This window comes from Corvus kubaryi, unplaced genomic scaffold, assembly GCF_017639235.1.
Source record: "Corvus kubaryi isolate FWS band 111438036 unplaced genomic scaffold, C.kubaryi_AGA036_p1.0 37382, whole genome shotgun sequence".
NCBI classification, from domain to species: domain Eukaryota; kingdom Metazoa; phylum Chordata; class Aves; order Passeriformes; family Corvidae; genus Corvus; species Corvus kubaryi.
In genome coordinates this window covers 4,292,170-4,427,917 of record NW_024581124.1, presented here as the reverse complement: position 1 = coordinate 4,427,917, position 135,748 = coordinate 4,292,170, and the positions used below count along the sequence as shown (strand labels likewise).

The following is a 135,748-nucleotide window of genomic DNA, read 5'->3' as shown; positions in this document are numbered from 1 at the left end:
CTGCATTTGAGGCTCCAGGAGGAAGGGGGAGTTTGGGCTGTGCAGGCAGCAGGATCCCCTGCCCACGGTGCTGCTTTCCCCAGGGCTACCTCTGGGACAACAACCAGGTGGTGGTGGAGTGGCTGGAGAAGCACATGCAGCAGCAGGACGGCACCCAGTCGGCCATCAGGGAGAACATCAAGTACCTGAAGCGGGACTACATCCTCAAGCACATCCGGAGGTGAGTACCTGTGGGAGCTGGGATGAGAAGTGGCATGCTGATCCCTGGCGTGGGAACAGCAGGGGATGAACACCAGGCAGTTCTCACTTGGGCCTCTCAGGAAATTGCCCTGTGCCTTGCAGCTTGCTCCAGGCCAACCCCGAGCTGACCATGGACTGCATCGTGCAGATGGCTCAGCACATCACCGGGCCACAGAAAGCCCAGGTCGCCCATCTCCTGTCCAGGGTGGACACTGATGATCCCTCCTGAGCTGGGCAATTGCCATGGGGTAGGAGAAGCACCAGGACATGACCAGACCTCACCTGCCCACCTGGTTCCTCAGCCCTTGAACTGAAGCCTTGGACTCTTGCTCATGTGCCTAAATAAAGGACGCCAGTGCTTGTATTTTAAGCCATGGAGATGGTCTTGCCATCCATACAGAATCCCCTCTGGCACTGGGGGTGATGCCCAGAAGATGAACTTGTCCCGAGCCAAGCCTGGAATCTGGACCTGGTGCAGAACTTGGTTTTAAAAAGAATCTAAAATATTTTCCAGTTTTAGTTGCCAGCCCTGGCCTTGGTCTTTCAAACAAGCACCAGGTCAGACACGTCTCACCAGACTGGACAGAGCTGGAGGCACAGACCCCTGGCCAGGGCTGGTGTCCGGCTGGCTGGGCTCAAGCTGACCAGGCACCAAGACCAGGAAATGAGAAGCAGCCTCCAAGTGATGCTTTATAAACTGCAAGGAGCAATTTTTGTCATCCTTTCCCTTGCTGGGGGGCAAAGAGTAGATGTGACCACGAGCAGCTGACGACCCAGGAAAGACCTAAGTGAGCTGATCTGGGAGCTGCTCCTGTGGGAATGTCCAAGGATCCATCAGAGTTTGACTGACCTGACTGTTCCTCTCGTCCATCTCATGTCCTTTCTGGCTCCTGCAGAGCATGGAGTGGAAGGAGGATGGCTCCAGGTGCTCCTGCCCCAGTGACCTGGCTCCTCCTTGGAAGCAGCGGAGCCAGGGGGAGCTGTCACCTGCTGGGACCTGTACCCTGCTGCTCAGGTAGCCTTTAACCATCTTGGTCATGGAAGGGAAATTTGAAGTTTTCCAGTGCCTCTGGCTGTGTCATTTCCCCAGCACAGATTTACCCTGGGCTCAAAAGGAGGAGGTGGGATGGCCACGGAAGATGGGAGACCTGGCTCGAGAGAGAAGGTGTTGGACACCTCCTGGGACTGAGCTGGAGGGTCCCACAGGGCCTGTGGGAGGTCTCCCTGTCCTGGGGTGGGGATGGGAAGGGTCTTGGGAGTCGCTTCCTGGCTGGAAGGTGTCACTGCTGACAGGCAATAAAGTGAGCTCAGCTCCCAGGGAATTCCCTGACCTCTGTGTCTTCTGTCATTGTCCTGAGCTGGGCCTGGTGCCTGTGGCACTGGGCAGCCCCTTCCCTGTGGCACAAGACCTGTTTGGGGTGGGGCAGCTCCAAGCATCCCTCCTGTCAGCCTCTGTCCCCACTCCAGAGCTTTTCGAGGCATCTTAGAGGGTTCCAAGAACAGAGTGACACGGTGGAGGAAGAACTCTTAGAGTAAATACCTGTAAACTCTTGCTCTCCTGGAGGATTTGAGCCAAGGATCCACCTTCAACTTGGCCATAGGGTCTGCAAAGGGGAATGAAGCCTGGGAAAGCCCAGCATGACACCAGAGGAGGTCTCACAGGGACACCAAGGCAGGCACCACACAGCACATCCAGAATGCCCCAGGCATAGTGCTAAGAAATATTTATTTAAAAAAGCAAAGACATCGTACGTGACACCAGTCACAGCAAAGGATCATTAATCACATTTGACCTTGGACAATAAATTAGCACGTGGAGCATCGTGGTGCCCTTTGGAAGAGGTTGCCAAGGAGGGGTGTGCTGGGAGGAAACAGGCACAGATGTTTCCAAGCCCCTGATCTTCATATTTTCAAGCAAGAAAGTGCCCTTTGGGGCCACTCCAGCATCCTGCACCCTACCCTCCAGCTTTAATCCATGGATGGGTGTGGGAGAGAAAAGCCTGGGAGCACCTGGATACAGCACCGGGAAAGTCTCTGAATGCACAGGAACAGACAAAACCCAAGATATAAATATCACTTTTTTGCTCACAGAGGTATAAGTAGACTAAATGCTAAATTCCAACATATTCCAGATGTTTCATCCCATTATTTGCAGTGTATGTTAACAAGGACAAAGCAGGGTTTGAAATTTTTTTTTTAAAAGCTACATTAGCCTCAGGTTTTTTTAGTTAATTAGCAAAGACTATTATGAAAGGTACAGTGGCAATATTTGGTCTCTGAATTTTTAAAAAAGCATGAGTTTCACAGTATCAAAAGTGCTTATTAAAGAAATATAGTGTAAAAACTGTGATAAGGTGGTTGTGGTTCTGATGGTGAATAATTTAGTGGCTGTAAAACAGGTTACTGCAGCATTTTACAAATTGAACAGTGCTCAGTTCACATAATTTCTTTTCATAACAATAAATATAAATAAATTTACAAATAGTAATACTGCCTAGCACAAGAATAGACAGAAGCACAATACACAAGACTATAAACAAATCTATTTTTTTAAAAAATCCTAAAAAGAGGCGTAATTCCTAAAATCCTCTAGCCAGTGATCAGTTTAATAGTTCAGTAGTACCACTTCCTTCAGGGGTGAGGACTTTTACACATCTAGATACAACAGTGGTCTGCTAGGGAGGTGAGTTTTCCTTTTTTAGTGTTTTTTCTCCTTTTTTTCCTACCTCCTAACAATAAATTAACAACAGTTACATCAGAAAAGTGTTAGTGGTGCAAATGTCTCCAGGAACTGTGGGAGGTCTTTGTCCAATTTGGCAAATTAAGAAAAAAATGACACACCGGGGGCACAATCAACCAACTTGGGGCTGGCCAGCCCCTTGGCTCGTGGTGGCTTCTGTGACAGTGGTGACACAGCAGCTCCACCACGGTGTAGAATAAATTGATTTCCCTTAACTGGGTGCTTTTTAGCTCAGTTACATTCCAGTGGAAGTTCCTGCTGCCTTCCAGGTCCTTCTGGAGAGCTTCCCAGTCCCACAACACAAGTGTCCGTGCCCTTGCCATGCGGGAAAAGTGGTTCTACCAGTCCCAGCTTGATTTATTTTGGCCTCACACGCTGGAAGCAGCCAACACATCCCAAAGCAGGACGAGCTCTTGTAGCTTCCCGGTCGGATTTGAACCATGGGGAAGAACCGTCCCTCGGGATCTGTGGTGCCAAGCTCAGAGCAGAGGGATGGGTTTGTTGCCTTGGGGGTTCATGTACTGAGCAGCTGCCACATTGTCCAGGGTGGTGTAGGTGGTGTAAAGGCCAGTGACCTGCAGGTCGGAGAAGGAGCGGTCACTGCTGCTGGACACGGGCGTGAGGCCGGGCGTGCCCAGCTCACAGTCGGAGAGATGCAGGGGGGAGTTGCTGAAGGCACCCAGGGTGTCCAGGCTGAAGCTTTCGTCTTTCATCTCCTCCCAAATGTTCCCTGGAAAAGATGGAATCCTGCTCACAGCAGCACATCCCCCACCCTCGGGGTGCTGGGTGGGGTCAGGCAGGGACTAAAGGGCTTCACCCAAAGGGTGGGACCACTGTGGTGCAAGGGCAGCAAGTGTGTCTGAGCTCCCAAAACCTGAGATTCCAGACCTTTCTGGGCAGCAAGTGTGCCTGATCCCCCCAGATCCTGTGATTCCAGACCTTTCTGGGCAACAAGAGTGTCTTTTCCCCCAGATCCTGTGATTCCAGACAGCACCTCTCTACCTGTGCTCACCATACACCCAGGACCACGTCAGGCATCGCCACAAACCGGGGAAGTTCTCCTTGCACAGAAGGAGAACACCAAGGCATGGGCAGAGCTCTGTTTTCCCAGGGGCAGAGAGATGTGGTGTCCCAAATCCAGCTGGACACCCCTTCCTCCACCCCCTGCAGTGCCTGCACTGGAGCCAGGAAGGTGCTTTGCCATCCCACCTGGCACAGGGACAAAATCCACCCAAGATGTCAGATTAGGATGCCAACACCCAGCACCAGTTTTTAGCTCAGCCCCATCCCAAACCATCCCACTGAGGATCCTGGTTGGATATTCAGAGATAACACAGCCAGCTCTGCCCTCCCCCGGCGCCTTCCCCCGTACCTTGCAGGGCGAAATCCATAATGCTCGGATCCAGAGCATCCACCTCCGTGCTCATGTCCACCGCCACGTTCGGGAAGTCCGGGGCGCGTCCCATGGGATGGTGGGGCAGGGGGCTGTGGCTCATGTCGGGCAGGGTGTGCAGAGGAGGCGTTTGTGCAGGTGCTGGGGAGTTGGGGGCGAGGCGAGCCTGGGTCTGGAGCTGGTGGTGCAGGGGGAGGGACTGCAGGGACAGCGTCATGATGGGCTGGGGCTGGAGCTGGGACACGGAGATCCGGCCCAGGGGGGGCCCCTCGGGCTCTGCCTGTTTGCTGGGCCGCCTGCAGCTCTCGGGTCTGTCCGTGATCAGCTTGTCCAGCTCCTCTGCCCATTCCGAGGAGGAAAAGAGATGCTTTAACCCATTTGATCAAGCAGGGACTGCCCATAGCACAACCACACATCTGTGCCATCAACTGACTGTCACCGTGTGAGACCCAGCACAGGCTGTGACCGTGCAGGGAGCAAAGAAAAGCCACCTAATTCCTTCCCCAAATCCACTTCCATGAGAAATGATCAGGAAACTGCAGAGCAGCCCAGCCACCCCTGATGGCAGCTCACCCCCAGCTGCAGAACTCTGTGCTCAGAGGAGCACTCAGAATTCTGTTTATCTGCCAAGTAAGTACAAAAAACTCCTGACTGTTTTCAGTGGCCCTTTTGCTTTTAAACAAATAATGTGTAATTTATCACTGACTGCACGTTACTGATTTTGTAGCAAAAAAACTCCAGTTGATTTTGGCAACACCGAGCTCCTGAAAGCTTCCAAAAGATGTTTCTTTATAAAAAAGACGTTTTATAAATAAGAAATTTTATAAGTATGAAATTTTATAAATAAGGGGGAAAATGATAAATAAATTAAATATATAAATAAACATTATAAATAAGAAATTTTATAAATAAGGAGGAAAATGATAAATAAATATATAAATAAACATAATAAATACATATTTCTAATAACAGATATTATAAATAATAATAATTTCTATTTTATAAAGAACAAAATGTCTTAGGAAAGGGAGACTTTTGCAGGCAAGAAACAGCATTAAAATGCAACTCTATGAAGCGTGCATTAAAATGTGACTCGATATTAAAACATTCCTACAAACAATAACCCCAGAGGCAGCGGAGCCCCGCAGGGAATGCCGTGGATGTGCGGGATGGGGTGTGGGATCCCAGCCCTACCTGGGTTCGCCATGCTCCTGTGAATAGCAGCCAAATCCTTCCTCTTCCACTTCTGCATCTCCTCCTCCATCTTGTCGATCTTGGCGGGGTTGAGGGCCCACAGGCAGCCCTTGCGGGAGGTCCCGCTCAGTTTGTTCTCCACCTTCTCAAAGCACTTGTTCAGGGACAGGTTGTGGCGCACGGAATTCTTCCACCCGTCGGGGGCTGTCTGCAAGGAGCAGGAAGGGGTTGATGGAAGCAGCTACGGTGTTGGGGAGGGAGGGGGGAAAGGGGCTGGAATGTGGTGCTTTTCCAGCCTGGGAATGCTCAGGTACCTTGAAGTAGGGGAAGTGCTCCTTCATGAAGCTGTAGATCTCGCTCACGGGCAGGCTCCCGGTCTTGCTGTTCTTCAGCGCCATCGCGATCAAACAGCTGCGGGCAGGGAAACGTGGGAATGGCTTGGAATCATGGAATGGCTTGGGTGGGAAGGGACCTTAAAGCTCATCCAGTGCCATCCCCTGCAACCTTCCACTAGCCCAGGTTGCTCCAAGCCATGTCCAACCTGGCCTTGGACACTTCCACGGCTTCTCTGGGCAGCCTATGCTGAGGCCTCCTCACCCTCACAGGGAGGAATTCCTTCCCAGTATCCCACCTAACCCTGCCCTCTGGCAGTGGGAAGCCATTCCCCTTGTCCTGTCACTCCATGCCTTCTTCTGCTCTAGCAGCCTTGGACTTCTTCAGACACAAACAGCTGGGATCCTGGGATTTCTGTTCCCAAGGGCTCAGAAGTCACAGAATCATGGGATAAGCTGAGTTTGGAAGGACCCACAAGGGTCATCGAGTCCAGCTCCTGGCCCTGCACAGCACCATCCCCAAAGAGTCACACCACATTCCCAAAAGGATTGTCCAAACCCTTCTTGGGCTCTGCCAGGCCTGTGCTGTGACCACTTGAGATTTTACTCCTCTTTTGCTACTCCTATGCTGCTCTCCAGGAATTATTTTGCTTGTTCACTCCTGCTACCCTCAGAGGCAGCTTCCACAGAACCCCTGGATGGATGAGGGGATTTTTGTTCCCTTCCAAAGGACTCAGACACCCCTGCAGTGTCCCAGCCATCCTGGGACAGGCTGTAGGCAATGTGCTTCCTGCTGCCCACTCACCTGTAGGAATAAATGGGCTTGGGATAATGCTTTGGATGCAGCTCCTGGGCAGAGTGGGGAGCCAGGCGTGGCTGGGAATAGTGTGGCTGTGTCCCATAGGAGGTGTTGTAGATTGCTGCTGGGTTACACTGCGTGCAGAGGGAAAAGAAGGGAGATGTTGGACGCAAAATGTCCGTGGGTGTGTAGGTTTAGGGATAACTTCGGTTTTCTTTTAAAAGACATCTAGATTTGATCTTGGTAGGTACTTCACGACAGACAACAAGCACATACCAGTACCTGCTGGGGGTTCTGGGCCAGGGCAAACACCTGCTGGGAGTGAGGAGGAGGAGGATGAGGAGGAGGAGGAGGGAAGAGCTGTTGCTGTGTTTGCAAACCAGGGGACAGCTGCCCACCCACAGCGTAGGGGCTCATCTGCTGAGAGAAACACAACAGGCACGGAATTAGCAACCCCTTGTCCCAGGAGCTGAGGCAATAACGAGCCATCGAGGCCTGCTCTTACATTTGCTCCATGTGTTGAGATGGAATTGAGGCCCAGGATTCCCTGTGGGAGGCTGGCCTGGACGTGGATCATTGCTCCGGGTGTCGAGTGCATCGTGCTGCCCACAGGACCTGGCACGGAGAGAGGAAGGCAAGGAATGCTCCCATGGAAGCACAGTTCAGGAAAGGGGGCTGCCACCGGGTGCAGCTGAACACAGGGAAGCTCTGGAGTGGAGAATCCCACTCCATCCCACTTTCCATCCCCAGAGGAGCCAGAGCATTTTGCAGCTTGCCCAGATGACATCAGCTGCTCCCAAAACTCGTTAGGCAGAAGATGAAAGGTGGCAGCTGTTTAACAGCCCACGGTGGTGACACAAGCACTGGGTCTTACAAAAGAGAAACAACACATTCAGCATTAGCTGTGCTCCTGGAGGATTTGTGCTCTCAGGCAGGCGGGGTGACACGCTGAGCTCTCGCTGTGGAATGCCACAGGGAATGATGTGTGTTTACCTAAAGGATGTTCACAAAGGAAAGAAAGGAGCTCGACCAACACATGCGGCTGCATGAAGGAAAGAGGTGTGAGGTAAATGAGGTGCTCTTCGTTTTATTAATGTTGAAACAAAGCAGAATGATTAATTACCTAATTTCCTAATTTCAGAGCTGTTGAAAACCTCTAAAATCCAGGACTTAAATACCTCAGCCCAGCAAGGCACCAGCAGCTGCACTGAGCAGAAATTCCCATGGGATCCAAGGGTTGCCAGTGCTGGAGCTCTCTCCCTTTAGGAATGAAGGGAAGGCACCAGCAGAGCCCTTAGAGAAACCAACAGGCTCCAGGTCTTTGGACAGGAAACAAAATGCAAAGCACTTAAAAGGAATCCACTGACAGGAAAAGGGCGCCTGAGGGGGAGTGGCGGGGACAGGTTGTGCTGCTTAGGGAGCAGTTATTCCCATTTCCCATCCCAACAGTACCTGTCTGCTGGAGCATGGCATTCTGGGCCCCCAGGCTGAAATCCATTCTCCCACTGGCCATCTGTTGGAGCCGAGGCACATCCACAGAAGTCAGCCAGGACAGGGACTGCAAATCCCCCGGGAGCTCATCCTCACTCAGCTGGGACGGGTCTGAAGCCAGGAGTCTGCAAAGCAGCAGGGAAGGTTAACAGGGAGCAGGGATGGTGCTGTATTATCCCTGGAAAGAGATGGCTGGGATGGCAAAGCTCCTGTAGGTCAGTGGGAAAAGCACCAGGCTGGAATTCTGTGTCCAAATCCAGCTGTGCCCTGCGGTTTCACAGCTGGTTATTGACACCCTTTACCTGCTCTCGTGTTCCTTTGTCCAGTTTGAAACATTTTGGTTAAGAAAACTTCTTGTGGAGCATTTGTAGGGGAAGGAGGCCCAGGGACCCAGCAGAGAAACTACCTGGAAATGAACCCAAACTGCTTCCTAATTTTCACATCTGTCAGAAATTTGCACCTGTTTGGCTTTGATGGGGAGAAACCTGCCAGGACTTTGAACCTGATTGTTCTGTATTAACCCTGAAATCCAGAAGGAGCTTGGAAGGAGCTCTGTGCCCAGCTCCTGGGGAATGTGTGTGCTGCTGCTGGAACACCTGGAGAAGCTTTTCCCAGCCACTGGATCCTGTCAGTGCTGGCAGATCAGCAGCTGCTCAAAGAGAACTTCACAGACGGAACTGCTGACCTCTTCCATCCAGACACGTGAAGTTATTGATACTTAAAAAACCAATTTTTAGGCAGTTTTTGACAGAGCAAAGGATCAGAATGAAAGGTTTGGCACTGGAGGCACCGTATCTGCCAGGCTGCCTTTAGCAACAATGCCAGGCACAGCTGTGACAGGCTGCTTGTGGTTTAAAGCTCTGCTTTTGGCACCTTTTACATGCTCCAGATCACCTGTTTTGCTTTGCTTCTGACAGAGCGTGTGGTACAAAACGGGAATATTGGAATATATTTACAGTACTCAAAAATTCCTGTGTGGCCCAAACTCCCCATTAGAGTCAATAAAAGAATTCTTGCAAATGAAAGGCTAAATTAATTAATTTATGTGGAACACTATTCCAGGAGTCACTGGTACCTTGAGGAGTAAAGCAGTAATTAGGACGTGTCAGGAAGTTGTCATTAGACACCCAGGGTAAACCCAAAGGGATTCAGATGCAGGAAAACACCTTTATCTCTCAGAAGAACGTACTTTAGTTGGATGCAGTTGATTTTGCTTTCAAACCCAAGGCTTTCAAGAGCTCTCAGAGATGTGTTAAAGTGGTGTCTGCTGCTGATGCGTGTTTGCTGCCAACTGATGCTGCAGAAGCCTTAAATAAATCTGGTCTCTTGCTGAAGCACCTTTTATGTTTTACACGACTCTAAATCAGTTTAAAAGAACAGGGCAGAACTCCTGTGCCTGCCTGCCCTGGAGCTTTTAGCTCCTCTATTCAGGAATTCCAGAAACACCTATCAAAGCTCCCCGAACCACTACCGGGGAGATCTTTAAAGCAGAATGCCATTTGTTTGCAAAAAGACTCTGAAAAGAAGAAAAGGGGGAAAAATCAACACAGGACCAAGAGCCAAAAGCTCCAACTCTAGCCAAAAACAACCCCTCTTCAAATCTCCCTCCCAGCCTACCCCGTGCTCTCTCTCCTACTGTAGTTATAGGGCAATAATTAGCATCGCCATGGTTACGCCCTTCAGTTATTTTGCGAGGCATGGGGACTTCAATCCATTTAAAAAAAAAAAAAAAAAAAAAAAAAAAAGCCCATCAGGTGACGGCTCTCCCGGCGCGGAGATTGGCTGGATTGGAAGAAAACAAGGGGCATGAAATGATTTGAAAACTGGGCAGGCTCGGGGTCGTTTGCAACAGTTGGTTGCATGGAGGGGGAGCCGCGGGCCCTTTGTGCGCCCAACGCCCGCCGCCCGCGGCACGTGGCCCCCATTGTCTTTGGGGACCCCGCTTAATTGTCCTGCCCCGGCCCCCCCCCCCTCCGCTCCTTTCTTACAAACCTCCCATTAATCTGCCCGAGTGACAGGCGACACACAACACACGTCCCCTCGCCATCTGGCACCCCGCGCCCTGCCAGCGCTGCGCGAACGGGGTCAGCGCCCACCGCGCTCCGCGAACGCCGCTGGCAGCGCCCGGAGAACGGCGGCTCCTTCCTCACCCTCACCCGGGATGCACCCAGCCCGCGGCTCCCCGGACAGCCCGGGAGCGGGGGAGGCCGTGGGAAGGTGGAGCTGGGTGTCCCGCTCAGCATCTGCCCTAGGGACACGAACAGGGGGCAAGGAGAAGGGCTGGTATCAACTGAAAAGTTGATATCGCGGTCGTGAGGCTCTGTTTGAAACAGATATGAAGATGCAATAATATTTAATAACTAGACAAGTGTGTAAGACAGCTTTCTCCAAGTCAGTGGTCTTCCCTTCCCTTCCCTTCCCTTCCCTTCCCTTCCCTTCCCTTCCCTTCCCTTCCCGTTTGAATTTACAGTTCTTTTAAAACCACCTCAGGCTGTTCACTATGGGTTGGGTTTTTTTGTTTGTTTGGGTGTTTTTTGGTTTTTGTTTTGTTTCTGTTTGGGTTTTGTTTTGTTTTGTTTTAATGGATTCACTAGTTATCAGATTAACATTCAGTTAATTATGGGGGGGGAGGGGGGGAAGCATATTTAATCAGAATTACATCCCTGCCCACAGCAGAGGGTTGAAACAAGAAGATATTTAAGGTCCCTTCCAACCCAAACCATTCTGGGATTCTGCGATTCCATGATTTGGTAATTCTATGATTCCATGATTTCAAGTTTAAGGATTATTCTTCAGGCTGCCTTCAAAACCGATGTTGAGATCTCACATGTCTTAAAGAAGGTGAAACTTTTAAAGAATGCCCATTGCTGCCTGGCTGAGGTGTTTTTAAAGCCCGGGGATATTCTGTAATGTAAACCCAGGACACGTCCCAGGCCACAGGCTCAATGTGTGCCCTGCTGTCAGTGAAGAAATTCTAATTTAACTGCAAAAAAGAGCACTGGAATAACCAACGTTGTCATCTCCTAGGGTCCAATCTTCCTGACCTGAAAATTCCCTGTGCCGAGACAGCTGCAGATCCATGAGTACGTGTTGGAATATCAGGTGGGATTGGATGCTGTTCCTCACCACCACCCTGCTTGTCTCACGTTGGAGGATAAACTCCAGGAGGATAAACTCCAGGAGTCAGAGCTCCTGCCTTTGGCTGGGTGTTCACAGCCCCTGGCACAATGGGGCACTGTGGTAAAAGCAGCCTTTCAGTGCATGTAAATGAGATAAATAGTGATAGGCTGTAATTAATGCGCTGCTGAGCCTCCCCTGCTCATTCCCAGGGCTCCTGGAACAGCCATGGAGCCACTGAATCCCGGGAAGGGGAGGGTGCAGTCCCACCAAACCTGTTGCTAACGTGGTGTTATTTTTCAAGGTGTGGTGAAATCACCCAACTCCACTTTTACCCCTCTGCGTTCAACTCTCTGCAGGAGAACACCCCCTGCCTCTAGAAAGGGATGAGAACCCAGAGGGTGCTGAGGATTTAAGTCCTGGTTCTCCTGTGTATCCCAGGATGCTGATCCATAGATTCTCCTGTGAAAAGTGCCTGGAAAAGTGGAAGTGGCACGGAAATGCTCCATGGCACCGTTAGTCTTTGCTGTCTGCTCTGCAGTTATCTGCCCAAAATATTTATCCTGTCAGGGTAATGCTGGATCAGGAACACCTTGGAATGAGATCCCTTCCCAGATCTGATGCTGGGCTCACCTGGCAAAGTTCACCAGAGCCTGCCAGCAGCACAAAATCTTCGCTTACAGCTACCTGAAGGTATCTTTACCTTTTTCTCCCCCCCATCAAGAGCATCCTGCTGGCACAGCATGGAATTGGAGTCATTCCTGGCCTCACCAGGCAGGAATTTAACACCAGAGCTGGATGTGAGTCTGTACTCACCAGTGGGACTCTGCCACCTTTCCTCAGGCTGAGCTGTTGGAGGGAGCTGGATCTAAGGTGGTTCCTCACCTCAGGAACCACTGCCAGGGGAACTATCCATGAATTATCCACCTCCACATTGTGTGGGATGGCGAACTCATCCCTGGAGACTGTAAGGACCATCTCCTCAACAACCCAGTGTGTGGTGACAACTCATCACCTCCATCCCAAACACAGCCAGGCCAAAACCCTGCAGCTGCATTTGGGATATTTCATAGTTTTAAGTCTCAATGGACAGGCTTTTTTCCCATTCCCAGCACTGCCACCTGAGTTTTTAGCCCAGGCTTAGGTGACACAACTGCTCAACCAGCAGGAGGAATTGGGTGATAGGTCCTTAATTAGCTGTTTGCAATGGTTTGTCCAGCAAGAGACAATTGGACACGAAGAATCCTAAGAAAACCTCTTCTGGAAATGGTGATGAGAAACTGTTTTCATTTGTCTGGGATTACACAAAGTCCTCAGGACAAGCACAGAGAGTTCTTCTATGCAAGACAAGGAGAAGGTTTGCACTGTGACTCTCCAGCTGTGTCCATGTGAGAAGTGTCCTGTGTTCTACTGAAGGGTTCAACTTCCCCATCTCCTTCAGCTCCTCATTCCCACTGCTCTGCTCCTTCCCTTTATGCCCTTCCCCTCCCATTTTCCTGCCTTTCAAGTGCTTTTCCCCCCACTATTTTCTGGTTTCCACACTCATAACCAGCTGCCCCTTTCAGCTTGTTTCTGCCCCAGCTCCTCTTTGGCTTTACCCAGCTGCTCCCAGAGGTTTTGGTCTGTGATTCCTCCCTGAAGGCACAGCACACACCCAGTCCCAAACCATCATCCCACCCCCTCCCCATCTTCAACATCTCTGAGTTATTTCTGGCCTTGCTGGAAATCAGAACAGAAATTAAGCAGCTTTCTAGGGACAAAGAGAGTCCCTCCTTATCAAGAAACATTGGATTATCAGAACCAAAACTGGTGAGGAAAAAGCAAATGACATTAACCTGGCAGGTGTTGCTGGCCTCCTTTCCTTGCACCATGCTGGACTCTCTGAAAATCTCCTGCAAAGGCACTTGGCACTAAGAACAGGCTACAGCTGCACTCCTGGAGCCTTTTATCCATCCCAGCTCCACATTTGACAACCCTCATTACACCAGTTTGCTGTGGGATGAGTGGAAACTGGGTTACAGTAAAATGTGTAATACTTAAACCCGAGAGGAAATGAGGGGTGATGGCAGCACTGCACCCCCAGGCACTCATTCCCTGCTCTGCTCTAACCATCCCTAGGCTGGGATTTGCCAAATGCAGCTGGGATCTGACTCTGGAACCTGTTTGGTCAAAAACCCCAAACCCAAACAAACCAAAAATCAGATCTGTGACCGATGTCAGAACAAGCAAAACGTGCTGAAGTACCAGGCACTGCAGGAATGTTATGTATTAAAAACAGGACCATGGTCTGACTGGAAACTGCTTTTTCCTTGGATCTTGCTGTTCATTAGCACTGGAGCCTTGTGTAGGTGTTACTGGAGTGTAAAGGGAATATCAGCTCTACACCCTGTCCCTGTGCAGGGTTGTCAGAACCCCCTCAATCTCTGGGCCTGCAGCAGCTCTGCTTCCTGCCCTTGTCAATGGGTGTGACGAGCCTCTGAGATCCCCAGGAATGCTGGAAAAGTCCCAATTCCCTTTCCCTTTCCCTGTTTTGGACAAGCACCCTTTCTGAGGGATGAACCCGTTCTGGTCTCCCAGGAGCTCGAGGTGCTGCTCCAAACCGGCCCTTCCCAGCTCCGCCATCACCGCGGGACTTTGGGACAAGCAGAAGGCCGCAATTTTTTATTCCTCCAGATCAGCACATTTCAGGAGTGCTGAGGAAACAGTCGTGCTAATCCACTTAAATCAATCCAGTTTGACTGATTCCTTGGAGGTTTCTCACTTTTTTTTTTTTTGAAAGAATGAAGCAACTCCCGTGCTGGAATTCCTGAGGCACTCGGAGTCATTATCTCACTCCCTGTCAGACGAACACACGGGAATGTCATGGGAATGGACACTGGCATTTTCTCCAGGAGCAATTAGGGTGTTGTTAGTGATGCATTTGTAACCTTTTGTGTGCACACTCCCTCCCTCCCATCCATCCATCCATCCATCCATCCATCCATCCATCCATCCATCCATCCATCCCAGGGGACAGAGATGTCACTTCCTCTCCAGAAACCCCAGTGCAAAAAAAACCAGGTATGAGAGCACCACTTAGAGCTAAAATGTGCTCAAATTCGAGATTTGTCACCTTTTTCCCCACTGGAATGCTGTCACATCCAGAATTTATGGATTACAGCAGCCCTGTGCTTCTTAATCTGATTTTACACTTTATGGCAATGTAAAGTAATTACAGCAAAAACTTGATCAGACTAATGAGCTAATGAATATAGACAATTTTTTTAAGAATCAAAAGGACAATTAAAATGGGGTAAAGGACACTATAATCCACTAATATGTTGAATTATTAATGATTAACACCTTTTGATCAAAAATAGATCTATTTAAAGCTTAATTCCTGTTCAACATATAGAGAATGCATGGCAAGGCCTTCGAAATGCTCCACAAGGCTTCTGGCAACTGGAAATACACAACAACATAAGAAAATAGAAATGTGGTCCCGACAGCAAATATCATGGGATCAAATCTTAAAATCAAAATGATGGATTTCATATTTCAATTCAAAACATTGCTGGAAGACCACAGCGCCCAGGAGCTGAAGAACCTGGTGATTCCCAGGAATCAGCCCGTAGATCCCATGGGAAAAGCCTTGAGCCTGCTCCTAGAATTTGCACAGCTCTGTGCTGAAACAACCACAAAGCTTGTGGTCTGCCCGTGCTGTGATTTAAAATCCGAATTGAACTAAACCACATTAAATTATTAATTATGATTAACAGGGATAAAGCCCTGAGGGTTCAAAAACGCCGGTGCGTTACAATTCTCTGCTTTCGTTCCCTTAAATGTGATTTGGGATCATTAGAAATATCTGCCAGCCCTCTGAGGATGAATATATTGAATATGGTGGTGTTTTCTGGAGGAAGCGAAGAGAGGCAGCTCCTAAAATAAAGAATTACTTTGCATTGCAGCCGGGCAGTGACAGCACCATAAAAGCAGGCAGTGGAGGAGATCTGATGGCCTTTAATCATCCCTGTGCTGTTTTATATCCCACAGCTGCACTGGTGGGAGAGATATTTGCCTAAAATCATTTCTCTGGGGTGCAAAAAGTCCTGGGATTTCTCCCAGCAGCAGCCCAAGCCTCATCACCACCCCGAGCCACGACAAATTTACTGCATGTGCTTTGGAGCTGCACAGTTCAAAGATCTGCTGAAATCAGGGATTTTTTCCCCCACATTTCTTTTACAAAAAAAAAAAAAAAATCCCAAAATCCCAAGTTTTCCAGCTGTAAGCATAATCTGCCTGCAAACTGATGGGTGTCTGGGGGTTTGATCCCCTCCCTTCCCAGCCTTTCCTCCTCGCAGCAAAGCCGGGGCTCCTCCAAGTCCAACTGTCCCATTGAAAGATTCCAAGTGAGACAGAAGAGTATTCTCAGCACAGCCCCAGCCTCCCACTCGCTAATTGGAGGCCATTCCCCCATTTTGTGGAGCCTTGATGCTCCCCCATGGAGAACTCGGGACTGTGGGTTCCAGTCTTGGACTGTGGTGACAGCAGGAGAGTAAACAGAGCTGATAGAATTTGACAGGTCTATTCTTTTCCTAAAATCATTCAGTCTAAAAGATTTTCTTTTACATAATCCAAAGTGTTTTCTCATGAAGTAGGACAAATACTGCTCTGCATTTATGCTGCAGTTCAGATTTTATGCATTTTTATCAGAATTTGCCACTATTAAACGAGGTCGAATAATTCGTTTTAAAGCCGCGGTAAAGAAATCGCAAGTGGGTGAAAAACTTTAGAGAGCTGAGTTCAAAATGTTTCGTGGAGAACCCAAAGCTGGTTTTTAAGAAGAGGAAAGCCAGAAAGTTATGGGTTTTTTTTAACTGCAGTAAGATAAATCCTATCTTTCTCCCCCAAAAAGCCAGTTTTTTTCCTGCAGCTCTGAGTTAAAGAATACTTCTCTCCCTAAAAAAGGGGGCTTTGTTAAGGTGCTGAGTTCTGAAGATTCAGCCTTAAATCCACGTCCCCAGAAGTCCCTCTCACCCACACCCTTCCTTAAATCCCGAATAATTTCTTCACCAATATTTACGGAGCCAAGAAAAATGCCCAGAGCAAACAGTGCCTCGGTAAACAGCAAAAACAGAGCCACAAACCTTTTACCCCAGAGGCTGCAGGGACTATAACAAATCCCTTGTTGAGCTGCAAGAGGCTGCGCTGCAGCGTTTGCATTTTGAATAGAGACAGGCTGGGAGAAGAATACCTGCAGCAGCCCCAGGAAAGGTTGCAAACCCCTCAGGCTGGGAGGAAGGAGTCTCTCAATGCTCATTTTAAAGAAAAAGAAAATAATTTTCTTCTGGTTTGCTCTGTGTTTGTTTTTTTCGTTTTTGGTTTTTTTTTTGTGAACTGGGATGTGTTGTGTGTGTTCTGTATTTCTTGGAGCTTTGCATCATGTGACAAAATGTAACCTAACATAACCCAGGGCTCTGTAACTCATGCAGAACCCTCCTGTAACCTCTAACAATGCTTTGAAATGATAAATGGAAGCACGGTGGTGCAGGTAAATTAAATTACGAAAGGCTCTTGGCAAAGCCAGGTTTGTTCCCACCCATATTAAAAGCCCTTTGACGTGTCAGTGCTTTGGAGGGTTGCACAAGTGCTTGTTTTAATTCAAAACTCCTCCAGTGTCTCTTGCACTTGTTCAGTCTCTCCATGACTGCTCCATAACAATGCAAAAAGTGATCTGAAAGGGAACTTTTAAATTATTATGATTTAATGAGAATATCCTTCTCTGGCAACGCTTGCCCAGGACAGAGAATTTAGAGAGAGGTCAGCCCAAGGTCGGGGAGGTGTTTCTCAAATACAGGTTAGTATCAAAATCAGAGAATCATAGAATTATGGAATGATTATGGATGTAAAAGACCTCCGAGATTATCAAGTCCAGCCTGCACCCAAATGCCCCCATTGTGAATGCTTTAAACAGCAATGTTCCTAAATAAGGAATGCATTGTAACCGCTCATCAGCTTAGAAATCTTATTTAGAGTGGGGAAATAATGCAGATAACTTTAAAAAAAGTAAAGAAGAGGAAGAAAAGTGGATTTCTACATGCTAAAGGGATTTTTTAGGAAACAAGGAGGAAGCAACGGGAGTGGCCAGCTGTGCCAGTGCAGTGCACGTTTTTTTGAAACGGAGAAAACCTCACCTGTACTCCTGCGAGGGGTGGTGGTTTTGCCCTGAATTCCTAATGATTCCTGACATTATGGACGGGATATCACTCTCTATCATCTCCTGGGAAAGCAGCAGAAGGCAGCGGTCAGCAGCAGTAGCTATCCAGCACTTCAGCAGCGGCGGGAGGCACCGACCCCGCCCGAGCCCCGGCACCGGGGCACGGCAGAGCCCGGCGCTGGCACCGGCACCCCCAGGCGCGCTGGTGGCACTGGGAAGGGCAGGAAAACACTTCACGGGGGATACTGCCATCCCAGAGAGGGACCCCTGAGGGAGGGACAGCTACGGACAGGGGATGTGGGTACCGGGAGCACCGAGCCAGCCAGGAGCGCTCCCGCCTTGGGCTGCTCTTATCCCCCAAACAGCGTCCGTCGCATTTTGGATGAAAAAGCTGCGGGAGCTGCTGCGGTTGCCCCGGGGATGAGGGGAACCGGGAGACCCCAGCCCTGGACGCCCAGGGATGGAAGGGGAGCCCGGGAGATTCCCAGAATCGCTGCCCCACAGATGGAGGGAGCCTGGTGGTTCCCAGCCCCGCTGCCCTGGGGATGGAAGAAGAACCCGGGAGAACCCCAAAACCGCTTCCCCGGGGATGGAGGGAGCCAGGGAGAACCCCAGCCCCACACCCGCGGGAATGGAGCGAGCCCGGAAAGATCCCAGACCCGCTGCCTCGGGGCTTAAGGGGAGACCGGGTCCCCAATGCCGCTGCCCCGGGGACGGAAGAGCCCGGGGGTCCCCAGCCCCGCTGCCTCAGGATGGAGCGAGCCCTGGGATTCCCAGCCCCTCTGCCCTGGGGATGGATGGATGGAGGGAGCCCGGGGGTCCCTATCCCCGCTGCCCAGGCATGGAGGAAGCCCGGGGGTCCCCATCCCCGACCCCCAACCCCCACCCAGCGCTGCCGCCGCTCCGTGCACCAACCTGTCGGGCGGGGCCCCGGGGCCGCCCGGAGCTCGGCGGGCGCTCGGTGCGCGGGGCCGGCGGCGGGGCCGCGCTCCGGCCCCGGTTTAAATTTCCCTCTCCGGAGCTGTCCAGCCCCGAGCATGCGCGGCCCGGCCCGGGGTCAGCGCCGGGGCAGGGCCGGGCAGGGCCGCCCCCGCCCCCGGTGCCCCCGCCCCGCGGCACCGGCCCGAGGAGGGCGGGCGGGCAGCGCGTCCCAAGGGAGAGCAGCGAATAAAAGGGGGAAAAACCCCGATTAACCCAACTTTGTGCAACTTTCCGGAGGGAGGAGGGGGAGGGACCCGCCTGTTCAAACGGGCACCGGCGGGAGGAGAGCGGAGCGAGGGGGACGGCTCGGGGGAGCCGGTGCCCGGTGCCGGCGCTCAGTGCCCGGTACCCGATGCCCGGTACCGGTGCTCAGTGCCCGATGCTCAGCGGTCGGTGCCGGGTGCTCAGTCCGGGTGCCCGATGGCCAGTATCCGATGCCCGGTGCTCAGTGCCCGGTACCCGGTGCCCGATGCCCCGCTCGGCGTTGCGGGAAGCGGAGCGGAGGCAGCGGCCGGAGCCGCCTATCCTCGCTCGCCCCCGGTGCCGGGATGGCCGCGGGAAGGGGCGCGGGAGCGACTGGAGCGGGAACGGAGCCGGGACAGCCCCGGGCAGGCAGCGCCCGCTCTGAGCCTCAGCGCTGCGGGAGGTGAGGATGGGAGGATGCTGAGGCCCTGGCACAGGAGAAGCTGTGGCTGCCCCATCCTGGGAAGTGGCCGAGGCCAATTTGGACGGGGTTTGGAGCAAGCTGGTAGGAGAAATAGAATCTTTCATTCTCAGCACCATAATTCTGCCTCCTCTTTCACACCAGAGGCTTTTGAAGCGTGGTTCAGCCACCAGAGAGTGAACTCTGACGATAATGACACGAATTTGGGACAGTGTTACCTCCAAGTACCAGAGAGACATGGAGCAAACAGCTGAGCCAAGGTCAAATCCCACATCAGCCCCAGATCAGAGATCCGGCCCCAGAAAATATTGGCTTGGACTGTCCAGGTCTCTTCTTGGCACCAGATTTTTCTCCCCATAAGCCCATCATCGAAACAGGGACCAAGCTTCTTTGTCAGCAAAGTGGCCTTTAAGTAGAGGCAGTTTGAAGTCAGTGATGACACCAGGTCCTTTGGGCTCTGCCCAGCAAAGCTGAAATGTGGAAATACTCCCAATATCCTTGCACAATGAAAACCCAGAAGGTCCATGATAAATGTATTTCCTTGTGCTTGCCAGTTTACCACAGAGTCTGGAGGGGATGAAATGTGAAGACAGATCATTTTTTCTGCTCCTAATGAGAATCTGTTCACTTTGATGAGCATCAAATCTCTCTCTGTTAATTGCTGTCAATAGAAGTGGAGATTAATCATTACTTCTATAAATCAATGCCTTTATCAGGCACCTCTGGAGGACTGAAATAAGAGAAAAAGTCGCGGTACTGGCAGAGCCTAAGGCATGGAGTTTGCACAGTTGCAAGTGTTCCCTTAATTACAGGCTGGATTAATTAACATTGGGCTGTAACTTAATAAAATGTCATCTCAGAGTCATCGTATCCTTACCTTGTCACTTAAAAACCACTTCAAAAAACGCTCTCCTGCAGCTCAGTATTTGCAGGAGGGGTGAGGGTAAAACACAACGGTCCTTTCAGCTCTCCTTGGAGCCTGTTCAAGCCATTGTGCTGAGCTTTTCCCCTGGCTGCTTTCCTTGCAGGAACACATTCCATGCCACGGGCTGGTTTCTCCAGGTTCAGGAGGTTTGCAAACCTTGGAAGGGCAGGATTGCACCGGGTGAGGAGCAAAGGGTGGCTCCTGCCCCGTTTGCTCACTGGGGGAGGTGAACGTGCAACGGGGAGGGATAAAGGGCTCTGTTCTCCAAACACCTGGAGGAGCAGGGGCAAGTTCCAACAAGGAAAATTCCGGTTAATTGGAGCAAAGAGCGTTTTCACAATGAGGGAAGTCCAACACTGCAAGGGGCATGGGGAGGTATTGAGTCCCTGCCCTTGGAGGTGCTGGAATTGGACAGGAGAGAGCTCTGAGGAATTCATGGAATCGCAGAACAGTTTGGGTTGGAAGGGGCCTTAAAGCCCATCTTGTTTCTGCCCCTTCCATAGCCCAGGGAGCTCCAGCTGTTCTGTGTTCCATCAGGTCAGCTCCAAGCTGCAGGTCGATGGTTGGACTTCTAAAAAATTGGGTTTTTTCCTTGTTTTTGGTGTTTTCTCACCAGTTCCTGTTAGGCTGGAGAACTGATGCTGCCCCTGGGAATGGCATGGAAAGGAATATTGGGGTGTGTTGTCTCCTGGTATCCATCAGGTGTGGTCCTTTCTGTGATTTAAAACACAAGATGTGGACAATTTCTGGTTTCATTTGTAGTCTTCCCTCAGTTAAGGAACAGTTCAAATTTACCTGTCACGACTGAAGTTGTTTTTACAGGGAATATTAGCAGAGAAATGTGCATTCGGCATCTCTATTGATCCAATTTCTGTCTGATTTATTTGGCGGCATGAAAAATCACCCATAGCCTTTAAATTATTCAGCAATTAACTCCTTCATTTCTTTGGACTAACAACTTTGTAGCAAACAAATAATGCAATGCAACAGCAGAGGTAAAACAGGGATTTGTTTTTCAAAGGCATTTGCTTTCTTGTGTGTGAATTTCTCCTAAAGTATCTTTAATTTTTATAGATTTTCTTTTTAACTGTAGAAACTTCTTTTGGATGAAAAACTGAATTCATTTTGCTACCAGCTGAGGTCGTCACAAAACAAGTTTGGTTTATTTTCCACTCTCTCCACTGCTTTAGGAGAAATTAGGGGGGAAAAAAAAGCAAGGGAGAGTTGAGAAACCCTCAAAAGCAGAGATTTATGAGAAGCCTGTGAAGATTTTGGTGAGCTCTGTGTGGTCAGGCTGGAAAACCCAAAATATTTCCCCCACCTCAGGCAGTTTGGACTGGGACCTGTGGTTTTTGTGGTGAACCCAGAACGGCTGAAAAGCAGCTTCATGTTTATTCATCATTGTTTTTTGTGAAAGGACATCGGTGTGTCCTGACCCTGCCTCTTCCTACTCCTCACTTGGCTTTTTTTTTCCAATTATGGTTTTCATCCTTCTCCTCCTGAGTATCTAAAACATGTGGGGGAAAATACTGATGTGAATTCAGCTCTAAAAGCATTTAGTTCTTTCTAGAGAGGGATAATTCCCTTGCACACTTCCAGCCAGCTTTGTTTGATGGGAAAGATTGGATTCTTGAGCTCCTCCTTTATTTACTCAGTTAAATATATCCCTCCAGTCCCCTCCCTGCAGAAGTGAGATATTCTATTCGCATTTTAAACTGCAACTTCACTCGGATTCTCAGTCCTGGATGGAGACGGGAATTTGGTTCCACTTCATCCCCTTTCCAGTGCCCGGATTTGGGCTTGTCCCCTCACCCCCAGAAATAAAAAGCAGCTATTCCCATTACCCACAGGCTCTTTTCCCAGGATGTGTGCATTCATATGAGAATGAAAATGTGCAAATGGATTCTGTCCAAGCCACTGGAAACACAGGAAACTCCACAAGCTCCCTCCTTTCATCCCCCTGCAAAAGCACCGACCGTTTGTTTTATTTCGGGATACTGTATCCTAACAAATTATCCTTAAAAATCATTTAGTGTGAAATTGCAGATTAATCCCACCGGGATGGGGGTTTAGCCCTCGTCTGGCCACTCGGGAGCACACAGATGGTGGCTGGGAGTGTGACAAAAGGCACAATCCCTGATTACATGCATGGATGTAACGGACAGAAAGCTTTTCCTCATGGCCAAGGTGAGGAAAACACCGGAGGTCCTAGAGCCTGGCTCCTGCAGGGAGAGCAGTCCTGCAAAATCTGCTCTGCAAAAGTTCTGCAGTGCCTCACAAACAAAGGGAAGCCCTTTAAAATCCCATTTTTACTTCCTAAGGTCATTGCTACTTTTCTTGCGATTTTTTTCTTGTTGCTGTTTTGTTTTATTGCGTCTTTCGGCAGCAAACACCAACAAATGGGGATTCCTTTTGGAGTCTGGCAGCTTCTTGTTCCCAAAATTAATTCTCTCTATCCCACAGGGAAAATGTTGTCCTGCTTGTGAAGTGCTGGAAGTCTGGCCTGGAAGAAATTAATCTTTATCCTTGTGAACTGACGTTGCTGCCCTGCACAGCCCTGAAATTCCAGCTGCCAGCTGAGCTCCTCACTGACTTTAATGTGAAATTGTTCTTACTTAGGAACAAAATCCATCCTGCTGCTTATTCCTGGTGGGAATTCAGCTGTGTGAGTGCAATGCTCCATCCCTGGAAGTGTCCAAGGCCAGGTTGGACAGGGCTTGGAGCAGCCTGGGATAGTGGAAGGTGTCCCTGCCCAAGGCAGGGGTGGAACAAGAGGAGATTTAAGTCCCTTCCAACCCAAACCATTCTGGAATTCCATGATTTGCCTGGAAAACTGGGCCTGGGGCTTCTAAATGCCCCTGCAACAGAAATCCTGCAGAGCCAGGATTGTTTGTGCTTTAAGAGCTGTCAGAACCCCAAACCCAGCCCACAGAGACACACAAAACTTGACAATATATTTATTATTTAGCCAGTTAAACCTAAGCTTAGCACCATTTTTACCTCTCTGAGTGAACTACAAGAATATTTTGCCCCGATTTATGTCTAGTCTGGGGCAAAATGAGTTTATGGGGGGCTATAACTGTGCAGTGGTTATTCTATACAATATTATGAAGCAATGAAATTAGAACAAATCCTTGTATTAGGTCAGCATAGAATGAATACTTTTATTTTGCACTTAGGGGATGAAATAAATACTTCTGAAATTGGTTTTTTTTCCCAAAAAACAGAGGGAAATCAAGATGCTGTTGGCTGATGGATGTGATTTATCATTTAGTTTGTTGTTGGAAGAGACAACTTCAGCCCCAGAGCACACAACATTGTCACTTCTGATCTCTTTATTGCTCTTTTGTAGCCTGTGGTTTATTTACAGCTGAGGAACCGTGAAGAGAAGCCTGTGTAGGTCTCACCTATTCCTTCATCACAGAAATGAGCTTTTCCTTAATTAATATCCCTCATTGTTTCAGCAAATCCCCACGGATCGTGTCGTGCAGATAATGGCAGTCAGTGCTTTATCCCTATCTGTGCTCACAGGAAGTTTCTTCTCTTTGTAGGTGAAAAAGAAAGAAGAAAAAAAAGGAGATTTTGGAGCTCTTTGCTCCTATCTTTGGGCAAATGCAGAACTTTTTGTTGTAGGAGCAATGAATGCTGAGTGACTATGGAAATATTTGGGAAATTCATCCCTGAGGGCTCAGGTGGGCTCAGCTGGAGGCACAGCTCGTGAAAAACCCCATCAGCTGCTGCACCCAGAGCTGGAGCACAACTTTCAGAGAGCCCAGTCTGGCCCATTCTGCTTCCCAGGAGGGGAATTCCATTGGCACAGGGACAGGGATGGTCTGAGGATCCCAGTGTGGCCACGTTTAAATTGATATTTCTTACACAGAAACGCAGGGATGACAGAGAATGCCAGAGTCTGGTTTGGGACTGAAAATGTTGCTGAACTCAAAACTCCTGATGGCAGCAGGGTTATCAACCACGACTAGAGATACTCAAGTAGAACATTCTTCAAGGTTTCTGAGGAAAAGTGTTCATAACAAACACACAATTTTTTCTGGGCTTCTATTTCTGCAATATTTTCAGTGTATCACAGACACATTTTCTCCCAAATAAAAACCCAGCACTCACAGGATGTCAGAGTGACACCAAAATGTGCAAAGCCCAAATTCAGTGTGACAAATCCTTCCAGAAGGGACAGTTGGATTTCCATTTTCTTCCTGGTTTCTGTAAAACTTTGGTGAATATGTCATTAGTTACACCCATGCATCATCCCTCATAAAAGAGGGATATCATCCCTCCTTTCCTGCCAGGCGTTCCAGAGCGCTGGGTGTTTTGTGGGATTCCTGGTTCTGAGGATTTGTGTGACTGAAACTATTCCCAGGTGGGAGTATCCATCAGAATCCAGCAGTGACCATTCCTTTGGAGCCAGTGAGGGCAGCCACACGAGCAGAGAGAAGCCTGTGGGTGTTTTTCTGAGGTTTTTAAGAGTGAAAAGTTAAGAACCCTTCTCTTAATAAGGCCGCCACCAAATCAACATAATCAAGGAATCGCCAGCTCCAGGATGAGCAGCTTCTCCTGCTCCCTCAGCAGCTCTGCCCTCACCAACCCCACGATTTAGTGAATATTGTTTCCTGCTTCCATGACACACAAGTCTAATTAAACCATTTCTGCACCTTCCCTGGCCATAACTCTTCATTCCAGTAATTAGAAGACACCCCAGTACAGAACACGCTGCTTCATCAGCTTTTAGGCTATGAGACTTAAAACTAACATTTTCAAAAGCATTTCATGGTTTGAAAGAATGGTCAATTAACCTTCAGTTTCCTGGGGGGAACCCTGCAAAGAACTGTCAACAGTTCAGTTTGGAGAGATTTGTCCAGTGACCTACGAGGCCACGAAGTTCACGAATGCATGGAACGGTGTCATCATGGATTTGTTCCCTGGGTTACTGTCACAAGAGAATAAACTGATTTTTCTGCTACAGTAACAAGTGACCAAGGGGCGACGGGACGACCCCGGTGCTTCCGTGGGCTCCTGGGCAAAACCAGGGCTGCTCAGCAGGAAAACCCCCCCGGTATCTTCAGGATGAATTATGTGTCTCTTTCTCTTCCTCCCATAAGGTTCTTTTTTAATCAGAGGAGCCCGGGGAGGGGGGGGATTCCTCGGCTGCCTGCTGGGTTTCTTTGTATTTGGAATTCTGTGCAAATGGCAGCGTAAGATAAATGTCTGATTATTGTGGTGGTGACAGTCTTCAGATTTAAGTGATAGCAACATCTCAGTCTTTATAGCAAATGAAGGGCTTCCTGCAGAGCTGCAGGGATTGATTCGGGGATGCACCTGCTGGAGGAACCCGTTCGGAGCCTTCCCGAGAGGTCTCGCCATGAAGTTGATTTTGTTGGGAGATTCCAAAGGAACCGAGGGTCTGCTCCTGGCCTTTGAAGGTAAAACAATCTCTGGCTTCATGAGGGAGGCAGAATAAGCCATAAATAAAATGATCTTCTGTGTAGTATTTGATACGTGGAAATTCAAATCTTCGGCTTTGCTTTTACTTCAGTGCTCTGTAAACACAGGCTTTTTGTGCCATTTCAGAAGCTGAAATGGAAGAACTGATTTCATTTTCTTCTACTCATCACTCTTCTACTCATCAGACATTTTTCCTTGGCCAACCTGACAAATCCCTACATTAACTCTGGTTTTCCTGGCTTTTCTCTTTTGGTCACACCCATGACACACAAGGTCAGAGTTGTTGCTCCATGACTGGAACTGTCTCTACTACAGCTTCAAACATTTCAGTTGATTCTATGTAATGCTCCAAACTTAAGATTTTAAGATTGAATTAATCAGGAGAACATCATCCTTGTGCTTAGAGAATCCCGGAATGGTTTGGGTCGGAAGGGATCTTAAAGCCCATCCAGTGCCACCCCCTGCCAAAGGCAGGGACACTTTCCCCTAGCCCAGGGTGCTCCAGCCCTGTCCAGCCTTGGACACTTCCAGGGATGAAGCATTGCACTCACACACCTGAATTCCCACCAGGAACACTCAGCTGTGTAGGAGCAGTTTTTGTACTGAGTGCAAATACCGGAATTCTCCAAATCCAGAGTGCTTCATGACAGGAGCTGGGTATCCTTCAGAGGAAATGGAGACATGTTTATAGTGGTTTTTTAAAACTAGATCATACCTAAGGGTGGTCATTGAATCTTACTCCCTGTTTTTCTGAGTTTCACACTGGTGCAGACTCGTGGCTCAGGCCCTAAAGCTCTTCCTGCCTGTGGCGATTCCCATCTGAGCACATCCATCAGGGCAACTCAGGAAGGTTTCCCCCAGACCTGGGGTCTGTCAGAGCCTTCAAACCTGATAAAACCCCACAGGAAGGGGATAACATTGACCCTGTGTATTGCCAGCGACCCTTTGCTGTATTTAACAGTGACACATTTGTCATTCTGTGTCCCCTCATGAGGTTCTTGGTGAGCGAGAAGGGAAGGACGAGGAGAAAGAGCGACTTTAATTAGAAATTTGCCCATTTTTTCAGAACAGCTGAGGAGAAGCTCAGGCCCTGACCCATTCTTTCCCTCCTCAGAAGCCCCAGAGCAGAGATTTAAATTCAAAGCATGACTTTGCAGGCTGGGCTGCCAAGGGGGGAGGGGAGCAGGGATGAGGAGCCGCGGTGCACGAGCAGCGTTGGACATGGAGAGAGATATCATTAGATTAAAAAAGTGTCTTCCCACACAAACAAAAGGAGAGGCCGGGTGGGAGCGTCAGGATTGCCCAACACGAGCTCCAGAGGCACTGCTGGGACAGCAGCTGGGCGGGCAAGGACAGGGTCCTGTTCCTGCAGTGCCCGGAGTGAGGACACGCACGGAATGTCCCACACGGGCCCTGGGCTCTGCGTCTCCCTCCCCACTCAGGATCAATTACTCATCCAAAATGACAGCCACTGTCTGGTGACCAAGAGTTTTCACCCATTTGTGCTTCCTCGAGGGCCAATGGTTTCACTCCTGAGCTTCTCTGACAGCTCTGCCACGTTTTTGGAAGGAAAAATTGGCAAATTTTTCCAATTTTTATTGCTGGATGCAATCAATTCATCGCCCAGAATGCCTTGCTTGAGTTCTTATTATAATATTACTTCAACCCTTTGGTTTCTTACTACATTCAAATCATCATTCCTGGGTTGATTTTTTTTAAAATCAAAAGCTTAGTGGTTTTGCTACAATTTTTGCCTCAGGAGAATATTGATCCTGCTAAACTCCTTGGGATATGAAGTTGGGCCCTTCTTTTTGGCATTTCCCTTTGGCCCTGCCAAACAGGTTTAACTTTTATTTGTCCTGTATTTGGGTTCAGAACGGGCAGTTTAATGCTCAGATGAATTTCAATATACGGGGATGTAGCAGGAAAAACAACAACAAAAAAAGAATCTGTTGGGGTTATTCATGTGCTTTTGGACTTGATTTACTTCCTACTTCCTTATTTAATAACCAGGTTCCTTAAGACTCCTTAAGCTTGACTGACCCGTGTTTTGTTGGCGGGTCTATTCCACTGACCCCTGCCAAGACCCCTGCCCCAGTTCGTCTATCAGACAAAAATGAATCTATTCCAGGAGCTATCACTTCCCATTATCTCTAATTGAGCCTGACAGTTGGAGACAGGCCTCATTATTTTTAATTGGGCCCTATAGTTCTAGAGTTAAATTAAACACAATTTAATGCAGATAGCTCATCTATGCTGCTATGACAGAGTCAAACTGTATTTTATGTTTAATGGAACAACGAGGTTTGTTCGCAGGCTTTGCTTTTGCAGAGTGCTGCTGCTCGGAGCTCTGTGTTGTGCAAAACCTGCCTGGGGTGTGAGGACACGGCTGTTAATTAGAACCTGACCTGGCCCTGCACCTGTTGGACCTTTTCTCTACACTTTTACACCAAAAATCCAAACGTGGGCCCAGGTTGGTAATGAACAATTCTTTAATCAGCCCAGACTGCCTGTGAGAGCTTCACATGGTTCAGGTCATTTTAAACAGATTTGCAGAGGTGTCATTGCAAACAGAGAAACTGCTGGAAGTTTTCCCCCCCCAATTCCTGTGGGAAGATCTATTCAGGATTTAGAAGTGAAGATGCCTCTCTACACCTCAACATGGGCATTTTTACTGCTCCATTCAGAGATTTTTTTCTGCCACAAAGGGACATTTTTATCACTATCAGGTGGGGCTTTTCTGTGAAGACACCTCTGAATAAAGAAGGAATTGAACCACCCTGTTGCTGTAAATATTACAAATGTTCATGTCTTGGGTTTTCTTTGGGAAGGAGCATTCCAGTCCGTGCTGAGCAAGGAGCTGTCTCACCCTTCTGGTGGTTTTCAGCCACACAGGAGTTGGAAAATCAGTTTGGTAAATCATTCCCTGTGCTCTTTCTTTGAGTCAGCTGTGGCCTGCAAGACGAAGTCATTTTTTAATTGAATCTTTAACTTTGCCAGAGTTCTCAAAGCAGTTAATCCATCACAAACCTCTTTGGATTACTCATGAAACCAAGGTTCCTAATTACAGAAGGCTTTGATTCAATATTGGATTTTCCTTTACAGAGGTGACGTTAAACACTTGTTTCAAAGGACATTTCCTTTGATATATTTGTATTTTCTTTACTTCCCTCTTCAGCTGTGCTTGAAGGTCAAATAAACAAACTACAGCACTCCTCTCATGAGAAGAAACATCCAGTGTGTCTTGAGGAATCCAGGATGACGATCCTTCCATTTGGATCAACGGGATCTCTACTCTTCTTATGGGTTCAGGCAGCTTGCATTAGTAATTATATACTGTGTGTTTAATTAACAGACACTTCATCATGGAAATTCGATGACATCAGGCCTGGAGGCTGGGATTGTCCTGGAGAAAATGAGCAAGGATTACCACCCAATGTTTGTACAGGCGCTGCTCCTTCCTGTCTGCTCTCCCTGATGTCAGCCCAAGGGCAGCCGTGCCTCACTTCTCCTGCTGCCTCTGGCATCTTTTCTGGAGGAGGGAATTCCTGCAGCCTGGAGAAGCTCCTGGATGAGCCCTTTGCTGCCTGTTTGTGCTGGATCTCCAGCTTTTCTCCTGGCATTGCTTTTGCCGGACACAGAGGCTGACACTTTTGGTGGGAGAGCAAAAATAGCCACCACAGCAGAGGTTTTTTTTCAGCCCGACCACTCACATGAAGGTTGATGTGATGGCACTTCTGGGATGATTTTCCATGCCTGCAGCCAACCTGGAAATGCTTCTCCAGACAGCACCAACTGCATGAACTTCCCAGCTTTTCCACTCATTAGGTGTTTTTGTTGGCTTTGTCCTGGCTGGCAGAACCCCCCTCCTTCCCTGGCCCTGCAGGAGGTCCGTGCTGTGACAGCCCAAAATCCCAGGAGATACAAGGGCTCTGTCATGTGCTGTTGTCCTTTTGATTGAACTCGGAGAGAAAAGGCCTTTGTCCAGTTTGTGGCCAGTGAGCAGTATGCTCCCAAAATTATGGCACAGATTTAGTGACCTGTGTGAGGAGTGAGACTGAAAGGGATTTATTACAGCTTTCCACGCCTCTGTATACCAGTATTTGGGATTTTACAGCTTTCCATGACCCTATGTGTCTAAATTTGGGATTTTTAATGGCTCTTGCACGTCAGCATTTGGGCCTTGCAGAACAATTCCTGCTGGAATATTCCCTGCAGCCACACAAGGGAGAGGAAGGATTGTCAGCCACGTTGAGGATGTGGAGCTGAAGTTTTGGGGGTGTGTTTTTGTGGGAAGATTGAGGCGAGGGAGACTGGAGTGGTTTGGATGATGGGTTTTATACATGTGCTTGTTCTGTACAGCATTTTCTGGGAAAATTCACTCCAGACCTAAAGGGTTTCAGTGTCTCCCCTTCTATTTTTGGTGGAAGGACAGAGTTAACAAAAATATCACTCCTATATTTGTTGTAGTAATTAACTTCTGTAAGTTCCAGCTACCCAGTCAGGGCACAGCATTGCTGGCTCGGTGACATTCTCTCTGGATGTCTTCCTGTTAGGAAGAAACTTTTAACTCCTCATCCTAAGGAATTCACCCCAATTTCAGGTGCAAACAGAAGGATTTGTTCATTGTAAGAGTTCACATTTCCCTGATTCCTCGTTTGCCATGTGAATATGAAGTTTGAACGGGATCCATTTGTGATCTGATGGCCTGTGCAACACCACCTTGGTGCTACATGAAGCTCATGGATTATCCTGGCTGTGCTGGATTGATCCCAGAATCCCAGAAGGTGGAAAAGACCTCCCAGACCATCAAGTCCAACCTGTGACCGATCCCCACCTTGTTTGGGCTTTAAATGCAATGTAAAAATCTCAAATTCCAATCTTACAATGACAGAATTTCCTCATGTGTTCTGTTCTGTTCCAGAGGTGCAGCAGGGTTTGGAGAAGCTCATGGAGAGCAGGTTCTGGTTTTCCTGTATTTGACCAGGATCAAATTATCTCCTGTTCCCTCTGTGTTGTTTTGGGGTGGGGTTTTTGTGTTTTGTTTTTTTTTTTTTTGTCTGCTTTGTTTTTGTTTCCTCTCAATCAGCTTGAGAAAGAATGTGGGTTAGAAACAAAAGATGTCGAGGATTTAATTTGGCCAGACAAAAAATACTCTTTTCAAATGTTAAAACAGGCTGAAAGAGAGGTCTGAGGGCTGGTTTGAAAGGACAGGACTTTGTTCCCAGCGCTGTTCCCAGCAGTGATGGGAGACACTTGGATCCTGAGCTGATGGATCTGCCCTGTGCTGCCTCCTGAAGCTCTTGGCCTGTTAACCTGCTTCATTCTGTAATTAATATATACATTTATATGATATAATTCACTGGCCAGCTTGCAGTTACCTGGAGAAGAGCTTAAAAAACGGAAACAAAAATATTTGGGAATTTTTAACAGCAGTAGAGCAGTGCTATGTATTAATTGGGATGTTTGGAATTACTGAGGAGGGGGGTGAATAATTGATAAGCATTTTAACCCAAGCAAGAATTCCATTAAATATGAACAAGAGGAGGCTGGGCACGTGGTAAAGGATTTCTCTTTCCCTTTTGACTGCAACCAATCCCTTTGGATCTGGTCACTGAAGACACCTGGCAATGAAATGGGTGTGTGAAAGAGGAGGAAACCAGATATTATGTTACTTAAAAGTCATTCATCATGGCACAGGAAGGCAGGAATCTGAACTCCTGCAATAAATAATCGCTGAGGGTGATCTCTGCACACAAAGGAGCTGTGACAGGGAGCCACTGCCAGCTGCTGAAATGTCCCTGTGACAGCAGGCCAGGGGCTGGGGCTGTGCTGGAGTGAAGGCCAGGAAGAACAGGACACAGGGAAAGGATTTCCTGGGAGCCATCCCATGAGCTGTGCATAGAAGTGAGCTTCCTGCTCCCTGATTTTTCTGGAGGAAAGCAGGAATCTGGGTTCAAGTCTCAAGCCTGAGTTGCAAGGAGTGTTTGAAGAGCTCCATGTGTCCATCACAGCACCCTGGCTCCAGCTACAAAATTTTCATTTTGCATTTGCCAGCAGAGAACTTTATTTCCTTCTCCTTTTAATTCCATGGGGTTGGTTTTTTTCGTGTTTTCTTTGCTGAAAGGGTGGTCAGACATTGGAAAGGGCTGCCCAGGGAGGTTTGGAGTCCCCATCCCTGCAGGTGTCCAAGGAAGGACCAGATGTGGCACTCGGTGCTCTGGGCTGGGTAACAAGGTAGGGATCAGCTTAGACTCAGTCTTGGAGAGCTTTCCCAACCCAAATGATCCAACAATTCCCACTCTGTGCAAATTCCTCAACATTCCCTGAGTAATCCCCTTTCCACTGCTGGCATGGAAAGATCTCTTTGGGATTTTATTTTAGCTGGTGGCAACTTCCAGTTGTGATTGTGTGAGAGAGAACAGAGGTGTTCTGGGGGACAGGGTAACACCTTCCTGGCATGTCCAACAGTCCAGCTGGACAAGGGATGTCCATGGCACATCCAACAGTTCAGGCCAGCTCACTGAAAAGATCCTCCTTGTCCCTGTAACCAGATGTGGACTTCGGGATTTTCTGTCAGCAAAAGAAGGGATTGGGAGGGATAAATTGGACCTACCTGGAGAGTTTGAGGGGCCACGAGCACCCTTTGTTTTCCATCTCTTGTAACTCTCAGTGACACCCTCAGCTCTGCTCCAACACATTAATTTATTTAAAATTAATGAGTTTTCCTCAGTTTTGCTGCCCCAAAGTCAACAACACACATTTATATGCTTTTCATCTCTGTATTACACCATCTCATGTTGTATTAATTTCTCTAGTTCCCTGTCCCTTTCCTGGAAGGTGCCCAGGATCCAAACTGAGTGGCTTGGCAGTGTTGACCTGCATCTCCCAGAAGGTCATCCCTGGGATTTTTACCCTGAAGTTTCAGTGCTGCTCAGTCCTGTAAGTGCTCCCTACCCTCTGTTCCAAGTTCAAACACCCACAGCAACGTATCCCCACGCTTCAGATGCACCAGGGAACGAATGGGATAAACCCTGGATGAATTTAATGAATATTTTCTGTGTGGAAGCAGCTGTAGGGATCACTTGGAGCTCGGGGTGTAGTTTTTCACCAGCTGATGCTGAGTGAGGCTGGCGAGGTGCAGGTAGAACGGCCTCTCCCCAGATCTGGTTACACCACGTCAGGACCCCGGGGAGGAGAAAGGCAGAATTCAATATGTGCATGTGAGAGTGGAGCCCTCATCCTGCACAACGCTGTTTTATTCCAGTTGCTTCAGGGGAAGTCTGTACCCACCCTGGGCCCTGTCCCCGTGAAGTGGAGAGATCCCAAAGGCTGCAACAATGCTGGGAAGCTGCTAAAATTGCCTCTGGGAGTTGGAATCGCATGAAAGATTCATGTGGAGTCTTAGCATCTGCTCCTCCTTTGTGGGATATCTGCACTGTTAATTTTTAAGCACGTCTTAGCCTGGGGAAGGGAGATCCTATAACCAAGGGAATATACATTATTAACCTTAAAGCTCCCAGCTCCTGGCAGCTCCTGCAGCCTCGGCCACTCTGGGTTCTGAAGGGGCAGCTGAGCACCCTCCACCTGCTCCGTGGTGGCATCGAACTGGGATGGCTCTGGCTCAATACACCCAAAGGATGCCCTCCCTAATTTGGGTAGTTTGTAATTAACACAGAACGCCCACACCCACTCATCAAAGATCCCTGGTGCAACTTAATCATGAGGAAGATACAGTTTCTAGTTCTTATCTTGGAAAAGTGGCCACTAAGTGGATGCAGGTGCCATAGGCCCAAGTCCCCGGCCCCAGTAAATTATTAAAGGCGCTCAATTCGGGTGAGGACATCGTCCCTGCCCGGCTGCCCAGAGTTCCGAGGGACCTCACCCAGGTTCAAAGCCCCTGGTGAATGGTTTCCCTGGAATAATTGGTAACAGCAGCCAGGATGGACGCCCAGGTAACTTAAATTATCGTGGCTGTAGTGGGAGATGCATTAACAGAGAGATTTATTCCATGGGGCATTTCCTGCAGGGGGTTGGAGCTGGAGGATTTTTGAGGTCCCTTCCAACCCAATCACTCTGGGATTTGAAGATTTCGATTATCTGTATTAGTATGTATTTGAGTGGTGCATTTCTGTAGGTTGAATGATGAGATAATGATCTAAAAATTCTATTTTTTATAAAGCACACCACTGATGTAATTCAGTCACAAATATCAGGACTCATTTCCCAAACTTCCTGGTGCAGAAATATATATCGAGTTAATCCTGGACGATGTGGGGTAAGAGCGACTTTTCTCCTCGATTCCTGTGTGCTCCTAAATGCTGCCTTTCCTCCTCTCCTGGCTAATGGCATTTTTGGACTTCAACACAGAAATATCTTGGAAGCTGGGGCTGGGATGGCATCTCACTTGCATGGTAATGAAGCCTCGACAGAGGAGATGACAGATGGAACTCCAGGATCAATCCAGCTACTTTTTTTTTTTCTTTTTTTCCAACAAGATACTAAAATGGGAAGGTTTATAACGAATTCTAATTAAGGCACAGGTTTCTTGGTGTCTGCTGATGACTTTCTCTCATCACAGATTTTAGGAAAACTTCCAGGGAAAATTCTGCAGTACTGCACCACTAACACTGGTGCGGGCTGGTTTCCTGAACAGTCCAGTTTAGTTTTCCTAAATGCTCCTGAGGTTCTGGAGCTGGGCTCTTTGGACAGAGGTGTCACAGTCTTGGTGTGGTGCTCTGCAATCTCCATCAAATCCCATCAAAAAACCTGGGCATGGCTTTTGCAAGACAGACATCCAGGTAACCTTGACATTCTCTGTCCGGAGCTGCCTCCTAAGGAACTGGATGAGGGTGAAATTCCTGTGGTCTCCTCGGCAAATATTCCACCTGCCGCAAAATAACTCGGGTAATCCTTGGTTTATTTATTGAGCATCGGTGTGTTGAGACCTGCTCAGAGACAAGAGGCTCCCTGGGCATCTCCTGTCCTCCTCTTCCCGTGGAAAGCTGTGGTCAGTGCTGGGGAGGGACACAGAGCCCGTGCTCACCCCGGGAAGGTCAGTCCTGCAGCAGCGCCGGGGGCTCAGAGCGTGCTGGAAAAGCTTTCCTGGAGGGACTGGGCTGGAGAGGGGCAGCAGGGAGGGAGGCCCTGCAGCTGGGGGGGCTGGAGGGAAGGAAGGAGTGACTCTGAGGCACTGGGAGAGGAGCTGCAGCCAAGGCGGTCAGCTGGGATCAGAGCCGGACTCCGCAGGGCAGATGGCAGAGCTGGATGCAGAGGCCAAGGAGAAAGAAGGAAATTATTCCCAGAGAGAAGGTGGCAGAGGCAGAGCGTGACAGGCTGAGGCAGAGCGAGAAACACAGTGACCGAAGGCGAGGGAGGATTTAATTTTTAATTAGCCACAATTAATTCCTTCCACATCTGAAGTCTGGTGAGAACACGGAGTGAAAGGAGGTAACGGTGGGTTTGCTTTGGTGGGTCCCCATCAGAGAGGGAGGCAAAGGGGTCTCTCAGGGAGCTGAAGTCCTGAGGGCTGAACTCGGAGCTGCTGGGGGTGTCTGGCTGTGGGACAATCCTGGTAAATCCCTGGAGTTTTCCTTTTTGCAGCACAGAAGGGATTTTTGCTCTGCATGTGGTGCATGCTCTGGCTGAGTCAGAGGTGGTGGATCCCTCTGTTCAATGATCCAAAATTTGGCAGGAGATTCGGTCCATCCATTGGGATAAGGACCTTGCCTCCGAGGCTTGGAGCTGATGGAGGAACGAGGGAATTTCTTTTCAATAATAATTCCTCCTCAGGAAGGCTTGGATTTAGAGGGGCCTTTTTTCCCCCTCAGATGGGACTCCCTGCCTGGCTATTTACTGTATTGATGACACGAGGCAGAATTCCAGCAAACAGGATGAGCACATTCATTACTGGGATAATTACTGGGATAATTGTTCCTCTGTGGAGCTGGGACAGGGACAGAGCACTGGCTGCCTTCTCCTTTCTCCCCACTTCCCTGCTTTTCTCCCACATCCTCTCTTTGCTCCTCATCCAGCACCAGGGAAATTCTCTGTCTGATAATTTCCATTCCCTGTAAATAGTCCTCAGGGAGGAATTCTTCCAGGGAAGTCTCCTAAAGGCGACACATCCCTTTCCTCCAAAGCCCCACTGTGTTATTTTTAATATGTGAAACATTTCCATCCCAATCACTGCGGTTATTTCTACTCCCTCAAATAACATTTAGCTCTAAGTATAAAAAACCAGATAAATAATTCACAAAGCTCCTTGTATGAGACTCTTTAAAAGAAACTTGTTCATTTTAGGTATATTTTAAGTTTCAGGGCGAGGAATAGCAACACTTTCTGATTCAAACAGGCACCTAAATCCAATAAAATGTGGCTATTTTGACCCATTTTAACAGGTTTTCCGTGTTTCAGAGGATGACCTTTCCCTCTGTCAGCCGTCCAGAAGCTGTTTAGGAATCAGCTGAGTCCCCTCTGCCTCCACCTGCTCTGCCCTGCCCATTGCCACGTGGAATGAGTACTTTGTGCTTCAGAAGGTGTGGGGGGAATTAATTTTCCCCCTCTTTCCTTCTTGGTTTGTCTGAGGCAGCCTTTTTGTAGCGATGTGGAGAAGTGGGGTAAGTCCAGAGCTCTTCCTAAGGTTTTATGCTAATGAGCGCTTTAAACTGGGAATTTCTGGATAATGGCAAGCTGGGATCTGACTGGGAGCAGTGGTTGTCTTCCTTCTCCAAGGAACAGAGGCAGAAGAGATTTTGGGGTGTTTTGGAGAGAATGGTGAGACCAAAGGAAGAGGGAAGGAGCTGACTTTCACCAACGTGGAAAAAAGGGAATTTCTTCTGATCAGTGGAGAAGGGGGCTGGCAAACACCAGAGCCTGGGAGCTTGTGACTGCCTGAGGAATCTTGATCCTCCTTAACCCCAAACCCAGAGGAGCTGCCCTTAGGTCACCCTGATGGGTGTGTCCTGCTACCCTGGGAATGCTGGAGATCCCCCCCCCCCACCTTCTACGCTTGCTATGGAGTAAAACCAACCTCGATGTTCTCAGAGGGGCCACTGTGGCTCTTCATTTTCCTTCTCTGTCCCTGTGGCTGTAAGAAGCCAAGAGCAGAGCATTCCCTTTCCCTTCCCTTGGCTTCAGAGCCACAGGCAGTGATGGATGTTCCTCACAGATCCAACAGCCAGACCCTTCCCACTCTCAAAAATAGCTCTGGTGCACTGCAAGGTACCTTGAGGGGTAGGAAAGGGATGGTTTTGAAGAAAAGATGAATTATTTCCTTTTCAGACACTGCTGTATTGAGACTCTTTGCTGGTTGAAGCTGCAGGTCTGGTCTGGTGCCTCTCCTTCTCCCAGGTGGGGAGCAGGGGCTCTCCTGTGAGTCCAGGTGACAGTTCCCAGAATGAAATGCTGATGTGGCCTCTGATAATGTCTCCGTGCCTGACTCCTGAATTGAAATGCTTGAAGTGCTTTGTGTGTGAGGGGTCCAGGAAAGCTGGAAGATGTTTTCTGGAGGAGTTTGGAGGAGTTTTTTTCTGTTTATTCCCATCGTGGCTGAGTCTCCAGGCTCAGCTGAAATCCTGTCCTGCCAGTAAATCCTCAGCCAGGCCATGAGTCCGTGCAGCCTCTTCACTGCTCCTCCCACCCAAAACTGCAGCCCTGGCACTGCTGTCCCCTCAACCCTGACAGAGCAGAGTCAGAGCAAGGCCTGTCCTAAATCATTGTGAGCTTTGGGTGACCTTGGCTGGAGCTCCTGAATCAGACCTCGTGTTGCAGCCTCTGCAAATCTCTGGTGTGTAGATGTTCTGGAAGCAGTCCCTGACTTTTGCAGGGCTCTTGTGAAGTGATAAAAACTGGATTTTCCTGTGGGAACTTGAGTGGTAATCTTGGTTTGGACTGGGATTTGTTGTCCTGGGTGTCACTTGTCTCGTCTGCTCTCAGTTCTGATGCTGACTCACACAGGCAGCTCCTTTCTGCTGGCTGGTGCCCAAAGGGTTTGGTCTTCGGGGGGTGTTGGAACACTCCTACGGGAGGTGTGATCCCAATCCTTGCTTTATCAGTGGCCTTCCTGCTGTGTCCATAAATGTGATTTTGGGGCCGTTTTCCTCTGGTTCTTGGTTCTGTCTTGAAGGCTTGTAAATACCCTGGAGGTGTGCTCACCTTGGAGTACATGAATTTACTGTGGTTTAATGCTCCCCTCCCTGTACCTTAGGGACTGTCAGATACTCCAGGACCATCCTTCTCTTTCCTAGAAATTGACTAAATCTGCCCTGCCGTATTCCCAGGATTTTTAAGTCTGAATTTTAGTTTTCCAGCTGGAAATCTTGTGCTCTGTCAGCTGGGAAATGCTCTGAAGCATATGGAGTTTACCAGCAATGGATGTTTTCTAATAAACCATCCTGTTCTGCAATTAATAAGGATTCGTTAAGGAGCTGCCTCTGGTCCAGCAGCATCAGTAAACCTAAGCTTGAAGAAAACTCTGAAATTTGTATCTAAAAGCCAACAACTGAGAGAATGAGCAGTTCAGTGTCTGCGCTCTGACCTGACAGGATTTGAGCTGGGTTTTACATAGTCCTAAATCTCCCAAGGGTGGTGAAATTGCTGCTGCTTTCCTCGCTCATCCAGCATGCCTGGGGTGCAGGGATGAACACGGAGTTTTGGGCAGCACCTCTGTGTGTGTGAAACAAGCTGGGACAGCAAAAGGGTCCTTCCTCTGAGTTAAAAAGCTATAAAGAAGTGTTTTATGCTCTAAGTCAGGTGCCTGAACGCTTTGTAACCTGGGAGCACTGGCGCAAACTGGGAATTCTGGGGCGGGAAGCGTTTGCCTAACCTGGCCCAGGCTTGCTGGCACCAACCCAAAATCCAAGCTGCTCACATTAACCTGACAGGCCATTGTTTTATTCAAGCTGACGTGCTGAATGGGGCTCTTTTTGCCGATATTCTTTACCTGTCTCGTTGTGTTAAAGTGGGGAGCGCGGGGGGCAGGTGGGCCCAGGCCCCGGCCCCGCTCGCAGGCCTCGGAGCGCCCGGCGTGGCCGACGGGGACCCCGTGGCACAAGAAAGAGTTGCTAAGAACAAATCTCTATTGTTCCCCGTCATCTTTAAATGAGTGTCAAAGTAGGCAGGGGGGCTTTGACCGTTAACCGCACAATTTAGCCGGCCCCTTGTGTCCGGCAGCCCCCTCCGCCTTGGAGCTCCTGGGATGAGAAAAGGCGGCCTCAGCCCCTTCTAAATGGACCAACTCTTCTCCTTTGTGTGCAGACTGCCCAGTGTGAAATCCGCAGTGACGTTAAATGTTTTCTAATGAATAATTACTGAAAGGAAATGGAGGAATATATGTGTCATGGATTGTAGCGCATTAAAATGTTTTCTTTTGGGCACAAAAATGTTGTCCTTCAGCAGCGCCGCGATTGTTTCAGGGAGCCTTTTGTGGGGGTTTGGATTCTCAATGGATTATCTCTGAGCGCTCGCTTTTCCAATAGGAATCAAAAGGGTTCTTTGGCAAACTAATGTTTTTCAAAATGGCAGCCATGAAGCCCATTTAGTATTTAAAGTTTGGGGTTTAAAGAAATGTTTGAACTCGGGAGATTTTCTCACTTTTTTTCTTTCTTTTGATTTATGAAAGTGAAGTGGTTCACCTCAACCTCTCCTCTATTGAGAAAGACAGACAGTCACCCTTTAACAAGTCTATAGCAGACCATGCCCTGGAGACAGACAAGAGGCCTTAAGAACTCTTGGCGTTTCCCTGGGCTGTTGATTAACCTTAAAACCCTCTTATTCTGTATTCTTTTGAAAAGAAATTAGGTTACAATGTGTAAATTTTTCCACAGTATAATTGTATTTATGAATTCTCCTGCCTCAAGGAGTGTGTACAGTAGTGCCAGACAGCCCAACTGCCTCCCCACGCACACAAAATATCCCTTTTCCATGGCTGCTGCATTTCCAAGCGTGGTCCATTTCCAGCATTCCAGTTCTGTTGGAAATCTGAAAGAGGTTTCCAGCAATCTGTGAAAAGTCTCAGCGAAAGATCTAAAAATCAGCTTGTTTTGTTGGCTTTGCTGTGATGGGACGAGCATAACTTGGTCCTGTGGTGGAATCTGCTCTGCTTTAATCCCTTTTTTATGGGATCTGAAAATCAGACCAAAGGAGATGAATTCTCAGGAGCCACACCAGGGTTTCCTCAGGAGGGGGAAAGTGTTCCCACTGCCCTGGGCTGGCTGCTCCTCCTGGGTGGGGATGTGTCACCCCAAGTCCTGCTGCCAAGATCTGACACTCTGAATTTCCTTCGGGAACAATGGGATGAGTCCTGACTGCTCCTGGAGCAGACACGGGGCATCCCTACGGAGCGCTGGAGTCCTGACCTCGAGGTCACTGCCGTAGGAAGATCCAGGATTGCCGGGATGTGTCCGTGCTCCCCCGCTGACCCTGCCAAGTGCCTCTGGCAGAACATCTTCCTTTTCCATTCTCCGTGGTCACGGCCCCTTGGGCCAATTCCTCCAGAGAGCCGAGGGTGGAGCAGAGCCCGAGGGGTTCCTTGTTGTGATCCCTGCAGTCCAGGACTCTTAATGAGCGAATTCCTGGAGCACACGAGGGGAGCAGGATGGGTCAGGGAGCTGCTGCCTCTCGCAGTAAACGAGTATTTCCAAAACAGAGCTCCCACGTTCCTGAGGGAATGTGTGTTAACAGCGCTGCTCCGAGCTCAGCTGTGCTGGGCAAGCCTGACACTCTCTATTAAATCTCATGTCTGTTTTTTATCTCTTTTGTACCACATGATTCCAGGGATGTTCACTTACTGCACCTTCCCGTGGCACCACTTTTATTTGCTTTTATCTCAGGGGTGTAACTCAAGAGAACAGGCTAAATAAAAAAGTTTGGTGTCACAGAAATTCCCATGATGGAGCTGTGTCAGGGAGGGTCAGGTTGGAGATCAGGAAAAGGTTCTCCCCCAGAGGGTGCTGGGCACTGCCCAGGCTCCCCAGGGAATGGGCACGGCCCCGAGGCTGCCAGAGCTCCAGGAGCGTTGGGACAGCGCTGCCAGGGATGCCCAGGGTGGGATTGCTGGGGTGTCTGTGCAGGGCCAGGGGTTGGATGAGGATCCTGTGGGTCCCTTCCAGCTCAGGATATTCCATGATTTTGTGATGCCAGGTGGAGACAGAGCTGAACATACAGGCCCAACTGGGCTTTAGGACTCCTGTGCCCAGCCTTAGATAAGGCTTGAAGTTTTGAGGGGGTTGGGAAGGAGAAGTTTTTCGCAGAGATCAGAACACAAATGTGCTCTGGGTGGGAAGAATTAACTTTCTTTTTTCTTTCTAAACCCTGATGCTGTTGGGAAACAGAGGGGTGTAAACAACCTGCCTGTTAAACAGGTGCTTTTCCCACTTCTCTGTGAAAATGTGCCTTACTGAGGGTTTTTTCATTTTAAGTTTTGAAAGGTTTTGTTCATCGTGAGTATTTGTTAGCTGAGGATAAGTCAGAAATGCCTTTGCCTGGCTCGTGCTCTGAGGCACAAGGGAAGAGATCCAGTTCCTGAATGCTGCTGGAAGACCGAAATATCCTGTGGCACAGGAAGGGCTCTTCCATTTCTGGAGAACGTGATCCTGCCACGAGTCCCTTTAGGAGCTCGTCACCCAGTGAGGTGGGACTTGGCAGGGAAGCTCCTTGAATACAGAGCTCTGAATTCATGGAAGCATCACCTGGAGGATGGAGAGGTCACTTGCTCGTGGATTGCTGATTTCCCAAATGGACGGGGTTTATCCTGCTGGAAACCGGGGAAATCTCTGTTGTTGTTGCCTTTGGCAGCTGGGCAGAGGCAGGAAGAGCTGGGAATGGGTGTCCAGCAGGAAAATCATTTCCGAGGGGAGAAAACTGCCTGTTGAAAATGAAAAAAAGAAGGAAAATCCACGGAAACTGCGACTTAAACTGGGTTTTGCAGTGACCTCTAGTGGGAACCAAGCCGGGAGCTGTGGGAAGGGGTTGAGGAGCCCGGCCAGGAGCGATGGGATGTATTTTGTGCCCGGATTTGCCCAAATTGCCCATCAGGAAGGTCAGAGCCCATCGGTTCATCCCCAGAGCCAGCCGTGGGTGTTTTGGTGAGAGGCAGAACCTCCTCGAGCTGCTGTCGGCAGCCCCCGGGGTGCTGACAGGTCTTGGATAGTTCATTAAAGCAGGAGGATGGCGCATCCCTGCCCAAGGAGGGAGCAGCAAAGAGCCCAACACATGATCCAGGGTGCCCGTGGGCCTCAACTCCAGCCCCTGGAATTCTCTGTGGAAGCAGCACGGGCCGGACAAGGAGGTGAGGGGAGGGTGCAGGTAAAGCAGGACTCAGGTGTGACATAAAACCACCTCGGAACTTGCAGGGCGGTGGAAGGGAAATCCGGCAGCTCCGGGATGGTGTGGGAGTGTGGAGGATCCTTGAGGAAATTTTCTGCTGGTGTGGGTGGAATTGGTGGCCCAAATAAACCCGGGTCTGCTGGGTTTGCACCTTTTGGTGCAGTTTCCTGCGTGGGTGGGGAGCTACGAGGCTTTCAAAGGTCCACGGGGTGAGCTCGTGCCCACCTGAGGCTCTCACCTGCATGGTTTGGGCTTTTCCAGAGCTTCCAATATACCTGTGGCCTCATAAGTAATTCTCCTTCTCCCTGTACCTTCATCTCTTCTGTTCTGTGACATTAAACCAAAGAAACATCAATGGAGCATCAACTGAGAAATGAACTTTTGATCCTCTGGTGAAGAGAAGTAATCATTTTGCAAAGTTTCATTCTTCCTAATTTATAAGGTCGTTTTCTTGCCAGATCTTGCTTCAAACTTGTACAAACTTTGTCAAAGAAATTGGCCTGTTCTGTCTGACCCTTTCTCAGGAGCTGCAGAGCTCAGGAATTTGTGCTGTGATCCCACAGGGCTCCTTGCAGTTTCCCTGTTGACAGACAAATCCCTGTGGGAAAAGCAAAACCCTTCATTGTAGTGAGGGAGAGGTTTTCTGATAGAGCTCGTGTGTTTAGGCAAGAAAGAAATCTCCTGACTCCTGAGTGATGAGGAAAGGAAAAGAATCCTTTACAAGAGCAGTGTCTTGCTGGGATCACGTGCCCTGATGAATCCTGGGGCATCTCTTATTCAGGGAAGCACAAAACTTGCAGTGAACTTCCAGAAATGGGTGGGGACAGGGCAGTAAAGGGGGCTGGGATTGTAAAATTATCAGCACCAGCAAAATACTGAGAAAATCTGGGCACGAAATTGCTCAGAAAAGAGTTCAGGAGTTTTGTCTGGTGGCATTTACCCATTAACATACACGGGAAAGAAGTGGGTTAAGGAAACCTGAGCAGCTGGATGCCCAGGGGGAGTCAGGCTGATCCTTTCCTGCTTCCCAGCTGGGAGAGAAGGGAAAAGTATCTTGTCCTGAGAGCTCTGTCAGAAGCAAAATCCTATCATTATTATTATTATCTTTTCTCTCTCCCCCTTCCATATTCCTCCCTGCTGTGGCAGTGGGGTCTGTCCAGGTGTTGGTTTGAGAAACAAAAATCATCCTTTATTCTTTATTTTGTCTTCCAAACCGATGGAGCCTGAGCTAAGGACAGGCACAGCAAATGGATAAGAGCGGTCACGTGCAGAGGAGGGGGAAAAAAGGATAGTAATATTAAAAGAAAAAGTGTAGGGAACTTTCTGACAGAAAAGTGGTCACAGTCAGGTCATGCCCCAGCTAAGGAAAAATGAGGAATTCTGTGTCCTGCCAGCCCCGGGGCTGGGGACAGTCAGCAAAGCAAAAATGTAATTCCTTGTGGGTGAAGTGAGTGCAGGGCTGATTTATTTCTTTTTTATTTAAAGAACTGCTTTCAGGGGATCTTTCTCTCTGGAGTGTTGTGGTCATGTTGCTGCTGAACATAAATCTCAAAACTCAGCTCACTCTCAAAGAGACAAACGTAAAGAGCAGGCTGGACTAAAATGAGAATAACATTAAAATTCCTGTTTAAGAGCTGATTTTTCTGAGCTTGCCTCGGTCACAAAGGAGATTGTATGGCTGGGTCCTTTGCTCTTCATTTTATGCAGCTCTTCTCCCAAATCCACCGAGCCCCAGTGTCCACCAGTGCCTGCAGGCTCATCTCAAAAACCTCCCTCCAGAGTCAGGCTTTGCCAGAGCTCAGCAGGAACGTTCTACTTTGTGCCTATTTCCAGTTTGCGAAGCTTCTGCTTTAGAAAAATCAAAATGAAGTTAAGAAAGGGGGCAGAACCTGACGTGGCCCTGCACAAACTGCGCATCGCCGTCCTGTTAGTGCTCGTTGAAAATCTTACACACAACCACAACGTCCCCTTGAGCAGTGGAGCAGCAAAATGGGACAAGCCAATGTCCCCAAGGGCAGCAGGAGAACAGCAAAGGTGCTGGGCTGGTGATCACAGCCTGGAGCCTCCGGAGCTGCTCCAGCTGCTCAGCCACGTTTGCTCCCCTAATTATCCAAGCTTGGAACCCTCCAAGGGAGCTCACTCCAAGGGAATTTACTCCAAGGTAAGCTGCTCCAACTGTACTGAATTCATTTCTCTGGTTTATGCCTTAGGGTAGGAATTTGTCTCCGAACTGGGTGATCCTGGTGTCTGTAAGATCGAGCCAAAGGGAAACCCCGAAAAGCCAACTTTAGCACAATATTACCGTAGAATGTGTGTGATGTAGACAAATCCGTGTGGAATATGCAGGCAAAAAATGGTTTTCTGTTTGCTAGCATGAAATTAGCAGCTTGGTTTAATGAAATAAAAAGCACAGGGGATTCTTATAGCCTGGGAATCGAGCTTGGCACTCAGCAGTGAGAATTTCCCAGATGAAGTCAATTTCCACCATAAAGAAACAGAAGTGGAGGGTGCAAGAGGATTCTGTTTTGTCAGGGACACCCTTTTTCGCATCTCGCAGCCTCTGGAGAAGGATGGGGGATGCTGGGCAGGGTTTAACCATCCCCAAGTCGCTCTCTGATCAGTCTTATCAGCAGTGGCCATGGCTCTCGCTGGCGTGTGGGGACATCTGCTGCCAGCCTTGAAAGCTGACTTGGAATTGCTGCTGGGAAGCGCTGGGAATAACATTCTTGTGCAGAGTGGTGCTGTGGGATGAATCTTTCTTGCCTCCAAGTCAAGCCCCTTGCAGCCTTTCCCAGGGATTCTCCATTTTCATGCTCAGATCTGTATAAAGGGGAAAAAAGAAGGATTTGTCTGGTGCCTTCCACTCTTTATTCCAACTTTGTGCTTGCAAAAGTTCTGTCTAAACTGAGTTATTGAGTGTCCAGGTCCCAGCTTCGTCTCCAAGGCTGGATTTGTCTCAGCTCTTCTGGAAACCAGGATCTTCCTCCCTGCTTACAGCAGCGAGTCTGGGACGTCTGGACTGTGAAGAGCTTGGATGGTGTGGAATTGCCATCCTTGGACAAGCTGCAATAATGATCTCCTGGCATTACCTGTGCAAGGCTGATTTGTCCCTGGGGAAGGGCCCTCTCTGCCCCCTCCTCACTCTGTACCCCACAACCTTTGTGTTGTAGAAGGAAGACGTGGACGAGAACGGCGACGCCAACATGGAAGGGGCTCTGATAGCCCGGGACAAGGTCGGGGTGCAGGATTTTGTCCTTCTGGATTCCCACACCAGCGAGGCTGCTTTCCTCAACAACCTTCGGAAGCGCTACCAGGAGAACCTCATCTATGTAAGTGCTGCTGCTGCCGGGGTTTTGTGGCTGCTGGAATGTCCCTGAGGAGGCCTCGCTGGTCAGGGCCAGGAGGAAGAGCTGAGTATCCTGTGTGTATCTAACAACAAGGTGTTGGTAGTACCCAGCAGAGCGATCACCCAGGAGGAATTTATCTAATTTAGCTAACTAAAATAATAATTAAATAAGTCTCAGCTTGCTCGAGGCTGCCTTGCAAAGGATGGGCAGTAAATAGGAAGGGAATGGGAAAGGGAACACTGTGACTGAGTGAAGGCAGGACAAGGTTTGCCTGGGAAGGGCTGAGGATTTTATTGTGTGTTGTGTTAACTTCAGTAAGAAAAGGGTCCTGGAAAGCACCAAGTGATCCCAAATTCTTGCATTTCAATTGTCGGGCTCTGAGCTTGCTCTCATGGTTCAGCTTTACTCATAACCAGGAGGATTTTGGAAGAAGTTTGGTATTGGTTTGGGAGGAGTTTTGGTCGCTTGCTTTGGTTCTCTCATAACAAGCTCTGTGCCATCTTTGTCATTTGTTTGTGGATAATGTCCTGAAGTCCTTGGCTCCTCCTTTGGGATTTTGGGGTGGAGCAGGTGTCCCAGCAGACTCTCTCTCCCTGCAGACCTACATTGGTTCTCTCCTCGTGTCTGTGAACCCCTACCAGGAGCTGGACATTTACACAGTGACTCAGATGCAGCTTTATCGGGGCGTGAACTTCTTCGAGCTGCCCCCACACCTGTGAGTGTTCCCACGGGATCTCCGTGGGTATTGCTGATTTGGGATTTCCCTCTAAGGCTGTCCTGCCACCACGGGGGGTGTCTGCAGTCACTAGGCCTGGATTTTACTGTCAGGCTTTGAGTCAGGCTCAAGTTTTGAGCCCAGCTTTCCCAGTGGTTGTCCCTGGGAAATGAGGTGCTCTCTAAGATCCTTTCCAATCCATTCCAGGACACTTGTAAAGTCAAGCCAGGAGTAAAATCCCCTGGAAACTTTCCTATTCCTCCTCCTGTGCCATTCCTAATGGATGTTTCTCCTCTGAATTCCTCCTGTGCGCATCCCAGCTATGCCATAGCTGACAATGCCTACAGGGTGATGTGCAATGAATACAACAACCACTTCATCCTCATCTCTGGGGAGAGTGGGGCTGGCAAGACAGAGGCATCCAAGAAGATCCTGCAGTACTATGCAGTGACCTGTCCCACCACGGAGCAGCTGCAGACTGTCCGGGACCGGCTGCTGCTCTCCAACCCTGTCCTCGAGGTGAGAAACTAAAGGAAGGCCCAAAATGCAGAGGTTGTTGGGCCTCACTGCTCGAGGATTCCCTGCAAATCTGCAGTCCTGGGCAGGAATGGCCAATATTGGTACAGCCTCTGAAAGAATATTTGGGATTTAATATCATTTAATATTTGAAAATTTAAATTTGGGGGCTCGATTTGAGGATGGCTGAAAGAAATACAAGAAAATGCAAGAAAACTGCACCGTGCAGCAGTTCCTTGGGGCCTCATAGGTTAGATAAGAAAAAGCAATAATTGGTTTAGCTGAATTCCACTTTAAAGCTATGGAAATGCATTAGTTTGTATTTCTTTAATCCCAGTAAATTCAGTGGGATTCAGCTGAAGCAGCAAATCTTGGCTACTGCAACTGGGTGCGAGGCTCTCAGTGAGGTGAGAAGTGATTTTTCCCTTTCTGTTCATCCCCAGGCTTTTGGGAACGCGAAAACCCTGCGCAACGACAACTCCAGCAGGTTTGGGAAGTACATGGATATCCAGTTTGATTTTAAGGTGAGAACAGACCCAGTGGAGCGCTGGGAAAAGGAGCTGAGTCTGAGAAACCTCCTGGACACCAAGCAGGCAGCCCAGGATTTATTAATTCTTACATTGCACATTTCTGACCCTGTTTTTACAGACCTTGCATTTTGCAGGTGAGGTCACTGGTTATCCATCCTGGAAGCTTCCAGCACTGCTGGCAGTCCTGGCAGTGCTCCATGGAAAACTGATTGAGAGTTTTAAAGCTCAAGTTACTTTTACAGGACAGCAAATCCTTGTACTGTTGCTTTGCTGGACACTCTTAAACAAAAGGTGGCAGATAAATGGCAGCAGAATTGGGTTTTTCCTGAGCCCGTTCCTCATTCCTGGGAGTAAAGAAGCAGCAGCCACCGGGATTGTTGGTGTTTTTGGTGTTGATCTGCCTGCTTTGCTCTGCCAGGGAGCTCCAGTGGGAGGGCACATCCTCAGCTACCTGATAGAGAAATCCCGAGTTGTCCACCAAAACCATGGAGAGAGGAATTTCCATATTTTCTACCAGCTGCTGGAGGGTGGAGACAAGGATCTGCTCTGCTGGCTCGGGCTGGAGCGCAACCCCCAGAAGTACACGTACCTCATCCAGGTCAGTGGGAGCTGGAACGGCTCCGTGCCTCCCATCAGGAATTTGGGATGGAAAATGCAGCTTGGGCAGAAGATATTCTTATCCTAAAAACAAAGGATGGCTGGAAGATCAAGCTCTGCACAACTTCAGCCAGTTTATGGTGACGCTCTCCACACTCTGGGCTTTGATTTGTTTGAGGTTTCCGGTATAAATGGAAAGATTTGATCAAAGGAGCCACATTCAGGATTAATAGCAGTGAAAAACTTGCTGAGGGAACTGGAAATGAAAGCAGTGTGCCCAGAAGTATCTGTGTCTGCTGCTAATAAAGTTCATTACCAATTAATTGTATTAATTCATCTTTCTTTTACTGCCTAGGGTCGATGTGCCAAAGTGTTTTCTATCAATGACAAGAATGACTGGAAAATAGTCCGGAAAGCTTTTTCCATCATTGACTTCACTGAAAAAGATATCGAGGTACTGCTTGTTCAAAGGGACTGAACAAATTTCAGAGAGGAGGGCTCTGCTCTTTGCCTGAGGTGATGGAAGCAGCCGTGCCTGCGAGAGGGGCTAAGGGTGGAACACACTTAGGGTGGTCAGGACCTGAAGGGGCCAACAAGAAACGTGGAGAGGGACTTGGACAAGGGGCAGGACAAAGGGGAATGGCTTCCCACTGCCAGAGAGTAGGTTTGGATTAGATATTGGGAAGAAATTGGGTCCCTGGCATGGGTTGCCCAGAGAAACTGTGGCTGCCTCATCCCTGGAAGTGTCCAAGGCTGGGCTGGACAGGGCTTGGAGCAGCCTGGGCTGGTGGAGGGTGTCCCTGCCCTGGCAGGAGGTGGAACAGGATGATCTCCAAGTTCCTTTCTACCCCAAACCATTCTGGGATTCCATGATGCTGTGGGATTGAGGGAGTGGGTGGCGAAGAGCACGATGCTGGTGGTGGTACCGGGTTCTCTGATTCACCTCCTTCAGCCCGGCCAAAATTCTGTTAATTAATGATAGGAAAGATCAGCACCACCCCACAGGGCTGTAGGAATCCGTTTTCTAATGGAATATCTCCCATTATCAGCATCTCTTTGGAATCGTTGCCAGTGTCCTGCACCTCGGGAACATCCAGTTTGAGGAGGACAGCAATGGCCACGCCATCATCCGTGACGGGACACAGATCAAGTGGATTTCCAAGGTGCCTCTGCCCAGATGGGCTCAGAATTCCCTGTGCTGGGAGGAAAACCTTATCCTCGCTGTGATTTTCTTATAGGGACAAAACAGTTATTCCCAAAAGCACCGGGATAACTCAAAAAATACCCAGCTCTTGTTGTAAACCTTCTTGAGCCTTCTCCCTGAAATCTCCTTATTTCCTCTTGCTCCGAGATGAGGGTGATTGGGAAGGGGGCTGGGGGTTGTGCCCTGCTGATCCCACAGTGCTGCTTATTTAAACAGGGACCTGTGGCTGTGCTCTGAGTGCAGATGTTTCTCTCCTTGCAGCTCCTGGGTGCTCACCTGTCCATCCTGCAGGAAGCTCTCACCCACAGGAAGATCGAAGCCAGATCCGAGGAGGTACCGGGGGGTTCTGTGTAGTCCCAGATTAATCTGGGAAACCCCAAGGTGGGGGGTGGATGAGGAGCCAGTTCTCAGTGTAAACCAGATCCCTCTGGCTGTGACTCTCCTCCTCCGCATCCCCTTCTTCCAGCCTGAGACATGAAACTAAAATATATTGGAATTTGATTCCTGAACAAGGCAGGAACTGTTAAAAAGCTGGATCAGGGACTTGTATTTGAGCCAAACGATTTCCCCTTGCCCAGTCCACGGTGCTTCCTGGGAAACTGGGCTGCACAAACAGAGGAAAACACTGGGAAAATCTGCTCTTTGGACATTTTGTATTTTCATTTTAATAATATAAAACTGAAATGCTATCAGAATATTTCCCCACTTCATCTAAATGAATACCCACCAAAATGCAGTTCCCCAAACCTACTGGCAGGTGGGGATACACCAGAGTGAAGTGAAGAAACACGGATGGAAAACGAAGCTGTGGGTAGAATCAAGGAATTCCGGAGTCTTTTGTGCTGGAAAGGACCTTAAAGATGATCCTGTTCCAACCCCTTGCAGGAATAGCTGCAGTCCAGGGGTGCTGTGGTGTAGGACAATGTGGCTGCTTCTCCAAGCCACAGACGTGACCTGGCTGTGCAGAAGTTTGCTCTGATGCCCTGTGGTGTTTATCCTCTCTGGGATATCTTTATTTCCAGGTGCTCAGCCCTCTGAATGTGGATCTGGCATTCTACGCCCGGGATGCCGTAGCAAAGGCAATTTATGGAAGGACTTTCACTTGGCTCGTCAACAAAATCAATGGCTCTCTTGCCAACAAGGTTGGTTTCTTGTCTGGGGTCCTCTGAGACACTGAATGCTCCTAAAATGCTGAGCAGTTTCTCCAGAGAGAGGCCCCACAGCCCTCATCACCAAATATGTGGCATGTTGGATAATTGCTGCTGGGACATCCCCCAGCCCTGAGCTGGGAAACCTTCAGTTACTCTCTGTTAAAGAGTTTCAGCAGTTCATTACCTGCTTTAAAGTGGCTTCTCCACTGCCATTTCTCTCAAAGAGAAAGTTTGAAATTCGGGTGAAAGCAGCCACCTGCAGGGAAGGAGCAGTGGCAGAGCAGGGGTGTCTTTGACAGGACTCGACTCAGAAAACAGTTATTGGCCTGCTGGATATTTATGGCTTTGAAGTGCTGGACACAAACAGGTATGGGCTGTTCCTGGGATTTGGGGTGACCTGGGGGCACGGGAGGTCCTGCATGAATTTTTGAGGCTGCCCTCAGCCCAGCAGGGCAAGGTACAGGGGACTAAAACCTGGGTGCAGGAGTTTGCTGGACCCCAGGAAAAGCTTTAGCTTGGGCTGCAGGTCTGGTTTGGGCTGTGGTGCAGCAGTGTGGGAGCAAGGGGTGGGTTTGGTCTGTGTGGGAATGGGGGTTTGATCCATGTAAAAATGGGGAGTTTGGTCCCTGTGGGAATGGGGTTTGGTCTCTGTGGAAGAAGCAAAGCTGCCCCTGGAACACACCAAACATGCTGCTGATTTAATCTCCCTGAAGCTTTGAGCAGTTCTGCATTAATTACTGCAACGAGAAGCTGCAGCAGCTGCTGATTGAGATGACCCTGAAAGCAGAGCAGGAGGAATACGAACTGGAAGGGATTGAGGTAAATTCTGTTTCCCCCTCCCTTTTCCCTTCGAGCTGCCATTACACTGAATGCTTTTGATCATCAACGTGAAAGTCATCCTGCTTTTTTTGTTTGTTATTGCTCCCATGGGAAGCATTTGCCAGGGGTCTCTTTCTGTAACCCTTTTGAAGTGCAATTTAGCCCAGACTTAATTGACATCATTTAAGGAAGAGGTAGGACCTTCCCCAAACCTCAGTGACAGTGTCCCTGGAGAATGAGGGACTCCAGCAGTGTAAAACATGGGAAGATGGAGAGCATTAGTGTAGAGAACAAGAGGATGGTGTGGGCTGCTGGAAGCAGAACTCTGGGGTGGGAGCATGGATCACTGTGCTGTCACCTTTTCCCTCAGTTGATCCTAATTCCCAACACTCATTTCAGCAGGATCTGAGGCTGGATCTGATTTCAGTTCCAAAGAACTTAAAAAATTGCAAAGAAAAGGTTTTTGTCTAAAACTGGTCTTCCTTTTTCCCTCTTCCAGTGGGAACCAATCCCGTATTTTAACAACAAAATCATCTGTGACTTGGTTGAACAGAAGCACAAAGGAATAATCTCCATCCTGGTAAGAACAGAGCTTGTGCTAAAGTAAAATGCGGGCCTGTGCCTTGCTCTAATGGTCCTTAATCACATTTTACCCTCTAATTATGGGATGGGTCTGTGCTATCCAGAACGTAAACACAGATTCCTGTAACAAGCACCCAGAGGATGAGGCAGAGGATCCGCTTTTGGGGGGAGTTAAAGGTGGGGGATGTTCTGCTTCCCCTGCAACGGGGCTGTGGGTTTGTGGGTCAGAGTTGTACCAAATGTTATCCAAGAGGGAATATGAGCTCAGAGCAGCTCTGATCCAGTGCCTGCTGTTCCAGGATGAGGAATGTTTACGGCCTGGGGAAGCGACTGATTTGAGCTTCTTGGAAAAGCTGGAAGAGAAAGTAGGAGATCATGCCCACTTCGTGACGTATGCATTTACCCTCTGTATCTTCCCATCCCATATCCAGGGCTGGGCAGGGAACAGCCTCTGCCTTGTCCCAGAGGGAATCAAACAGCCCATCCAGATGTTGGAAAACTCCACTGGTGGATCCTGGGTACTGGGAGGTGTGAGCGGGGCCGTCTCTTCACTGGTGTGATGCTGAGCTTTGAGTCTGTCATCCCACACCAAAATTAGGGACTCCTGGGATTTGGACCAGGGTTTTAGCCCATGAAGGCTAAATGGCTTTGGCCACAGCTGGCTTTGGCCCCCATGGACTCCAGGGAAAGCTGAAGATGTTGTGACAAGGAGCCAAATGCCTGAGGCTGAGGGGGGATATGTAAATATTTACACCCATCTTGTTCTGTGTGAGCTTGGAGTACAAAGAGGAGAGAAAATGCTCCTCTCCCCCAGCTGAGTGACATTTTGGTTCATACTCCATTTGGAGGGGTTTTGGATCCCATTTTGGTGGCAGCTGAGCACATTGGCGCCGGGCTGTGCTGGCACTTCCCTGCAGAAGCTGCTGAAGGGCTGTGACAAGTCATCAATTGAGAGTCACAGTGCTGAGCTGTCACTGTTCCTGCAGCTCTGAACTCCACCACAGCCAAGTGGAAAATTTGTAGCCAACTTCCTTGTCACCACAATGTGCCTTAATGCAGTTCTGCCTGATTAAAAGCTTTAAATAGAAGTGCTGGAGCTCCTTCCACGGGATCTGCTCTTGGAAGGAGCTTTGATACACGAACGTGCTGTTGTGACACTCGGCTCTGCTGTTTGTGACTGCTTACAAAGCTGAAACTTCAACTGTGAAGTTGCTCTTTTTTTCTTGTTTGGTTTTTTTCCCATACCCGCTCGGGCCCCCCAGGAATCCTTGCTTTCCGAAATATTCCTGCTATTCTCGAACATTTGGATTCCTCCTTTGTATTTGGGTTCTTGCTCTAGGGCAAAGTATCTGAAATCCTTGCCCCCCAGGTTTGCTTTGGGGTCGAGGCAGCTGGTGGTTTTTCCCCCACATAAGCAGTAAAAATGTATTGAAATGGATGTTGTGGGAAGAACTCTTGGTATTTCTGGAATGGGTGATCACTGCTAAATGGCAGTGAGTGGATCCCAGGTATCCTGAGGAGTTCGTGGGAGCTGCCTCCCATTCTCTGCTGCCAGCAGGGAGAGATGATGGTTTGATCACGGGCCAGAACTCCCCAGCCAGAGCCACATCAATAGCACCAAACCCCCCATTTCCAGCTGTCCCCCAGCTGTCCCTCTCCCCAAGCTGAGGGAATCTCTTTGCTGCTCTTTCTCCTGCTGTTTTGTTGGATTCTCCCCCGGCAGGCGCAAGCTGGCGGATCAGAAAACGCGGAAATCCATCGACTGGGTGGATTTCCGCCTCCTCCACTACGCGGGAGAGGTCACCTACTGTGCTGTGGGTGAGTGAGAAACGGCCAGCCTGGAGCTCCTGAGCTCCTGTGGGTGATGATGACCTGATGGGAAGAGGAATTACAAAACACCTGCCCTCTGCAGGCACTGACCTGGAAGTCTTAAATGTGGCTGCAGTGAGAATTTTGAGGATGTGAATGTTCTGATTTTCTTTTTTATTTTCTTTTCATTTAATTTTTTTCCCCCCCTCCAGGATTTCTGGAGAAGAATAATGATCTACTGTACAGAAACCTGAAGGAGGTAGGCACAAAAATGCTATCTTGGAGCAGAAGATTTATTTACTCTCTGCAGCAAATAAAAACATCATTTTTTTCTTTAGCACTGATCTTTAGGCACCTCTGTGCGTGTTCTCAGGGCTGTGCTGCTCCCAGGAGGAATAGAAGGGCTGCTCAATAGGGCAACTTTTATCTCCTCCTGTTTCAGGTGCTGTGCAACTCCAAGAACAGCATCATGAGGGATTGTTTCCTCCTGTCAGAACTGGACAACAGGAGGAGACCAGAGACTGTGAGTTCTGTCTTTTGTCTTAACTCTGAGTATCAGCTCAGCTCCCCAGGTCTTGGTTTAACCACTGATCCCTTCCTCAGTCCTGATGGCCACAAACTAAAACAACAACAAGTTCCACCTCCACCTGAGGAAGAGCTTTCCATGGAGGGTGGCAGAGCCCTGGGACAGCTGCCATGGGAGGGCCTGGAGTCATTCCAAACCCACCTGGACACGTTCCTGTGTCACCTGCCTTGGGAGGGGTTTGGACTGGGTGATCTCCAGAGGGTCCTTCCCACCCCAGCTATTATGGGATTCTGGGATTCCTGCACTTGGTGGATGTTTTTACTGCCATCCACCCCTGAGAGCTCCCTGGCAGCGGAACAGTGGTGCTGCTGAGCCAGCAGCCAGCAAAGTGACATCCCATGACACATCCCCCAAGGAGCAGGGAGCGCTGAAGGGCTGCCTGCTGTGTCCAGCTGCATGGCCAGGGCTCAAACGCTGCAGCTCAGCACTGTCCCAACTGACCACGCTCCAAAAACTCCAGGCTACCAATGCACCATCAGCTTTTGCTTCCAGGTTTCAGCTGGATGCAGGGAGTGGATTTCAATTCCTGCAGGGAAGAGTTCCAAAGCTCAGGAAGTTTTTTTGATGCTGTCTTAGGTTGCAACTCAGTTCAAAAACAGTCTGACGAGTCTGATCGAAATCCTGATGTCCAAGGAGCCCTCGTACATCCGCTGCATCAAACCCAATGAGAACAAGGAGCCTGGTAAGGCTGGGGCTGAAGACTCTGTCAGTCCAAGGAATGGACAGAGGGATTTGTTTGGAGCAGGGTGCAGCGTGTACAGGTTGTGTGTTTGTGTTTATATTTAAAAATAAACAGCTTGGTTAAGCTGGCGGCAAATTCATCCCCGTGGGTAATCGGGGATTTGATTCCTTCCCGATTTCCCCCAATGCATGGACACGTGGGTGAGCCTCCCCAGGCAGAACTGACCAGTGAAGGTGTGCTCTTGCTCCAGGGAAGTTTGATGATTTCCTGATCCGACACCAGGTGAAGTACCTGGGGCTGATGGAGCACCTGAGGGTGAGACGGGCCGGCTTCGCGTACCGGCGCAAGTACGAGCTCTTCCTGCAAAGGTGAGGGAGCTGCTTCCCCTCTGCCCAGCAAATCCTGCCCTCCTGAGGGCTCCAGAGCAAGCAAAACTCGAGTCCCAGCAGTGGGAGTTGTCAGCAGATGCTCTTCTGCTTCAGAAGTACCCTTTGCATGTTGTGTCTTGCCTGCTTCATTTTGATCTGCGTTGGCATCTTCTGCCTTGAGTAAAGCAGAAGGAATTTGAGGGAGTTCTTCAAACTTTATATAATTTGTGTTGTTGTCCTGCTGATCTTCCAGGTACAAAAGTCTCTGTCCAGCTACCTGGCCACACTGGCATGGGCCAGCAGCAGAGGGTGTGGAGAGGCTCATCAAACACATTGGTTACAAGCCTGAGGAATACAAATTAGGAAGGTAAATTCCTTGCTCTGGCTACTCTGCTGCTCAGTGTTTGCTGTCCTGGATACTCTGTCCTGTCTGTGGCAGGAGCAAGGAGAGATATAAAACCCCAAATACACAAATTTCCTCATTATTTTTACCTGTTTCCATGGGAGCTTGAATCCAGCCTTGCTTCTTCCATCTCTGGGCTAGGGTTCCAGCTTCTCCTGCTTGCCTGGGCAGCCCAATGCAGCTTGGGCTTGGGTGGCATTACAGCTGTTGGGGGGGCTCTGAGCCTGCTCAGGGCAGCTGGAAGGATGGCTCACCATGGATAACCTGCTCCTGGTCTCTTTTTCAGAACCAAAATATTCATCCGTTTCCCAAAGACCCTGTTTGCCACGGAAGATGCCTTTGAGTACAGAAAGCACCTGCTGAGTAAGGCTCCTGTTCCCTTGGTCTGGGACAGAGGAGCCTGGGGATCCTTGTTCCTGGCTCTGGCTTGGATGGGGCTTGAAGCAACCTGGGATGGTGGAAGGTGTCCCACCCCATGGCAGGGGGTGGAACGGGATGGGCTTTAAGGTCTCTCCCAACCCTGGTCTGCACAGCTCTGCAGAATCCATGGAAAACTCAGTAAAGTTGCTCCAGGCTGGGGAGAAATCCCCGCTTGAGGCCTGGATAGGTGGCTCCTTTAGAACTCCTCAGTCCTGTAACTGCCTGTCCAGGCCCAGATGCACCAAGTGCCTTTCCCTTGGGATTGGGATCTCTCCTGTCTCATCCTAGTCTGTACCTGCTTGAAAAACACAACTGAAGGGCACGGTACCTACAGGGTCCTGTTGGTGTTGTGGTCCCTCTGTTCCCTGTGCCATGGAGCGCAGGAACTCAGCTCCCCAATGCCCTGACCCTGCAGGTGCCAGTGATATCTCTGCCTTCTTTGCAGTTTCCAGACTCCAGGCCAAATATAAAGGATTCCTCGGGAAAAGAGCGTACCAGAAGAAGAGGAAAGCAGGTACGGGCTCTGGAATGGGGGATTCTCTTAGGGCTGGGCTTTCCACAGGAGCTGGGGCCTTGGGAGGTCCGGAATCCACGGTGCTGTGGGCAGAGGAGGTGGCAGCTGCACCCCAGAGCATTTGCAGAGGTTCCTTTAGTTCTGTTTGGATCCTCACACCACGGGCTGCTCTTGGCCTCAGCTGTGGGAGCAGCTCTGAGGAGCAGCAGCAGCTTCCATCACTCGCGAGGGGACATTCCGGGGTACCTGGGGGCTGAAGGGACATTCCGGGGTACCTGGGGGGTTGATCATCAGCTGCTGTGGGAGAAACCCCTCTTATCACAGCAGGCTGACATAAAGTGCAGGCTCCAAGCAGCTTTTTGGGCTGTGGGCAGGGACAGCAGGAGGCTGAGCAGGGACAAGGCCTGGCCTTGGTGCTGAGCCCCACAGCGCAGGTGGAGCTGGATCCACCACGGAGAAGAGAACCTTCCAAACGTGCTGTTCCCACCAGCTGATTTTTAGAGCTGCAAAAGAACCAGTTTTAACTTCTGCTGGGTCAGTGTGAAGGCCAAGGCCCAGGACTGATTCCCTCTTGCAGCAATCAAGCTGGAGGCCTTTTGGAGAGGAGCCCTGGCACGGAGAGCTGCCAAGAAGAGGACGTGGGCGGTGCAGACCATCAGGAAGTAACTGTCCCGACCGTATTTCCCAACCACGGAATCCTGGAATGGGTTGGGTGGGAAGGGAACTTAAAGCCCATCCAGTGCCACCCCCTGCCACGGGCAGGGACACCTTCCACTCTCCCAGGCTGCTCCAAACCCCATCCAAGCTGGCCTTGGACACTTCCAGGGATGGGGCTGCCACAGCTTCTCTGGGTAACCTCTGCCAGCGCCTCAGCACCCTCACAGGGAAGAATTTCTTCCTAATTTATCTTATGCCCCTCCACTCCTTCATCCTCCCTCTCCACTCCCCTAAACTCAGCTGCTGAAGTAGAGCTGATTCCTTCCGAATTCCAAAGCACCATGGTTTGGCCAGCAGAACTTGGCAAAAACTGTTAATATTTAGAATATTCTAAAGCTTGAGATTTCCATGGCTGACCCTCAGTGCACCTGAGCTTACACCAGTGATCCTTAGCCTGTTGTGTGTTATCCTCCCCTCCCCTCCCCTCATTTCCATGGATTTCTGGAGGTCATGGGATATTTTCTGTAGGTTCATAAATGGCTTCATCAATCGGAAGAAACCCCTTTGCCCAGAGAACAGGGACTTTGTGAGGCTCTCACAGTACTACTACCTGATGAAACTCCGAGACCACCTCCCAAAAAATGTCTTGGATGAGAGCTGGCTCCAGCCTCCCTCCATCCTGGAAGAGGTGAGAGTTTCTGGAGGCTTTGGGAGAGGTGGAGGCGGCTCTTGTTTGGTGGCCATGTGTGTGCACATTGCAGGTGGGAGGAAATGATCTGCTGCTGCTTCATCCTCTGTTCAGAGCCTTTGGAAAAGCCCCAGATCTGCAGTGTTTGGGTGGGAATGGGAGGAATGGCACAGTGGTTGGTGTTTCCAAGAGAAATGAGGAAATTCCGTGTTGGTTTAAGCAATAGAAAGGGAAAATGCACTGACAGAAAAGTGAACTCATGAACCCTAATAAAGATAAAAATAATCCCACGGTGCTTTAGGCTCATGGCACAGACAGAGCTGTTTGAACAACTTCCCTACTTTATTTTTTCCTGGTTTTTTTCTTGCAGACATCTGAGATGCTCCAGAAAATCTGCAGGAGGAACCTGGTGAGGAAATACTGCCGAGGGCTCACTGCCGAGAGGAAAGTGCAGGTAACAACCCCTGGAATGCAAATGTGGGAGTTCAAACAGTGATCACTGCTCCCTGAGGATCCTCTGGAACACAGGCAGCACCTTCTGATCCTGCTGCTCCAATCAGTCCCTCAGGGATGAGAGCAAAAACTCCTGGAGCCAGAGATTTCCTCCGGTGTCCCTCATAATGGACAGAGCAGACACGTGGGGCTTAATTCATGGCATGCAAACTGCTCTCCATGTAATTGGAAAAGACCTATAAATAACAAAAAAAATGGGTAGGATTTTCCCTGCTGCCCCTTCGTGTGGTGTAACACAGGAATAACCCAAAGCTGCCGGCAGGAGCGCAGCACAATTCCAAGATTCCATGAGTCGGCTGGGCAGAAGGATGCTGTGGAGTAGCAGTGTTTGCATTGTCCCTGCTGGTGTTCCCAGTGGAGGAATTCCAGTGTAAAGGCCTTTCCTTCTCCCATCAGCTGCAGCAGAAGGTGGTGACCAGCGCTGTTTTCAGCGGGAAGAAGGAGGGATACCTGGAGAGCCTCGGCCAGCCCTTCCTGGAGACCCGCCTGAGTGAGTTCAGCAAACCCCTGGAGGCCTCAGCCATGTGCTCCTGGCTCAGGAAAGTCCTGCTTGACCAAACAGACTCTTTCCCAAGAGAAATTCCCTCCTGGCAGAGGCAGCATCACCTGCCTTTGGAGTTCCTCCCTCTGTCACATCGAGTGACGTGAATGCAGTGATGGATCTGCCTGATTGTTCCCAAACTGGGAATACTGGGATCCCTCTGGGACAGAGAGCCATGATCCTAAGCAGAATTCCCTAGGGGCTAGCATGAATCAGGGTTTGAACCAACAGCACACTTCGAGAACAGGCAGAAACTCCCGGTGTGAATTTACTTGTCAGGCAGGAAAAGGCACCAAAATGGGGTTGGGAGCAGCTGGAGGTGACCACTCTCGGTTTGGAAGGGAGCATTCCAAGGGGAAAAGGCCAATTGGGATGAAGACAGCTAAAGCAGCTCCCTGGTGTCCTCTGGGGGGTGGGGAGTGTCTGTCTGGGGCTGTGGCTCTGTCACCCACACCCAGTTTCTCTTTCTGGTTTGCTCCTCAGAGGAGAATGACCTAAACCCCAAAGTGCTGCAGCTCATCCGTGGGGAGAACATCAAGGTAAAGGAAGGACAGAACTCTTGGAATTACCTTCACAGAGTCCTGGAGCTGGCTGCTCACACAGGAACTGATGAAGAGCAGTGGAGCCACCATTTCCTTGCTTTTAAATTGGAGACAGGTTTCAAAATATACCTAATTAGAAGTTATTTAAGGTTCCTTTTAATGAAAGCGTAAAGAACATTCCTAACCCTGCCCAGGGCAGGAGCAGAGCTGGAGTGTCCATGCACTTCCCATGGTCATGCCATGGAGGGCACAGGGGCTCCATCATTCCCAGAACAGGATTCTCCCTCCTGAATTTCCCAGGGCAAGGGATGCAGACCCCTGTGAGCTCACAGCTGCTGTGAGCTGGGACCTGCAGCTCCACAGGCAGAGCTGCTCCTCGCTGCTGCCAGTCTGGAAAATCCAAACCCCCGGAGCAGGAGCTTGCAGGAGTGGAAATGCTGATTCCAACTCGTTGTTTTCAGTATGTGACCCCCGTGATAAAATATGACAGGAACGGCTTCAAGGCGCGGGAGCGGCTCCTGGTGCTGACCCAGAGCTCGGCCTACGTGGTGGAGATGGCCAAGATCAAGCAGAAAATCGAGTATTCCACGCTGAAAGGTATCAGTGGGAGTCATTGTCTGAGGCTGGGTGGGACTAGGAGCAACCTGGGCTAGTGGAAGGTGTCCCTGCCCATGGCAGGGGGTGGAATGGGATGGTCCTTAACGTTCCTTCCAACCCAAACCATTCCATGATGGTTCTGTGAGTTGTTGTGGGGCTTCCTGTCCTGCCAGGCATCCTTTAGGAAGGATGAAATTCTGAAGCATTGTCTTGAAAGATATTTGAACGATCTATCCCTCTTTTCCTGGGGGCTGGACAAAGCCTTGAAGGATGACTTTATGAGTAAGAGTTCCTTGAAGTGTTCAAGTGCAGGAGGACATCACTTTCTACTGACATAGAGGGGACAAAAAATAACCCAAAACTTTCCTACGCTGGTTTGTGGGTATTTTTTAATCCTGGCACTGTTGGAAGTACAGTTCAGGAGTAGAATGGATCCTTCTCCCTCTTCTGGAAAGGTTTGGAGCAAACAGCTCGTGCAGGGCTTTAAATCACCCCTGTTGGAATTGGGCTGTGGACAATGGGTGACATAAAGGGACCCTCAGAAGGTATTTGAAAACTCAGATTAATTAATCAAAGTAGGAGCTTTGTGTGTTTTGCTCTAAGAATGGGAATATTCTTTGCTCTTGGGAAGCACAGAGCCCTCCTTCAGGAATGTGACTGCTCCTGGGGGAAGGAGCTGGGTTTGGGAAGTTTTCCTCTAATTTTGGGGTTCTTTTGAAGGGATCTCCACCAGTAACCTGAGCGATGGCATCGTGGTCATTCATGTTCCCGAGGACAACAAGCAGAAGGTAGGAAATTGGGACACAGCTCCTGTGAGCTGGTGCTTAAAGTGAGGTCATGGGGCTGATGCTCCTGATACCATCCTATAAACTCCTGGAATGACACACAATTCCTGGTTTTAGTAAGTGTGTAATCAGCCAGGCCTTTACATTCTTGCTGTCTCAACATGAAAACTTTCACTTAGAATCCCAACCTGTCCAAGAGTTGTGCAGAGCCAGAAGGTTCCCCCTGAGCCTCCTTTTCTCCAGGTTGAGCCCTCCCAGCTCCCTCAGCCCCTCCTGGTGTTGACTGATTCTCCACACCCTTCCCAGCTCCATCCCCTTCTCTGGACATGCTCCTGCTTTTTCTTAGAACCAATAAATCCTAAATAATCCCTGGAAAAGGTGTTTAAATTGGTCACTTCTGCCCAGCACTCACTGCTCTGGCATTCCAAAGGAATTTCTCTGCACCATCACGTGCTGGGGTGATGCCAGGTGACTTTATCCCTCTTTTTTTTTGTTTCCAGGGAGATGTGATACTGCAGTGTGAGCACATCTTTGAGACAGTGACCAAGCTCTGCATATTGGCCAACAAGCAAAGCGTGGTTAAAGTGGTGAAGGGAAGGTAAGGAAGGCAGCAAGGTGGATGGGTAGCATCTGTTTTATGGAAAAACCTTTTAGGCCTGGACTAGGTCAAGACTATGGACATCACCCCAGCAGTGCCCAAAGCTGGACACGTCTGGTGCAGCAGCATCTCTGTTTTCGTGACTTCCAGAGGCACAGGGAGAAGAGATGGGATGCACTGGGAGAAAATATATTAAAAACCATTCCAACTTTTTTCCCAGGCTAATGGATCCTGCTTCCATGCTGGTTGCACCTTCCTAGGGGTGCTGCTCTGCTCTGAGAGCTGCCCATGCCCCACCTGCCTAAACCCAACTTATTTCTGGGCGATCGTACTTTAAGCCTACTTTTTTTTTTCAGTTTTCTGATGTGACCTGGCTGTGAGGTCGTGGCTTTAGTGTTCCACAGGGGATCCCATTAGCCCCAGGAAAGCCAGCTGGGAAGCTGTGGGGTTACCTCAGGACAAATGCTCCTCTCCCAGAAGGATTGAGGACACCCAAAACGTGATTGCAGCATCTTCCCAGTCCCAGCCCCGAGCTCCTGGCAGGTGGATGCAGTCCGTGTCTCCAACCTCTCCAGGAATTGGAGCTGGCAGGTGAAACCTGCACTTCTGCTCCAGTTTTGCAGCCTGGCCTTTGCGTTTCAGCTCTAATTAGATTTGGTGTGCTCAGTGCTTTCCTCTAGGTCAGATCTGCTTAGCTTCCAGTGCTTAATTGCACCAGGAACACTCAAAAGCCTGGGCTGGGCAGGCTTGTTCCATTCATCGACCCCTTTGGCTTGCTGGGATAATGCAATTGTTTAGGAAATTCACCTAAGCTGGAGGCTCTGATCTGCTCTTCTAATGAGATTTACCCAGGGAACAGAAATAAAGGGGGTTTAGAGCAAAGTCTCTTGTGGGGAGAGCTCTCCAGGGGCATTCTGTGCTTCCAGCCTCCGGTTCCGCGTCGGCTCTGGGAAGGAGGCGACCATGGTGTTCACGGTGGGGCCGGAGCCTCAGGTCTTCAAGGACAAAACTGGACAGCTCACAGTGGTAAGGCCTCACCTGAGCTCAGGAGGTGCTTCTTCCTTTGGATCTCCACCTGCAGAGAGCACAGCTCCCCCTTCCTGGGAGTCCAGGAGGGACTGAGTCCCCTCCCAAAGCAGACCACCCCATCAGTGTCACCTGCATGAGGGATGGGGTGTCCCAGCTCGGTGCTGCAGCTCCAGGGATTGTGCAGGAATTGTCCCAGGGATGAGGGAGCAAGGCTGGCTCCTGGTGTGGGCACTTAGAGGATTTGGCCTGACCCAAACTCAACATACATCTGCAAAATGAGGCCTCAGGTGATGTTTTCCACCTCTTGCTGCCTCCCTCGACCAAGTTATGCCTGAAATGGGTTGGGGGATGGAGGGAAGGCACTTCTTGTCAGCCCAGCAGGTCCTCTGCGGAGCTGACAGGTCCAAGGAAGAATTCCAGGTGGAGTTTTCCATCCTGCAGGCTGGAGATGGAGGGAATTGTCTCTGTGTACCAATGGGCAAAGAGAAATTCCACCACCACCTCTTTTCCCAGGCACCCTGAGGATTCCTGATTTAATGGCTCCTTCCTCTTTTCCTCCCAGGTGTCAACCCCGAGAAAGTCTTGATGAGAACCAGTTCCTGTTCCCAGTCCCTGCCTTGGCTGGGAGCAGAAAGGAGCCTGCAGGATGAGACCAGCCCTCACATCTCCCCTGGAATCTTCGATGCTACAGGGCTGCTGTGATTTGAGAGTTTGTTTGCATCTTTTAGGCTCTTTTTTTATAGCTTATAACAATTCAGCTCTAGATAAATAAATTCCCTGATGTTGCTGTAACATTCCCAGAAGGAGATGCTCATTACATGGCCACAGGGAGATTTATCCCCAAAGTTCCAAGGTAAAATCTCCATCTCTGAGAGGTCAGGAAGGATTAGGACAGAAGCCAAAAGGCTTCTCAAGCTGTACTTTGAGTCACTACTCAGGAGCACTGCAAAAAGTGCAGATCAGTGTTAACCCTGGTGTAAAAACACCTTTTCTCAAGGCAGACTGACCAGAGAGAATCCCAAAAGCTCCCCCCAGGGGGGGCTGGGAGGTCAAACTGACATTAATTAGGATGGAGATCTGATATTTCATCCCAAAAGTTCCTCCAGCCCCACAGCCCACAAGGACATGGAGCTTCAAGCAAGTAATAAAGCGACTCGCATGTAAATATGAAATATCTTCTAATTTATTGTGTTATATTAAAAAACCAAAAGTACATATTGCAAACATCAACCATACACTGAAATCCAGCTGAAGCTTGTTCTGTGCAGAAGTCTGGACAGGTGGGAATGATTGTACAGAACAGGAATTTGCTGTTGTCCATGAAACAATTCCATTAAGACTGAAAGGTTCTACCTACACTTTGCTCTAAGGTAGGATGGGAGCTTGGAGCCTTCCCCAGGTGCTGGGGCTCAGGGGATCCAAACCTGCCTTGGGGAAGTGCAGGAGCAGCTGCTTTGGTGCTACAGGGACAGAGGTGGGAAGGGGGCACCAGGGCTGGTCCCTGTCCCCTCCTCGTGCAGCCCCACCCGTGTCAGGAGCTGGGAGGGGACAAAATCCCTTCCCCAGGGGGACTTTCCTCAGCTCCCCTGGGCTGTGCTGTCACTGCTGGTGCTGGAGAATGGAAGCAGCCAGCTCTGCTCTCCCTGGCACTGGGAGGCAGGGAAGGATAATCTGAAGAGCTGCTTGTGCCCAGGACACCTGCGCTGAGCCCCAGCTGCACCTGAGAGCTCAGAGCAAAACCACTTAAGGGTAACGAGGCTCAGGACTGAGAGCATTTGTGCAAGGGCAGGGCCAGGGTGTGCCCAGAGCAAGGACAGGGGCAGCAGGTAAAGGACAGTCCCCAGGACAGCACAGTGGCTGCTGTGCTGCACCACTCCAGCACCCAGAGGGTGAGCTCAGGAGTGAGTTAAGGCAGAGTCTGCCCACAAACACAGTAACAGAACTGAAATTGAAACTCTCTTGGAGTGACTTTGCTAAACCAACAGCTCTACAAAGATTAAAAACAGCCCTCCCCTGGTTTTTAAGAACTGAGTTTGCATAACCTGAAAAGGAAAAGCCTGAAGCCAGTTAAGGATCTATTTACAGAGAAGTTAATCACGTAGCTGTGATCTGTCAGGTGCTTAGTACTGGTGTCACCTCCTGGGGCTGAAGCTGCTCTGCCCCCCTGGAGTGGGGCCTCCAGGTAGGTCAGCACAGCCAGGGATGAGCTGCCCTGAGCCTGCTGGAGAGCAGCTCCCAGCTGGAGTGAGCAGGGTTTGCTGCAGGACTGGTGCTGGTCCCTGTTCACCCTCTGCTGACACACAGCCTCCACCCCCAGCAGGGCTGTTCCAGATGCTGAGATGCCCAGTAACAGCCCAGTAATCACCAGTAAGTGTCAAAGTACACAGTGCTGGAGAAACAGCAATCCAGGACTTCCCTGCCTCGCCCCCATCTTATCCCAGCCCTGAGTGGAGAGGAGAGAGGCACTGGCTCCTTCCCCTTCTGCACTGCTCCAGCCCCAGAGGGTGCTGCAAACAGGCACTGTACAACTCAAACTGGAAGCCCTGAGGTGTCAGGACAGAGCTGCAGCTGCTGAACCTCAGGGAACCTGTGGAGCTCTCAGTGAACAATCAGCAGCTGCAGGAGAAAGAGGAGAGGGAACAGGTACAACACCCCCACCTGCCACAGCCACCAGCTGCCTGCAAGGTGGAGAAGTCTTTGGTTACTAGAAAGATGGCCTCAGACTAACTTTGAAATCTTTTGAGCTTTACTTGATGATCCAAAACTGCACAGCCACTTCGTGGTGTTTTTCAGCCTCTACCACTGAGCTCTGTGGAGCTGGGGTGTAAATGCCCTGTGGAACAGAACAACGTGGCTGGTGCTGCTGCAGCACCTTTGGTTTTCACACTGTTCCCACATCCTTAGCAGCCCTGAGCCAGGAGCAGGGATCCTTGGAGCAGGAACACAGAGCTGTTGCTCCAGAGGAGCCTGGCTGTTAAAGCCAGTGTGAAATGTTCCAGAGAAAGCGTCAAAAGAAACTCTAGCCCAGGGCAGAGTGCTCCGGTGTCACCCACGGTGCTGCTGCAGTGCAAGTCTAACACTTCCTACCTCGGGTTTCTGTCCCCCCCAGGACTGGTGACCTGAACTGGCACAGCTGTGGCTCTGCTCCCAGCCCTATGGAATGACACCCCACCTCCCTATGGAATGACACCCCACCTCCCACCAGCGCTGTCACTTGACTCCACGACAGGCAACAGGAGACGAGGAGGTAGATAAAATATTCATGGACAACAGGAAAGCACTCGAAGAAAAGCACAGTGCAGTGGCCTTCTCCATGCTCTGCCCTTCCACACACACAGCTGCCATGACTGGGAAGACTTGGAATACCCTCAGGAGGAAGTCAAACAGGGAATATCTGCCTCTGGGTTGCTGCCTGCTTCTCCTTCCCCTCGCTCAGAGCAAGGCAACGCTCCTGGATCAGTTCCAGAAGAGAACCAGGGCTGCTGCCCCCCACCAAGAACCCCCTGCATAGGGGGATTGAACCTGCAGTGACTCCTGCTGCCTGGGAGCTGCTGGAAACCAACCCCACAGCTGAGATCCAGGCTCAGACAGAAGCTCTAAGCACTGACCAGTACCAACATCATTCCCAGGGAAAGCAACCGTGGACAATTTGCTCCTGATCCTCCTCCTTTGGGAGGAATTTTAACCTTGAACCGTAGGGATAAAGCAGGGATGGGTGTCCCCAGCTCAGTGCTGCAGAAGCTCCACTGAACCCTTGGAGGAGCAGATCCTGAGAGCTGTGGGAGCCCAAGGGCACAGCCCCTGCTCCCTCCCACTGCTCTGAGGGGTCCCTCTGCCCCCAGCACTCCAGGAATCTCATCAGCCTGTGCCATTTGTCCTTTGGGGAGTCACCCCCAGCACTCCCGAGCTCTCTCCCAGGAGCCAGGGAGCTGTGCAGCAGCTCTGGGTCCAGATCCCTGCCTTTCCCCCCGCCCCAGGAGGGTCAGGGAGTGCCTGGAGGGAAGGAGGGTGGCTGGCTGAGCTTTTGTTTGTTGTTTTGGATTTAAAGTGCAGGATCATTACCAAAGCCTCAGGAAGCCAGTCCTCCTCCTCTCCAGCACAAAACAGCAACGACAAGAGTGCTAAAAATTCCGGGCATTTCTCCAGCTGCTCAACAGGCCCTTCCAGGCTGCCCAGTAACCTCATTGATCCTCGCCCTACAACTACTGCATTTAAATACCCCAAATAACCTAGAGTTTGTTACAAATCACAATTTACAGACTGTGCTGGACAGGAGTTGCACTGCCTGGTCCTGCTGCAGGGCAGCCCCTTCCCCAGAGCTGCGGGGGTCCCCAGGCTCACTGGTGCAGGTGGGCCCTGTCATCGGGGCGCTTGATGTGGATCCTCCGCACGCGCTCGATGCGCTCCCGCTCCTCGTCCTCCTCCAGGTGGTGGGAGCGCCCTGCAGCCCCTCCCGTGGCTTCCAGGAGGGCATTGTCCGGCCCCCTCCCATCCTGGGATTCGTACAGCAGAATGTTCAGGGTCTCCTCGTAAATTCGGGCTTCTGGGAACTCCACCTGGCAGGCAGGGAAGAGAAGGTCACTCGCTGCAGGCACCAGGTTACCTCGGTTTGGGTTCCTGGAACCTGCTGTTACCATTTCTTAATTGCACCCCAGCCACAGAAATCCTTTCAGGCACAACCCTTTCTGTTCCATTAATTGTTTCCAGCTTCTGAGACCAACAAGTTTGGTTTTTACCAGAATCAGGCAGAGCTCTCCTGGGAAAGGGAAGGATACAGGGAAGGTGCCATTGCTGGATCCCTCCTTACACGGGGCTGTGTAGAACCAGGGAATGGTTTGGGTTGGGAGAGACCTTAAAAGATCATTTAGTTGCAACCCCCAAACCCAAACATGGTTAAATGCACGAGTTTATCTGAAGATAGAGCTCGGCTGAACATTATGGAATACCACAGTGCTTAATGGAATACCACAGTGCTTAATGGAATATCCCAACTGCCCTGAGCAGGCAGCTCCTGCTCCACCCCCAGGATGAGCTCCAGGTGCTGCCCCACTCTCAATGCATTGATTATCCTCCAGAAGTGCTGAACAATGACAAAGTGCCAGCCTGTTCAGCTGTCAGGGTGCCAGGCTGGAGCATTCCCAGTTTTCCTGTACCTTGGTCTGCTTTTTCTCGGTGGCATAAACGATGGAGGTGCAGCAGACCTCGGCGATCTTGCGGCCCTGCCCGTAGAAGGACCAGCAGCAGATCTCATCCCCAATGACATCCTTGATGAAGAGCACCCTCCCATTGAACCTCAGGGACAGCTTGTCAAAGAGCTCGATGTTCTTCAGCATGTTGTCATCGGAGTTGCTGTGGGATGGAGGCAGCAGCAGGAATTTACAGAGCACATGGGAAGAGTGGGAGCAGTGAGCACTGAGAGCCCTGAACACCCAGATTGCTGTGTCATGGAATCCCAGGATGGTTTGGGTTGGAGGGATCTTAAAGCCCATCCAGTGCCACCCTGTACCATGGGCAGGAGCACCTTGCAGTAGCCCAGGTTGCTCCAAGCCCCATCCAACCTGGCCTTGGACACTTCCAGGGATGGGGCAAAGCCAAGAAATTAATTCTTATTATTTCACTACTAAAGGCAGGAAAACCTGAAGCGGCAGCAATACAGCAGCAACAGCCCCGTGAACGACTGCCCAAGGCCATTTCACCTGGGGAGCAAAATCCTATCAGCCAAATCAAACCAAATTCCTGAGCTCAGCACCAGCTGGATGGGCACTGTTATGGCATGAAACTTATAAGAGAATAAGGGAAAGGGGACAAGGCTACCCCAGCTTGATGATTTCAGCACTCACTGAGCTCCCTGTTCAACTGCCACACTGCAATCCATGGGAATGCAGACAGCACTTGGCCAGGAGCCTCTGCCAGCTGCACCTAAGGATTAGAGGAACTCCTCTGGCACAGAAATAGCACAGGCTCATCATTCCATTGATGGCAGCACACTCCCTTCTGACTCCAGTTTGAAATTAATTGGGAAAAAATGGAGTGCCTGCCAACACCAATCAGTCATTTGGGTCTGGGAGAAGAAAAAGAACACTCTTATGGATTTTAATCTATTAAAAACTTCCAACAATTCCAGCTGAAGTCACTTACCTGGTGTAGGAATATTTGTTGTTGCTTCTGTTATAGAGCAGCTTCACTGCTGGCTGTAAGAAACAAAGCACAGATGAGGGAGCACAGCCAGAGCTGGAATCTCAGCTCAGCCCAAGGCCCCACAGAGAAGCTGCAATGACAAATTCCCAGTGGGATTTTGGTGGCCTTACTGCTGTTGCTGCATACCTGTGATGCACAGGTTGGCAACGGGGCTGCAATCCCTCCTGACCCCTTCTGGAACTGGATCCTCATCTATTCTTATCTTCCCTCTATCTTATCAGCACCCCCTGCCATGGGCAGGGACACCTTCCACTAGCCCAGGTTGCTCCAACCTGGCCTTGGACACTTCCAGGGATGGGGCAGCCACAGCTTCTCTGGGAAATCTGTGCCAGGGCATCCCCACCCTCACAGGGAAGGGTTTTTTCCTAATATCCCATCTAACCCTGCCCTCCTTCAGCTTAAAGGCATCACCCCTTATCCTGTCACTCCATCCCTTGTCCACCTCTCCAGCTCTCTTCAAATCCCTTCAGGCACTGGAAGGAGCTCTGAGGTCTCCCCAAAGTCTTTTTCTTTCCAGGCTGGACACCCCCAGCTCTCCCCACAGCACATCCCAGGCTCTCTCACCTTGTTGGAGGTTGCAATCAGCTTCTGCTCCTCCTTGGAGGAGGTGATCACCGGGACCTTGCAGAAGGGCTCGTACGCATCCTTGTTCTGTGGGAGCAAGAACCAAACAGCACCTGAGTGACAACAGATCCCAGGGCACACCCACGTTTCCTGGGAATGATCTGTGCTGAGGGGTCAGTGTCCAGTCTGTCCCAGTGGTGGTTTCTGGGCCATGCCTGGCCAGGCACCATTCTTCTGGGAGCACCTGAGGTATCCATTCCTGCTCTCCACCACTGAATGTCCTGTGCCCAGTTAAGCAGCAGGATCTGGAATGGGGCTTCTCTCAGAGAGGACACCAGTGACAGTGGCATCAAACCCAAGATGGGAACCTCAGAGCATAACAAAGAACACAACAAGACTCCCAGCAGCTCTGGGAAGAAGCTGGTTTCCCTGGATGTGACCACACTCCAGCAGATGGCAACACAAGCTATTCCAATTTCCATCCCAGCCTCCAAAATCACCACGTGAAGACCAGGAGAAAATCCAGCTCTGCCCAGATCATGCTGCCCACCCCCAGCAGCCCCTGAGCCCTGTGCCCACCTGCAGGGCTGCCTGGCACTCGTCTGCCAGCCCCTGCACCAGGTAGTACTTGGCCTCAGCCAGCAGCTCCTCGATCTCGCGGCGGCTCTCCGGGAGCGGCACGGCGCCGTCCCGCAGGTAGTTCAGGATTGTCCCAAAGTGCTTCCCACAGCGGTCGATCAGGATCCAGCCTGGGGACACAGGAAGGCCACGGTAAGGACAAGCTGAGATGAACGTGGCAAAAGGCCTCGAGAGAGCAAACTGCTGGAAGGACAGGATGGAACTGGGAGCATGAGGATGGAACGGGGAATGTGAGCGGAGGGTGCGGCAGAGCCCCGGCCCTGGAGCTCAGGATTGCAGCAGGAAGAAAATCATGGAAAGGTTTGGGTTGGAAGGGAACTTAAAGGTCATACAGTCTCACCCCTGCCATGGGCAGGGACACCTTCCACCAGCCCAAGTTGCTGCAAGCCCTGTGCAACCTGGCCTGGGACACTTCCAGGGATGGGGCAGCCACAGCTTCTCTGGGCACCCTGTGCCAGGGCCTCACCTCCCTCACAGGAAGAATTCCTTCCCAATATCCCATCCATCCCTGCCCTCTGGCAGTGGGCAGCCACTTCCCCTTGTCTTGTCCCTCCATGCCTTTGTCCAAAGTCCCTCTCCAGCTCTCCTGGAATCTCTAAGAGCTCCAAGGTCTCCCTGGAGCTTTCTCTTCTCCAGGGAAGAAAAGAATTACAACCAAAGCACCTTTGGGTGCAGCATCCACATTTCACCTCTCTCTGCTGGAATCAGGCTGGACCCTGGAAAAGGCAGGCAGTGCTGAGGCTGGAGATTCCCTGAGTGAACAGATGGCCACTCTCACAGGCTGAGGCTCAGGAATGCAGCGAGGAAACGCTTGTGGGGAAGGAGTCATATTTTGGACAAATAAGGAAAGTAGGTTAAAGCAGCCCGTGTGTTCTGCATGAATGGAATTATGAGGAAAGTCTGAACATTTGGTTCAATGTGGAAAGGGAACATGGCCCTTTCTGAGGGAAAAGGAGACACTGTGGAGCAGTTCACTCCAGGCTTCCCAGCTCCCTCATTCCTGCTGTCCACAGACAACACAATGTGTGCTCCAAGTGTGATTTTACAGGCTGGAACAACAAACTGGAGACAGAACTAGAGACAGAAATCATGGAACAAAGGACTGATCCAGGCTAATGGCTAATCCAACTAGAGCAGAAAGAAGCCCATTTGGCAATGCAGAGTATGGAAAGCAAGAAATCCCATTTGAGTGGGAGATTTAGTGGAAGGTGTCTCTGCCCATGGCAGGGGGTGGAACAAGGTGAGCTTTAAAGTCCTTTCCAACCCAAGCCATCCATATTCCACAAAGGCAGCTGCTTCCCAAGCTCACTGGAGCACACAGGCAGGTAAAAGGCCAGCTGAGAGCAGAATTACCATCCCCAAACTCCTCTGTTCTCCTCTGTAATTCCTTGTAGGCTGCAAAAATCTGCTGCAACTTCATGTTTACAGATGGTGAAACTGCAGCAGAATGGCTCATTTTCATGTGGGGATGAGAAAACACTTCCAGTAGCGTTGCAAAATCTGAGTGACCACTAGAAGAGCTTTAAAAACCCTTCTGTTCCCCCCAAACAGCCCAAAGGAGATGAGTCACAGGGAAGTGACCCCGCTGCCACTCGGCCACAGCAGAGCCAACAAGTGGGCTGAAGCCTTTTAGAGCTATATTTTAATTGCAGTGTTCCAAAAACATCCTGTGACCCGTTTAGGAAGGGACACAGAATCCATGAGCTGTGTGGAACATAGAATCATGGAATGGTTTGGGTTGGAAGGGAATTTAAAGTTTATCCAATTTCAACCCCCTGCCAATGACAATGACACCTTCCACTGTCCCAGGTTGCTCCAAGCTCTGTCCCACCTGGCCTTGGACACTTCCAAGGATGGGGCACCCACAGCTTCTCTGGGAATTCCATCTCAGCCCCTCACAGTGAAGGATTTCTTTCCAATATCCCACCTAACCCTGTCCTCTGGCAATTTGAAGCCAGCCCCACTTGTCCTGTCACTCCAGGCCCTTGCAAATAGTCCTTTCCCATCTTTCTGTCAGCTCCTTCAGGCCCTGGAAGCCACACTTGTGTCACCCCAGAGCCTTCCCTTCTCCAGGCTGAACAATCCCAGTTCTCCCAGCAGAGCTGCTCCATCCCTCTGATCCTCCTGGTGCCTTCTCTGGACTCTCTCCAGCAGCTCCACGTCCGTCCCGTGCTGGGCCCCAGGGCTGAAGGCAGCTCTGCAGGTGGGGTCTCACCTGGGCAGCAGGGCAGAACCCCCCCCCTTCCCCTCACTGCCTTTGTCCATGGACACATCAGACCTTTAGGAAATTCATCTTTGTCTTACAGGAATTCTCAGGGAAAGGATCCAAACCATCCAGCTAAACCAGACAACATTTTCCAGCCAAGCCCTGGCAGGTGAAACAGGAGCCTGACACTGGACACTGCCTGAGGTGCCACTCTCCTATCAGCAGCTGGACCAGGAACAGCTTCCCCACCAACAGCAGCAGGGAGTCAGAGGAAAAAAAAGGATTGGAACCAGGTGGATGCACCTGGAAAACTCACATCCTTCTCCCTGCTCATTACCATCCAAAGGAAATGTTCCAAATACACCGATTTGCTACAGTTCATCAATAATTTCTAAGATGCAAACAATCATCTGCCACAGCCAGAGAAGCCCAGACTTTTCTCCTCCAGCCCGAGGAGCAGCAGGTTGGAATTGTTCAGCTGGAAGGAGGAGCTGGGGCTGGGATGTGAATCTCAGACACAGAGCAGGACCCCGTGTGCCACATTCCAGACTGGTTAAACCTCACTCCTTCCAGTTGCTCCCCAAGCCTGGCTTCTTTTCCTAAGAAACATTTCGTTTGGAGCCAGGTTTTGGGTGTGACCAATTTGGAGGATTTTGAAGAATTCCAGATAAAAAGTGTTTCCTTTAGCTGCCCCAGTGCTATTGTCCCAATTTCCAGGCAAGGGGAGATAAAGCAAGAACTGCTGCACTGGGAGTGTCTGTGTTACAACACACAGGAAGTATCAAATTCCTACTAAAACACAAACTGGTTCCATGGAACAATCCCACACAGACACTGTGGGAGTCACAGCAAAATAAACTTGTGATCTTACATCCCAAACATGGTATTTTAGCAGGAGAAACTCCAGCTATGCTCAGATTTGAGGTGCAAACACCACCTGCACTTCCAGGGCCTCGGAGCCCTGGGAATAGGATGTACCTGGAGCTGCCCAGGACATTGGGATCACACCAGGGTGGGCTTCCAAAATGAATTTGGAATTTCCGATCCACTTCCAACCATGGGAAGTCTGGAATTATCGAATTTACTGAAGCAGCTTCAGGGAGGGACAGGAAGATCCTGGTGGAGTTACCTCAAGTTTAGCAAAGGGAGAGGGTTCACATCATTTCCACCCCTCCAGTGTTCCCAGTTGTTGATTCCCATCTGACAGGTTTTTTTTCCCAAATTTGACCCACAGACTGACTTTTTTTATGCAACCTCCATGGTCTGTATCCAGGATAAGCATCCCTTTGATCCAGAGCCCCAAAGCACAGCCCCCACATTCCCACTTTATCCTGGCCTGGGATAACACCTGGAACAACACAGCTTTGTTTTCCCCAGCTGAAATACGAAGACTTCTGGCTAAACCAGGAATATTCAGCAAATCAGGCTGTATTTTTACATTTTTTCCTTCAAATCCACTCCCTCTTATCTCAGGAAAGCTTATCACAAGAGCCTTATAAACCTCTAAATAGACTATTTTGAAACACTCAAAACTCACTCCAACCCACCTCACCCTGTACTATATTTCCTCTATTTTCAGCAAATTCAAACAAAAGTTTCAAATTGTAATTAACTAATCCCAAGAGAGGTGTTTGAACCTCCAGGCTTAGCTTTGCAGAGGCTGTGGTTAAAGACAAAAGTCTTTAAATACTGTTATGGGTAAAACATCAGAGTGAAGATAAAGCTGAGCTTCCAATTAAACTCTGGCACGCCCACAATGTGGGAACGTGGAGATAAAGTTCCAAGTTTTCTGAAAATTCTGCAACTGGTTCTGTTTTAGGGAAGTCAGCTGTCAATAGTCCCCCAAGAAAATGGTTTCATTTTAAAAAAATCAGCTTTCAGCTCATAAATACCCATGTTCAGAGCATGTTTTGTGTTTTATTTATAACCAAGGAGACAAGAAGAGGGAATGGCATTCTGAGCTTCAAACAGAACACACAAGTCCCAGCTCACGGATTCCTAATCACTATCCCCACCTTTTTCCACGGCTTTAAAGCTTTAGAGTCAGTATTCTGAAAGGAAAAGATGCTCCAGGTGCTCCTGGCAGGAGCTTTGGCACTTCTTAGTGTCCTTCTGCTGTTCAGGCAACTACTCAGATCATCCTTGTCTTTTTTTCCATGTTTTTCTAAGCTGTATAATCCTGGAATCATGGAACCACAGCACGGTTTGGGTTGGGAGGGACCTTGAAGATTGTTTAGTCCATGGGCAGGGACATCTTCCACCATCCCAGGTTGCTCCAAGCCCCATCCAACCTGGCCTTGGACACTTCCAGGGATGGGGCAGCCACAGCTCCTGTGGGCCTCAGCACCCTCACAGGGAAGGATTTCTTACCAATATCTAATCCAATTCTCTGGCAGTGGGAAGCCATCCCCTCTTGTCCTGCCACTCCAGGCCCTTATAAATATTCTCTCTCTGTTGCTCTTGTAGCTCCTTCAGGCACTGGAAGGCCACATTTAAGTCACCCCAAAGCCACCTCTTCTCCAGGCTGAACAATCCCAACTCTCCCAACCTTTCCTTGCAGGACAGACCCTCCATCCCTCCCAACCTCTCTCCAGGCCTACAAACAGCAGTTCCTCTGACTTTCCCACAACCCCTGTGCCTTCCCCCACCGAGGAAGGACGCGGAGGACGCCGGGAGCATCCCGATCCTTACCTTCGCTGTCCGTGAGCACTTCCATGCGCCCGCTGAACATGGCCTTGAGCATGGTGTCCTGCTTGGTGAGGGTCTGCATGGTGGTGTAGTACAGGGCCCCCCCCACGTTCAGCTTCACGTACTTGGAGCTGGGGCTGCTCCCCTTGAAGGACGTCGTGCGCGTCGCGGCCGCCGGCACTGCTGAGCTCACCACGCTCTCTCCCGACATCTCTTCCTGCAAGGAAAGACTTCCCAGTTCAAGAGAGCAGCTCCCAGCTCGAGGGAGCAGCGCCCAGCTCGAGGGAGCAGCGCCCAGCTCGAGGGAGCAGCGCCCAGCTCGAGGGAGCAGCTCCCAGTTCTAGAGAGCAGCTCCCAGCTCGAGGGAGCAGCTCCCACCCTGGCAGTGTGACACCCGACCCTGTTGGTGTTTCACACCTCGGCTCCTCCCGGGGCTCTCTGTGAAGTTCTCAAGTGTTTTCAACGTGTCACTGTCAGGAACTGAAGGACATTCATGGACTCAGCCCCATTTCTTTTTTTTTTTCCCAGGGAAAAACCCTGGGAATGCTGAGCTGGGTTTTGCACTGCAAAGCCAATGCTTCCCCACAACAACTGCTTTCATTCCTTACACAACTCCGACAGCTTAAGATCTTACTCCATCAATAATCTGGGATGGAATTGGGCAATTCCCAACACACACAAGTGGAGCAGATGATTCCCGTGGGTCCAAATGCAAAAACCAACAGATTCCCAAGTGCTAAAATGGAGAATATCCACAGGTTTTCACGGCTTTTTCCCTTAGAGCACACACGAGCTTCCACTGCTCTTCCCTGCCCTCCCACACTGCTCAGAGCACCAAAATCCCCGCGGACAGAGCGGCCTCCAGCCACATTCCGTCACCGAGGTCACACTGGCACAGGCACACCTTGGCTCAGCACCACAAATGCCCCCGGAGCCGCTAAATCCTTAATCACTGGGAGCCTCCGTGGTTCTGTTTTCCCTCAGGATGGGAAAGGGTGGGATAATTAACACCCTTCACCCCTGCTTCTCCAGCTCCCACGGCTCCGGGAGGAGCTGAACTGAAGGATTTTTCCTCCACTGCCACGAAACTCAAAAGCGTCACATGGCAAATCCCAATGGAGCCGGAGTTGTGGGGCACAGGGGGAGGGAGCAGGAGGGGCAGGGATGGCCTGGGGGCTCTCTGGGATGCACAGGCAGCAACCTCAGCTCGTGTCCCAGCTCCCTCCAGCACCTGAACACCCCAGTTTGGGCAGGAATGGGCCCGGGGTCCCAGAGGGGATCGATCCTGCACTGCAGCGCGACCCCGCACCCCAAATCCCAGCCCTGCCCTGCCCTCCCCAAACCACCAGCCCCAGGCCAAGGGGCACGCTGGGGACCGGACATATGCAAACCGGACCATGGCCACCCCGACTCCCAGGGGCCAGAGTGGCCCCGGGACCCCTCTCTGAGCGCCCCAACCTCTGGGGACTGACGCTCCTCAACACCCGCACCGCTCTCGGGGGCCGGACCCCCAAATCCTCAGCCCAACCCCTCCGCAGGGCAGCGGCCCCCGCACACACTCCCCGGCCCCTCCGCCTCCTTCAGCCCCACTCCCACGGCCCAAAGCCCCCCCTGAGCCCCCAACCCAGAGTCCACCAGCGCTCCCGACGCCCGGAGCCCCCTCTGCGCCCCCTCAGCTTCCCCTGCACCGCTAAGGCCCGGAGCTCCCCAGCCCCTCTCAGCTTCCCCTCCCCGTTCCCCCGGCCCTCCTCAGCCCCCCGCCCCCCCAGCCCCTCCTTCCCCGCGGGGGCCGGAGCCCACCGCCGCCCTCCCAGGCCCGTCCCCCTTGCCCCCGATCCCCGCTTTGCCCCCGATCCCCGCTTTGCCCCCTCACCATGAACGGCGCCGCAGCCCCTCGGACCGAGCGAGCGGGAGCGCCGGGCGGGGAACTTCCGCCCCTCGCCTCGCTTCCGGCCCCGCCCGGGTGCGCCCCCAAACCCGTCCGATGGCCCGCGGAGCCCCCCAGCCGCTGCCGCGCTGCGCTGCCGCCTCACGGGTTTGGTACGGCCCGGTTTGGTCCGGCTCGGCCCGACCTTCCCGGTATTAGCGGGAGGTAGGGCCGGCTGTTCTCCCTGCGCCGAGCCGGTGAGCGGGCGGGCGGAACGGCAGCGGCGGGGCGGGTTGGCGGCCGGACGCGGAGCGCGGACACGAGTGCGAGGAGGGGGCTGCGGCCGCGGCCTGGGCGGGGGAACCGGGAGGGACCGGGGGGTTCCGGGGCCGCTCGGCCCGGCCCGGCCGGCCCGGTGTCCGCCGGGACGAGGGTGAGCGCCTGGGGGCTGCGGAGAGGCTGCCGGCAGCCCCTAGGCCCGGGGGGGGTGAGCGGCGCGGTGGGAGCCTGGGCCCGGGGGGGCTGGGAGTGGGACCGGGGGTCTGTGAGAGGGGCTGAGGGGGCTGTGAGAGGGGCTGAGGGGGCTCTGTGGCTGCTTTGCTCGTGGCTTAGGCGAGTCCCGGGAGGTGCAGCCCAGCTGGAGGGCTGTGGGTGGCTCTCAGGTGCTGCCCGCCCTACTCGGGGGTGGCACCTGCTCCGGTCCCGGGGACCCCGGAGCGCTTTGTCCTTCCGTGTTGTCACACATGGAGTTATCCCTCCCCCCCCAGCTGCCTGTGCTGGTGACCGCCGCCGAGCCGCGGTGCTGCTTCTTCCTTCCCCTTACCGTTTTCCTTGCGGGTGCAGCGAGAGGTCAGTGGGGTTCAAGGGACTTGGAACTGCAGAGGGAAGGTGTGAATCCCCAGATCAGCCAAGCAGGGAATGTGCTTGTTCATGCAGGAGCTGCCCCAGGCCTCGGGATGGGGATCGTGTGCGTGTGTAAATGAGCATCACACGCTTCCCTTGAAGAAGTGACCCCTCAGGTGAGTTCCTTGTTACTATTTATAAAGCTCTGGTTGACTCTGGGTGTTTTATCTGCTGAGTGGCAACAAATCAGTGCCCCTTGTGCCCTTTGCCTCCTGGCCCTGGCCGGGGAGTTGTTCTTATCTGTCTCCAAGGAAAGAGCAGAGGCTGGAGAGGGGAGGTGGAGTGCAGGAAGTGGAGCACAATGTCAAAACCACTGATTTGTTTATTTTTCCGCTTAAAATCTCCCAGCCTGCAGCATGCTGTGGGCTGTGCTGGAAGGATTCCCTCTCAGCGTTTTTGTGTCCCTGCTGCAGCCCCGTGACAGTCACTGGGGGTTTTTTTTTTATTCCCACTTTTCCCTCTGCTGTCGGATTCTCCCTTCCCCTGCAGGCAGACAAGAACTGCCCTTCCCTGGGTGTTTTCTCCACTCTACTCCCGGTTTTCCAGGTGTTTGCTGCAAGGATCCTTTGCTCCCTGAGAGGTTCCAGCCATGTTCAGTGCCAGCCAGTCGTCCAGGGCTCAGTTCCTGGACAAGGCCCGGCAGGCGCGGGAGGAGCGGCGGGAGCTCAAGGAGAGGGAGAGAGCTGCAGTCCAGCTCCAGGCTCTGGTCAGGAGGTTCCTGTGTCGATGCCGCCTGCAGAGGGAGATCAGGTGTGTGGGATTCATGGAGTCGTGGAATGGGTGGGCTTGGAAGGGACCTTAAAGCTCATCTCATTCCAAACCTCTGCTAAGGGCAGGGGCACCTCCCACTAGCCCAGGTTGTCCAAGCCTCGTCCAACTTGGCCTTGGGCACTTCCAGCCACAACTTCTCACAGCTGCTTCTTCTTGCAGCCTCACAAGGAAGGATTTTTTCCCAATATCCCATCTAACCCTGTCCTGTGTCAGTTTGAGTCCATTCCCCCTTTTCCTGTCATTCCAGACCCTTGTAAAAAGTTTCTCTCCATCTTCCTCATGGACCCCTTCAGGGAGGGAATTCTGCCTTTGCTCCATGATTGCTTTTTGACTCCTTGTTTTTCCCTCTTTGGTAGGAGAGAGGTGGAGGATTTCTTTGGGACAAATGAATGTGGCTCAAGTAAGAGAAGTGCCCTGTCTGTGTTCAGAATTGCCAGGAAGCTGCTGTTTGTGTTCAATCCCAAGGAGGACAAGGAGGTGAGGACACTACCCTGAAATCCTGCTCTGCTTTTGGGGACAGTTTAAATATGTTTAGTTCCTTACCCAGTGATCTTGGAGGTTCCTGCAATATATTCTGCTTTCAGCAATGCTCTCTCTGTCTTCTGGCCCCTCCTGAAGGGATCTGCCTGTAGGAATGAAACAGAAGAAGCCTTGACTTTTTCAGGAGTGGTTCTGTATTTGGGGCATCCTTTAATGGATGCTTTTCCTGGTGACTGTGCCAGCTGCAGGAGCTGAGCAGTGCCTGGGGATTTTGGCACACCCCAGTGCCCCAGACAGCTACTCTGGGGCAGCTGCCAGGGATCTGTGCTGGCACAGGGAAGGCTGTTTGTATCCCAGCAGCTTTTCTCACCATGCCCTGAACTCGTGGGTTCAGAGTGAAGCCCTGAAATGATGATCTTTGCCCTGGGAAACTGTGAGGGCTGACTGGAAGGAAATCAGTTGGAAAATGGGAAGCTGTGTTCCAATGGCAGCAGCAATGGGGGGTTTTTTAATCTCTGTCCCATGGATATCTGTGCTCAAATGCAGTTTCCTGTGAGTACAGCATCCAAAAACATCCCTGTGTTCCCAAGGAGGGAATTCTGCACAGCAGCAGCAGCGTGACGTGATGTGCTCCCAGGGAAGGAGCCACTGGGATTCCTGTAGGGAATGTGTTGGGAACGTTTGCTGTTTGGGACAGAGATCTTGCTCCCTCTGCTGAGCTGTTCCTCGTGCTTTTCTGGAACAGCCCTTCCTGTAGTTAGAGCTAATCCCACCTTTGGATTTTCCCAGAGGTTTGAAAAGCTGTGCCGTTGTATCCTGAACAGCATGGATGTGGAGAACGAGCCCAAGGTCAGCAGGGGGGGTTGGTTTGGAGTGGGCAGGGGTTGGTGGTTATTTTTAACTCTCTGTGTGGGGATTTACCTTGGTAAGAAGTAATTTTTAGCTTTCAGAAGCCCCTGAGCACTGTGGAGATTTCACAGGGAAAGTCTGGACAAGTCCTTTAATATTTCTGGGATATTTCTACTCTGTAGAGCCACGGGAGTTAAAGGACACTTGATTTCTGGGGTGGGTGATGTGCTTTGACCAGGGAAGTTGGGGAGAGAAGCATCTTGGTCCCACTGCTGGCTTCAGTTCCCAAACTCCGCCCAGCAGCAGCACAAACCCTGATCCCTCTGTGTATCCACCCTCCCTCAGGTGTGGTACGTGTCACTGGCACTCTCCAAGGACCTCACACTCCTCTGGATCAAGCAGATCAAAGACATCCTGTGGTTTTGCTGTGAGTTCCTCAAGCAGCTCAAGGTAAGGACTATTTTTGTGTTTTCTCTCCCTGCATTTAGCAGGTGGCACAAGGCTCAGTGGATTTGTTAACCCTGCTGTTTGTCATCCCAGCCTGATATCCTGCAGGACTCCAGGCTGGTGAACTTGCACCTCACAATGCTGGTCACCTTCACAGACACTTCCACCTGGAAAATCCTCTGGGGAAAAGGTTGGTGCATCCAACTGTTCAAGCCACTGAGTTGGGACTTGGTGTTCAAATCTACTGAATGTTGCCCTGGCACAAGTTCCCACAGAAGCTGTGGCTGCTCCATCCCTGGAAGTGTCCAAGGTTGGACGGGGCTTGGAGCTGCCTGGGATAGTGGAAGGTGTCCCTGCCCATGGAATGGGGTGGAGTGGGGTGATCCTTAACATTCCTTCCAACCCAAACCATTCCGGGATTCAGGGATTCTGTTTCTGCACCTTGGTTGCCACAAAGATTCATTCTGCTCCTGCTTTTGCACAAAACAAGGCTTCCCTTGGGATTAAGCTGTTCCCCTTGGGATTAGGCTGTTTCCCTTAGGACACCAACAGTTGTTACAGCATTTTTGTAATATTCCAGAACCTCCCACACAAGAAGCGTTCAGAGGATAAGGGAATGTGCTCTCAGCTCTGGGGTTTTGTAGGAAATAGATGTAGAAAAGGCAGACAAGTATTAGGAGGAAACGAGACTCTTAAAGCCTAAACAAGACAGTGTGAAATGCTGCCAAAATGATGGGTTTGTGTAGAAGGACGAGGACTTTGTGCCAGGAAGGCTTGTGCAGTGACAAACCTTCGTGTGGGGGAGTCAGAGTGGGGCTGTGGTGCTGTTGGGGTGACGTCAGTGCTTTAACCCAAAGGTGAAACCCTGAGACCTGCCATGAACCACATCTGTGCCAACATCATGGGCCACCTGAACCAGAAGGGCTTCTACTCCGTGCTGCAGGTCAGTCTGAGCTGCCACAGTCCTGGCTTTACCCAAAGCAGCCCCTGCCCTGCCTGTGCCCCTCTCCTGAGCAGCTCTTTGGATACGTGCTGGGGTCTCAGGGAGGAGCTGCCGGTGATTTGGGTATGATTGTATTTTTTCTCAAGCAAAGTCAAGTCTCTCAAGTTTCTCCGGTAAAGCAGAGTATTCCCACCTGAGACCAAATCCACCCTTCCCCTTCTGTCACTGCTGCTGAGCCTGAATCCTGCTTATTCACCTCATCATGAGAAGCACAGGGCCAAGTCCTAAATAATTCTCCCAAACTTTGCAGCTGCCACATTGTAGGGGTTGGGTTTGTTTGCTGCTCTGCTGGGGAAAGGAACTGATGTAATGAATCTTTTAAATAAGAATTACATTACCAAACTCCGAGCCTTGCCTGTTAATTTTTAAAGCCTGTGAGCACAGGTTCTAGGGAAATAAGTCCTGCAGAGTGTCTGATTTCATTGCAGTTTCTCTCTTCTGCCATTATGAACCTGAAGCCCTTCTAGTTCTGCCAAATAACTTGTAAGAACTGGATTTTAGGCTGCTCTGATGTTCTTTTTCTCTGCATTAAATAAACTTCGTGTCTTTCAGGAGTAATAGTATTTTTTTTTTTTCTGAGTACTACAGGGTTTTTATATTTTGATTCCTTTTTTTGGTTCCAGATTTTGCTAACTAATGGCTTGGCAAGATCCAGACCTTCCCTGTCCAAAGGCTCCTTAACTGCCATCTTCTCGCTTGCCTTGCGGTGAGTCAGCTGCAGCTGCCTGGGGGGATTTGCAGCCAAACTTGTCTTTTTTAGTGTTTTGTTGGTTTTTTTTAGGACTTCTCATTCTTTCAGTGTTTTTGTGCCAGTGAGAATATCACCCTGAGGAAAGAAGTTGCTTTAGGCAAATGGCTCGCTTTGCTGTCGTCCTTTTTCAGATCAGAGTGGCTTTAAGTCAGGAATTAGTATGAGCTTAAACTTGAGGATGCAGTTCAGTTCAGGGTGAGCTTGCTCTGAGAACAGAAGTGTGAGTGGATGATCTTTTCCCTGGGATGCTTCAAAGCCAGTTGGAAAGGGCTTGGAGCAACCTGGTCTGGTGGAAGGTGTCCCCTGCCCATGGCAGGGGGGTGGGATGGGATGAGCTGAGTTTTAAGTTCCCTTCCAAGCCAACCCATTCCATGTGTGTGTGGTTCTTGCTGAGGGAATTCCCAGGATCCAGTTCTGGATGGCTCAGTTGGAGGCTGTGTTGCTTTCCCAGGTCAGGTTGAGCTCTGAAGTGTCTCTCTCTCTCTCTGTAGCCCTGTGGTTGCTGCACAGTTCTCAGACAATCTGCTGAGGTCCTTCCTGATCCATGTCATGTCTGTGCCTGCTATAATGACTCACCTTGCTACTCTCACCCCTGAGGTAAGTGGCTGATCTCAGAGGACCAGCAATCTGCTGATTATCACACCAGGACACTTATTATTCCATTTTATCAGCTCTTGGAACAGAGCTTTGGCATTTCTGTCTTTGCCAGTTTCACCTCTCTGTTGTGAAAGCCTTACACATACTCTGGATTTCTAATGCAGAAGTGATTAACACCAGTGGGATGATGGGCTGAACTGCCCTAAAATACCTAAATAAATAAATAATAAAGGCATATATCACCCACAGCTTGAATTTTTCATGTCCTTGCTCTTCCATTTCCGTAACCATAGACAGAGCCAAAGCCAGAATCACCCTGTTGGGTGGCAGAGGCTCTGTGGGGTACCCACTAATCCAATTCAATCTGCTTGGTGCAGACAGGCAGGTTTTGTGCCAAACAGACAAATGCTGTGTTCTTGCAGACAGAGCATTGCAAAGGTCTGGCTCCAGCTCCAGCATGACCTGTTCACCTGCCAGGGGTTTCATTTCCCAGCCCAGCTCCGTGTCAAACACTCCGTGGGGCAACAGCCTCAACTTGCTGCTTTATTTGGGAAGAAAAGCCAATGCCAAGTGCTGCTGGCAGATCAGGTGTGGGAATGTGGTGCTTCCCAGCCTCACTGGCACTTCCATCCTGTCTTCCAGCGCCTGGCAGTGATTGAATCCCACGAGCTCTTCCGGAAGTTCATCCTGTTTCTGAGCCGAGAATCCCAGTGCCGGGATGTCTGCGTGTGCCTGGAGGGCAGTCACACTCTCTGCTTGCTGGGTGAGCACCTCCAACACTTCTGTTGAGTTTGGAAAACAGTCTGGAGTCAGATCTTCTTTCTCCATGGGGCAGAGCTGCCTCCAACTCATCATTTTTAATTGTTATTTCGATAACAATTTATTTTCTAAATAATAACTGAGATGTATTTGGGGACGTTACAAGCGAAGTTTAAGACATTTGCAAAGGGAGGAAGGGCCAGAGATTTGCTCTTGTATCCATGTCATGCTGAACTGTGAAGCATCATCTCTGCCAGCTTTTCACTTGGACTCTGAGCAAGCCTTGGAGTGTGGCAGACTTGGATCTCCCTCCCCTAACTGGCCCTAAATGCTGCTGAAATATTTAAATTCACATTTCTGCAGAAGTAACAAGGTGACCGGTTGGAGCTCTGGGATAACCATGGATTGGAGCTTTTAGGAGTTTGTAGAAGGTGTTGGTGGGGAGGTGGCCAAAAGGACATGTCACCTCAGGGGTTGATGTGTGCTGGAAATGGCTTCCTGCTCGGAGATCATTACTGACACAAATCCCTGGGACTGGGAAAGGATTCACTTCACTGTAACCCGTGTCCTACAGCATTTGTTCCTCCTTAAGCCTTGCTGTGCTGGTCCTTCCTCCAGGCAATCTGGTGTTCCTGGGCTCCCTGAATGACCAGGTGCTGGAGGAGGAGACAGCTCATTTTGTGGGGGTGCTCATCCACATGCTCTCCTACTGCCAGAAGTACGTGTCCCAGAAGAAATCCAACCTCACCCACTGGCACCCTGTGCTGGGATGGTTCTCACAGACTGTGGATTATGGGTGAGTGGGAAGGACCTCAGTGGGGAGAGATGATGAAGCCTCTCCTTTTAATTTTTAAATTTTTTTATATGTTGCAAAGTGTTTTATGTTTTGAGACGAGCAGTGGGAATGATTCCTCAGATATTTCGGGTTCTAGCTGCACAATAAACTGTAGCATTCCTACACAGACTATTCCATGGGGAAACTCATGGAGTGCAGTTAAACTGGTGACCAGTGGCCATACTGGTACACTGACACATCAGCTCTTCCTGTGAGCACCATCTGTAGGGTGGGTGCATATTCCCATTTGGATTATGAGCTAAATGGATCAGTAGCACTGCCTGGTGTTTTATTCCAAGCTGCCTTCTAAGCTGCCCTCCCGCCCTGTCTTCCAGGCTGAACGAGTCCATGCCCCTGCTGACCAAGCAGCTGCAGCACCTCTGGGGAGTCCACATGATCCGTATCCTCTTCAGTGATGTGCTCAGCAAGAAACTGCTGGAAAATCAGGAGATAGCTCAGCTGCCAGCACAGCCAGTCTCCCCCCAGAACAGCCTTCCTATGAAAAGTCAGTTCTGGAGGGTTGTGGGGCTTTTTTGTCTGTGTGTGTGTGTGTGTGTTTACATGGATCTCTCTCCCACACTCTCAGGGTTTTGACTTTTCCACTTATGCCAAAAGCTTTGAATAGTTACTTGCAGCAGCTGCTGCTGCTTAGGTGGGGATGTGATCTCTCCTATTTGTAATTCCTCCTTGGAATGCTTCTGTGACCTGGGGCAAGTCTCTTTCTTTGGTGCTGGGAAAATATTTGCTTATTTTAGCAGTTTTTTATCATTTTCTCAAGTAGCTGAAGTGCTTTTGGCAAAACTTAGAACTTCCAAGAGAAGATGGAAGCTCAGCTTCCCATGTGGAAAGCAAGGTGAAGCTGGCTCCTGCACCTGTGAGGTGTGGTGGTTCCTGCAGAAGAGGATTTGGGATGAGATAACTGTAAATCTGATATTTTCTAGCTGTTGCCTATAACACTGGATCCTGTAGTCATTATTTGCTGCACTCAGGACCATGGATCATGAGTGGTTTGGGTTGGAAGGGAACTTAAAGTCCATCTGAGGCCAGGGCAGGGACACTTTCCACTATCCCAGATTGCTCCAACCTGGCCTTGGACACTTCCAGAGATGGCTCAACCTGTGCCAGGGCCTCCCCACCCCCACAGGGAAGGATTCCTTCCCAATATCCCATCTAATGCTGCCCTCTGGCACTCCTCCTGTGTTTCTGCCACCAGACCTGTTCAAGAGAGCTTTCCAGAAGTCGGCCTCAGTCCGGAACATCCTGAAGCCGGTGGGAGGGAAGCGCGTGGACTCTGCCGAGGTGCAGAAGGTTTGCAGCATCTGTGTCCTGTACCAAACCACCCTGACCACCCTCACCCAGATCCGCCTGCAGATCCTCACAGGTCAGGGCACCTCTGTGCTGCTCAAATCCTTTCCAGTGGAGAGAACAAAAGAGATTTCCTTATTTCTGTTGATTTGTTGGGAGTTTTATCACTGCCAACAGGTTATTGACTGGCTGGGGAAGGCTTGTTCCATCCTGAGTCATCCGTGGGATCAATAATGTTCAGCACCACTTGATCAAGCACAAACTCTCCAGAATACAAATTAAAGCAAGTTTTCCTCTCATGAAACCTTGCTTACTCCGTCTCAACCTTCAGCCTGAGTCAGTGTTTTTTGGGGAGCCTGGCAATATTAGTCTTGCTCCGGTGGGAACACTGAATGCTTTCAAACATCTTGAGAACAAACTGCCTGTCTTGGGAAGGGGTGAGGAGGAGATCTGCACTGTTTCGGTAGAGCAGGGAGTGAGTCCAGAGCTTTGGGTGCTTTGTGGTGACCATGGGTGCAGCCTGGTTGTGTTCTCATCCCTAAGGTGAGTGTGGGATCACAGGAATTCATTCTTTTCTAAAGCTGCAAAAGAATTTGGGGGGAAAGCTTTAAGATGTGCAAGCAATGCCTCATTAAAAGCTGGGGTGTTTTTGCTTTCCTGGTGATTGTCCATCTCCTGTTAGTGCAGACAGGCCTGGGAACCACATGGGATGCTCATGTTCCTCTTCTGCTTTGCAAAAGGCTCTTTCAGCTTCAAGTCTCACCTGTCTGAGCTTTCACAAGCAGCAGAATGAGCTTTACTGAGTGCATTTTATATTTTCCTAGGTCTCACTTACCTGGATGATCTGCTGCCCAAATTATGGGCTTTCATCTGTGAACTGGGACCACAGGGGGGGTTAAAACTCTTCTTGGAGTGTTTGAACAACGACACAGAGGAATCCAAGAGGCTGCTGGCCATGTTGATGCTCTTCTGTGACTGCTCCCGTCACCTCATCACGTAGGTAGCACATGGATGGGGATCCCTGGGTTTGGGACATGGAGCTGTTGTGTTCCTTCAGGTTCAAGAGAAACATTTAAGGTTTTATGTCGTTTCATGAAGATAAGTAAGCAGGGTAAAGCTTTTGGGGTTGAGTCCAGAGAAATAAAGGGCTTCCAAAGGACTTTTCCCCCTCAGCTGTGTGCTGCTTCCAGCTGGTAACAAAACTGGGTGGGGGGAAAAGAAACAACACAAAAGATGGGAAAAGGGGGTGGAAGAATTTGCCCTTGCTGGTCAGTAGAGACAGTTCTCTCAGCTTGAATGAGGCAAAAATTTTCTTGGGAATAGAAAAGGTCCTTTAAAGCTGAAACACTGACTTTGCTTGTATCTCAGCCTCTCATACCATCTTCTGTTAGGATCTGCTCTCAATCAAAATCCATAAATAAGGTTTGGTTGTTTATGACTTTAGATCCTCATGGGTGTCAGTTGTCATAGAAATAAGAGCTGCTGCTAAAGGATTATGTGCCTTTATGAAAATTTCAGCAGGGAATTAAATTTACACTCGTGCATTTGCATTTGTTTGCTCTGACAGGATTCTGGATGACATCGAGGTCTACGAAGAGCAGATTTCATTCAAACTGGAAGAGCTGGTGACCATCTCCTCTTTCCTGAATTCCTTTGTGTTTAAGATGATCTGGGATGGAATTGTAGGTGAGTGCTTTTAGTAGCTTGAGTTGATGTTACTGTTAGAACCTTAATTTTGGAATTTGAAGCTTCTGCTAATTATTCCTTGGCACAAAAAGCACTGCAATGTGGGAATATGTCCCAGTCTTTTGATGTCCAGATGCCACGATCATGCTTGGTGCCAAATCCAGCGCACTTCCCTATTTCCAGTAAGGATTTGTGTAACAGACATGATGGGCAGAGATGGTTTTTGGCAGAGATGAGGTTTGCAAGGCTGGGCCATGTGTTGGACAAGAGCAGGGCAGTACTGTGACCAGGCAGAGCAGCTTGCTCGGGTCTCTGTAGAATCTGCTGTGGATCTCTCTGCTGGTATAATTTGGGTACAGCTCAACTCTCTGGTAATGAGCTGAGATAGTCCAGTTCTGATGTGAAATGAGATGGCTTTGATCAGCTCTGTTTGAAGAAGAGACACTCTGTCTTCCCAGAGGCACAGAATCCTTCCCTCTGGAGGCCGTGTGGGTCAGGAAAACACCCCAGTGCTGCTACTGTGGGGAGGATGATCAAAGTGTGGCTCCTGCTTGTGCCAAGGGTGCCTGGACTTTGCTGCCTTGTTCCTTTTGTGCAGAGAATGCCCGAGGGGAGACCCTGGAGCTGTTCCACTCTGTCCATGGCTGGCTCATGGTGCTGTACGAGCGGGATTGTCGCCGGCGCTTCGCTCCCGAGGATCACTGGCTGCGCAAGTGAGTGGCCCAGGGCAGGAATCCTGGGCAGCTCCGGCTTTGTCCCACTGCTCCACATGCTCTGGGGAGCCTGGATTGGGATTCCTTAGTGACATTCTACCTGTGGGATCGAGGTGGGAACTGCTGCCTGTGTTTGCAGTTAAGGACACCCTTGGTGTTGTGCTTTTTTCCGTGGTGGGAGGTTTAGGTGGTGCTTTGAAAACTGACTCAGCACCCAAAAGCTTGGTGTTCCTGGCCCTTTTTACCTTGTTAGTGTGTACACTGGGCACTTCAGTCATCTTTGGAAGCATTACCAGCAGTTCCCTCTCCCACACCTCAGGGATCTCTGAATCTCTGCCTTTCTTTGTCAAGGGACCTCAAACCCAGCGTGCTCTTCCAGGAGTTGGACAAGGACAAGAAACGAGCCCAGCTGCTGCTGCAGTACATCCCACACGTCATTCCCCATAAGAACGTGAGTGGGGTGGGGGTAGAGGATGGAGGCTGGGAATCAGTGGCCTGGGTGGCCTGGGGTGGGAGGGACACGTGTCTGGAGCATTTTGTGACACGGAGCTTCTTTTGAAATGCCAGCTGAATAATTCACCCTCACCTTCCCCAATAGATTTCCTCTAAATGTCTTGATTTCTGTCATTGAGAGAGAGCTGATTTGTGTCCTCACCCCTTCCCAGTGTATTTCTTTCAAATCTCTTGATCTCTGTGTTGAGACAGAACTGATTTGTGTGTGCAGCTGCGTGGGGTGAGTGGGTGACAGTGGCACCAGGGCGTAGCTGGGATCAGGACAGCCAGCAGCACTTCTGCGTGTCAGGAGCCTCCCAAATCCCTTCTGCACTGCAGGATCCCTGTGGATTGAGACTTGCATTTATTTTCTTCTTGCAGAGGGTGCTGCTCTTCCGGAACATGGTCACAAAGGAGAAGGAGAAGCTGGGGCTGGTGGAGACGAGCTCGGCGTCCCCTCACGTCACCCACATCACCATCCGCCGCTCCCGCATGCTGGAGGTGAGGGACACGAGCCAGCCCCCAGGGCAGCACCCTGGCCTGACAAAAACAGGGCAGGGGGGTGTGTTTTTACTTTCTCTGTGGGTGTTGAGGGACCCACTCCCAGAGCTGACATTCCAGGAGAATGCTGGACCCTTGTTCAGCTCAGGCTGCTGCAAACCTGGAATTCTGACTTGGAAAATGCTGGGGTTTTGAGCTCAAGGCTCAATGACAAATGCAGATTTCTGTGTACCTTTGTCCTGTCTCTGCTGGATCTCTGGGTGGGTGTTTCACTGTCTCCCTCTGGGAATGTTCTCTGGATTTTCTGCTCTGTGTAGGATGGATACGAGCAGCTCCGGCAGCTTTCCCAGAACGCCATGAAGGGAGTGATCAGGGTGAAGTTTGTCAATGATCTGGGGGTTGATGAGGCTGGTATTGATCAAGATGGAGTCTTCAAAGAGTTCCTGGAAGAGATCATTAAAAAGGTGTTTGACCCTGCACTGAATCTGTTCAAGGTAGGACACAGGTGCCATCTGAGGTGACCCTGTGCAGGCAGAGCCATTCTGGCTCACTGGGCTCTTATCTCTTATCTCTTTGTGCAGACCACCAGTGGTGATGAGAGGCTGTATCCATCCCCAACATCCTACATCCATGAGAACTACCTGCAGCTCTTTGAGTTCGTGGGGAAGATGCTTGGGAAGGCTGTGTATGAGGTGAGCCAGAAGCACCAGGCTGGGATATTGTCAGTGATGGGACCTTTGAGAGCATCTGTCCTGCTTGGGGGGCTGTTAGTGAAGAGAGGAGTTTGGAAAAATGGCTTGGATAAAGATCCTGATAGTGGAACAGGCTGGGATTTCTTCAGGCATGTATTAAAAAACATCTTGGAGGTAAAACCTGGGACATGCCTGACTTATTCCTTGTGGTGCTGGGGGACACCAGCCTGGTTTTTTGGTGTTACACCTTACAAACATCCACTTGTGGATACCTTAAAGGGACATGAGGCAAAGAGGAGACTGGAATGACAGAATGACTCCCTGATGGAATGATTTGGGTTGAAAGAGAACTTTCTAGTACAATCCACTTCCCACTGGCAGGGACACCTTCCACTCTCCCAGGTTGCTCCAAGCCCCATCCAACCTGGCCTTGGACCCTTCCAGGGATGGGGCAGCCACAGCTTCTCTGGGCACCCTGTGCCAGGGCCTCACCTCCCTCCCAGGGAAGGATTTTTTCCATGTATCTCACTAAATTTCCCCTCTTTCAGTTCAAACCACATAAGGCAGTTCTTTTAAAGGACACATGGAGCTCCCCAGGTGCCTTTTCACACCTGCCTTACTAATTAATGGATTTTAACAGGATGTGGGGTTTGTAGCTGATTTTGGTGCCTTGCAAAGTGCTCTTTGCACTTGTTCCCCATCACAAGATCTGCCTTGCAGGTAGCCAAAGATGCCACAACCACGAGTGTGTGGCAGGGCCTTACCTGTGTGTTCTTCTTGTCCCTAGGGAATAGTTGTGGATGTACCATTTGCTTCCTTCTTTCTGAGTCAGCTCCTCGGGCACCACCACAGTGTCTTCTACAGCTCCGTGGATGAACTGCCCTCCTTGGACTCGGAGTTCTATAAAAATCTCACTTCAATTAAGGTTTGAGCAGTAATTTTCCTGTCATTCACCCTCCTGATTGCTGCCTCTTGTTAGAAACTGCCTTTGAGTATTGCTTTAAAAACCCCTGGGAGTAACTGGTGGTTCTGCTGCTGAACCCTGACCTTTTTTTCTTTTTTTTTTTTCCCTTCTCCCTGTTGTTCTGCAGCGTTATGATGGTGATATCAGTGACCTCGGCTTGACACTGTCCTATGATGAAGATGTGATGGGTCAGGTAGGTTTTTATTCAGTGATTTGTTGGGCTTATCTCTGCTTTGTCCCAAACACCCTCTTCATGTTCCCACAGAAGGCTGGCTCGGCTTCTCTGCACTCAGCTGTGGATTCAGTATTTACCTATGGGCAGAGAACAGCTTTTTCCACAAGGAAAGGTTCCCCTCTGACCCTTAATTTTTCTGCTGCCAGGGTTGAAAAAGTGTTTGATGCTTCCCCTTCATAACTGGTGTTTCCCTGTTAAAAGAAGAACCTGTGAGTAGGGAGAAATTCCTTTTCTTCCCACATGGGTACTTCTGTCAGGGAACCTCCAAGTGTGTCAGGAGGTCTCTTGGCCTAGAGAAGGAAAAGCTGTTTGTCAGTCCCTTAGGAAGACTTGGAGGTACTTGGTTGCACTTGAGCCCTGTGAAGTTTTGTGTGCAGAGCTGGAAAATCTGGAGAGATAAGATAAAAATGCCTTTTGCTGGCAGTGTCATGCTGCAGATTGCACGGGGAGCCATGGAGGACACCTGCTGCTGCCTCAGGATTGCTGAGGTTTCAGCTTGGAGGGTTCCTCCCTGTGAAAAATAAAGGTAGGAGTAGGATAAGGAGCCCAGCAACGAGACACTGAAGGCTGTGGTTCACGGAGGTTAAAAATAACCCAGGCACTCCTGTTTTCCCAGTGCTTTGGTGGTGCTGAAGGAGCCAGCTGGGGTCACCCTGACTGAGCTGTGTGTCCCTGTAGCCACAGCCATGTCACAGCTCAGCTCATTCCCTGTGCTGGGCTCCCTTCTGACCTTGGAATTCACCTGGAGCCGAGGCACAGAGGCCTCTGTAATGTGGCAATGAGGATGTGCTGCCTCAGCTTGGGCAAAGATGAGTCGAGACTCTGCAGGCAGCAGCTGGAGGGCCCTGTCCTGTCCCTGAGCTGGAGGAGATCACCAGGAGATCCTTCCTGCCTGGAGGCACAGAGCTCCAGGAGCTCCTGCGGGAGACCTGTGGATCAGCCAGCTTTGGGTTGTGCTGATAACACTGAGCTTGCTCAGCCTCTGGATTCTGGGATTGTGACAGTCCCCCAGGGCTCTTGGAATTGATTTGTGTGTGCTTCAGCAGTGATGGATCAGACTGCAGAGGAGGCTTCCTGGGAGAAGGGCTGGCTCCACTGGTGGGAGAGCTGGAGTTCCTACTGTTCAATTACTCTGTTAATAGTTAAGTGAAACTGGTTCAAGGCAGAAGCAGGATTATTACTTAAATTTTAAATCCTGCTGTTTTATTGTAAAAATAAATGTTTTATGGGGAGGTAACAGCTTAGCGTGGCATTTCCTTCCATTGTGGTTGCAGGCAGTAATTAGCAATCCAATCATTTCTTCCCTCAGCTGGTTTGCCATGAACTTGTTCCTGGAGGGAAGACCATTCCCGTTACCAATGAAAATAAGTAAGTACAGCAATTAGATTTTTAAGGTCACTACTGCAAAATACTTCATTCTGGTTCCTTGGTCTTGCATCTGGAATGAATTGAGATAGATTGGAGGAGAAGGAGCACATAAATATCTTAATAGAATTTGCTGGTTACAGTTCATCGGCAGAAATTGTATTAAATTTGATTTGCAAAATAAAAATTGACAATTTGCTTCTTGAAACAGCACTTCTGAGGTCAAAGGCACCCAGTCAGGGAGATTCTGCAGGATTTAATGATGGTGATGGATACAGACAGATGGATTCAAAGCAATTCAGGCACACAGTCGTGAACACAGAGGGCACAGATGCTCAAAGACACCTTGGAGCAGACAGATCTCCTCAGGATGATAACATGTGGCAGTTGTATAAAGCACCGTGTTCCGAGCAGACAGTGCTGAATTCAAATGTACTCGACAGTCGTTCTTTAGAGCCAGGAAATCAGAGGAGACACCGAGCCCCGGGGCTGTTTTCACAGATAACCGGCTTTTAGATCGTTATCAGAAATGTCAACTCCGGAGCCTGCAAACCAACCCCACCTTTTTGTTCCTTTTGTTTTTTTTCTTCTTCTTTTTCTTCTTCTTCCCTATCCCCTTCAGTGCTCATAAAAGCAGGATGAAATATCTGTTAAGCAAGTGTGTGTTTGAACTGGTGAGCTGGGGGTTGTTCTTTTCTTCCTGACAAATGGAAGCTGGATCCCACCTGGATCCGTGCTCTGCAGTCTGATGTTCCCAGGCTTTTCCCTTCTCCAGCTCTGACCAGGGCATTTGCATTTGAAAGGATCTTCCCCTGGCCTGTCTCGAGTGAGCTCAGGGAGAAAGTTGAAAGCCCTGGATGTTGCTCTAGTCATTTACAGCAGAAATGTGAAGCTTTTGCACCCAAATTGGGAGTTGGGAGGGAGAAGAGGTGTTGGGAAGCTGGAAACAGCTCTGCCTGGGGATGCTGGGATGACCTTGCCCAAAACCCAGGCAGTGGGATTGTGGTGGGGTCTGTGTGGGAGCTGCTGAAGAAGAATCAGCAAGTTCAGGTGTTTTTCCTGGAGGTGAGAAGAGGAAGAGCCTCCCTCTAACAAAAAGTTCACCTCTCCCACGTCCTGCAGGAAGGTGGGAATCTGCTCCATGGTTTTGGTGTGGTATTTGTCCAGCCATGGGGCAGCAGAGTGCAGTGAGCTGTTGGTCAGACCTAGAGGAAAGTCTGCCTGGAGAGCTGAGCTGTTAAAAGGAGTTGGAGCTGTGTCCAGCCAAGGTTGATCAAGGGTTTATTAAAGCAAATTAATCTCCTGTCCTGAGCTGGGCAGGAGCTCTGCAAAATGAGCAGAGTCCCAGAGAGGGGAAAGGGGCAAAATCTGGGCAGGAAAACATCATCTGCTTCAATAAAGAGCAGGGCCTGGAGGAGAAAGTATAACCCTGTCCAGGCTGTCCCAGTCCTTTTGGGGCCGGAGAAGCACACCAGGGACAGTTCAGTGGTGGGTGGTGGGTACCCCTGACTGCTCCCTGTCCCCCGTGCCACCTGCCCTGTCCCACAGGATCAGCTACATCCACCTGATGGCCCATTTCCGGATGCACACCCAGATCAAGAGCCAGACTGCAGCTCTCATCAGCGGCTTCAGGTCCATCATCAAGCCCGAGTGGATCCGGATGTTTTCCGCGCCGGAGCTGCAGCGCCTCATCTCCGGGGACAACGCCGAGATCGACCTCGAGGACCTGAAGTAAGTGACAGCTGGGGCTGCTGGGCCTCCCTCAGCTGGCCTGGGAGCTGAGGCCTTCCTTTGCAGAGCTCCTGGGAGGTGGCAGGACAATGACTTGTCCATGACTTCTGCTGCTCCTACTTGGAACGTGAGGAGCAGATGGGAACAGAGCTTTGGAATGGGTTCCTTAAGGCTCATTTGGGACGGGTCCTTTCTTCCGTTGGTTCCTGGGAGCAGAATTTCTCTCTGCTTTTCCCTTTCCTCTGATCAAGTGCCCAGGTAGTGCTGGGGGCTCAGTGTCAGCAGAGAACCCTGACCCGTGACAGATGTTGGACAGGGCTTGGAGTGACCTGGGCTACTGGAATTTGTCCCTGCAACAAGATGAGCTTTAAGATCCCTTCCAACCCAAACCATCCCACCCAAGTGATCCTGCCAGCACTTGTGCCCCTCCTGCTGCAGTGCCAGGCCTGTCAGAGCCTTTCCCTCCCCAGGAAGCACACGGTGTACTACGGGGGCTTCCATGGCAGTCACCGTGTCATCATCTGGCTCTGGGACATCCTGGCCAACGACTTCAGCCCTGAGGAGAGAGCCATGTTCCTCAAGGTGAGATCCTGCTGGGATCTGGGGTGGTGGGGCCAGGGCTGTTCTCCAGTTACCTGGGTACTCTTTGAAAGGGCACCAGAATTCCTGACACCTGGAGGTGCCCAGCAGAGCTCTGTGAAAGCTCTGGTGTCACCACGAATGTCCCTGCAGAGGTGGCACTCCCCAAAGGCTGTCAGACACACACTGGGGGATGCTCAGTGCCAGCCCCAGCAGTGCTGGGACTGTGTCACTGTGTGGCTTTCCTGCCCTTGCTGCTCCCATTGTCACCATCTGGCACTTTCCAGTTTGTCACCAGCTGCTCCAGGCCTCCACTTCTGGGCTTTGCCTACCTCAAGCCTCCTTTCTCCATCCGCTGTGTGGAAGTGTCTGATGATCAGGTAGGTGTCCTCCTCTCAGGGCTTGGGAATTCCTGCCTGGCTTCCTCCCATCCATCTGACCTGGAAACCCTTAACGTGGGAAGATGAAATGTTAGGATTAGATATCAGGGAGAAATTCTTCCCTGTGAGGCTGGTGAGGCCCAGGGTGCCCAGAGAAGCTGTGGTTGCCCCATCCCTAGAAATGTCCAAGGCCAGGTTGGATGGGGTTTGGAGCAACCTGGGCTAGTGGAAGGTGTCCTTGCACATGGCAGGGGGTGGAACAGGATGAGTTTTAATGTCCCTTCCAACCCAAACTAGTCTAGGATTCTACACCTGAAAACAACCCCACCCCAATAGGATGCTCATGGCTGCACACACACACACAGCAGCTCCAGGTTCTTCCTGCCTGGATTCCCTGGGTTCCTCCAGGGTTGTGTTTTCTCCTTGGCATCTCCCTGTGTCCCTGCACACCCTGCCCGTGTCAGGCATTGAGTTACAAGCAGAGCTCCTTGGGGAGGGTGGGGAAAACTCAGCTCTGGGCTTTGGCTCTCCCTCTTCCCGGTGCCACGTTTTTCCTTGGCACCTCTGCCCCGTGCCCCTGTGCCAGGAGTGCAGAGGGAGGTGCCAGCTCTGTACCCTTGCAGGACACGGGGGACACCCTGGGCAGCGTTCTGCGCGGCTTCTTCACCATCCGCAAGAAGGAGCCGGGCGGGCGCCTCCCGACCTCCTCCACGTGTTTCAACCTCCTCAAGCTCCCCAACTACAGCAAGAAGAGCATCCTGCGGGAGAAGCTGCGCTACGCCATCAGCATGAACACCGGCTTCGAGCTGTCCTAGGCACGGCCTGGACTCGGGATGGGGCTTGGAGCTGCTGCTGGAAGGGGAGCCCTTCCCACGTGGAGCCCGGAGCAGCTCCGTGGGAGCCGACTGCTCGCTCGAGGCCTGGACAGGCAGCTGGTAGTGGAGGTTCACAGGGATCCAGGGAAGAGCTGCTGGGCTCAGGGCTGGCTTTTCTTAGGCACGGCTCCAGGCCGGAGGAGGGGATGGGCCTGACCCCAAACCCTTTCACTTGACACCCACGGAAATCGTCCTTAAAAGCAAACCCCGGGGGAGCACGGAAGGAACGTTCCAAGTGCCACTCAGATTAGTGACAGTCAGACCCCCAGCAGGCTGGGCAGGCCGGGCAGCTGCTGCCGTGCCAGTGCTGCTTTTTCCTTTCCCAGGAGCTGGGCTGGCTGGAAGTGAGTCTGGGAAGCTGCACAAAGGCAGAGGGATGACAGAGCCCACAAGGAGATGACGGCGTTGGAAGTGCCCTGATGGGCACTGCTCACTCAGGACAGGGGGATTCCAGGCGTCCCTGCCCCTGCAGGGTCCTTGGTGTGTCTTGGAGAAGGAATCCCAGGGAAGCAGCAGGTTAAACAGGAGCAGATGGACCCTGTGGCTCTTGGGAAGGTTTTGGGATGCTGGAGGTTAAGGGCTGGAGCAGCAGGAGTGGGCTCAGCCAGCTGTGCCTCTGCCAGGCTCCTGTCAGACCCAGGCCTTGGGACAGAAAGGGTCATGTCTCAATTTCTCAGGAGCAGGAAAGGTTTCATTTTCCTTGGTTTCCAGAGGACAGGAGCTGGCACATGCTCGGGCTCCCCAGCCCAGTGCTCATGTGGGGCAGGTTCCTCTGTGGAACTGGGGGAATGTGTCAAGTCCTCTGGAAACCTCCACTGACAAAATCCCTCTGGGATGGAAGTTTCACTTTGTTTGCAGGCCCTTTCTTAGGGAGTTGTTTGGACCCAGGGCAGGGCCTCTGTGTAAGAGCCACATTTGCTGTGGTGCCAAACTCTTTCTTTTGGTCGCTTTGTCTCTTTCTGGCCTTATTTCTGTGAGCTGCTGTTTGCCTGGAGCAGGCAGCTTTTGCAGAGGGAGTGACTTGGGAAGGTGTGGATCCTTCCTGCCATTTCTGAGACACTCATAAAGTGTCTCTGCAGCTTCCCACCTTTGGTCCCTCGAGCTGCTGCGAGTCCTGCCCTGCCCCAGGCTGGAGAGAGGAGGAGACTGGGCTGTCCTGGTCCTGCTGGGATTCTGGCACAGAGGAGAGCCATGGCATTGCCCTCTTGGGGACAGGGTTAAAAGCCAGTCACCTCCTCCTCTTCACCTCGCAGGTAAAACAAGCTCCTGCATAGGCTGTTGGCTTCTGCCCAGGGTTTTCTTTCCCTCTTTCTCTCCCTGTGGCACTGGGGATCCTCATTCCCCTCCCTGGCCATATCCCACCTCTCCTGCTGCCATGCCTGGTCCGTCCCACAGGATTCCTGTCCCCAGGTGAGCTCAGCAGAGCACAGGTCTCCACACCCTGGGCTCTGGAAGAACCCCCTTAACCACAATATTCCACATTTCCAAGGGGTCGGAAAACCCTCGGCACTGAGCAGCAGCAACATGGCCTTGGCTTCATCCTCCTCCTGTCGTGCTTCAGATGGGTTTCAGAGAAATAACCCTTTTATGAGAACCAATGCCTGGAAATGCATCTGGAAAGCAACGTCAGGATCCTTTTTCTCTGTCAAATCAGTGAGATTAAACAGGAGTGATGGGAAGTGTTGGTGCAGACAGGAATGTCTGCATCCAGAGGGTTCAGGCCACTGGGCTGTGAGTCAGAGAAATTAAAGATGATAGTAAATTTCTTTTTTTCTTTTTTATACGTAGAACATGTTGGCATTAACCAGTTGGTGACTGCGTAGTTGGGAGGTTTAGGCACTGCCTTGGACCTCTCAGAGTTTAAATACCACCTGAGATCTCCTTTTTCCTTCTAGGAAGCGCAGTGTGTCTGACTAGAGCACAATGAACATTCAGTGACATGAGTTGTTGAACACTGAGATAAAATCCTTGCTCCCCGTTTCCCTTTGTTCCTCAGGAGTACAATTCCTAGAAAATATCTTACTGCAGACTTAGCTTGGTCCCTCCAAACCTGGAGATGTTGCACTACAGACACTGCTCCCCTGCTGGAGCTGGTGTGGAAAATGTGATAAATGTCTGGGAAATTCCCGGTGGATGCAGGCGAGGATTCCTGTGGAGGGACTGATTCCTGTGTCCCAGGGAGGCTGTAACACACCTGAGCAGGTGTGTCAGTCCCTGCCTGCTCCGTGGATCCTGCCCAGGGATGGTTTTGCCACGGGAAATTCATGAGGATCTTTTCTATCCAAGCCTCGCTGCCGTGGAGACCTTGGTTCCATCCCTGTGTGTGTCTGACCTGCAGAGAAAATAAAGCTGGGATGAGTTCAGGTGGTTGGGTGTCTCCTGGTCCTTTCCTAGGGCAGGGAATGTGCTGGTGGGATGCTCCTGGCAGAGCAGAGCTGGGCCTTGGGGCCCTGGCACCTCTCAGAGCACACCTGCCCTTTGCTGAGGCCCTGGCACACGTTCCCAGAGAAGCTGTGGCTGCCCCATCCCTGGAAGTGTCCAAGGCCAGGCTGGACAGGGCTTGGAGCAACCTGGGATAGTGGAAGGTGTCCCTGCCCATGGCAGAGGCTTGGAACTGGGTAAAATTTAAGTTCCCTTCCAACCCAAACCAGTCTGGGGTTCTGTGAGTCTCTGCCAGGCTGGGCATGGAGCCTGCTGCTCCCATGGGAATTCCTGTTGCCAGGCTGGTTCCTGGTGCCTGTGCTGAGGTGTCCCTGAGAGCTGGCAGCTGTGGGGTGCTCCAGCTGGGGGGATACAAGGCCTGCTGAGCCCAAAGGGACCTGGCAGCATTGTTTGAAGCAGGATTTGCTCATGTCGGAATATGCTTGGAGAAGCTCTGCCTGGTCCTGCAGAGTGCTGTGGCTTAGGTCCATCCTGAGGGGTGTTGGTGCTCCTTGGATGCAGGGGCAGGTGCTGGGATCAGCAGTGCTTGCTGAACATCTGGGAATGGTGACTGGGACCACTGGTGGAGAGGGAAACAGGCTGGAAATCCAAGCGGGACCCCCCAGTGCAGGAGAGGGAGCAGCCCTGAGGAGCAGCCACTGCAGCCGACGTGGAGTTTGATGTTAATAACAATTAAAATATTGTGTGTTTCTGCCTGGGCCTGACTCTGAAAGTTCCTTGGAGAAGTGAGAGCTGTGCCTGCTGCTCCAGCTTCCCTCTGACTCCAGGTTTGGAGCCCTTCACTGCCTCTCCACCCCTGACTGGAGCCCTCCTGCCCCCCAGCCATTCCCAGGGTTCTCTGGCGCTGTCGGGAGCGGGAACGCGGTGGGAGCGAGGGAGAGGCTCCCAGTCAGTGTGCAAATGCCATTGTTTTGACACAGAGGCATCTGGCACTGTCAGGAACAGCAAAAAGCAAGCCCAGAGCAGCTGCTGCCAAGGCAGAGCTGGCAGCAGCCAGGCCTGCACAGCCCCTGCTTCCCTGGCGTCTGCCGGGATCCGGGCACGGCATCGCTCGGGGTCATCGAGGTGAGGTGTGGCCGTGGCTATCCCAGACTTCGGGCCCAGACACACTGGGCACTGTGGGGTGAGGAGCTGGGAGGGATCCCTGGAGCCTGAGAGAGATCCCTGGTTCCTGGTGCTCCCTCAGTGCTGGCACAGAGCAAAGCTGGGTGTCCCAACCTGCTGCAGGCACAGGATGTTCAGGAACAAACAGCAGCTCCTGCTGTCCCTCTCCTGCTCCTGCAGGCTGTCCCCAACCCCTGGCTCACACAAACATTCCCTCTGTTTGATCCCTCTGTTCCGCACCTGTGCCCCGTGCTAGATTCCAGGTTAGGATGAAGAGGAGGAGGCTGTGCCATGCTCCGGTCTCCTCATCCCTGAGCAGAGCGAGGCACGATGTCCCTGCAGGTCGTTTTTGTGTTTGCTCACTTTACCAAGAGGTGCAGCAGCTCCTGCAGCAGGTGCTGGAGTGCTCACACCATGTGGCACTTGGCACTGTCACCACCTGGGTGCGTGGCACTGAACTGGTGCTCACAATCTGCTTTTGTGGCTGTTTCTAAGGTCAAGGTCTTCAATCCTGACCCCTCTGCAGCTTCCCTGAGCTGGTTTGAGCTCTCCCTGTGTCACTCTGCCTCTCTGCGTCTGCCCTGCCACGGCAGGGACGGGGCACTGGGGTGAGGTGGGCACTGGGGTGGGCACTTTGGGCCAGGCTGCAGCACAGGGGGAGCTGAGGGTCCCACACAGCCCCTTCCTCCCCAGACAGGCTCAACCTGCTCCTGTTAGGCACAGGGCCGATGGTTCCTACCCTGGGTTGCTCCGGGGTGGGGAGGATTTTTCCTTGCCTATTTCCAGGCTAAATGGGCATTTCAGGAGCTTGTGAGACCACAGGACTTGCCCTGCTGGAGGACCTGCGGTGCTGTCTGTTCCTGCAGCTCCAGTGGAGCTCTCGGCTCCCCACTGCCAGGGCTGTGCACCCCAAAACTCACTGGGCTGGGGCTCCAGCACATCCTGTCGAGGTGGGGGCTCTCATCCCTCTCCTCCCTTCTGAGCCCTGGCCCAGGAAATGCTGCCTTGTGTAAATTTACTTTTGACTTGGCACAATGGATGTTTGTGTCATTGCTGGCGGAGCAGCAGCCGCTCGGCTGCTCCCACATCGTGGTGGTAATCGAGGTGCTTGAGTTATAGCCCAACTTATTCCGTTTTACAGCTCCTACAGTGTTAACAGATGTACGGGCGTCTGATCCAATCATGCAGCAAGAGATTTTGGGGCCAGTTCTTCTCGTTTTGACAGTGTGGAAGCTGGGAGCAGCCATACATTTTACAAACAAGAATAAACGACCCTTAGCAACATATGGCTGTGCTGGCAGCTCCGGAGCGATCCCAAATCAGGCACCCTGCGAGGCAGGAATGTTGCTGGGCGCTGGAGCCGGGCAGCCTGGACAAAGCATCTGCCTTCCCCTGTGATATTAATGAGGTGCAGGCACTGGAATCCCTATGCTGTATGGCTGGGAGAGCTGGGAAGAGACAAAGAGCTTGGAAAAACAACTGCCAGCCCAGAGCAAGGGAGCTTTATTTGGTTTAAAAGCTGGGTTTTGTTTTGGTCACTCTACTGCTGCTGCCTGGCTGAGACCTTGTGGAGTCGGGAGCTGGGGCAGCTCGGCTGCCCTGTGCCTCCGCTCCAGCCTGGTGGGGAGGGTGCACCAGAGGAATCACAGGAAACCCAGGATCAGCTGGGTTGGAAAAGCTCTCCAGGATCATCGAGTCCAACCTGTGACCGATCCCCACCTTGTCACCAGCCCATAGCTCTGAGTGCCACATCCAGGCATTCCTTGGATGTCGACTCCAAACCTCCCTGGGCAGCCCCTTCCAGTGCCTGACCACCCTTTCCATGAGGAAATTCCTGCTGGTGTCCAAGCTGACCCTCCCCTGGCCCAGCCTGAGGCCGTTCCCTCTCCTCCTGTCCCTGTTCCCTGGGAGCAGAGCCCGACCCCCCCCGGCTGTCCCCTCCTGTCAGGGACTTGTGCAGAGCCACAAGGTCCCCCCTGAGCCTCCTTTGCTCCAGCCTGAGCCCCTCAGCTCAAGAGCCCATGGCTGTCCTGTGACCTTGGGGACAACTCCCAGGGCAGAATGTCCTGGCCCAGCTCTGCTGAGCTGCAGCCTTGTCTCAACTCCCTCCTAAAGTCAAGCCCTGCTTAGTGATGCATGAGGGTCACCCCAACACCTCCCTCTGCCTCAGCCCACCACAAACAACTGCTGTGGGTAGAGAGGGAGGGGGCAGCTGGGAGCACCCCAGTAAATTTAATCTCTCCATCATGTGAAGTGTAGTAGCTTGATTTATTTCTCCTTGCAATCCAAACAATGCCAGCTTTGGTCCCAAAACAGTAGTGAGATTTCTTCCCCCCAGCTGGAAAAAAAAAAGGAAATACTATAAATCCCTCCCTGAGCTGATTTATGGAGCATTTGTGAAGAATTTATATTGCAAAGGGTTTTATTAAATTAAACTTGAAAAGCCTCTTGATTCCTGAGGTTCAGTCCTGGAGCTGGAGCTCTCGTAAAACTGGATGGAGCAGGCAGAGGGAATGGCTGAGGTGACACTGCAGCTGATGGGACCATCCAAATCCAGAGCATTTGTCACCGGGATGTGTTCCAGGCTGAGGCTTGGAAAATTACTCCATGAAAAATGTGCGTTAACAAGAGCCATGAAATATCTGCCTCAAACCCAGGTGAGTGATGAGACGGGGGATCTGTTAGTGCTGGGCATTCCTCACTCATTCCTGGACATTCCTCACTGGCCAAAAAGGGACACAGAGCCAGGGATTCTTTGGAGAACAAGTTTAAGGTTGTTCCTACTCAGATAATTGAGCAGGGGAAGGGCGGGATGGATTTAAAAGCTGCCCCACTAAAAGCAGGACAAGCCCTGGATGGGCATCACCACCTCGCAGCCCACAGCATTCCCTGAGGGAAAAATTACCCCGCCAGGGTTCACATGGATTCCTCCCAGTTGGATTTCCAAGCTGGAAGCAGCTTGGATTCGAGTGCAAAGCTGGACCTGGGGGTGCCGAGGGCTCCGTGGAGCAACGGTCCCAGGGTCAGCACGGACACCTCGGGAGGAGCCCTCGGGGTGTTCCCCTGTCACCCAGCTCCAGTAGGGCCCTGCTGCTCATCCCAACCCCTTTTCCTGCAACCTCAGTGCCCTGAGTGCTTCCAAACCCCAGGCTCTGCTCCTCCAGCTGTTCCTGCAGCCAGAGGGGCAGCTCCACGTGAAGACAACTCCAGCACATGGACCCTGGGATTTGGCCTTTCCTCCTTTTACCCCCTCCATCCTCCATTCTTGGCAGAGGATGCACAGAGACATTCCTCACATGCACAACAAGAGGCAGCCAAAGCCAAGGAATTCTTGGTGCATTCCTGTAAATCTGTACAGCTCAGCTCCAGCCGGGGCTGATGGATCGGAAGGGACTTAGAGCAGCAAAGCACACAGGGCTCGCTGTTAAAATGTGACAGTTTGTGGCCCTTTGGTACAAGGAAATTCACATTTATTATTTCAGAGCTGCAGACACAATTCCCAAACGCCTCCAGCTGCTGCTCCATACGAGCACTGTGACTTCAAAGGAGGAGCTGATTGTTTGCCCTTCATCATCCCTCAGAGTCGTGTCAGAGCCTTCCCACAGCACCTGCTGCTGCCCAAGGAAATGAAGGCATCTCCAAAATGCTACTGGAATTCTCCTGCCTCAACTCCCACCTGGGAGAAGCAGTGACTCCAGAGCCATCCCCACACGGGATATGTGGAGCAGGCCCAGGGAACAGAACAGGTGTGTCTGCGTCCCTTCCAACTCAGGATATTCTGTGATTCTGTTTCTCTCAGCATTTATCAACAAAGTCCTGGTTATCTCATAAGGAAGCTCTTGGCAGCTCCCATTTCCAGCCCAGGCTTGTTCTCTTTCCCTTCCTTGATGGACAAGAAAAGCAGTCAACTGGATTTAGTTTTCCATGATCAAGGAAAAAACATTCCAGCTCCCAGCTAGGGCTCAGGTTTTATGTAGATTTTCTCTTCCTTCCCTTCCTTCATTGCAGCATAACGTGCCAGGACAAAGAGATAGTCACTGAGCCTGGAAAGCAAGGGAAAAGCAGGAAAGCCAGTGATCTTATTGCAGAAGAGAAGCTTGTCGAGAAGCAAAACCCCCCAGTTTTATCCCCAGAACTAAGGGAATGCTTCAGCAGGACAGAGCAAAGGTTTGGGGTTTTCATTTTTTTACCTGTTTAAATACTTGGCCACGTTTGGATCTGCTTCCCCTGCTTGGACTAAAGGGACCACGCTGGGAAAAGCAAAGGGAAATGTTGGTGTTTAACTTTCCAGCTCCGAGTGCACAAAAAGCTGCAATTTGCTGGAGCCTCTTCCGAGCCCAAATCTCCCCTGGGGTCCCCACTCTGACTCCCCCAGCACCTGTGAAGGATCTGAGCTTCCCAGAGGGATCTGGGAGGGGTAAATGATGCCAGTAATGTTTGTGTATGTCCCAGAGGCCCCCAGCTCTGCTCCTCCAAGGATACTCATCCATGAGGATCACTGAACAGAGAGAGACTATTTACACGGGCCTGGAGTGACAGGACACGGGAGAATGGCTTCCCACTACCAGAGGGCAGTGTTAGATGGGATACTGGGAAGGTGGGGAGACTCTGGCACAGGCTGCCCCATCCCTGGAAGTGTCCATTATTTTGGGGCTGCAGAATCCCAAAAGGTTTGGGTTGGATGACCCAGCTGAGGGGAGGGTCTGGCTTTGTGCCTCCTGCACTTCTGGAATTGGACTAAACAAACAAAAGCTTGGCTTGAGCCCCCAGCCCAGCCCAGCCCAGCCCTGGCTGCTGGCTCCCAGTGCCCTGGTTTGCTGTCACTGGGGTGTCCCCACCCCCTTTTCTCCCAGCACAGCACTCACCACCTCTCAGCCCTGCGGCACACAGCTCGGGAGAAGTGGAGAGCAGCACTGCTCTTGCCTCCAGACTGGAACAGCAAGGAAACACCACTCAGTGTCTGCACCAACAGGGAAAACCCACCCCACCCCTCCCCTCCCTGCGAGGGCTCAGCACGTCTCACACACATGGAACTGATCCCTGTGCCACGGCCAGGCAAGGCAGGGATATCCCAGTGCAGTAGGGTGGGGAAATGTAACTCCCAGCTCCTTGTCTCTGCTTTTCTCTTGGCATTTGCCTGTGGAAGTAGCAGCCTCCCAGCCTGCTTTCCCATGGCAAGCAGTGGAGCAGGGCTGCCCTAAGGAAGTGAGGGGCACAGGCAGCACCTACGGGCAGGATGAAGGCTCTGAGGGGAGGGAGCTGCTCTGAGTAATTGTCAATCCACTGCTCCAGCTCCAGGACGGGCTTCTCGCTGAAAGATGTTCGTTCTACAGAGGGGAAAGAAGAATTGTCTGAAAAGAAGTGATTTGGCAAACAAATTGAACTCTGCTTCGGCTTTCTTGGATCAGCAAGTCCAACACACCCCTCAGCATCCCACCCCCACCACCACCACCCAACTCCAGGCTGTGCCCAAGACAGGAAAGGCAAGACTTACTCCGGTGAGCCTCCCTGGCCGAGGAGAGCGGCGTGGCGAGGTTGGAGCCCACATCCTGCAGCATGCACTGGACCTGGACAAAAATCATAACTGCTGTCACTCCCAGCCATGGCTTTTTACATTCCTGTGCTCAGCAGAGCTAATCAGCCAAACTCACAGGCTGCCCGGGCAGGACCTTGTGTCACTGCTGTGCCCACGTGGTTGGTTTGTGCCCCAATTTCAAACCTGTGACGACAAAACTCATGTCCATAACGTGGATCTGACTTATCTCAGCATAAACCTAGAGATGAGCCTGTCTGCCCATAACTAATCACTTAATCTACCAGTTTCCTCCTTGGTTAAAGGAGTTTACCTCTTAGAGAGCAATCAAAGGGGTCTCAAAGATTTATATATTGAAATGCTAAATGTATTGAATTCCTGTGTGTCACTGGGAGCACTGTGGCTAAAATTAAGGAGCTCATGTTTTAATAGCACAGATAAGGGACTGCACTGGGTGAAGATTATCATTAATACTCACTTTATGAAGCTGATCAACAAACGTGTGGCCCTTTTCACTGCTAAACTCACCAGCCAGCCTTGGTTAGAGAGAAAAAACAAAACAGAGTTAGCTGGGAATGAAGAAATCATAACAAATATGATTTCCCATATGAAACCCACGGTTTGGATACTCCCTTACCCGATGGCCGAGCTCAGCTCGTCCGTGGCTCCCAGGGCCTCGAAGATCCGGTCACCCTTCGGCCGCCGCTCCCCGGTGAAGGTGCTGGAGAATCCTTTGGGAAAGGCGGGAGGCGCTCAGGGCTCGGGTGGGGAGCTCTGTCCGCGGCCCCCGGGGCTCCCCGGGCTCTACCTGAGTCTCCCGTCCTTGTGTAGATCCTCGGGGCCCGCTCGGGAGCGGCGCGGTCAGGGCTGCGGGGGCACAAACCGTGAGGGGACACCGGGGGGACAGGGGACAGCGTGAGGGGGAACGACACCGTGAGGGGGGGAACGACACCGTGAGGGGGGGAAATGACACCGTGAGGGGGGAACGACACCGTGAGGGGGGGAAATGACACCGTGAGGGGATCCGGTTCCTCCCACCTGCCCGCCCCGCTCCGCCACCGCTGCCCCGCCATCCCCAGCGGCCCCCGCAGTGCCCGTCCCGCCGCCACCGCCCGCCGCCACATCCCTCCCGGCCGCCGTCGCCGTCGCCGCCGCCGCGCCGTGACCCTGCGTGGCCACCGTCCCGCCCTCAGCCCACGCGGTCACCCCAGGGCCGCACCACCCCGCAACGTCGCCTTTCCATTGGTCGTCCGCAAGTCCCGCCCCCGCCAGGCGCTCGGCGATTGGCTGGGCTCGGGGAGGCGGGGCAGGGCGTGGCCGCGGTTGGTGGGCGGGGCTGTCAGTCAGCGCGGGCCGTGGGGCAGCGGCGATGTGGGCGCGGGAGCTGGCGGTGTCGGCGCCGGGGAAGGTGATCCTGCACGGCGAGCACGCGGTGGTGCTGGGCAAGGTGAGGGCACGCCGGGCACGGCGAGGGCTGCCGGGCAAAGTAAGGGGTGCCCGGCTCGGTGAGGGCTGTCCGGCCCCGCTGACCCCCGTTCTCCGCCCGCAGGTGGCCCTGGCCGTGGCGCTGGACCTGCGGACGTTTCTCCGCCTGCGGCCCGGCGCTGAGGGCCGGCTGAGCGTCTCCCTGCCCGGCGTCGGCGTCTTGAGGAGCTGGGACACCCCCGGCCTCTGGGCCCTGCGGGGGCGGATCGCAGGCAAGGGCCGAGGGGGGGGAGCCGCTGCCCCGGCGGAGTGAGGGGCTCTCGGCACTGCTCGGTGCCTTCTGCACCCCGCATGAGGTGACCTTGCAGAACCCCCGTGGGGGTGAGCAGGGGGTTATTTGTCCCCCCTGCAGTGTTTCAGAACCCAGCTGTCTCTGACCCCGCTCAATGTGCGTTTCACTGGCCTGTCCCTGCATTTCTCAGTTACTTACGTCCCCCTTGTGACCCTGCTGATGCTCAGGTGTCCGTGTGTGGCCCTGTTCCCTTCTGTTTGGGGTTCCAGGGACTTGTTCCCGTGCTGCTGTGACAGAGACAGGAGCCAGCCTGGGTCCACATCCCAGTGTGTTACTGGTGGGGGCCAAACAGGAGCCTTCCTGAAGCTGCTCAGAGCTGGGGGCTCCTGGGGAAGTCAGGAATACAGTGCCTGTTTTCCTGCCTGTCTGTCCCACACCAGCCCTCACTAGAATTTCTGCAGCACCTTGTGCTGGCTGGAGGCCCAGGATATCCCAGTTCCAAAATCCACATTCTTTGATGAAGAGTTTGTGACCTGCCGAGTTTTCCATAGTGATTATGGATGGATGCACTGGGAGGTGTAGGCAGGGAAACACTGGGATTTCAGAGTGGCTGGTGAAGATGTTCCTTTTACTTTATCACAAATCCTCAGGTAGAACCTGAAATTGGCTCCAGCTGTTTCTGCCTACTGTAACAGAAGGTTTTGTTGTAAATACTGCTCTCAGTGTAACAATTCCCTGGTTTCTAAGTGTTTAAACTCTCCCCTGCTTGCTTCCATAGCTGACTTTGATGAGTCCAAGTCCCCCAGCGTAGAGCAGCTGGATGCACTGAGGGAGTTTGCTGGAATTGCTGCTGGAGCCTCAGCTCCAGAGAGCCTTGCTACTCTTGCCTTCCTGTATATGTGCCTGGCTATTTCTGCTAAGTATGGGTAAGGCTCTCCTCCTGCCCCAAAATTTTGGTGGTGGGTGGGTGCCCCAGGCAGGTGAGCTGGGAGTCTCTGCTCATTTAGTTTTGAGGGCTGAAACCAGAGCAGTTCATGCCACAACACAGTCACAACACAGACACCCTTCCCTCCAGCAGGCAGCTCGTGTCATCCTGGCTTAGGCTGGAAAAACAGAAATAAGCTGTGAATTTGTTGTCTGAACTAAGTCTGATCTCTTTATGGGCTGGATCTCCCTAAAACTGTGAGAACCTGGGGCTGTTCCAGTTCCCAGCTTAGCCCAGCACCGTTCATGATCTCGGTGTGACTGGATGGGTGCTCAGGGCAGTGTCAGAAACCAAAGCAGAGCCCAACTTCTGTATTCTCATCCAAGAAATCAAAGACTAAAGAACTGGGACATGCAGCTGGGTCGTGGTTTCCCTGCAGTCTCAGGGTGGCACTGGGACTGTCACTCAGCAGCACTGAAAAGCTCCTGGGTTTGGTTTTGGGGTCTGTGACGCAACCCAGGTGTGTTCAGTGGAGCAAAGGGACGTGGATATGTCCATGTTCCATCTTCTCCACCAGCCTGTTGCTCCAGTGGGACGTGGCTGTGCAATTCCAGATTTGGGATGTTTACACTTTGTTCCGAAATACGTTTAAAATCCAGTTTACAGCAATCTCTGAAGGGGCTCTTTGTGGTGCTGCTCAGGTATTTAGTTACCAGGTGCCCCTGCTAGCAGCCTGACAAGCTGTGCCAATCATGGATCCAATTCAGGAAGGCTTTATTCCAGCACAATGGCTTGGCCAGGCTGCTCAAATTTGGGAGTGAGCCCTCCTGAAGCCCCTGTGTGTCAGACGCATGTGCGTGTTGCCAGTTTTCACCCAGCTTTCCCTGAGATCAGTCCTAATCGGCCTCCTTTGCCTTTTTAATGTTGTCTGGAGGTGGAATTCGGGGTGGTTGTGTCAGTCCCTGTGTGTCTGTGTTCCAGGGATGTGCCCAGCGTGGATATCGTGGTGTGGTCGGAGCTGCCCACAGGAGCAGGGCTGGGATCCAGCGCTGCCTATGCTGTGTGTCTGGCTGCAGCCCTGCTCATGGTGTGTGGAGCCATCTCCTGCCCACTGCAGGAGGGAGAATCCACAGCCAGGTAAGGAATTCCAGCCTGGGATGCAGAGCTCTGCTCCCTGTGCCCCACCTTTCCTTTTACCTGCACGAATTCTGGCACTGCCACCTCTCCTGGTCTCTTTTGGCTGTGACCACAAGTGACACCCTGAGCCCATCTTCTGTCCCTGCCCAGTGTTTCCAGCCCTGTCCCAGAGACTTTGTAAAACTCCTCCTGTTTCCCTTGTCTAGTGTCAGATAAAGAAACCTGAAAAAGGGGGAAAAAGCTTTATTTTTTCAAAGGAGTAGAACACACTGAAATTTTTCAACCTCAGTTTCCTCTGTCTCTGAGCATCTTACGGGTTTTGCTTTGAGTCCTTGAGGATCCTTTCTGGGATTTTTTTGCATCTCCTGTGAACTCATTTCTGCATGTGCTACATTTCCTCCTGATCTCCTGCCTGTCTTTCCCTTTTATCAGTACCTGGTGAAAGAGAGTTTCTTTCCTTCTACCCTTGCAGTTCACCTTTGGAAGCCTGGGGTGCTGTGCCCTGTGTGAGAGGAGGCTGTTTGAAGCTGTTAAAAATCAAAGCTGGAGGGGCACAACCTCTGTTGTGTGGGTTTTTATGTGGGGCTGAGAGTGAGACAGCAAGGGGGGTGGTTCTGTTTTCTGCCTCTGAACCAGAATTTGCAGCCTGACCCAGAAACAGCTTCTTGTTGGGAGCACTTTGCCCCCTGTGCTCCAGCAAATCTCCCAAATTGGGAAATGAAAGGGCAGCTCCAAGCAGAGCAGCAAGGATGTCTTCATTCCCTGCTCGCCCTCCGTGGCTTCAGCATGGATCCAGCATAATTCCTGCCTTCCAGCTGCTGTGCAGAGAGATGGGGGTGTCAGACTTCAGAAGGGTTTGGCTTCCCATGGCAAGAAAAGAACAGCAGGATAGAGAGGCTCCTGTGTCGGGAGGAATCGCAGCCTCTCAAAGAGGATTAGAAACAAGTGGTTTACAGCGCTCCAGTTCCTGAGGCTGGAGGTGTGAGCTGTTTGCTGAGTGCTCCCAGATTAAATCCTGGCAGGTGGAATGCAAGGTGTGTGGACATGGATAAAGACATTCAGCTGAGGCCCAGGGAAGCGGGAGTGAAGTGAAATGGTTTCTGGATAGCAGGTGGCTCTTGGAGTTTCTGCCTTGCCTTGCAGGATGCTGTGAGGCTTTTCCAAAATGTGGATTTGTGCCTCTGCTCCAGCGTGGAATACCCCTCAAATGGACTTGTGGTGTGCAGGCAGGGTCAGAGGTGTGTTTTTGTGCTCAGACTGAGAGCAGGATGAGGTGGGCTATTGGGAATTCCTCTATGGGAGGGGGTGAGGCCCTGGCACAGGGTGCCCAGAGAAGCTGTGGCTGCCCCTGGATCCCTGGAAGTGTCCAAGGCCAGGTTGGATGGGGCTTGGAGCAGCCTGGGATAGTGGAAGGTGTCCCTGCCCAACCTGTGCCAGGGCCTCACCACCCTCACAGGGAAGAATTCTTTCCTAGTATCCAATCTAAACCTGTCAATCTCTGTCAACTTTAAGCCATTCCCTGTTGTCCTGTCATTCCAGGCCCTTGTAAATAGTCTCTCTCCATGTTTCTTGTAGCCCTGTCAGGCACTGGAATTAGGTGACCCCAAGGCTGAACAATCCCAACTCCCCCAGCCTTTCCAGTGTGTGGTTAACACACCATGTTTGGTGAGGTGGGGATGAGTCGGGACTTGAATTCCATGAAATCTGATCTTTACCAGGTCAGGGCTGGAATCTTCCTCCTGAATCTGCTCCCTCCACTGGTTTGGAGTGGTTTGTGTTGGAGTCATTTCCTTGCCTTCCAGGTGGACAGAAGAAGAGCTGACACTGATTAACAGCTGGGCCTTCCGAGGGGAGCGGGTGATCCATGGCAATCCGTCGGGTGTGGATAATGCTGTTGGCACCTGGGGTAGGTGTGTTTGCTGCTTCCCAGGCAGAAACTCCCAAATTCAGGTCCCTGCTTTTGGCCTGAGCACAGGGAATCCTTCCCTGCCTCAGTTTGCCCCATCTGTGAGCTGGGCCTGGAGCCAACTGGAATGTTGGGAACTGGCTGCAGGAACACCAGAGCTCTGTCCCCCCCCAGGCAGGTGCCACGAGGCAGAGACCTCGCTGCAAATAACTGATACTTAAACATTCTGCAGTGAACAAAGAAACCTAATCCTGTCCCAGGGATAATGCAGGGGAAAATGCAGTTGGACAGCTGTCATTTAGTTTCAATTAGCAGCGACTTCCCAGTGTTTTGAAAGTGTCCTTGGAGGCTGTTAATAATCTTTCTAATGAGACCTAATCGCAGTGCCTCTGTGAGGGTAGGAGCCAAGTGAGACGTTCCTTCTGGACAACGAAATTCCACGCTGCAGGATAGCTGCTGCCACCCAGTGCACACGTTCAGTCCCTGGAACCCCACGTGCTTGGCTCTGCCGTGGGGAATCGCTGCTGGGTTCTGTTTTTTTTCAGGAAAGATTTCATGCTGACCAAACTCTTTGCCTTTTCAAAAAATTATTTGATGTGATCCTGGAGGAGAGGAGAGCAAAGGGAAAGGCCTTGGGTTAAGCACGTCCAGCCAGACCCTCTCATTAAGGTGAAGCAGGGCCGTGCTGCTGGAGAACATGGTTCATTTAGCTGGTGTTTCTTGCAATTACTGTCACAGGCTCTGGGTGAGGTTCTGAAGATGAAAGACCTTCTGTGTTATCTCTCAGCTCGCTCTGCACTGAGACAATACATGTATTTTACTTTAGGTGGAGCCCTGAGATACCAAGCAGGAAAAATCACACCATTAAAGAGGTAATACTGGAGTTTAAAAATAACCCTCACACACGGTGGGTGGAACATGTCAGAGAGGCTCTGGGTGGGTGTTGGAGGGTATGAGGATGATGGGAGATGGCTGGAATGTGGGAAGGGCTCTGCAGCCCCATTTTGATTGTGGGCAGCCTCAGTTGTTGGGGTGGATGGGGACAATGAAATGTTTGGTCATTATCTGACATTAGATGAACAGAGCACAAAGGATCAATATTAATTTCATGGCATTATGGGCAGCAGGAATGGATCTGCTCCTGGCAGCAAATGACATTGTGGGGAGGGGGAACTTTGTGCTTACCTGGTGGTGGGAAAACGCATTGGCAGAGAGAAATCCGGGTCCTGTGTGTGCCTCCTGCCAGAGAAGTATAATCTAACTCCATTAAAATCTTTCACAGTGCATGAAATTTCTCTATTAGCAGTTAATGGCCACTGCTGGCTACCCTTGTAGAGAGTATTTCAAAGGAAAAAATTTGCTTGAAAAACATGGATTTCAGTAAATACATGACAGTCCTATTTATAGCTCTAGTACAGTTGTTCCTTGTTTCCAGGAGGAACCAGCCTGAACCCAGCCAGCATTGAAGCACCTGCTGAAGTTTTGTAAAAGGAATGGGACTCCTTAACTTGGGTTCTTGCTCAAAGAGGCCTTTTGAGGCAGAACAAGCTGTAGCCTTGGGGACTGGGAAGGAAAAAGGCCAGGAGATGTTCCCTGCCCGTGGCAGGGGGTTGGAATGAGATGAGCTTTAAGGTCCCTTCCAATCCAAAGCGCTCTGGGATTCTCTGCCTCCTGTTGCTTCCAGGGTGCCCACTCTGAGGATCTTGCTGACCAACACAAAAGTCCCTCGGAGCACCAAGGTCCTGGTGGCTGGTGTCAAGGAGAAGATCCTGAAGGTGCAGGTGGTCGTGGGATGGAGATGTGGGGGATAACTTTGGGGAGATAACCCTCAGGTGGGACTGCAGGTCTCACAGGGATCTTTTGGGAGATCCCTCCTGTGGCCACCATCTCCCAGCTGCCTGGGAATGGGGTTTCATCTCCTCCCTTCCTCCAGTTTAACAGGAGTTAAAATTGCCAGTTTTCAACCATGAAAAGAGCAGTTCCTTCCTCTGGCCTGTTTCCTTCTCTTCCTCCTTTTTCTGCAGGCAGGAGCAGGTTACCGTCGCCCTGCTCTGGGAATGAGTGAGGAATTGCCCAGCTCAGAGAGACTGGGACCAGTTTCCTCCCAGTGGTATTGAAAGAGCAGCAAGCAGGCACCTCACATCCCTCCTTCCCCCTTTCCAGTTCCCTGCCATAATGAACCCGGTGCTGGACTCCATCGATGCCATTTCTCAGGAGTGCCAAAGTGTTCTGGAAGCGATGCCTGCAAATCCATCACCGGAGCATTACCCTGTGCTGGAGGTAAGGGGCTTGCTCGCCAGTATTTTTAGCCACTGTTACTGTTGAACATCAAAATGTCATTTAAAGAACATTAGGTCTGAAAAAAAAAAAGTGATAGCAGGAAATGTTCAGTTCCGAGTGAAACCGTGGTCTGGGTGTGCTGCTTTTAATGCCCTTCCTGGAGCCAGGAGCCAGAAGCTGCTGCTGGTGCCTCTCCCCAGCTGTGTGCAGGGAAGGAGGGAGCAGGCCTGGGGCTCTGGGGACCTGTGGCTCTGGAGGGTTTGTTTCTCTTACATGAAGTGATCTCAGTGCCACAGCTCTGGCAGTCGCTGCCTGTGAAGTAAGTGCTCTGTCATTGCCAGGGCTGGAGTGAGGAGAGAGCCCAGAGCTACTGGTTTGTGATGGACTGACTGGTTCCCAGCCAGCTCCTGGTGTTCCATGCTCATCCTGGCTCCAGAGAGCCACAGACAGAGCTGTGCCCAGGGCTGACCTGACATTGATGCACGAGGTGCACACAAAGATCTGTTTGTCTTGGCTTTGCTCAAAGAGGAGAGGCTGGGGAGGGGGAGGAACAGGCTTCCGAGTGGAAGAAGTGCTGAGAGTGCTGTAATGCTGCTCCACAGCACCGTGGGGGAGGGATGTGTGGCCATGTCCCAGCTGAGGCAAATCTGGCCTGGCCCAGGAAGCCAACTTGGACACTCAGGAACCATTTGGTACCAGTCCTTGTTGGCATCTGGATCCCTCCCCTTGGCTCTCAGGAGGACCTCTGCTTGTCCTTGCTCTTGCTCTGGATCGTTCCCGTGGGATTCATAGCAGAGTCCTGCTCCCTTTGCACCGGGGGGATGGTGGGATTCTGGACCCGCTGGGATGGGCTGAGCTGCCATCAGCTGGGGGAGGTCTGCAGTCTGTTCACAGCACAGCTTCACACAACTCCTCATCCTAATTCCACATCCTCAGGCTGTCAGAAGGATCAGGGGACAGGGAAGGGGGGGGAATAATTCGAGTTACGCTTTGAGATCCTCACGTGGAAAATGCCAAAGCATCCTTGTGTCCCACACCCAGGAAGCAGCACTGCGGTGAGCAGGTTGAATCTTGTTTTGTCTTGTGCTTGAAGAGCTCACAGAGGCCCAGCTGATTAGATGCAGCACATATATATAAAAATCTATCTTTGGGGCTGTTTCTGAAATGTGTGGCTCTGGCCAGCGCTGTATTTGAACCATGGAACTAGTCTAGTGTGTCATAAGCTGTCATCGGATTCCTGGCAGATTTTGGATCAGGAGATGACAGGTGTCTTGGATCATCACAGGCAGTGCTGTGCCCTCACTCAGGCATATAAAGAGGCCTCTGGATGGACGTGTGTCCTGCCCAGCCTGGAATGGGTGGTGGCTGAGCTCTGCCTGCCGCCAGCTCCTTCCTCTTCCCACAGTTCCTTAAACAACGGGCAGAAATGCTCCGGAGGGGGAGAGGGATTCTTTCTGCAGTGCCCCTCCTGTGTGGTGCTGGCAGGATTCCTGGGTGGAGCTGAGGGAGGGGGATGTGGCTGACACTGCTCTGCTGCTCCCGTGCACAGAGTCCCTCCCAGCTCACCAGGAGCTGCAGGCAGGGACGAGCTCAGTGCCACTTGCTGGGGGAGGGAGCACAAGGCTGCTCTTAGGAAGCCTCTCTGGGACTGGTCCTGTCCTGGCTGGTTCCTGGCTTGTGAAACCCTCTGGGAAGAGTCACTACATGCTTTGGAGGGGATGGAGTCGGGCTGTCAGAGCAGTGTTGCTGAGAACAACCTTCCTCTGCTGCAGATGCTGATGGGCTGGGAGGGTCCTGTGGTGCCCAGGGAGCCTGGGAGCTCCTGGCCCTGTTCCAGACATGCTCCAAGCACAGGCCAAGCCCTTCCCTCTGCTCCTGAATTCCTCACCTGTCCTACTGGGAGGGGAGAAGCTGTAACTTCCACTTCTGTGTGGTGGTGTCCATCCCTTGGGCCGTTCAGACTGTGCTGCTGGGGCAGCTTTCTCTGGGAGTAGCGGGTCTGGCTGGGTGGGAAGCATGGCAGGGATGCTCCCACAGCTCTGCCAGGAGGATGGGCTCACTCAGAGGGGCCTGTGGTGCTCCTGGAGGGAAGGACCCTCTCGACCCCACTTGAGCTGGGTGCCAGATTCCCGGCGTGGTGCTGCCAAGAGACTCCTTGGCTCTCAGCCCGGGCCCTGCCCGTGAGGAGGGAGCAGTGCTGCACAGACCAAACACGGGGAGGTCCCTCCATGTCACCTCTCCAGCAATGCCTCAGCCGTGTCAGAAGTACCTGGATTTGGCTTTGCCAGATGGATTGCAGAGTAGGGAGCAGGGTGACAGCCAGGAATGAGAGCTGCTGGCTCAGTGCCCTTCCCACAGCCGCTGAAGGGCCTTGCACAGCCTCCTGCTCAGCACTCGAGTGACAGGGCAGAGGACAAGCAGTCGGGAGGCATCGGAGGGCTCTGGAATAAATTCCTGCTGGCAGCTTGCAGTGATCAGGATTTTCTTGGGAGGTGCAGGAGCTGTGGTACCCCTGTCACTCTGCAAGTCGTGAGGGGGGACTGGGGCACATGAGCAGCCCAGAGCTCAGACTCTGGCCTGACCTTGCTCCTGGTGCTGGTGGCCAAATTTCTGCAGAGATGAGGTGGTTGTGAAGGGTGGGAAAGCAGGGCTGCCACTGCTGTAAAGAGCCTCTATCGTGATGTGTGCTCATCTCCTCTCTTTGTGGTTGCTTTTAGGAATTCTTTGACATAAACCAACACCACTTAAACGTGCTCGGAGTGGGCCACCCCTCCCTGGACAGGCTGTGCCAGGTGACAGCGTCCCACAGCCTGCACAGCAAACTGACTGGGGCTGGCGGGGGTGGCTGTGGCATCACCCTGCTGCCACCAGGTCAGTAACAGCCCCTTGGGCATCCTTGTCTTCCTCACAGCCCTGGGGGGTCAGGTTTGGGAGCAGAAGAATCACTGCCAGCCCAGGTCTGGCTCTGGAGGGATGGGTGGGATGTGTCCCAGCACTGCCTGGCACTGTGGGTTGCAGTGTGTCATCCAGAGCCGATTCAGAGTGTTCATTTATGTGTGTCAGCCCCTGAGGGCACTGGCCCCGTGCCAGGGGCTGTGTTTGGAGGAGCCATGGCCCTTTCCCTCTCCCTGCAGTGGCCGAGCTGACTCGCTGGCTGCTCTTGCCTTGCTCTTGGCAGACACCTCCCCTCTGGCCGTGGAAGCAGCCAAGCAAGACTTGTGTGCCTGTGGATTTGAATGCTGGGAGACCAAGATCGGGGCCCCCGGGGTGACCCTGCACTCCTGCTCCTCTCTGAGTGCCCAAGTGCTGCATGCGCTCACCCAGAGCTGAGCTGCTGCCTCTGGCAGGACTGAGCCCTTGGCACCATGTCCTCAGAGCTTTGTGTGCCCAGATGCCTGGAAACTTCTTTCCCCTCTCCTGTGTGGCTGAGGGCCTCCAGACGTGGTTATGGAGCCAGTTTGGGGGCTGGTGTCACTGGGATTTGGGGCTGCCATGGGGACCTGGGAGCACCCAGCCAGTGGTGTTAGACCAAGGCTCTCAAAGTCCTGGTTTCAATTTCCTTCCTCAACTGCTGTGCTAATCCCAAGGGGCAGGAGGAGAGGGGCTTGGCTGGATTCCAGGGTGGATAATGACACTTTGCTGCTTCAGATGCATGTGGTGTCCGTTCCCTCATCCCTGGTGTCCCGTGGGGGCTGGCAAGGTGGATCTGCACGGTGCTTTGACATTTTTGGGTGAAGAGCATCTTTGGCAGCTCAGGGCTTGATGCTCAGGTCTCTGTTTCTTCTGGCCTACAATTCCCAATGAAGAGCAAACCTTTAATACAGCTCTTCCCTGCTACCAATTAAGTGTTGGGTAATTAAAATGCAAGATAAAGCACAATTCTAGTGAAATTACTGGCTTTCACTCTTTTCCATAATCTCTGCCTGGGCTGATAAGCAGAGTTCTGTAGTCAGACTCTGGTTTTTACTCACATGCTCAAGGTCTGGCTCAAACAGCACCTGCAAGGAAGGCAGCTCCAGGCCAAGGGCAGGCTTAAAATTCCTCCTTGTAAAAGCTGTTCTCTCACACTTCAGTCTTGAACCAGCACGTCCCTGACCCTGCCTGGTGTTGGGTTTACTTTGGTGTAATTAAGTAGGGGAAAGAAACCCAAACCACGTCCTCAAAAGCTCACCGTAAGTTGCAGTTGACAAACTCTAAAACCTAAATGCATTTAGACTTATTACACAAATGTAAATGCATTTTTTACTCCTGAAATTTTAATGAGCTGTGCCACAGAGTGAAAGGGAAGTGGCTGAGGCCAGAATCTCTGGGAGTCAGGAGCTGACTCTGAGGGACTGTGGTCACTGCAGTACCTGCCAAAGGGGTTTTATCATCGCTCTGTTTGTCTGGGGTGGGTTTTTTAAGTGGGTTTTTAAGTGTAGCTGTGTTCAAGAATCACTTCACTCAAAGCTGAGTAATGAATTGGCAGAGGTGGGGGAAATTGCCTTCCCCTTCCAGCCCAGGGCTAAAAAAAATCAAGTGGGAGAAGCTGAGATGTTCTAGCTCTAAACTCCCAGCATCATGGTGACCAGCTTTAGTTCCCCTGATCCCATGTAAAACTGTCTCTGGTTTTAATAAATCCACTTTTTTTTTATGTGCAAAGTGTTCTTTGATAATTATGCTGGATACAAAAGGAAAAAAGCACCTTACACTGCTTCAGGAAAGCAGGTCTCAGATGCTGCCTTTCTACATGTCTAATTACAATTCCAATTTGCATCTGAGAGCGGCTTTACACTAATCACAAGTCAGAAAGGCTGATAAATAATTTACCATTTTCTAATACAGTGTAATCAATGTGAGGATCTGGGAGTGTGTTGACTTTAACCACTTACATGTGTCTACTTTGTGATGTTGGCACAAAGAGATGCCAGATCCAGCACAGGGAACTTCCCTTCAAAATAACGTGTCTGGGGCTGAGCCTCGTTGGCTCTGAGGGCTGGAAGCCAGAACTGAGGGGAAATTCACAGAATCCCAGGATCATTCAGGTTGGGAAAGCTCTCCAAGGTCATCGAGTCCAAGCTGTGCCCAATCCCCACCTGTCACCCAGCCCAGAGCACTGAGTGCCACATCCAGGCATCCCTTGGACACCTGCAGGGATGGGGACTCCAGACCTCCCTGGGAAGCCCCTTCCCATGCCTGACCACCCTTTCCATGAGGAAATTCCTCCTGGTGTCCAACCTGAACCAGACGCCTCTGCAGGTTTCCTCCAGCAGCGCTCATCCTGCTCTGCTCCGTGCCGGAGTGGAAGTGCTGACATTCCCGGGGCAGGGAGGGTGGTGGCAGGAGGGTGACCCTGACTGGGGTCTATAGGAAGGGCCCTGGGCCAGGGCACTGCTGGGATCTGCCTTCCCTGTGCCACAGGGCTGAGAACTGCTGAAGTCAGCAGCTGGAGCCAGTCCCAGTCTGTTGGAAGTGAGCACAGATTCCACGTCCATCTGTGAGCACGGGAGTGCCCATTCCCTCCTTTCCAAACGCTTCCTTCAGCAGCTCCATCAAAGGCTTCGCAGGGGCATTGCTACACCCAGCGGGATAACCCGAGGGATGGCTGGGATGTTCCTGACCCCACCTTCCACACCTTTCACTTACACCAAGTGACAACCTCCTGCTGTGACTTCCTGAGCCCTGGGACACAGGGCCCCCATCGCTGCCCCTCCTCAGCCCGGGCAGCTGCTGCCGTGGGACTGATGTTCCACGGGGACACGGAGTGGGGCAGAATGAGGCACAGCCCTGTCTCTCCCGTGCTTTGCTGCTTTGGGAACAAAACTGAAGCCTGTGGAGCATGTTCTCCCCATGGATTGTCCCCTCCTCTCCCAGGCCCCCCGCGGGACGGATGTGCAGCAGGGCAGCGATTGCTGCTGAAGGATTAGCCTGGTAATTTGGCTAATTTTTCTTGAGCTTCATTTTTCACATTACGAGCTTTGCAGAAAGACTAACGAGCCTGGCTTTGCCTCTAATAGCCAGCACAGGGACGGGGAGGGGAGGCTGTGCTCCAGCCTAAAGGAGGGACTGACTGAGGAATTGCGGAACGTGGAGGTCCGGTGAGAGCTGGGGGTCACCACTGCTTAGTGACAGCGAAAAGGAAAACACTTTATATAAAAATACCTTTTAAAATCTTCCTTTTCCTTCGCAGCCGGTGCCCGGGGCAGCATCGCTGCCGGGGTGTCTCCCCCCATCCCTGGGGAATGTCCCAGTGCCCCGGAGGGCTCCTGCCCTCCCCAGCACGTCCTCCCCTGAGCCGGGACCCCGGCGCTCCCCGGCCGGCCCTGGCAGGCACAGATGGTATTATTGTTTGTTTGCGCTCCGTGTCAGCAGTGCCTTCTTTCTGCTCCGCTGAGTAGATGCTGAGGAGGCAGTGACATTATTGGAGATCACGGAGAGAGCAGGAACAGGGTCAGGGAGAGAGAGGAAATGTCAGCGCGCAGCCACGCGGGGCTGGGGGGCTGCTCACACCCCTCGGGGCTCCCGCTGCTCCCGGGGTCCCTCCTGGGGACAGGGGGTGGCACTGGGACCACCTGCGGGGCCAGCGCCGTGTCCTCGGATATGCCCAAAGGGTTTGGGGGGTGTGGGAGTCCCCCGGGGCGAGTCGGGACCCCCCCCGAGCCATTTCAAAGGGCGATTTGTGCATCTGGCACCTCCCTCTGCAGAAGGGCTCTCTGCCCCCTCTGCCTCCCATCCCCAGGGATTTCGGGGCTCTCCCATTCCCAGGGCTCGTGGGGAGCCCGTCCCCCCCCATCCCTCTCCCCTCCCAGCACGCTGAAGGTTTTGAAAGTTAAGTATTACCGTCTGCTTTGTTGTTGCCTAACTACGACAGACAAATTGAGAACTAGTTGTCAAAATGTCAGTGCACAACAAATCAACATTCAAAATGAGTCTCAGCGCTATGTGGTGTATAATTAAAAAAAAATCCTTTTTAGAAATTTCAGCAAGCGTTGGCTCTGCTTTATATTTGTCTGTGTGATTAATAAAGGCAGCTAATTTTCAGACTTTAAAAACAGCTAGAAAATAGCTCCTAATTACATATTAGGTTCCAAGCGGCCCCCGCTGAGCAAGGCTGGTATTGGTGGGCCAGAGAATTTGGCAGGGGCTTAATTACATTCTGAGCATCATCTAATTTTAGTTAAATGTAATGTAATCAGCAGCAGATGTCTGAAATAAAATATGAATTATGAATATGATGAAATTTCATTCTTGAATAAAAAAGTAATTTGCTATTTAGTTCATTAAAGTCGCAGAGGTTTATTAGGGAGCAGGTACACGGTGTGGCTGGGTTCTATTAAAATGGTATTTCAGAGGGAGTAGGAAATTGCATTAAAGGTGCTAAAATATTCTGCCAGGATGCTGTGCCGGGTGGCAATGAACGTTTACAAAAATAACGGAGCCCCTGGGCCGGCGCCAGCCCCCGGCTCCTGAGCTTCCTTTTACGCAAGGTGACGTCCCACATCCTGGGGGAACCCGGGATGGGCCTGCACCCCTCTGGGTGTCCTGAGGGCAGCTGGGCTCTCCTTGCTGGTGGGCTCGAGTGTTTCCCCTGTTACTTCACAGAATCCCAGGATCATTCAGGTTGGGAAAGACCTCCAATACCATCGAGTCCAAGCTGTGCCCAATCCCCACTTTCCCACCCAGCCCAGAGCACTGAGTGCCACGTCCAGTCCTTCCTTGGACACCTCCAGGGATGGGGACTCCAGACCTCCCTGAGCAGCCCCTTCCCATGCCTGATCACCCTTTCCATGAGGAAATTCCTCCTGATGTCCAACTTGACCCTCCCCTGGCACAACTTGAGGCCATGGGGACAAGATGCTCTGGCACACGTTGAGCTGGGCTCCCTGTGCCTTATTCCAGCTTGGCCAGGAAAATGAAGCCTCAGTTCTCCCGTCAGCTCTGTGACCATGGTGGATCCTCCCGGGACACCATCTCCTGGACGCTCTCCCTGCAGCAGCATCTGCAGTTTCAGCTCTGAAGTTGAAATTGCTTTTCTCTATCCCTCAGTGGCCCGGGCTGACAGATAAGCATCTCCTGGCGAGGGGGAAGGATGGCGTGTTCATTATTTCCTTGTATTACAGATCCTGTCATTTTAATCCTTCCTGGATGCTGGGCACCAGCTCGAGCCCTGCCCGCTTCCAGTGTGCTCTCCAAGAAAACCCCGTGGCCGATTCATCCTGCATGGCAGGAAATCCCAGGGCACATCCCGGCAGCTCCAGTGATGCTCCAGCACGGTCCTGGTGCCGGCACAGCCAGGCTGCCACGCTCACTGGCGTGGGTTCACCGTCCTCCCTCTTCTATTCATCAAGGGCATGACAGCTAAAATTCATTTGAAGATGAAGAAAGTGCCGGCTAATCCTTTCTGGGAGACAGTGATAGACTGGCGGCTTGGGAAGAATTGCACAGCAGTAATGAAATTAGGCTAAAACTGCTGGCGGATAGCAGATAATTGCCCTTGTCTGTCACAAGGAATAACATCTCCCAAATCCAACACAATGATTGTTAAAGTTGCAGGAATTTATTTTATTTATTTTAGAGGCTCAGGCTTGGCTTTCCGAAGGTCTTTCCCAGGAAAATAAAGGAGCGGGAGCTGCGCGCTCGCCTCTCGCCTTCCCCGGGCGCTTCCGCCGCGGCGGCAGCTCGTTAGCCCTGACGAAGCAGCATCACCACGATGACAAGGACACCCCTCTGGGGCCACTCCCGGGGAGCGGGAGCTGAACCAGCCGGCACAACGAGCTGCTTGGAGGAGCTGCTGGAAGTGCCGGGCCATCCCCAGCTCCCGCTGTCCTTCTGGTGCTTTACAGGAGGAATCCATCCGCCAGCACCGGGTGCTGCCTGGTGCTGGGGCAGGTCCCGGTGCCACGGTGGCCACACAAGCCCTGGCCCCGTGTCCGGGCTGACCAGCAGCCATTTATTTTGTAATTGATAGGACGGTGGTGGCCCAGCGCGGGTGAGTGACTGCGCCGGCCGGCGACGGCGATGTTTTATCCGCTGGGGCTGGCACGGGTAATTTACTGCGCCCGGCAATAACATATTTCACTTCCCGTCTCCCAGATGAAGATTACTTGTGTTTGAAAGTGCCTGAACATACACTCAATTCTGCTTAAACGCTCGCAGCCAGCCGAGCGCGGCTTGGCCCTGCGCCGGGGTGGCACAGGGATGAGGATGGGGACAAGGATGGGGGCAGGCTGGAGCGCAGCCCGTGCTCCCTCTGGAGCCGCTCGCAGCGCTGGGGAAAACCCCCCGCAGCAGCCGGCGCAGCGGCTGGAAATATTCCATCCACCTTCCCTGACATTTCGTCTGGCCGGGCGAGGAGCTCCGTGGCATTTCCGAGAGGGGCTGGGGAAAGGTCAGGGGGTGGAAAAGGTTGGCAGGGTCGGTGCTCCCGCCTCATCCCGAGGCTGCTCCTGATCCCCCCCTGGAGAACTGCGGCACAGGCACCGCATGGGCTGGATATCCCTTCCAGTGCTGGCAATGCCACGTCCTGGGATGCCTGAGCCACCTGAGAGATGAGTCGGCACCGGCAAGGGGGGGTTCATGTGTGCACCCCCGAAAAGGCCCTGTGAGAGGCAGGTGTGAGAGCAGGAGCTGGGGCTGCAGGGGTGAGGGGCTCAGAGCGATGGGGATGTGAGGGGGCCGTGCTGCCAGGGCTGGATCGCATCCAGCTCCTTCCCTCGCCAGCAGCTCCGGATGGGCTCTGGGCAGAGCCGAGCTGGGGGTGTGGAAGCCCAAGGCTGACCCCGCTGACCCCCTGGGCTCCCGGGTGGGGTGCTGGACCCAGTGCTGCCGGTCCTGCTGCCGGTGCTGGCACGTCCCCAGCGATCCCGACACGGTGCTGCCGTTAATGGATGCTGATGTGTCACCCAGCCCATTTGTCTTCATTTGGTGCCAGCCGGCAGCCGCGGGGACGCGCCAGGGCTGGGCACAACGCCCTGGAGCCGCAGCTGGCACAGCTCGGCACGGCTCAGCCCGGCCCAGCACCGGGATGAGGGGCTGGCATGGCTGCTGCAACCAAAAGTGGATGTTGATGTCCAATCCTGGTTGCTTTGCAGGCAGGGACTGCCAGCCTGAGACCCCGGCAGGGCTGGGGACACCTTCCTTGTGTGTGACACAACCTCTGTGTGCCACAGTGCCCAAAAGCCGGTGTCCCACGGGAGGTGGGCATGGATTTGGGAGCACGGCAAGGCAGGGACCAGACGGGCTGGCCCAGAGGTCCCTCCAGCTCCCCGTGGCCACCCATGGCCACCATCATCCTGCCTCAGTGGGGGATGGCGCCGCCGCCACCGTGTCCCGCCGGATTCGGGGATGGAACCTCTCCGCTGGAGCTGGGTAATTTCTGATTAAGGATTACTGTACCATCGGCTTCGGTTTGATTGCAGATGTTTTTAATTATATCGTATAAGATCGTATTATGTAATTGCATTTATCTGATTGAAGCCTTAATTGTAGGATTTCATAATGGTTTGACTGGGTAAATACACCGTCGCGTCTGTTGTCCCCCACCGAAAATTAGGTGCTTCATGTCTTTATTGCATTATCCTGGAGAGGAGCTTAAATTGGGAAGGAAGGAATTAGGAGAGAGAGAAGAAGGGAAAGGCGAGTTTGTCGTATCATCGCGGAATCCTGGAATGGTTTGGGTTGGAAGGGACCTTAAGGATCACCTCGTTCCAACCCCGTGCCATGGACAGGGACACCTTCCACTGGACCAGGTTGCTCTCCCATGGACACCTTCTTTCTCCTCCCAATCCCAGAGATCGTGGTCCCCTTTCCTGCCACAGCCACCTGGGCTCTGGAGGCACCAGCAGCCACCAGAGCTCACCCCAAACATCCCCTCCAGCTGGGCATCCCAGGGGCAGCCGCTCTTCCACAAGCAGCTGAGGGACGGCAAAAATTCCATTAATGACACTACACAGCAAAACAACTGGAGAGCTCTCCACCTTAATCCCCTAAAAAAGCACTAAAGAGCTGCTGGCAAGGGGGGTCTGAGCTGCACCTCCCGCCCTCGGAGGGGGTGTCTGCGCCTCCCCCCGGCAATTAAGGGAAGGTTCAAGGTTTTGCAGGAGCCTTTTTCCCAGGTGTAATCCGCAACATGTGGTTCCCACGGAGCCTCCTGCCTAATGGGTTTAGGATTACGGGAATATGCACAAATCCAGTGGCTCGCTGTCACTCCGCTCGGCGTACTAAGGTGATTTCATTAGGATTTAGGTTTAGAGAAAAGTCTCTCTCTCTCTCCCTCCGCCCCTTCTCTCCCCTTAATATTATTTTTATTCAATTACATCAGCAATTCATGAAACTTCAAAGCCGTTTCATCAGCGCAACCCGAACGCTGCCGGATCACGCTTGAAAGCGGGGAAGAGGAGGAAAACATAAGCTGCTGCTTTAATGGAATTACTGAAAGGGGCTTTTTAATTAAAAACAAAGGTTGGGCTGAGGTCTATCCATAATTCAGTGCCGCTGGATGTAATATCTGCCGGTGGTTTAATTTTAATAAATGTATGTATTATTAACGGTGGGATCTATATTTTCCAAGCCCAAGGAAGGCCCAGCTGTTCCTGCAGCAAAGGTTGTTGGTGCCACAGAGGGCACGAGGGGACACTCGGTAGCCACAGGACAGGGGGTGGGGACGGGGATGCTCCCAGGGACCCCCTGGTGCCACAGGAACTGTCACACCCCTGAGTTAATTACCAGCAGCACCTGCGTGGGTTATTCAGACAACTCCAGCCCCTCTCTTTGATGATTTCCTCTTAATTAGCCTTTATTAATGAGATGTGACCTCGCCCAGCGAGCTGGTTCCTCACTGCCATCTGCCCATCCCACCCCGGGGTGGGACAGGGCTGTCCCCAAGGCCAAGGGCAGCCGGGCGGTGGCTGGGGGGACGATGGCACGCGGTGATCCAGGTGCCACGAGGGATCCTCATCCCTGCGCTGCTCCAGCAGGATGGCACCCACTCCCCACCGCCCACCCCCCCGCCAGCCACCGCGTGCTAATAAAAACAAATTAACTTGTAGCGGCGTTAATTTTCCCGCATCCATCCATCCCGGCCTCATTACCAGGGCGATCCCAGGAGCCGGGGGTTTGGGCAGATTGTAATGAGGAGCATGCGGTAGTAAAAGTCCTTCTAATAGGATTTATTTACTGTAATTGTGATTCGAGGCACAGTGCCATTCCCGGCCAGCGGGGCCGCGAGGAGGGGGCGTGGAGCTGAGGCTGGAGCAGGGATGCAACGGAGGAGCCGGAGCTCCCTGAGGGATCTGGGGGGTCCTGCTGGACCTGGAGCATGCAGCAGGAGCTGTCCCAGCACAGCCACCCCTGTCCCTTGCTCCAGCAGATGTTTCCTGGAGTATGGACACCACATCCCGCTTCCCAAGCATCCCAGCAGGAGCTGCCAGGCAGATCGTGTCACCTGGTGCTGCCAGGGATGGGGTCACCAATCTCAGGGCTTCCCACTGGAGCTGGGATTCAGGAGCTGCTTCCATGGCCCCGTGCATGGCACATCTCCATCCTCCTGAGCAGAGGCATCTCGGGGATTTGGGAGGCAAGGCTGCTCCGTGGGATGCTCGGGTGGTACCGGGGTCACCACTCCTGCTCTGGTTTGGCTTCTGAGCACATGCAGCGCTGCAGCCAGATCCCCCTCTCCCAGCTGATCCCAATGCCAGGATGTGCAGCAGCTCCACTCCCACTCCAGCACTCATCCCGGACACTTGGAATGCCTCCTCTTGGGGTGCCCGAACCTGCTGGGAGTCCCCAGAGAAGGGAGCAGAGCCGGGAGAGCTTTTCTCTCGCTCACACTTCATTATTGTTGCTAAGGAAACCTCTTCCCAGGATCTCGCCTGGAACATGTCTGCCTCGGCGGGGCCGCACATCCATCTCTCCCAAAGTGCCCTGAGAGCCGGAGCCGGCACAGACAAAGGCGGGGATGGAGGCGGAGGCTGCTCCAGGACCACCGCTGCGGCTTTGAACAGCCCGGCCCGCCCGGAAAAGTTGTCAGGGATCATACAAGACACACAAAAAAAAAAAATCCCAAATGGAATTTGGAATTTGCTCCAGTAGGCAGCAGGGCCAGGAGTTTGCAGCCATGCTCTGAGGGACGGCACAGTGGCGGGATTGGCAGGGACACCGGGATGGATCATCCCTCTCCTGTTTCAGCCCATCATTAATTTTGGTTGCCAGTTTATGGAGGGGACTGGTGCTCCCGGCCCTGTGTCCCCCCCCGTTCCCAGCTAATGCTTCCCACTGTAGCGAGACCAGTTCCCATCGTTCAGAATGAGCGATTCCCGCATTGATTTGCAGCTTCCTTTTGATGCAGCAAGAATTTATTCCTCGGGAAAGCGCTTTCTGTAGCCATCAGGGATTATTGATGGCGTTGAACTCACTCGCTGCCCTCTGGATTGCAGCGAGCCCCGGAGCGCTGCTGTGCCCACGGGGTGGTGTGGGGGGACAGGGACAAGCCGGGGTGTCCTGGCGTAAGCATTGCTGGGAATTGGGAAAAATGTTAACAGGGCCAGGATGGCCCTAACAGCAACGTGGTGGATGCAGCACTGATCAAACCTGCTGCTGCTGTGGCACCAGCGTGAGCTCATGGCACACGTGGCACACGTGGCTCCATCCCTTGTCACTGGCCAGGCCATGAGCTTGTCGTGTGTCCCACACAGCTCTGCATGGGAGCATGCAAGGCATGGGAGCAGCATCTGAGCATGACTTCCAGGTGGGAGCCACCTGGAAGGCCCTGCATGGCACTGCCAGTCCCTTTCTCCGGGTGCTGGTGGCTCCTGCAGGCCCCCAGGGATGCTCCCAGAGCCTTGGGAGTGCTTGGCCCCAGTAGGGCCCTCTCTCCCTCCTGCTCTGGGTAATCCCAGCAGAGCACAGGTGCCCACAGCAGTGTGCCAGCCCAATGCCCTGCATCCTCCAGAACCCCACACCACGGCGGTGCCTTTTGTCCCACCCTTGCCAAGCCACTACCTCCACTTCTCCTCTTTCCCCCCTACATTCCTCATTAAAGAGAAGACTACAGATTTCCCAGCCTGTCTCCCGGTTTTATATTGAAAAGGCTAAATGATATGCTGACACCTTAATTACACCCCATTGTCACAATGCAGCGTGGCAGTGGTGTGAGTGATATGAGAAGAAAGGGCTGCGGCGTGCGTGGCAGATCCTTTGATTCGCGCTGGCAGGTTGGGAGCGACACAAACGGGGGCTCGCGCCAGCGTCACCCCCGCGCGCGGCACCGCGGCCCCGCCGGCGTCACCCCCGCTGCAGGACGGCTGGTTTGGGGCCCACGGTGGTGGCACTGGCATGGGAACATCCCAGGCTGAGGGATGTGGTCAAGCCCAGACGCCGTGGGTGGCCCCGGTCGCCCCAGCCTGTCCCCACTCCATCTCCATCCCCACCGAGGGCACAGGAGGCCACGGCTGCCAGCAGCGCTGAGGTTCCCTCCTTGGCAGAGACCCCAGCCGGGCAGAAATGTGCCAGTTAAGCGCTGGCTGCTGATTAGCGGGGGCTGGGGAATTCGCTGTGCCGGGGGAGCGTCGCCCTTCGCTACGCGCCGTGTTTGGGAAATCAGCGTCACCCGAGCGCTGGCAGCGCTGGCTCCCGGCCATCCCCCCGGCGCCGCGCCTGGGGCCGGCCCCCTCCATCGCCGAGGGGCTGGCAGGCGGTGACAGTGACGGCAGTGGCGGTGGCACACTGTGCCCAGCTGGAAATAGCCCCCTTGTCCCGCTGATTTCCCTCCAGTGCCTGTTGGCACTGCTGTCACACGGTCGGTGGCTCCACGGCCCCTCACAGACTTGGCTTTGCCCTGATGGGTGTTGCTGTCCCCAAGGCTGGGTTGGGGTGCAGATGCAGTCTGGCTGTGCCTTCTGGGGGTCCAGCCAGTGTGGGACCCCTCCAGCTCGGCAGGACCCTGGAGGAGCAGCTCCCTGCCATAGTGGTGTGGCTGTACCCAGTGGGAGGGTGCAGGTGACACTCCTGTCCCCTTTCCCTGCCATGGCTGAGGGGATGAGCTTTCCTTCCTGTGCCACCTACCCACAGTCAGGGCTGTGTTTCCCCTTTCTCCTCCTCACACCACTGCTCTGGAAGTGGCAGCAGTAGTGGCACATGGGCAGTGCTGGTGGCACATGGCCTGTCCCCTATCCTGTCCCGCATCCCTCGAGGCTGGGAAAGAGGAGAAGGAAGAGAAGGGAGAGTCAGGCCGTGTTTTCCATTAACAAAATGTTGCCTTTTAAAATGACACGATGTGGGAACAGACATCAAACAGGCAGACGGATCGCCCGGCGGAGAGGCACTTCGCCACATGCATCCAGCAAATGCATTTGTTTTGGAAAATGCCATCCCAGGGGAGTGCGGGCAGGAGCAGGAGCATGTTCCAACAACTGGAAAAGCCTTTGTACGACCCACAGCGGAGCTGCTCACACGGCTGGGCAGCAGCACCACGAACCCGGGCACTGCGGGGCTGGCGGCTTCCCCAGGGGACCCTGCTCCCTCTCCCAGCTCCCTGTCCCCATTCCCTGTCCCTGCTGCCTCTTGCTGTTCTATGTCCCCAGTCCACGTCCTTGTCCTGTGTCCCAGTCCCACATCCCAGCCGTGTGTCCCAGCTGCATGTTCCTGCTCTGCGTCCCTGTCCCGCGTCCCTGTCCCGTATCCCTGTCCCGTGGCCCTGTCCCGTGGCCCTGCCCTGTGTCCCTGCCCTGCAGACATTGCTGATTCAGGCCAGTTACTGCAGAGCAGAGGACAGATTTGTGTCCCAGCTCCATGTGCCATCCTGGCCAGTGCCGTGCCGTGCCAGGCCGTGCCAGGCCATGCCGGAGGCACACAGACATTCCAGGGCAGTGGGTGCAGACTGGGAGAGCCTCAGGTGGGGCCAGACCCGAGCTGGCACCGCTGGGAAGCATCCAGGAGCCAATTTACATGCAAATGTCCTTATTAATCAAGGACAAGAGCAGGAATGAGCAGAAACCCCCCAGCACAAGGGCAGAGGCTTTTTCACCGGATGCTTTTCAAAGTTGCTAATGAGGCATCAGCAGCTCTTTTCAGAGCCAGATTATTTGCTGTCTGGATTCTCCAGCGATCCCGTCTCCTCCGCTTCCAGCATCGCCCAGCCCGTCCCCAGCCCAGCCCGGCTTGGAACACCGGGAACCGGAGGAAAACAGGAGCAGGGATGTGGCGGCCCCGGTTGCAGTGCGAGGATAAAGCCCCGGGTCTGCAGCGCCCGGCCCGAGCCGTGGGGACCCGAACCTGCTGGCTGGGTCCTGCCCCGGGGTCACTGTCCCCACGCAGCATCCCCAGCTGCCCTCTCGTGTCCCCGCCACCCCTGAGCCATCCCTGCATCTCCTCCTGTTGGCAGAAGGGCCTGGAACCCCTCCGTGGCGTGGCGCTCAGGGACACAGTGTCCATCAGCAGTGTCCACCTGGGCGCTGTCCTCGCGTCCCCACACTGCCCCGGTGTGGGACAGGGACCCGTTCCCGGCCCAGCCACCCCATTCCCGGGGCTCTTCCCGCTTCCCGGCGGCCCCATCCCCGCTCCGCGGTGTTTATTCCTGCGCGGGGCTTTGTCTGCTGCCCTTAATCTGATTTCGTGCAGTTCAGGCGTAGGAGCCTTGGGAGGAGAGGGGAAGAGCGAGCCGGGGGGGCTCGAGGGGGGTCTCAGAGGCCCCGCTGCAGCGCCCGGCGGGGAAAACTCAGTGGGTGCTTTGGGGGGGGGGATCCCTGGAGCTGTATTCCCAATCTGGTTGAGTTTCCCGGTTTCCACCCTGAGATGGAGGGGTTGCAGAGGGACTGGGAATCTGGGACACGAACTGGGGTTGCAGGGCGTCATCCCCAGCCTCAGCCGTCCCTGTGGTCCCCACAGCCCATCCTTGTCCCGCTGAGGGACCCCAACCAGCACATCCCCGGGGGTGACGCTGTCCCTGTCCCTGCTTCCAGCTCTGGAGGGGGATCTGCCAGCTGTGGAAGCAGGAAGGATGTTGGCACCTGGCACAGGGGCTGAATCTGCCTGGACTGAGGGACTGGGGACGCTCAGGGCACTGGGATGCTCAGGGACACTGAGGACACCTGAGGCACTCACCTGGCACTTGCAGGGCAGCAGGAGTGGCTCTGTCCTCACTGAGGGTCGCATCCCTGCCCTTTGTGCCAGCCTCACCTTTAGGTGCTTGAGAGAATCCACGAGCCAGGATTTCATGGATAAAACACTGGGACCCCTCCATGGCCATCCTGCTTTCCTTGCCCAGCTCTGCTTCGAGGCAGAGCCAGCATTAAAACTCATTAATAGGACACAAAAGTCATCAAAATAAAATAGACTTGTTGGGGTGACTCCCCCTGCACAAACAAACGCTGCCTGATTCAATTAACGGGGCAGTTAAGCAGATAATATTGTTAAGCAAAGCAAAACAGCCTTTTGATGTGTTAATCATCCTCGTGCCTGGAAAAAGTCACCGAAAGCAAAGAAATCTGGGCCCCCATTTGAGGGGAGGCAGCGACACAGCGATGGCAGGAGCAGGGTCGGGATCCTGGGGTGGGATGGGGATGGAGCAGGGCGGGAGGGGGTGGATGAGGACCCGTGTGCCATCGCCCACCTTTGCATGTCAACCACGTCCCCGATTTTATTTTGATTTCATTTAACTGAGGCAATTTCTGAGCAGCTCTGGATCGTGGCTGCCAGCGCCGGCTGCGTCGTTTCTCTGGAATTTTATACAATTTCCCAGTGGGAAAGAACCAATATTGGAGATCTCGGGCAAAACCTGCCTCTGGTTTCCTCGAGAAGAATGAAATGAAGTGGGGGGTGTGCGGAGCAGAATGTGGAGCACCGAGGGGATATTTCAGCCTCGGTGGGTCCTTTGGGTGAACGTGGGAGCGGGCAGCTCCCTGGAGCATTCCCGCCTGTTCCTTCCCAATCCTATCGGGAATCTCAGCCTTGAGAATGGTGGAGGCAGTGAGGCAAAGGGGCTGCACGGGATCTGGGATTGTTCCTCTCCCGGGAACGCTGCACTGGGCTCAGCCCCACTGCAGCCCCCAGAGGAGCCGCTGCCGGGGCTCTGCGGGCACATATCCCTGAGCTCCCTTTTTAACTCCCCCAGAAATTGGATTTATTTCCCCCCGCGTTGGGATCTCGGCCCCCAGCACCCCGAGGGAAGAGCTGGCAGCACCCACCGTCCCCACAGCCCCCGCGGGGACCGGCCCCCGTGTCCCCAGAGCTGACCCCGGGGACGAGCGGTGCCGGCGGGGCCTGGGGCTGTGGCTGCCGGTCCCCACCACCGCCGGAGCCATAAATCACGGTGACACCTCCTCGGGGCAGGACGGGGCGATGACAGGGACCATTCATCTGTGTGACACCCGCGCCGGGGCACGAACGGGGCGGGAGGGGTGGCACGGGGGGCTGATGGTGGCATCCACGGCAGTCCCTTTGCTGGTGGCACCCTGGTGCCAAGACCCTTGGGGTGATGGTGCTGGGAGTGGGTTTTCACCCTGAAAGTGGTGGGGAAGCTCTGGAGCATCACCCTGCCCTGGGGCTGGAATGGGGATGGGATGAGGCAGGGACAGGACCGTGGGCATTGCTTGCCCCCACTGTTGAAGCAGCAAAACAAGGTGGATGCCAGGTGCTGGGCTGGAAATTTGCTGGAAAAATTGCTCCCAAAGTCAACAGAAAGTTTATCTGAATCATTCCCAAATTGCCTCTGGAAACAAACTTGTAAGTGGTTCTGGAGCAATTCGCTGATTCCACAGGAGCCAAAGGCACAGGTTAGCAGGATCAAAGGGATCCCATGGGAATCAGAAATCCCTCCAAGGAGGCCGGGTGGGTGCTGCTCAGCGACAGCCACCTTCCCATCACCCTCCCAGCAGCAGGAATTGAATAATTGATGCAATTTGAATAACGCTGGGATTTGTAACGATGCAGAAACTTGGAGACAAGAAGGTTGTAATCAAAAGCTGATGGCAAACAGTTGTTTCTGTGCAGGTGGGGATGGTGCCCATCACTCCTCCAGGGCTCTGGGGCTGGATTTTGGGAAGCAAACTGCTCCCACCACAGCACTGGGGCTCCTGGCCCTGCACTGAGCTGCATTTGCTGAATGATTTCTCCAGGAATCATATTGAGCTCAACAATAAATTCTTCCCTGGGTGTCCAGCCAGAGCCTCCCACTCCTGCCCTATCCTCAGGGCCCCCTGGAGATGCTTTTTGGGAGTGGGTGATGGAGGAGCAGAATTCCTTTCGGAAGAAGCCGAGGGAGGATTTTTTTTCCCAGTGGTATAGATTGGCCCTCAGAGCCCTCTATGCCCTCCTGGCTTCAGCTCCAGGACCTCTTGCTGACAACGTGGGGCTGGAGCACTCCCGGCTCCACTGGGGAACACCGGAGCTGCTCCCGCTCCCGGCTCTGTTTAATCCCCGCGATAAATAACAGCACAAAAGACTTTGTGAAGTTCCCGGAGCCGCGTGTGCGGAGCAGCCTCCAGGCACTGTTTGTGAAGAGAGGTTATTAAATTGATTTTTTTCTTCCCCTTTACATGCTCAATGAACATTAAAATTAAAGTTCTGCTCAGTCTCCCCCCGGGGCGAGGAGGGGCCGTGGCGCAGCAGAGGTGAGGTGTGCCCATGTGCCAGGAGCTGGAGCAGCTGTGCCACGCTGGAAGGATGATCCCGGCGTCACCGAGGGGTATGGGATGGGGATCGGTGGGGATGGAGAGTGGGGACCGTGGCCCTGAGTGCTCCCAGGACCAGCAAAGCCAGGGAAATGCTGGGAGCAGGGAGCCAGCCCCAGACTGAGGAGCAGCTGCACCCCTCGAGGGTGTCACACAGGGGTGGCAGTGCCCGGTTATGGGGTCACCGATGGCTGGAGCCTGCTGGCACGGCGGGGAGGGGGTTACAGGTGCCGTGGGTGCTGGGCCGTGGCTCCACTGCTGGCCCTGCCACTGAGGCACGTCTGGCACTGGGGCACATCTGGTGCTGCTCACAGCAGGCTTTGCAGCATCAGGAGCTCAGGGCACATCTGGGCACTGCTCAGGGCACATCTGGCACTGGGGCACACCTGGGAGCAGCTCAGGGCACATCTGGTGCTGGGGCACACCTGGGAAGAGCTCAGGGCAGGTTTTACAGCGTCAGGAGGGAGGTGAGGGGCGTCAGCAGGAGGTGACAGTCCCCTGTGCTGCTGAGGTCCTGGAGCTTGGGCTGGGGGGAGCCCGGAGGAGGCTCCCCACGGCCGCCCCTTCCTCCTCCTCAGCCTCATCACTCCCCCGCCCACCCCAGCCCCAAGGACTCGAATCATTGCCTAATTTAGAAAAATGACAGGGAGACGGTTTTCCACTGACACAGTCACTACTGAAAATTTACTTCAAGGTTCATTGTTGGCAATGTCAAAAGTGATGAAAACCAATAAAAAGAACCAGCACAGCATGAATGTCTGGGTGACAGCGCACGGGGGGGGGGGGGGGGGGGGGGGGCCGCCCCAACCCCCTCGCCGCAGCCTGAGCCTGTACAGATAAAAGGTAATTGAAATGTTAGTTCCATTAATATTTCAGCGTGCCCCATATCTGACAGCCGCGCTCCTCACGCGCTCCCAGCCCTGTCTCTTTAGCTGCTGGGGGTGGAGGTTTCCCACAGCCCCAGCCCAGCGTGGGCGTCGGGCAGGGCTGGGTGGCACCGAGCCTGTCCCTGAGTGGCACCTGTGTCCCAGCACGTGATGCTCACGGTGCCGTCCTGGGCCTGCAAGATCTTGGAGTCACCCTGGCACCGGTACCAGGGTCAGGTTGGAAATGGGACGTGGAAGTTTCTCACAGGCCCAGCCCGGCCTAAGCACAGGGCAGGGCTGGGTGACACTGGCCCATGTGCCCTCGGAGCTGGGGGCATTTGGATATCCCAACAGGATCCCTCGGGATGAGGCTCCTGCATCTGCCCCAGCCCCAGCTGTGGTCACAGCCCAGGGTCTCACATCCTGTCAGCCACCAAAACGAACAGAGAGCGTCCCTGAGTGGCACTGGATGTCCCTGAGTGGCACTGGATGTCCCTGAGTGCCACTGGAGTAGTGTCCCTACACCACATGATGCTTCTGATGCAGTCCCAGTCCTGCAGGAGCTTGGGGTCACCTCATCAGCTCAGGGATGGGCAGAGTCACCTTTGGTCACTGGTGGCACCTCTCACACCGTACACCAGCTCTGGCACACCTCACCCTGGCACCTGTCTGACGGTGCATGGCACATCTCATCCCACACGGGCACATCTCTCACGGCGCTCGGCACATCTCACACGGCGCAGCCCCCCCGCCTCCGACAGCGCGTTTCATCTCTCCCCGCGCCCGCCTCGCCGCATCCTCATCTATATCAAAGCATCAGGCAAATTAAATTGTTTGCAAAGCGCCGTCTGCGCGTCTGTTTTATTCCTGCTTTGGGAGAACACGACACTGCCGCCGCGGCTGTGCCATTTTGTTGAGTTTTCCCTGTAATTCCTGTTCAAAGCGGCGCCGCGGCCCCGCGCTCCCGCCCGCCTCCCGCTGCCGCCGGCATCAAAGCCCCACCGGGAACACGGGGGGAGCCTGGACTGGGGAAGGGATGGGGGGGTTATGTGCTTCTCCTTGGATTTGAAGGCCGAGGATGGGGAGGATGGGGAGAATTCCCGAGCAAGCTGTCGGCTCCGGGTGACAGTGTCCCCTTGGGTGTCAGGGACAGGGAGGAGGATGCTCCGTGGGGATCTCCAGCGTCTCAGCCAGCCCTGGCTTGGGCATCCATGGGTGGCACTGGCCCGTGTGCCCCAGGAGCCAGGGAAATTTGGATATGCCAACAGGACCCGTGGGGATGAGGCCCCTGCACAGCCCCGGCCCCAGCTGCTGTCACAGCCCAGGCATCGCTCCGGCCGCCAAAGCAAACAAACAAACCCAACTCTTGCCACCAAATTGTTTCCCATAAATCCTCCGCTTCCCGCTGCGCTCCGGAAAAAGCTCTTTTTCTTCTCCATTGACTGGTGGTGGCTGGAAACCACGCTGTGTCCCAGTGCTTGGGATGTTTGCCCCTGGCTCCATGGGAGCTGCAGCAGCAGGGAGAGGGCAGACATCGAGTTACCTTTTATTGAAGCTGAGCCCTTCCAGGCTGGTCCCTGCTGGTTTTTCACTTTTCCTCACTTTTATGGCAAAGAATTGAATTAAACTTGATTTCTTTTAATGGGGTGGCAAATCCAGCGTGCACCCAAGGTGCCCCTGGGGTGATGGTCCAGCCCTTGCCAGGGGCACCTCCCTGCTGGGGGCTGGGGGATTATTTGTGTTGGCAAAAAAGCAGATTAAAAGCCCAGAGAGCAATTCTTTGCCGCTGAATTGCAAACGCGCTGTGTGCAGCAGGAGCTGCTGCAGTTGTCTTGGTCCTGAGCCACGGTAATTGTATTCTATGAAATATTTATTCATTTTCATTTCAATTTCATTTCCAACATGTATTTCCTATAAAATGATGTGGGGGGAAAGGGGAAAAAAAAGAAAAGAAAAGAAAAGAAAAATCCTCCCTGGATGCATTTATCATCATCACAGGTTCCTTGCCAGAGCTCCCCGAAGGGGCACCGCCAGGCAGGGCCACACAGGCTGCCAGGGCTGGTTTTTCTAAAAACTTTAAATGTCGTTTTTCATTCTGCTGGGAGCCCATGGGAGCTCTGGAGGTGCTGGACATTCTGGAGCCCGGCTCCTGGGAATTGCGTGGCACCGAATGAAGCACAGCTGTGCACAGGAACAGGCACCTGTGGGTGATGAAATGCCCCTGTGCAGAGTAAACGCACCCTAAAATGCACCTAGAGCACACTGAAATACCCCTGTGCAGGGTTAAATGTCCCTGTGCACACTAAAATGTCCCTATAAGGACTAAAACACCCCTATGCAGAGTAAAATACACCTGTACATACTAAAATGCCCCTATTCACGCTAAAAGACCCCTGTGTTCTCTAAAATACCTGCTTGTATCCTAAAATACACCTTTATACACCAAAATACTCCCATGCAGAGTAAAATACTCCTGTGCACACCAAAATGCTCCTGTGCACCCCAAAACACCCCTGTGCACCCTAAAATACCCCTATACACACTAAAGTGCTCCTGAGCACCGTAAAATACCCCCCAAAATATTCCTGTACACCCTAAAATACCCCCTTGCACCCCAAAATACCCCTATACATATTAAAATACTCCTATACACCTCAAAATACCCCTATACACATTAAAATACCTCCATGCAGAGTAAAATAGCCCTATACACCCTAAAATATCCCTTTAGACACCAAAATATTCTTGTCCACCCTAAAATCCCTCCCTGCAGACTCCCGGCTCCTTGCCGGGTTATACACCCCAAAATACCCCATAAACCCCAAAATACCCCTATACACCCCAAAATATCCCTTTAGACACCCAAATACCCCTGTCTACCTTAAAAATCCCGCCCTTCAGCCCCCGGGCTCGGTGCCAGGCAGGTCCCCGCGGGCATTTCGGTGCCACCCCTGCCCGCCCCGCATCCAACCTCCTCCTCCACCCATTCCCAGCTCTTGCCGGGTGATTATTCCCAAGCTTCTGGCAGTCCCCGCCTGATAAACAGTTGATTACTTCTCCTCCCAGCCCCGT

General features: G+C 52.1%; 7 protein-coding genes across 16 annotated transcripts in view; 4 read left to right on the top strand and 3 right to left on the bottom strand.

Annotated features, from left to right (window-relative positions):
- The window catches only part of ACACB (acetyl-CoA carboxylase beta), a 21,670-nt gene extending 20,108 nt beyond the window's left edge, over positions 1–1,562 (top strand). Inside the window, exons 51-52 of the mRNA XM_042034708.1 lie at positions 84–220; positions 343–1,562. Of these exons, the coding sequence (XP_041890642.1) occupies positions 84–220; positions 343–469 (264 nt within the window). The 3' untranslated portion in view covers positions 470–1,562. The remainder of the gene's footprint in view (positions 1–83; positions 221–342) is intronic.
- Positions 1,563–1,879: 317 nt separating this feature from the next.
- FOXN4 (forkhead box N4) lies at positions 1,880–17,572 on the bottom strand. The gene is made up of 9 exons (XM_042034714.1): positions 17,480–17,572; positions 8,151–8,314; positions 7,204–7,313; positions 6,981–7,115; positions 6,705–6,832; positions 5,882–5,978; positions 5,568–5,775; positions 4,353–4,712; positions 1,880–3,710 (listed from the first exon to the last, which is right to left on the bottom strand). The coding sequence occupies exons 1-9, from the start codon at positions 17,560–17,562 to the stop codon at positions 3,460–3,462; spliced, it is 1,536 nt and encodes a 511-aa protein (XP_041890648.1). The 5' UTR covers positions 17,563–17,572; the 3' UTR covers positions 1,880–3,459.
- A 16,563-nt stretch (positions 17,573–34,135) lies between these two features.
- Positions 34,136–63,220, top strand: MYO1H (myosin IH). Of its 6 annotated transcripts, none has more exons than XM_042035155.1 (32): positions 34,136–34,330; positions 45,026–45,184; positions 45,802–45,917; positions 46,238–46,436; positions 46,877–46,957; positions 47,382–47,561; positions 47,916–48,014; positions 48,610–48,723; positions 49,026–49,097; positions 49,787–49,906; positions 50,215–50,282; positions 50,629–50,734; positions 51,234–51,314; positions 51,616–51,707; positions 53,040–53,134; positions 53,338–53,384; positions 53,568–53,648; positions 54,288–54,393; positions 54,644–54,761; positions 55,015–55,128; positions 55,451–55,527; positions 56,030–56,098; positions 56,676–56,760; positions 57,284–57,443; positions 57,814–57,897; positions 58,353–58,446; positions 58,981–59,036; positions 59,501–59,636; positions 60,357–60,424; positions 60,922–61,019; positions 61,946–62,045; positions 62,611–63,220. In XM_042035155.1, the coding sequence occupies exons 1-32, from the start codon at positions 34,205–34,207 to the stop codon at positions 62,632–62,634; spliced, it is 3,225 nt and encodes a 1,074-aa protein (XP_041891089.1). In that variant the 5' UTR covers positions 34,136–34,204; the 3' UTR covers positions 62,635–63,220. The 6 variants fall into 6 exon arrangements, 5 of the variants coding, with proteins under 5 accessions (XP_041891089.1, XP_041891092.1, XP_041891093.1 ...); XM_042035158.1 differs by having other exon boundaries at positions 34,238–34,584; XM_042035159.1 differs by lacking the exon at positions 34,136–34,330 and adding an exon at positions 34,730–34,956.
- On the bottom strand, positions 63,210–76,309 carry KCTD10 (potassium channel tetramerization domain containing 10). Its single transcript, XM_042035163.1, has 7 exons — positions 76,217–76,309; positions 74,347–74,560; positions 69,390–69,559; positions 68,811–68,897; positions 68,187–68,239; positions 67,202–67,397; positions 63,210–66,604 (listed from the first exon to the last, which is right to left on the bottom strand). The coding sequence occupies exons 1-7, from the start codon at positions 76,217–76,219 to the stop codon at positions 66,386–66,388; spliced, it is 942 nt and encodes a 313-aa protein (XP_041891097.1). The 5' UTR covers positions 76,220–76,309; the 3' UTR covers positions 63,210–66,385.
- A 65-nt stretch (positions 76,310–76,374) lies between these two features.
- UBE3B (ubiquitin protein ligase E3B) lies at positions 76,375–97,486 on the top strand. Of its 3 annotated transcripts, none has more exons than XM_042035161.1 (28): positions 76,375–76,467; positions 77,147–77,229; positions 77,660–77,863; positions 78,241–78,361; positions 79,154–79,213; positions 79,559–79,663; positions 79,754–79,850; positions 80,518–80,603; positions 81,287–81,369; positions 81,906–82,011; positions 82,654–82,774; positions 83,389–83,566; positions 83,941–84,110; positions 84,819–84,986; positions 85,735–85,906; positions 86,478–86,596; positions 87,195–87,309; positions 87,661–87,760; positions 88,183–88,302; positions 88,620–88,796; positions 88,884–88,994; positions 89,782–89,919; positions 90,086–90,151; positions 91,503–91,561; positions 93,107–93,289; positions 93,760–93,871; positions 94,156–94,248; positions 94,872–97,486. In XM_042035161.1, the coding sequence occupies exons 3-28, from the start codon at positions 77,703–77,705 to the stop codon at positions 95,061–95,063; spliced, it is 3,213 nt and encodes a 1,070-aa protein (XP_041891095.1). In that variant the 5' UTR covers positions 76,375–76,467; positions 77,147–77,229; positions 77,660–77,702; the 3' UTR covers positions 95,064–97,486. The 3 variants fall into 3 exon arrangements, with proteins under 3 accessions (XP_041891095.1, XP_041891096.1, XP_041891094.1); XM_042035160.1 differs by lacking the exon at positions 76,375–76,467 and adding an exon at positions 76,550–76,643; XM_042035162.1 differs by lacking the exons at positions 76,375–76,467; positions 93,107–93,289; positions 93,760–93,871; positions 94,156–94,248; positions 94,872–97,486 and adding exons at positions 76,549–76,643; positions 91,770–92,206.
- A 4,636-nt stretch (positions 97,487–102,122) lies between these two features.
- Positions 102,123–105,293, bottom strand: MMAB (metabolism of cobalamin associated B). Its single transcript, XM_042035164.1, has 9 exons — positions 105,241–105,293; positions 105,011–105,069; positions 104,840–104,933; positions 104,681–104,738; positions 104,164–104,236; positions 103,899–103,996; positions 103,535–103,599; positions 102,860–102,919; positions 102,123–102,712 (listed from the first exon to the last, which is right to left on the bottom strand). Exons 1-9 carry the CDS (start codon positions 105,273–105,275, stop codon positions 102,625–102,627), a joined length of 630 nt encoding a protein of 209 aa, XP_041891098.1. The 5' UTR covers positions 105,276–105,293; the 3' UTR covers positions 102,123–102,624.
- Positions 105,294–105,536: 243 nt separating this feature from the next.
- On the top strand, positions 105,537–121,783 carry MVK (mevalonate kinase). 3 transcript variants are annotated; one of them, XM_042034970.1, is made up of 10 exons: positions 105,537–105,649; positions 105,752–105,899; positions 106,698–106,845; positions 107,826–107,981; positions 109,784–109,887; positions 110,714–110,759; positions 111,572–111,662; positions 112,051–112,167; positions 114,885–115,038; positions 120,267–121,783. In XM_042034970.1, exons 1-10 carry the CDS (start codon positions 105,572–105,574, stop codon positions 120,506–120,508), a joined length of 1,284 nt encoding a protein of 427 aa, XP_041890904.1. In that variant the 5' UTR covers positions 105,537–105,571; the 3' UTR covers positions 120,509–121,783. The 3 variants fall into 3 exon arrangements, with proteins under 3 accessions (XP_041890904.1, XP_041890905.1, XP_041890906.1); XM_042034971.1 differs by lacking the exon at positions 120,267–121,783 and adding an exon at positions 115,346–116,800; XM_042034972.1 differs by lacking the exon at positions 120,267–121,783 and adding an exon at positions 115,302–116,800.
- The last annotated feature ends 13,965 nt before the right edge of the window (positions 121,784–135,748 follow it).

What these genes read in the sequence shown, in the direction of transcription:
- KCTD10 (XM_042035163.1), bottom strand. An exon ending in AGTGCCAGGCAGCCCTGCAG is followed by an intron (nt 68,898 to 69,389) that starts GTGGGCACAGGG and finishes TTGCTCCCACAG; the next exon opens with AACAAGGATGCGTACGAGCC. An exon ending in CCGAGAAAAAGCAGACCAAG is followed by an intron (nt 66,605 to 67,201) that starts GTACAGGAAAAC and finishes CCTGCCTGCCAG; the next exon opens with GTGGAGTTCCCAGAAGCCCG.
- MYO1H (XM_042035154.1), top strand. Translation starts at nt 43,720, where the DNA reads ATGAAGTTAAGAAAGGGGGCAGAACCTGACGTGGCCCTGCACAAACTG. An exon ending in AAGGAATAATCTCCATCCTG is followed by an intron (nt 51,315 to 51,615) that starts GTAAGAACAGAG and finishes CTGCTGTTCCAG; the next exon opens with GATGAGGAATGTTTACGGCC. An exon ending in GTTAAAGTGGTGAAGGGAAG is followed by an intron (nt 61,020 to 61,945) that starts GTAAGGAAGGCA and finishes CTGTGCTTCCAG; the next exon opens with CCTCCGGTTCCGCGTCGGCT.
- MVK (XM_042034970.1), top strand. Translation starts at nt 105,572, where the DNA reads ATGTGGGCGCGGGAGCTGGCGGTGTCGGCGCCGGGGAAGGTGATCCTG. An exon ending in TAATGCTGTTGGCACCTGGG is followed by an intron (nt 109,888 to 110,713) that starts GTAGGTGTGTTT and finishes ATTTTACTTTAG; the next exon opens with GTGGAGCCCTGAGATACCAA. An exon ending in AGCATTACCCTGTGCTGGAG is followed by an intron (nt 112,168 to 114,884) that starts GTAAGGGGCTTG and finishes GGTTGCTTTTAG; the next exon opens with GAATTCTTTGACATAAACCA.
- UBE3B (XM_042035161.1), top strand. Translation starts at nt 77,703, where the DNA reads ATGTTCAGTGCCAGCCAGTCGTCCAGGGCTCAGTTCCTGGACAAGGCC. An exon ending in TTGCTACTCTCACCCCTGAG is followed by an intron (nt 82,012 to 82,653) that starts GTAAGTGGCTGA and finishes CCTGTCTTCCAG; the next exon opens with CGCCTGGCAGTGATTGAATC. An exon ending in TCACAGACTGTGGATTATGG is followed by an intron (nt 83,567 to 83,940) that starts GTGAGTGGGAAG and finishes CCTGTCTTCCAG; the next exon opens with GCTGAACGAGTCCATGCCCC.
- FOXN4 (XM_042034714.1), bottom strand. Translation starts at nt 17,562, where the DNA reads ATGATAGAGAGTGATATCCCGTCCATAATGTCAGGAATCATTAGGAAT. An exon ending in TGGCCCAGAACCCCCAGCAG is followed by an intron (nt 6,833 to 6,980) that starts GTACTGGTATGT and finishes CTCTGCACGCAG; the next exon opens with TGTAACCCAGCAGCAATCTA. An exon ending in AGCACTTCCCCTACTTCAAG is followed by an intron (nt 5,776 to 5,881) that starts GTACCTGAGCAT and finishes TGCTCCTTGCAG; the next exon opens with ACAGCCCCCGACGGGTGGAA.
- MMAB (XM_042035164.1), bottom strand. Translation starts at nt 105,275, where the DNA reads ATGGCGGGGCAGCGGTGGCGGAGCGGGGCGGGCAG. An exon ending in GGCCAGGGAGGCTCACCGGA is followed by an intron (nt 103,997 to 104,163) that starts GTAAGTCTTGCC and finishes TCCCCTCTGTAG; the next exon opens with AACGAACATCTTTCAGCGAG. An exon ending in GTGGCCAAGTATTTAAACAG is followed by an intron (nt 102,713 to 102,859) that starts GTAAAAAAATGA and finishes CTTGCTTTCCAG; the next exon opens with GCTCAGTGACTATCTCTTTG.